At 42.3% G+C, this 134,420-nt stretch overlaps 2 protein-coding genes across 4 annotated transcripts; both read left to right on the top strand.

Annotated features, from left to right (window-relative positions):
- The first annotated feature begins 21,264 nt into the window (after window positions 1-21,264).
- On the top strand, window positions 21,265-40,493 carry NDUFB8 (NADH:ubiquinone oxidoreductase subunit B8). The gene is made up of 5 exons (XM_030204914.1): window positions 21,265-21,397; window positions 26,772-26,898; window positions 35,722-35,821; window positions 36,975-37,130; window positions 40,285-40,493. The coding sequence occupies exons 1-5, from the start codon at window positions 21,304-21,306 to the stop codon at window positions 40,375-40,377; spliced, it is 570 nt and encodes a 189-aa protein (XP_030060774.1). The 5' UTR covers window positions 21,265-21,303; the 3' UTR covers window positions 40,378-40,493.
- Window positions 40,494-47,672: 7,179 nt separating this feature from the next.
- On the top strand, window positions 47,673-123,137 carry LOC115471208 (inverted formin-2-like). Of its 3 annotated transcripts, XM_030204911.1 has the most exons (16): window positions 47,674-48,074; window positions 58,664-58,778; window positions 65,884-66,412; window positions 68,593-68,735; window positions 68,822-68,883; window positions 93,823-93,925; window positions 94,010-94,095; window positions 98,055-98,155; window positions 102,736-102,806; window positions 107,856-107,963; window positions 113,874-113,944; window positions 116,134-116,251; window positions 117,441-117,605; window positions 121,305-121,404; window positions 122,602-122,649; window positions 122,766-123,137. In XM_030204911.1, the coding sequence occupies exons 1-15, from the start codon at window positions 48,043-48,045 to the stop codon at window positions 122,643-122,645; spliced, it is 1,848 nt and encodes a 615-aa protein (XP_030060771.1). In that variant the 5' UTR covers window positions 47,674-48,042; the 3' UTR covers window positions 122,646-122,649; window positions 122,766-123,137. The 3 variants fall into 3 exon arrangements, with proteins under 3 accessions (XP_030060773.1, XP_030060771.1, XP_030060772.1); XM_030204913.1 differs by lacking the exon at window positions 107,856-107,963 and having other exon boundaries at window positions 47,673-48,074; XM_030204912.1 differs by lacking the exon at window positions 122,602-122,649 and having other exon boundaries at window positions 47,675-48,074.
- Window positions 123,138-134,420: the final 11,283 nt, after the last annotated feature.

The following is a 134,420-nucleotide window of genomic DNA, read 5'->3' as shown; positions in this document are numbered from 1 at the left end:
TACTACTTAGTAGCTTCATTGCATGCCTCCTAGTCCTAGTATTTTTGGAAAGAGTAAACAAGCGATTCTCCTCTACCTGTTCCACTCCACTATTATATGACCTCTATCATATCTACTACTACTACTACTATTTAACATTTCTAGAGTGCTACAAAGTGTACGCAGCGCTGTACAAACACAGAAGAAAGACAGTCCCTGCTCAAAGAGCTTACAATCTAAATAGACAAAAAGTAAAGCATTTAATATTTAAGCAGTCAAGCACAAGAGAACAGTCACAGAAGGACTGAAGATGTTGAAGGGTGGTCAGTGTGATTAGGTGTAACTCTGGTTGGAGTAGTGGGAGAAGGTGATAGAAGAATAGAAATGGGTGAGGTAAAAGTAATGAGTGGGTTGATAGGGAGGTTACATAAGACATGTCACTCTAGGGGTGGGTGGGTAGAGGGGTAGGCCTAGCCAGTTTAGCCTTTCCCTATAGGAAAGTCATCCCATCGTCACCTTTCTCTGTACCTTTTCTAATTCTGCTATATCTTTTTTGAGATGTGGTGACCAGAATTGCACACAGTATTCAAGGTACGGTCATTATAACATTCTCATACTTGATTTCCATTCTTTTCCTAATAATTTCTAACATTCCCTTTGTTTTCTTAGACACCGCTGCACACCGAGCAGAGGGTTTCAACGTATCATTAACGAGACACCTAGATCTTTTCCTGGGTGGTGATTCCTAATATGGAACCTTGCATCACTTACCTATAGTTTAGGTCCCTCTTTCCCACATGCATCACTTTGCACTTGCTTCATTAACCCCCAGATTCTATATAGCATGCCTAAAATTGTGTGCACAAATTCAGGGGTATTCCATATAATGCACATAACTTATTTGATTAACCAGCCAGTCAGTGTCGATAATTGGATGTTAAGCAATTATTGGCACTAATTGGGACTAATTAGAATTTGCGCCCGCTATTTCATAAGCATATTCAAAAAGCTAGGCTGCGTATATTCTACTATACGCATCTGGAAAGGGGGTGTTCTGAGGGGCGTGACATGGGCGTTCTGAAATTCTATGTGCGTGGTTGCAGAATTTGGTGCTTTGCACGGAAATTTGGACTAAGGAGTTGCACAGGGATAGAAATTTCACTCATCCCTGCCCGTCCCCTCTGGAATCTAACCTGTCCTTGCCCTTCCCCATTGGAATCTCTTCCGTCCCTGACCGTCCCCGCAAGTAATCTCCTCCATCCCTGCCCATCCCCTGTACAGAAATAACCCGACTTGTGGTAAAATAACCCAAAACAGTAGCCCATTTTGATAACTTCCCTGTCAGTGTTTATGGGGACTCCAATGCTATCAACCATATCCATTAATTTTTTTAGTGCTATTATAATTGCTAAGCTTAGAAACACAAGGAAAGGATAGGTAAGCTGGCCTGACACTACACTTCTATAGGAACCCCTGTGCAGCTCTCTAATTTGGACGTAAATGCCAGCGTCTCCTGGAATGACGCGGATCCCGGCTTAGGTGCTATTCTATTTATGGCACCTGGATCAAGAAAGGGATCTGGGTGTCGTCGTCGATGATACGCTGAAACCTTCTGCTCAGTGTGCTGCTGCGGCTAGGAAAGCGAATAGAATGTTGGGTGTTATTAGGAAGGGTATGGAGTCCAGGTGTGCGGATGTTATAATGCCGTTGTATCGCTCCATGGTGCGACCGCACCTGGAGTATTGTGTTCAGTACTGGTCTCCGTATCTCAAAAAAGATATAGTAGAATTGGAAAAGGTACAGCGAAGGGCGACGAAAATGATAGTGGGGATGGGACGACTTTCCTATGAAGAGAGGCTGAGAAGGCTAGGGCTTTTCAGCTTGGAGAAGAGACGGCTGAGGGGAGATATGATAGAAGTGTATAAAATAATGAGTGGAATGGATCGGGTGGATGTGAAGCGACTGTTCACGCTATCCAAAAATACTAGGACTAGAGGGCATGAGTTGAAGCTACAGTGTGGTAAATTTAAAACGAATCGGAGAAAATTTTTCTTCACCCAACGTGTAATTAGACTCTGGAATTCATTGCCGGAGAACGTGGTACGGGCGGTTAGCTTGACGGAGTTTAAAAAGGGGTTAGATAGATTCCTAAAGGACAAGTCCATAGACCGCTATTAAATGGACTGGAAAAATTCCTCATTTTTAGGTATAACTTGTCTGGAATGTTTTTACGTTTGGGGAGCGTGCCAGGTGCCCTTGACCTGGATTGGCCACTGTCGGTGACAGGATGCTGGGCTAGATGGACCTTTGGTCTTTCCCAGTATGGCACTACTTATGTACTTATGTACTTATGAACTTAGGCTTTCTTTTTTTTTATTGCTTTACTTATATTACCCTAATAATCCATGCACTGGGTACTTGCTATTAGAAATAAATTCAATCTATACTATAAGCAAGCTGAATGCTCTCATCAGTTAAGGAGGAAAGACTTCAGATTCCCTGCTTTCACCCTGATTGTGCTTTCCTTGGTAGCAGACTGCTTCCTATCCTGTGCAGACCATCATCTGCTCTATTAGGAATAGGTGCAGAATCGTCATAAGTCAGAAAACCTCCGTTTAGTGCAATTACCATTAACCACTCTTATTTATTACTTAACTTCTTAAGCTGTAGGGAAATACACTTATATGGGCTGTAGCACACTCGATTCAGAACGCTCAACAGAGAGCCCCTGTTTCTCCAGTGCTTCTTCAGGAGCTGTGCCCTTGGCTACTGAGTCTGCCCTTTTCAAGTTTACGCAGTAGAAATGAGCAGGACCTTTGAAAGGGTAAATTTGAAAGGGGGATAATGTTGTTCCATGATCCAGGGGTGCCGAGGTTTCTCCCTCGGCAAACACAGCGAAACTTCCCCCCGTTATAGTCCGTGGGCACCAGAGCGCGAAGCTGTCAAGGGTTTGCTGCTTCGGGGAAGACGCAAGGGCTGGAAGTGGTAAGGACCTTACAATCCCCTTTCTTTTAGTATGAGGCATAGCGACAGTGGTAATCAATTCAATTCAAAAATCTTCAGCAAGCCCTCCTAAACAGCCTCACTCCTCTCAGCGTGTTGGCACCATCTTGGTCATGCCCTCAGTCGAACTTAGGCTTTCTTTTGAACTGACTACCTTTCCTATGGACTAACCTGTTACTGTAACTTGGGTTTCTTATATATTAATTCTATATAATAATTCTCACCTCCAACGTTCTGTGCCTGGGACCGTAGCTCCCTAGGCTGGAGGTGGTCTGCTAGGCAGACATGCACTGACGTCACTGACATCATGACAGCTGATTCCAAGGCAAGGGGAGGAGTAGGGAAACACATGCAGTGTGTTTCCCTACTCCTCCCCCTGCCTCGGAATCATCTGTCACCCCCCCCCCCCCGCACTAGGGCCCCCTCGACCCCCCCCCCTCCGCAAACCTGTCGCCCTCCGGGACCGCCGAAAAGCGCCCCCCGCCGCCGTTGTGTACTACCTGTGCTGACAGGGGACCCAAACCCCCGACAGCCAAAGTGTTGTTGTGCCCTTCGCGTTCCTTCCTCATCTTCTCTGGAAGTTCCTCTGCATGCGTCCGACGTCAGACCTGTCTCTCACCTATCCACCCCCATTCTGTTAGACTGTCACTGGAATGCTTTGATGTTTCACTTATATATACTGTCATCTACCAACATTTGCTTATTTCCAATCTGACGAAGAAGGGCAACCTTCGAAAGCTAATCAAGAAATGTATTAAGTTATGTCCAATAAAAAAGGTATCATCTTATTTTCTTTTCCATGTTTTATTTTGTTTTATTTCTATTGATTCCTGATGATAGAAACTTAACAATGGCATAAGCATTCTACCATTGTAAACCTAGGATTTGTTCAAATCCAAAAGGTTTCGGAGGGATTTTCTCCTTTTGAAACACCACATGTTTCGACAGCTCATCATTGACTAGTATTTAAATGTGCTTGTATACAAATACAGAGGATCTCTGAGGCAAGGCAGGGATTATGGAACTGAGCAGTTAGTATGGTTGAGTGGACTGGATAGGGCATACAGGTTTTATGTAGGGGGCATTTTTGATATGATGTCTAAGTCCGAATTTGGACGTTTTGCAAAAAACATCCAAAATCCAAATAGGAAAGAAGGTCATTTTCGAAAAAGAAAAACGTCTGTCTTTTGTTTTTGAAAACATTCCGAACAACGTTTTATGATTTGTATGTTTTGTTTTTTTGGTCCATTTTCAAAAAAAAAAAAAAATCTAAGTGCAAAATCAAGCCATTGGGATGTAGGAGGAGCCAGCATTTTTAGTAGACTGATCCCCCTGACATCCCAGGATAGCAATAGGGCACCCTAGGGGGCACTGCAGTGGACTTCATAAAATGCTCCCAGGTACACATCTCACCATTGCTCCCTTACCTTGTGTGCTGAGCGCCCCAATGTACACAAATGGATGCACAGCTTGAACTATGTTCCTTCTGTACTTGACAATAACATAATTTTATATCCTTTAACTGTTTAATGACATTGGCAACAGAACATTTTTATTCTTTCATAGATAGTTAACTAGATATGGAAAAATAAAGAAGTAATCTATAGATGCAGAATATGATGTCAAAGTAAAGACAGGGTGACCATATTTGTCTTCATGTCAAGGGGGACAGGCTGAACCAGATCCAATTGTGCCTCCTTTGCATTCAAGTAGATGCAGTTATAATTTCCCATTTGCTTTCTCTAAGGAAAACAGGAACTATAGCTCCCTGCATTCAATGGACAAAACCAGGACTTGGTCAGCCTACCCCCCCCCCCCCCCCCCACCCAACATTGAACTGTACAGTCACTCTAGAACAGGGGCTAGAAAACATGTCCTGGGGAAACCTCAGCCAATAAGGCTGTCAGGACATCCACAATGAACATACATGAGATAAACCTGCATACCAAGGACACAGTATATGCAAATCGATCTCATGAATATTCAACATGGACTCCCTGAAAACCCGACTCATTGAGGTTCCTTCAGGACAGGCTTGGGAATCACTGCCCCAGAGCAGGGTTCTCAACCCAATTCCCAGGACACACCCAGCCAGTCAGGCCTTCAGGATACCCCCAATGAATATGTATGACATAGATTTGCACAGAATGGAGGCAGTGCATGCAAATTTAACTCATTCATATTCATTGTGGATATCCCAAAAACCTGACTGGCCAAGTGTGTCCCAAGGACTGGGCCAAGAAACCCCACTCTAGAGCAGTGGCGTAGCTACGTGGGGCCTGAGAGGGCCTGGGCCCCCCGTAGATTTGGCCCTGGCCCCCGTGCCGATGATCCCCTTGAACCCCCCCCCTCCCACCACCAACCCTCTCCGCCATTGCTGCCCGCCCCGCCGCCGCATCAGATACCTTGTTTGCTGGTGGGGGTCCCCGAACCCTGCCAGCCGAAGAGAGTCTTCTTCAGCGCTGGAGTAGCGCCTTAGTTCAACGAAGTTCCTGGTGCGATCAGCTGTTCCTGATGCCTTATGTCCTGCACCGTGCATGTAGCCCCATGCAGGACGTAAGGCATCAGAAATAGCTGATCACACCAGGAACTTCGTTGAACGAAGGCGCTACTCCGGCTCTGAAGAAGACTCTCTTTGGCTGGCGGAGTTTGGGGACCCCCACCAGCAAACAAGGTATCTGATGTGGCGGCGGGGCGGGCGGCGACAGCGGGGGAGGGTTGGTGGCAGGAGGGGGGTTCAAGGGGGTCGTCGGCAGGCCGGCAGGGGGGGGTCCAATGTGGTGGCGGCGGCTCAGGGGGGGGGGGGGAGCAGCTAAACAGTGCCCCCCACCTCGGGCTCTGGCCCCCCCTCCCGGCGAGGTCTGGCTACGCCCCTGCTCTAGAGTCTAGCTGGGTGGCCTCCAGGCTCTTCCGGTCTGACCATTTTTATCTTCATACTACATGCCTACAGATCTCCAGCTTCTACTTCATTTCTCCATTGTTATGGTTCCTTTTCACACCTCCCAGCTTTTTAGAATGCCAAAAGACGTTTTATGTGAGTCCACTGGATAGGAGGCACTGTAGGCCAGATTCTATATAAGGTGCCTAAAAATCCATGCAGTAAACATTTCCGTCTAAGCGTATTCTATAAGCGGTGCCTAGATTTAGGTACGGTATATAGAAGAATACACTTCGTTGATATCCCAGCGCCTAAAACTATATGCCTCCATTTACACCAATGAAAATGTGGCATAAATCCCTGCACATAGATTTATGCGCACTGGGCCATATTCTATAACTACGCACACAAATTTTGGAATGCCCACAAAATGCCCATTTCCCCGCCCATAGCCATGCACCTCTTGAACTGCGCACATTAGAATTTAGTCGCAGTTCATTACAGAATAAACTTAGCGAGTTGTGTGCATAAATTCTAATTATTGACAAGTGGAGGGGCATAATCGAAAGGGGCGCCCAAGTTTTCCTGAGGATGTCCTTGCAGGACGTCCCAGCGAAGGGGCAGGGAAACCCGTATTATTGAAACAAGATGGGCATCCATCTTTTGTTTCGATAATATGGTTGGGGACGCCCAAATCTTGACATTTAGGTCGTCCCTAGAGATGGTCATCCTTAGACTTGGTCGTTTCTGATTTTCGGCGATAATGGAAACTAAGGATGCCCATCTCAGAAATGACCAAATGCAAGCCCTTTGGTCTTGGGAGGAGCCAGCATTCATAGTGCACTGGTCCCCCTGACATGCCAGGACACCAACTGGGCACCCTAGGGGGCACTGCAGTGGACTTCAGAAAAAGTTCCCAGGTACATAGCTCCCTTACTTTGTGTGCTGAGCCCCTCAAACCCACTACCCACAACTGTACACCACCACCATAGCCCTTATGGGTGAAGGGGGGCACCTAGATGTGGGTACAGTGGGTTTGTGGTGGGTTTTGGAGGGCTCACATTTACCACCAAATGTGTAACAGGTAGGGGGGGATGGGCCTGGGTCCGCCTGCCTGAAGTGCACTGCACCCACTAAAACTGCTCCAGGGACCTGCATACTGCTGCGATGTACCTGAGTATGACACTTGAGGCTGGCATAGAGGCTGGCACAAAATATTTTTAAAGTTCTTTTTTGAGGGTGGGAGGAGTTTAGTGACCACTGGGGGAGTAAGGGGAGGTCATCCCCAATTCCCTCCGGTGGTCATCTGGTCAGTTCGGGCAACATTTTGTGCCTTGGTCATAAGAAAAACTGGACCAGGTAAAGTCGTCCAAATGCTTATCAGGGACGCCCTTTTTTTTCCATTATCGGTCGAGGACGCCCATGTGTTAGGCACGCCCAAGTCCCGCCTTCGCTATGCCTCCGACACGCCCCCGGGAACTTTGGTCGTCCCCGCGACGGAAAGCAGTTGGGGACGCTGAAAATCGGCTTTCAATTATGCCGATTTGGGTGACCCTGTGAGAAGGATGCCCATCTTCCGATTTGTGTCGAAAGATGGGCGTCCTTCTCTTTCGAAAATAAGCCTGTTAGTGTTCATTATTGCTTGTTAACAGGTTTCTTATAGTCCGCTAGATCCATTTGCATAGTTCAAAGTGGATTACAGCAAGAATCTAGATCACAGTACATTTAGGATATAACATAAATTAAATATTTGGCATGGATAACAAGACTATTTCTTAATCACATGTTCAGAGAATAGTAAAGTCTTTAAACCCTTCTTAAATGCTGATTAGCTTGTTAAGCCAAGAATATGCCTGGATTTTGGCGTAGATCTATAGGCCCGCTACAAAAAATCCAATAGTATGTGCTTCTGCACCAATTCCAAAGAGAGTATCATGCACTGCAACTAATGGAATTTTTTAATATGGGATCTCTAAAGACATATGCTGGGAATACCCCCAATGGTGCTGTTATATTTTCAGCTACTGTGTGCTAAAGTCCCATATTAAGCCACAGCAACTTCAAATTTTAGCCTGTTTTAGTAAAAATGCCTCTCTGTTAGGGCAGCAGAAAAAGCAAGAAAAGTTTAAAAAAAAAAAAAACCCTCCCTCCTAACAGAGGTTTGTATACTGGAAACTGACCTTAACAATGCATTAGACTATCCAGGATTATCACATGCAAGAATTGCACCCTAGGCAACACACTGCCCTAGCACCCCTGCCCCTGCCCCAGCCACTGCACCACAGCCACTACAGGGGAGACAATGGACTAGGAGTGATGTTTGTATCCCCATCTCTCTTACACTCTCTGTGGCAACATCGCCCTCACAGCCCTCAGGACAGCCCTGAGAATATCCCCTCCCATTTTCTAATAAGGAACACCCTTTACTTTAACCAACTCCTACTCAGCAGCCTCACAGGGAATAGAAATATCCCTGAAGCCATCAATAAATTCAGGGTCACTCTCTTGAATTAATCTCTGAGGCACCAATATAGCAGGGAACTTTAGTCATGGTTAACATTCTTGTGCTTCATCAACTAAGATGCATACCGAGTTTTGTTCAATTACATTGTGCGGTAAAGGGTCATGGGTTTGATATACCACCTTTCTGTCGTACAGCCAAATGGTTTACATATTATATGCAAGTACTTTCTCTACTCCTAGTGAGCTAACAACCTAAGGGCCCCTTTTACCAAGCTGCGGCAAAAGGGGTCGGCGCTGGCATCGGCACGTGTTTTACATGTGTGCTGAGGCCCCCTTTTACCACAGCTGGTAAAAGGAAAGCCTTGCCTTCCTGCAGGAAATGGCCGTGCGACATGTAACGCACTTGCCGCACGGCCATTTCGGGGGGAGCCCTTACCGACACCCATTGAGCTGGCAGTAAGGGCCCCTGCGTTAACTCGGCAGTAACTGCGCTGCCCGATTACCGCCAGATACTCTCTGGCCAGAAATGACGGTGCACTAGGGGTGGGAAGTACCGCCGGGCTGCTGCGGTAGCCCAGTGGTACTTCCTGTATAGTGAGTGGTAAGCCCACAATGGGCTTACCACCGCTTAGTAAAAGGAGCCCTAAGCTTTGGCAGGGTTAAATGATCTGCAGAGGTTACAAGGAGCTGTCGTGGGAATTGAATCCAGTTCTCCAGGTTTTCAGCCAACTGCTACTCCTCCACATCAGAATGTCATGGGCCTTCTAATGCTATAACCAAGGAACTGAAGGGATAAACAACAGTTTCCCAAGATTTATACACCAGTGCTGAGGAACAATAAACAGCATACATTATATTCAAACGCTCTTACAAGTTTAAAATGAAACCAAGATTTTATTTTCAGATAGACGCATCTATGTTGTTCATGACCAGCTCAAGCTATTGTGAGTGGAATTAATGCCATTACTCAAGCAATGATACACAATAGGTAGAATTCAAGAAATATGATCTTTAATAGATTTTGGTCTACGTAAGTTATGCCGATCAATATGGGAATATTACAAGTCTATTTCAACATGAATAACTAATAGAAATGTAGAGCCTGAGTTCATATAGAGCCAGAAGTGCTAAGCATTTTTCCAGTAAACCTGAAGTGGGATAAAACCTTTTTAGTACATCTGAGCCATAATGGAATCTGTGACTGCTAGTATCGACCTTTCTTTGTAATATAACCTATTGTCTGGATTAGATAATGGAACCTCTAAAATATATTCATGCACTGTTTCAACAATTCATACATTACAGGCACTGCCAGTCTGCCAAGGAAAATGAAGACTAAATTGCTTCCTTATATTAGTTCTAATAATATTGATACTAATGCAAAAAAGACCATTTACATAACAAAGTGAGCTATAGACCTGGCCTTACTTGGTATTGATCTCATCATTTTTAAAACACATTTTTGTGTTTGAAAAATGATAGCGTTCATGAACTATCATGAACTTGATTCTAATGACAGGATCTGAGCTGAAATTAATTTCTTCAGGTATTGTTTTTAAAGTCAATATTAGTGCAATAGTATTTTGTTAAATATTCTTTTGAAAGAAGGATTTGCTACTGGAACGTTAATGTTTTTATTTGTGCATGCATCAAAAACTAATTTAAATCTTTTGAAGGACAGGAATTTTATGATAGAAATAGTGATTTACCAGCTCAGCCCCCAAATAAGGATGATAATAATACTTATTTTTTTTGTTGCAAGACCCACAGAAGCTAATATTGATTCCATTAGTTTTGCCTTTTGCAGAAGTTTAAAAGCTTATCTGTTTAGGCAGGGCAATCCTATTTAAAGTTTATGGGGCCCTTTTACTAAGCTCTGGCAAAATCTGGATTTAGCGCATGCTAACACAGGACTATTCCACATGCTGAGCCCACATTTAACACAGCAGTATATTAAAGATTATTTTTATTTGTTTTTTTGCAGGTCCCACACTATTTTTTCCATTACTGCATGGGATTAGCAAAACATAATAGGGGAGCAATTATCAACTACTATTTAGGAAGTGCACCCCCCCCCCCCCCGGATTCTATATAACGTGCCTACATTTCTGTGCTGAAACCCGTGTATTCCATAACAGTGTACATAATTTAGATGGTTAACAAGCCAATCAGTGCTGTTAATTGTATAACAAGCAATTAGCAGCATTAATTAGAATTTACGCACAGAACTCACTAAGGGGTCCTTTTACAAAGGCACGCTGAAAAATGGCTTGAGGTACTGTAGGCATGGGTTTTGGGCGTGCGCAGATCCATTTTTTAGCGTGCCTGTAAAAAATGCCTCTTTTTTGCCAAAAATGGACGTGTGGCAAAATCAAAATTGCAGCGCGTCCATTTTAGTTCTGAGACCTTACCGACAGCCATAGACCTAGCAGTAAAGAATTTGGGCGGTAATGACCTACACGCATCAGATGCCACTTGGCACGCGTCCACTACACGTGTCAGAAAATAAATATTTTTTCAGATGTGCATAGTGGATGTGCGCCAAAATTGAAATTACCACAAGGCAGGGCCACGTGGTAACCGTTCAGCGCGCCCTAAGTGCATTCTATAACATGGTGGACATAAATTCTAATGCACATTATCAAAAAGGGGGCATGGCCATGGTCGTGGGATGGGCGGGTCATGGGCTTTCTGACAATTTACATGCTCTGGTTACTGAGGAAAGGCAGACTGGATGGGCCATTTGGCCCTTATCTGCCATTATGTTTCTGTGTTTTTGATGTCAGGCTCCTTCTTTAAATTGATTAAAACAGTAACTAACAGTTCTTCTCAAAACTAATTCAAAATAGCAGTAGGTGTTCAGTGGTGTGTTATAGTACTAATATAACATTATTTTTTTATTTTATTTTACAGCCCCTTATTCTCTAACATTCTAATAAATATCAACACACATGAAATTTTAAAAACAATCTAATGCTAACTTGCTACTTTATGAGCGATAACAGGTCCTAACAAGTCTTTTCTTGAATCATTCCTATAAACCTCTGGATTAACAATTTTTTTTCAGGTTTAATTCTACAGTAACAATGGTTGTCACATCTTACCTCTCACTTTCAGCCACAAAGGGATCATCACAGATCTTAGCCAGACAGCTGATTGGGGGGGGGGTTGCAGTAGCCCTGAGTTCAAAGTGAGTGGACACCAAATTTTCTCCCTGCCCTCCCCCTGCCCAAATGCAAAATATAAATACTTAAGCTGGTGGGGATCCCCAAGCTCTGCCAGCTGAAGACCTCTTCCTCCAGTCTGGTGGCCAGAACTATCCAAGCTCTGTATCTGGTGGCAGCTTGGGGACACTGTAGCTGAAGAGCTTGGAGATTTCTGGCTGGCAGACCGGAGGAGGTGGTCTTCAGCTGGCGGGGCTTCAGGATCACCACCAACCACAGTAGGGAGGTGGCAATGTTTTTTTTTTTTTTTGGGGGGGGGGGCCTGGGGCCAGGAGCCCTATGTGTTCAGTACAAAAAGAAGTGTCTATTTTTTATTTCTCCAGTGTTTTAATACTTGCCGAGTTTAATTTATTGGGGTTCCCAGTTCAATTTCTACTTGTTTTTGGGGTCCTTTTACAAAGGCGCGCTGAAAAATGGCTTGCAGTAGTGTAGGCGCTGGTTTTGGGTGCGCACCGATCCAATTTTTAGCGCACCTGTAAAAGGTCTTTTTTTCCCCCGAAAACAGACGTGCAGCAAAATCAAAATTGCTGTGCGTCCATTTTGAGCCTGAGACCTTATCGCCAGCTATTGACCTAGTGGTAAAGAATCTGGACAGTAATGACCTACGCACGTCAAATGCCACGTGGTGCGCGTCCGTTACGCGTACCCAAAAATAAAAAATATTTTTCAGACATGCATATCGGACGTGCGCCAAAAATGAAATTACCTCAAGAGCCATGCGGTAGTCAGGCGGTAACTCCACTTTGGTGCACGTTGGGCGCACGTATATGCTTGCACGGCTTAGTAAAGGGCCCCTTTATGATCACTTGTTCTGTATTTGGTGAAGGTCTGTCTGTGTTTTGTGTGTGAAAAAGTCATTTAAAGTTGTTTTATGTGTGATAGTAATGGCAGGTGGGGAAATTGGGGGGAGGGGCAGGGAGAAGAGGGGATCAGGGGCCCCCTCCTAAATTTGTGCCCTGGGCCCTTGCATGTCTAAAACTAGCCCTGAGAGAACCACTGAGCCAACTCAAGTCATTTTGGCTTGCTCCTGATCACCACCACTTCTTTTTAATCAGCATTCCCCTCCTCCCTTTTACAAAGCTGCGCGGTAATGCCGACACACCCCATTCACTTACCGTGACTTTGTAAAAAGAATGGCTAGATTGAAAGAGCAAGAAATAAAGCATTAACCCTCTTGCAACTCTGCTCTGAGGGGTCCTTTTATTAAGTCGTGGTAGTGTGGGTGCGTGTTTTTGGCGCTCGCTGGGACAATTTTTACCGCAGCTAGGAAAAAGGCCTTTTTCAATGGGGGCAGTAAATGGCCGTGTAGTAAAATGAAAGGTAGCGAACAGCTATTTACGACTAAGCCCTTACCGCCACCCATTGATCTAGTGGTAAGGGCTCATGCTTTATTCACATGGTAAGCATGCAGCGTGCGCCAATGTGGCTGCACTGATGATTACCACCAGGAACGCCCCCATAGTAGAAAATAGAGAATTATTTTGTACCACGGGAACCAGCATGTGCCAACTTCAGAAGGGCCACCGGGCAACCGCGCTAGCCCGGTGATAGTGCCAATTTGGCACGCATTACCCGCGTGTTAGGCCTACCACTGCTTTGTAAAAGGACCCCTGAACTGCCTTCCCTCCATAATTTCTCCCCTAGGTTATTTGTTTGTTTATTTTTAATTTGCTGTTGTGTAGGGCTACCATACGTCTGGATTTCCCCGGACATGTCCTCTTTTTGAGGACATGTCCGGGGCGTCCAGGGGGTTTTGAAAAGAGGACATGTCCGGGGCATCCAGGGGGTTTGGCCGGCCGCCCGTTTGTCCAGATTTCTGGGTGGGCGGGCGAGCAGCACCATGGGTCTCCCCTTCCCTTCCCTTACTATCTGCCCCGCGCCACCCTTGGGGGTTTAAATCTTTAATTTACCTCCGTCCCAGCGGCGGCCGCGTCATTTCAAAGCCCGCCCTGCCCGTCTCTATTCTTCCCTCCCTTCGTGACGTGAGTTCTTTCCCTCAGAGTCCCGCCCTTGAGGAAATGATGTCAGAAGGCGGGACTCTGTGGAACAAACTTACGTCACAAAGGGAGGGAAGAATAGAGACGGGCAGGGCAGGCTTTGAAATGACACGGCCACTGCTGGGATGGAGGTAAATTAAAGATTTAAACCCCCAAGGACGGCGCAGGGCAGATAGTAAGTAAGGGGAGAGAAGGGGAGACCCACGGCACCGCTTGCCCAGATGGATGCAGGGGCAGGGGAGAGAATTGCGCTGGGTATGGATGGAGGGAGGCAGGAGACAGAAGAGAATTGCTGGATATGCATGGAGGGCAGGGGAGAGGAGGGTTGCTGGACATGGGTGGATAGAGGGAATGGCAGGGGAGAGAGGAGGGTTGCTGGACATGGGTGGATAGAGGGCAGGGCAGGGGAGAGAGGAGGGTTGCTGGACATGGATGGAGGGTGTTTTTAATCTACCCCTCTATAGACCCCCGTGGGACCCTTCCACACGGAGGTGTACAGAGGGTCTGTTCTTCTACGATCTTGTGGACCGCCTCCCTGAATTCCAATGACACCCCTTCCCATGGGTATCGGCGCTGGGGAGGCATCAGAAGGCGCAGTTCAAGTCTAATTCCCATGACCACAGCTTTCTGTCTATTTGGATCTAAATGAATCTTTGGCTATTTATGTTCCCACATAAATTCTATGAAAAGTCTATAAAACTGTTTCAGTGAGAAATCTTACTTGTGTGTGTGTGTGTGTTAGTTTGCAGAACAGATAGAAGATAGAGAATAAATTGAAGCAAGGACAGAAACAGTGTAGTTAAAGAAATAGTCTTTTTAATCTTACCCAAATCAGGCTTTAATCAGGTACATTCAGCAGACAGATTCTGGGTTCAACTGGCCAGAGCCCTGCCGTCGGAGAAGTGTTGGGGAAAGTTCCAACAATCTGCCTAATTCTCATCTCTTTTATAGGCGCAGGTCTCAATACAAGTCAATAGCAAGACACTTTTTTTCTTAATATTGCATAACCTCTGAATCATACTTTTCTACCGGTCAGGTGCCCATCTCTCCTTTCCGTTTCAGCTATTGCAAGTTATTGTGCAATTTCCCTTTTTGTCAACATCTCCCTAGATACGGACATCCAAACATCCAAACATGGACAAATCTGTCTCATATCATCTTGTGATCTGGGTGCCATCTTCTAAAGACAGACTCCGTGTTATGAACCAAACTTCTTATCATTTCTGTCTTTAATTTCAGCATCATGTGTGTTACACTCAATTTGGAAGTTGCACCAGGTTTCATTAGAACTCACCAAGCAGTCCTGCTCTTGCAGGCTCTCTGCTATAAGGCCATCAGCTTGTTATCAGGCCTAGTCAGTGCTTTTCAGCTGTTTAAAGCTATGTAGCTTGGCCCACCACTATTCCAGTGGATAGGTCTTAAGCTAGAACACATATTAACCAGCAGGAAAAGCAAGTCCTTGCTCAGCCAGTCATAGATTTGTAAACCTAGCTGGTATTTTTACAGCCTGAGTCCTAAAATCTGGCCTTCCACCCTTCCGGTGGGCATCCAGTGAGGGCCTCTTGCTGTAGTATAATTTAGAATGTGGGATTATATGAACATATCATACTAATCTTTCTTTCTGGTCAATTTATGCATTTATTGCATTAATAAAAATTGTTATTATATCCTTGATTTTTTTGAATTTTACTAAAATGTTTAAAGAAATGCTTATACTTGTTTGCTGCTTATAAAGCTGCTTATACTCTGTAATTTAAAATATACTCTAAATTGTACATTGATTCCTGGGAATATATAAGCTTATCTTTAGCTATCCCTCTGAATGGGAATTTTGATATGCTGTCATAATTTAGGGCCCAAAATTGTGAAAGCATAGAAATGATCAAATTAAAAGTTAATATAATTCTTATTTTCCAAATTGGCTGTGAACTATTACAGAGAACTATAGGTTATTGTCCTTCTCATTTGACCTATTTAAACCTTGTAAAGGTCACGTGAGAAGGCTTCATAGAAATATATAGTTTTTACATTTCTGATTTTGGCTCTTCTCTATCTTTTAAAATATCATGTTAAGGGCTGCATTTTCCTGGAACAGACTCTGACCACAATGTTTCCTCAGACTCTGCCGACTTCCTGTGCCAGCCACATGTAATATACAGAGAACAATTTTTTATTATTATTCCTACTGGTAATTTCTGATATTATATATTATATATTGACACTATGCTCCACCTACTGATGCGCAAAGAAACTAACTATTGCATTCTATAATCTATTCTTTTTAATGGTCCTATGCTGAGATTTGACCACTTGATATTACTTCTTATATCACCTCTATTTATTAAGTCCTGTAGGATGAGTGAAGACGGCATATTCAATTCCTGATCTACCGCCTCTATTCCAGTTTGATACTTCTGCTACAACTGACCTCTGGCAAGAAAAAAAGTGCCACCTCCTCCAATGAGAATTTTCTTTTGTTCAAATGATGTCCTTAATTTAGACCTTCTTGGTTATGCTCTTAAATAATATTATTGCAGACTCATCTTTTCAAGAACCTCTCTATTACAACAGACAGCGACCGTGATTCCAGAAGATACTTCCATCACCTGGACTAGTTATGAGTTTTAAATTTCTGCACATTAGTCTTCTGCTTTGATTATGACTATTTCCTAAGCTACCCTTCTTTCTGAATCATCTAACTCGTAAGTCCTGCTGGCCTCCTGCAGCTGAGGGCTCAACCCTTGGTGAATGGTAGTCATCGTAGGTGAAGATTCCATATCTATTGGCGATAAATGGCGACGCATTGCCCTCCATACATCAATAATTGAACATTTACCATCATCTCTAAATTTTAATTGTTTTTCTCTTTTGTTCCATATACTTTCCCATTGTTATTTGATCATGTCTTTCTAAAAGTTACCAATCTGTCTCGCACATTATGCAAGCCAGAAGTGGGGATATATTATGCAAATCCCAATTCCAATTTTTTTATTTTTTATTTAATTTTAAGTTGATGGTATATGCCTAGAATAAAGACATGGAAAGATCCCAATTTGTACACCATAAGTACGTCTTCAAAGTCTATCCTGGTCCAAATGATGTTAGATCCCCCAAGGTTGTGGCAATAATCTTTACACCTTGCAAACTACTGGACCACATGTGAAAGATATACGTGTTTACTCAGCCGCAGAACCAGATGTTACCAGCCTAACCATCTCAAGACCGGCCACTTCCCAGCCCTGTTGGATCTTCCAGAACTCCGTCCAGATTCTTCAACGCTTCCACCGCCTCGACCATGTTCGATGAAAGAAACTTTTGAACTGATACTTAATTTGAGAACTACTGTTGCTGTTTATGGACATTATAGATTCATATTATGTTTTATTTTCAGTTTAGCAACAATCCTGTCTAGATATTGAAAAGGTTTTATTTTTATTTTCCTATTATTTCCTTTATTGTTCTAATTGTTTTTCTAAGAGTTTCCCAGTTATTTCTGTTTTTCTAATTTAAATTGAAGTCGATATTGCTCAGATACAAGGGTAACATCAAACCCTAATACTGGCTATGATATCATAATGTATGTGTAAACCCTGTTAGTATCAACCAGTTATGCAATTGTTTAACTTTGGTGTAGGTTTGACTAAGCTCCAAGTGGGGTAACGGATATATACAATGCTTCCCATACTTCCAGGTCATTATGCATATGTCAAGATCCATGCATGACCTTGGTTAATATAAATTTTCCTAGGATTGACCATTTTTGCTGTATGAGGCAACCTCATGCTTACTATCCACTTATTAGTGCTCATGATTGGATGCCAATGATGAGTACTAGTAAGGTCCAGGAATCCCGACCTATTTAAGGATTCTGAATACCTATAACCTTAAACAGCAATCTGAATACTAACCACATATTTGTTGAGCCCATAACAATGTTTAATCGAAACCACTGTCCCTTCTCAAGACCACTGAGATAGATACATTAGATTATCTCCCCATGTACTAAGTCATAACAAGACCTGAAAGTATTTATTAGTATGATCCACCTGAAATTGCTATTACCCGTATAGATGAACTCATGGTTTTGTCCCATTCATAAAACCTCTCTCACTACAGGTTTGAGTACACCTCAAGAGAGGTAACATCAAGATTAAGGTCCAAGGGGTTGGGTAATATAAAGGGAATTCCATATGCCCAGAAATATACCACCTAACAATGAAGTTTTCTGTCTGGCATAATATCTGCTAGCAACCCATAAGAGCAAAACTCCCCCTCTCGTTTAATAGCTTGCCACCTTCTGGAATAGATGATGACACGCTTGACGAGTTTTGTGTCACCCCTCTCCAGAGGGGGTGACAAGTGGGGAATGTATAATTATACTACAGCAAGAGACCCTCACTGGATCCACCGGAAGGGTGGAAGGCCAGATTTTAGGACTCAGGCTGTAAAAATACCAGCTAGGTTTAAAAATCTATGACTGGCTGCGCAAGGACTTGCTTTTCCTGTAAGTTAATATGTGTCCCCGCTTGGGATCCATCCACTGGAATAGTGGTGGGTCAATTTACATACCTTAAATAGCTAAAACAACTGAAAAAGTACTGACTAGGCCAAACAACAAGAAAGTGATTTAATATTTGAGAATCTGCAAAAAGCAGGTCTGAACAATGAGTCCTGACACAAACTGGTACAACTGTCACTTTAAATCAGATGAACAAAATGGAGTTTATTAGTTTTGTATAGAAGGCTACAGAGGTTATACAGAGTTCTCAAGATGGTGTGAAAAGTATTGCGACACAGACAGATGTGGAACTGTTATCTCAACGCTTCCCAAAACATGCTGATAAGACTGTGTGGGAAAGTATCATCTCAGAAATTGAGAGCTAGGTATCTCACCATAGACTTCTATGGAGAGGTTTGTGTATAAAAGAGGGGACAAATTGCCATAGTTTTGGAATTTTCCCCAACGCTTCTGTCAGACGGCAGGGCTCTGTCCGGATGTACCCAGAATCTGTCTGCTGAATGTACCTGATTAAAGTCTGATGTGCAAATAAAATCCTTATTCCAAATGATGATTTGTGGGCTTAACTTAATGATGAAAGGCTGTAAGTATAAATGCTTCTGCTGTATCAGGCTATCACTCGCTGCATTATATAACTTGTAACCTAAATCCAGTTTGTCATAAGGCTGGTATCTGTTTCTTGCCAGTGCTGAGAGGCGGACTAATGCGGGTCTCTTAGGTCTAACGTCTCTCTCAGTGGCAACTCCTCTTAGAACTTCACAACCCCCTGATTGCCCCAGTTCTAGGGCTATTCAGAGATGGAGTCAGATTAAGGTCATTTAAGCCTTCTTGGGGGGGCTCGGGACCCCTTAATTCTGAACAATTCCCCACTTGTCACCCCAGCAGCTGGGGGTGACACAAAACTAGTTTGTCACTATCTATTCCAGAAGGTGCCAAACTATCAAACGAAAGGACGAGTTTTGCTCTTATGGATTGCTAGCAGATATTATGCAAGACAGGAAACTTCATTCTTAGGTGGTATATTTTTGGGCATATGGAATTCCCTTTATATTACCCAACCCCTTGGGCTTAATCCTGATGTCATCTCTCTTGAGACTTACTCAAACCTGTAGTGAGAGAGGTTTTATGAATGGGACAAATCCATGAGTTCATCTACAAAATCCCATGAAGTATAGGTATGCGGCTAATAGCAATTTCAGGTGGATCATACTAGGGGAAGGTCAGGGGAGAGGAGATTTGCTGGACATAGGTGGATGGAAGGGAGAGTAGAGTTGCTGGACATGGGTGGGTGGCTAGAGGGGAGAGGAGGGTTGCTGGACATGGGTGGATGGAGGGCAGGGGAGAAAAGAGGGTTGCTGGACATAGATGGATGGAGGGCAGGGGAGAGAGGAGGGTTGCTGGACATGGATGAAGGGGAGGGAAGGGAAGACAGGAAGGAGATGCACATGGATGAAGGGGAGAAATTCTGGACATTCATGGAGGGGAGGGAAGACAGAGGAAGGAGATGCACATGGATGGAGGGGAAGGGAGAGAGAAGAAATGCTGGACATGGATGGAGGGGAGGGAAGAGAGAGGAAGGAGATGAGATGAGGGAAAAGGGAGAAAACCTACACATCGATGGAGAAAATAGGCAGAAGCTGGATCCACTAGACAGTCAAGTCTGCAGAGGACCCAGCTTTTACTTATGGATGTAAGGCAAGAAATGAAGAAGAAAGGAGGAAAATAAAGAAATAAATGGAAAGGAAGCCCTGGAAAAGGAGTTAAGAGGACAGATAGCAGCAGAATCAGGTACTGGGCCAGCATGAACAGAAAAACAAAGTCACCAGACAACAAAGGTAGAAAAAATCATTTTATTTTCATTATAGTGTTTGGAATATGTCCACTTTGGGAATCAGGTGCTCAATGTTAAAAGTTTATGTTTTTTTTTTTACTTATTTATGGCATTTTATCCCACATTAAACATGAATTAGATTGGAACCTGGGAGCATGGTGGGAGAAGAGAAAAAGGAGATGCTGTGGGGGGGGGGCCAACTGATAGTCTGCAGGGGGGCACCAGAGACCCTAGGACCGGACCTGTATCTGCCCTGGTGGTCTAGTGACCTCTTTGGGGCAGGAAAGAGCCCCCTCTTTCCTGCCCGGAGTGCTGCTTGTCCTTGCCCTGCATCCTTCTCAGTCTCGGCTCGGGATTCAAAATGTCTGCCGAGAGTTGAAGCAGCCTCGCGAGACTCCAATTCTCGGCGGCCATTTTGAATCCCGAGCCGAGACCGAGAAGGATGCAGGGCAAGGCAGCGCTCCGGGCAGGAAAGAGGGGGTTCTTTCCTGCCCGGAAGAGGTCACTAGACCACCAGGGCAGTAGACAGTAAGTAAGGGGAGGGGAATATGTGACAGAGGGTGGGGTGAGGATGTGAAAGGGGCAGGGTGTGGGCGGGGCAGGGGCATGGTGAGGATGGAAAAAGGGCGGGACAGGGATGGGACATGTGTTTTGCAGGGTTGCCAGATGGGCGGTTTTCCCGCCCAATTGGGCGGTTTTCCGCAACCCGCCACGGGAAACTTTTGCCCGCTGCAGGTTGCGGTTTTTTGGGCTTGTTTTTTTTTTTTGCGCGGGTTTTGGGCGGTTTTTCGGCCGGCGGGGGGTGGGGCTAACTGCAACAGAGGCGGGGTTTGGTGACGTATTGGGCAAGGCGAGGTGACGTATTGGGTGGGGCGATGACGGCGGGGGCGGGGCTGATGATGGCGGGGTGATGACGGAAGGAGTGGGGCTGATGACGGAAGGGGCGGGGGTGATGACATCGGGGGTGGGGTGTGTGCGGTTTTTGGGCGGGTTTTGGGCTGTTTTGGGTGGGAATTTTTTTTTTTATATGGCAACACTGGTGTGATGTGTCTTCTTTTTAAGAGGACAAAATATGGTAACCCTACTGTTGTGCAAATCATATTTACTTTATTTGTATCCTACTCTCCCTACACATGAGCAATTTAAACATTATTATACTTTCATTCCCCCTGCCCCCCCCCCCCCCCCCTTAAGACACTGCCCTCTATCTTTGGAGTAGTTTCAGTGTCTCACGCTTAACTACCCAACATTTCGACATTAATACTCTGGCAAACACGCCGATAGACACAAACAGAAATAGACGTGTCAACCCGGGTCGCACTTTGTACCTCTGATATATTTAGGCCCTTTCGGGCTGCCGTTAGTCTGCAGGACCGCGCTTGCGCGTTGTGGGTCAGGTAAAGACAGTGATGGCGGCGTTCGGAGGCCGCTTGGGCCGGACTGTGACCTGCCGGGTGGTCGGGGTGCGGGTTCGATTACTGAGCCTGAGTGGACTGCGGGCTGGTAAGTGAGAAGGATTGGGAGGAAGATTCCCAGACATACACAACAGATTGCGGCCATGGTAGTGTTAACGTAGCCCGGTGGATCTTTTCGACTCATCGGTCAAGGGCGGGCGCTGGGACAGATTTTCTTCTGTATTGGAAAAATAAAACTGGAAGTGAGATCTGTCTGCCTACTGGATTCACTCCGTTGTAGATCTGATTTCTCTAGGGAAGCACTCTTTTATGTCTGTGCACGCAGCGGATCTAGTCTTCTCTTTGCTATATAGTTTAGGGAGTGCGGATTTCAATGTGGTGACATATCCCAGACCTGAACGGGTGTGGATTTCTAATCAGGGGTCCTGAAAGAGAATTTTTATCAGGCAGCAAATCTTTCTGTAAGACTGGTTAATAAAGTCTTTCTCCTTTTACCTGGCGTGGTTTTTTCTGAGATTAGTAGAACTAAGAACTCAAGAGTCAACATTTAAGCTTTGCCTGTGGAATGTCTCCAGTCTAGTGATGAGAGCAGCGGGCTGCGAATTCAAGGACATTCGCTTTCTTCTTGCTGACTCAGTCGGTCGATCGGTGTGGCTTGTGCTTAAGATAATTATCATGCAGAAAGATGAATCTTCTTCCCAGGCCCATGGCAGACTGAAGCATGTTTCCATCCAGGTCCTGCCTGTACTTTGCACTATCCGTCCTTCCCTCAGTCTTCACAAGCTTTCTTGTCCCTGCACTGCTGCAAAGCAGCTTTATTGATAATGCTGCTTCCACCGTGCTTTACTGTAGGGATGGTGTCAATAAGGCCTTGTGCGGTTTGTTTTACACCAAACATATTGTTTAGCACTGAGGCCCAAATGCACAAAGGTCCCTGTAAAGAATTGCACTGTATTTCCACCACTGTATAGAGCGATTCCGAAAACAAAATTGCATGCAAATGAGCTGCTTGCAGAAGCGGTGAGCAGCTCAATAGGGTTGAAGCCAGTTGGCGAGCTGAGCATGCACAGAACAGCCAATTCCTAAGCGTGGCTGCTCTGCGCATTCTCAGAGCGGCGCTTGTATATGACTTTCATACACGCAAAGAAACTGCATGTATGAAAGCCGGTGTAGCTTTTTTTTTTCCTCTCAAAAACTGCTGTAGAGTATGCTGTGGGGTGTGCTTCCAGGGCTGGAGCAGCGGCTGATGTGCAGACTCGTGTTGGTGCTCCGGCGTCTTCCCTGCTGTTCACAAAACAACCTCCTAAATGCACTACGTTTGCCAGGAAGCATCAGGAGATGGAAAGCGTGAAGTACAAACTTTTAAAAAGGGTAAAACTCACTTGCAGCAATGAAGAACTGTCAGGACCGACAGCTCCAGACCTGTTAAATTTTATTTGGTAAAGGTAGGGGCTTCGGCTGTACATCCTTGGCGTGCACATTTGTATAGTAATTAGCACATTATAATAGCTTTGCATACAATTTTCGTTAGCTGCCACCATGACAGGAAAAGAGCTCACAGAACCCTTTTGTGCATGTCTTGCTGAACTCTGTGCTCACTAAACTGGCTAGAACCAGTGTAAAAATCACGTTGCTGGCTCGTTAGGTTTTGTGCATCTGGCCTTGAGACCCAAAAATTCCACTTTGGTTTCATCAAATCAGAAAACCTCCTCCCATGCGTACACAGTGCCACCTAAGTGTTTCTTTGCAGACACGCATGTCATATAGCACAAGCCATGGCTTCTTTCTGGTTACCACGGTTCCCTCTGAGCTGAGTGGGAGTCCTCCACTTACAGTCCTGCCAGTGGGGGGTGCTGTTTCACTTGTACATTTTCAATAATGAGGCATAGGCAAACTTTGCAGGACTGTGTAGTTCTAGCCATTGAAGAACACAATATTGAAACAACCATCCCCCACTGGCAGCAATGCAGTTGGAGAACTCCTGCTCAGCTTTGCGGGAACAGTGCTGGTCACCCTCCCATACAAGCCATATTTTTAAGAGTAATTTTGAAATGTTCAAATATTCACCATGAGACAGGGTCTTAGTGGTGCCTCATTCACCTTTCAGCAAGATAATTATTTTAAGCACAAAGCAAGAGAAGTTGGTGTAATATTTGCATTCCTGACTTTTCATAAACTCTGGCTGGTTGCAGAAGGGTGTGGTTATTGTGGGAGTGGGTCCCACGGTGGTCATCTTACCCTTTAAGGATGGCTTTGTGTATGAGTATCGGCACCTTTTTTGTTAGACGTAAGCCCTTGGTAATATCAATTAAAACAGTGACAATTTAAATGTGCATGGAATAGACAAGGCAGGTGAATAGGGAAGGATAAGTTAGCAGAAACAAAAATTAAAGGAGTGGTTCTAGTGCTCTGTTATGGAACTGTAGATATTCAAAAAGGGGAGAATACGAGTCAGTGGGCAGGGAGTGGTAGAATGTTGGCATCAGGCTGTTAATTTGGACATAGCTGCCATGTTTACAAAGCTAACACCCACGATGTAGCTACATTAGACTTCCAAGTAGAATGGGATAACAGGTATGAAGCAGTTATGGTTTCAAAGAAGGCTGGGATAAGTCACATAGAGCAGCCATGGTTGCATTCCTCACAGCAAGCATGATTTAGACAGATAGAGAGATAGTGAAAACTCCAGAATAAAATGATGAAAGGGAGAATCTGTAAGCTTGTTTCCTCAAAAGAGTAGAAAACCAGAGAGGAGGATGGTGGGGCAGAGTGGATCGACAAGCTGGTCTTTAGTTGATGACAGTTATTGTGAGGCTGATGTGTAACCTCTGGGATTTCACACAAAATGGATTGCAGCCATTTTGTGTGAAAAATTGCCACCTGTGCAAGAGAAGTGGGTAGGAAAATGTCATATGAAATTGAGCTATGGGGACTGGCCAGAAAAGATGGTCGGTCTATCTTTTCCTGGGGAGGGCAAGTTATTTATTTATTTATTGCTATCAATAGAAATCAAACAAAATAAAACATGGAAAAGAAAATAAGATGATTCCTTTTTTATTGGACATAACGTAATACATATAAAATAATGAGTGGAGGTATATAAAATAATGAGTGGAGTGGAACAGGTGGATGTGAAGCGTCTGTTCACGCTTTCCAAAAATACTAGGACTAGGGGGCATGCGATGAAACTACAGTGTAGTAAATTTAAAACAAATCGGAGAAAAGTTTTCTTCACCCAACGTATAATTAAACTCTGGAATTTGTTGCCGGAGAAAGTGGTGAAGGCGGTTAGCTTAGCAGAGTTTAAAAAGGGGTTGGACGGTTTCCTAAAGGACAAGTCCATAAACCGCTACTAAATGGACTTGGGAAAAATCCACAATTCCAGGAATAACATGTATAGAATGTTTGTACGTTTTGGAAGCTTGCCAGGTGCCCTTGGCCTGGATTGGCCGCTGTCGTGGACAGGATGCTGGGCTCGATGGACCCTTGGTCTTTTCCCAGTATGGCATTACTTATGTACATTTCTTGATTAGCTTTCGAAGGTTGCCCTTCTTCGTCAGAGTAAGAGTGGACTAACACGGCTATCACACCTCTTTATTTATTGCAAAATCCAGATTGCAGAGATGTTTTATTTATAATGACATTTTTATCCCACATTATCCCAAACAGAGTTCAGGTTCAGTGTGGCTTACAACGCAGATAATTTAGTGTATATATATATATATATATATATATATAAATCTTCTGATAAAGGAAAAATGTCAACTAAATCTATATATGGTTGTATGAAACTTTACAAAAAAAAGTTTATGAACTTACAAGATTGTACTGTGTTACAACCATCAAATTATAAGCAGTTATAAAGGATAAAGTTTGAAACAACATTTTGCATAAAAGTGGTTATTCTTGTTTTCCATTATCTTGTTGCAGGAACTTTTTGAAAATAAGTTTTTAATAATTTCAGAAAAGCATCTGTAATCAAGTACAGATCTAACAGTTATGGGAAGAAGGTTCCACCAATTAGTAAATTGATAGGAGAAGTCAGCAGAGAGGACCTTTTTTTTTTTTTTTTTTTTGTATACAATCTTTTTACAATTACGATGAAGAATTAGGGATGGAATTATGTGTAGGGAGTTTGTGTATGTTGGCTTTCAAAATAGTCATAATGAGTTGCTTTGTGTGTTTTTTTTGCTTTATGAATTGAAATACACTTTTGCACAAAGTTTGCTGCTGAGAAGGATCAATTTTTGTGAATTTCTTTGCAAATGGATGTCGCATGTTAACCCCCCCCCCCCCCCCCCCCAAAAAAAAAAAAAAAAATCATAATGCCACCATTTTTGCACATTTTGGGGTGCTTTTGCACAAAGCCCTGCTCTGAAAACATTTTGTACTTAATTCATCAGCCTTTTGTTTGTTACTGTGTATGAGTGTTTTTGGTCTCTGCTTCATTCCCCTTCCAGTGAACTGTAAACAGACTGCTAGTAATAAGTACACCCTACTTAATTAAAGAATTCCCTTTAAAATATTTTTGAATAGCTGAGACTATCCTTATGAGGTTCTTTTAAAGTGAAGGAGAGCCCTGTAGAAGAGAATATTTAAAAGTTTTAGAAGTAGTGAATATATTATGTTCAACATCTACTTTACAGTTTTCAGTTTGTATTGTATATAAAACATTCTAGTTTATAACAGATGAGGAATCTGAATAATGTAATATAAGCTTAGGCATTTGGCCCTCTAAGCAGTCTTCATTTCAGTGGAATTTTTATTATTTTGTTTAATTTCTTACATACATTTTGCAAGCCCGAAAGTTATCAAAGCAATGTGCGTTCAAGTACAGGAGGTATTTTTCTGACCCTGGAAAGCTCAGTCTGAGTTTTTGCCTGAGGCAATGTAGAGTTAAATAACTTGCCCAATATCACAAGTTACTGCCATGGGATTTGAACGTGATTCCTCTGGTTCTCAGCCCAGTGCTCTAACCACTAGGCAACTCCTTTTGGAGTAGAAATTTCTCAGCAAGAGTGAGTGGTTTCTGTGTGGAAGCCCTGAGCAGTTGCTTGACATGGCTTTTGTCAGTACATTCTTACATCAGATGTTACGTAGTTGACTTAGGTGGTTCTTGCTGCTTCTTGAAACTGTCTGTGTTCTTGTACATCCCAGGAAATGATTGAAAATACTAATTTTCCTACTATTGAATCAAGCAATAGGCATTTTATCCAGTAGGAGCTTACTTTCTTTTACACAGATTCTGCAGTATTAGAACTTTCCGCATCTTGACTTTGTTTCTGTTTGTATGAGCATATTACAAAAAAAAAAAAGTGAAAATTAAAACTCCATGTCGGCCTATTGTCTTGCTAGACTAGAAAGGTTTCCTTGAAAGCAGAAGTTCAGTCAGTTTGAAAGCAGCTGACGCAGAAGATACACACGTTTCAAATGTTCTGAATATGAGTTATTTTGCTTTCCAGCCTCAAGCAGCTCCAAGGGCATTTTGCCCGGCTCATATCCAAAGACACCAGAGGAAAGGGCAGCCGCAGCCAAAAAATACAACTTGAGACTGGAGGACTATGAACCGTATCCAGATAACGGGATGGGGTAAGATCATGGCGTCTCTTTCTGCTAGTCATATGGTTGGTGGTTTTTCAGTCAGGTCACCAAAAGTAGTGTGACCCTGAACCAATCCTGGAACCTCTCCATGCTAAAGTCTTAGATGTAAGTCCTGGGAGAAATGGACGTTGTAATCATATGAGTATCTAAATCTAATCTAATTTCTCTCACTCTTAGGTATTAACCAAACACCTCTAGGGTTAATTTTTAAATCTTTAAATATTTAAATAAAGGAAGCCTTATAAGCCTAGGGTACCTATATAAATGGACAACCCCTTAACAGGCTTTCATCATAGGCTTCAGTCAACCCCTGAAACCACCTGCACAGCAAAACAACTCCTTATTGGAGAAAAAAGCTCTACAGCCAAAAAACAGAGGAAGCTATACAAAACACCTGAGATCTGGAAGAGATGTATTTGTTTATTAATTTCTCCTGAAGAAGTAGCGAAACAGAAGGATTGTTTTGTCGAGAAATAACAATTGACATGTGGCTCGAGCAGAGTTGACGGGAGCTCTCCCTGGGTCTTGGAGGTCATCACCACCCGGGTGGAGAAGCTAAGTGACTTTCTATATTTTTGCTTTTCACGTGCCTTGATATGTTGATGATTCCTTCCAGTATTTTTTGTAGTAGTGGTTTGTAGGGATATTAGCCTAATACTTCAGGTGTTTTGTATAGCTTCCTCTTTTTTTGCTGCAGAGCTTTTTTCTCCAATAAGTACTACTACTACTACTACTATTTAGCATTTCTATAGCGCTACAAGGCGTACGCAGCGCTGCACAAACATAGAAGAAAGACAGTCCCTGCTCTGCAGTTGGTTTCAGGGGTTGACTGAAGCCTATGATGAAAGCCTGTTAAGGGGTTGTCCATTTATATAGGTACCCTAGGCTTGTGAGGCTTCCTTTAAAAGATTTGAAAATTAACCCTAGAGGTGTTTGGTTAATACCTAAGAGTGAGAGCAATTAGATTAGATTTAGTTTCTGTTTGGGTTTGGGTTTGCTCTTCAGCACTTTTTGAATTTTTGGTAAACCATATGAGTATACCACGGACGCTGACGTAAACAGTATAGACTAGATTCTATAAATGGTACCTAAATATCATCGCTGAAAAAAATAGCACTTGGCACTATTCTTTAAACAGCACTTAAAGTTAGGTGCCATTTATAGAGTAGCACTTAATCTTGAGACCCACGATTAACTATGCGTGAGCATTTACACCAACTGAAACCTGGTGTAAATCCTCTTGCCTAATTTAGGTGTGGATCCCCGTTATTCTATTACCATGCGTGTAACTTGAGGAACTCCTCTAATCCACCCATGACCCTCCCCTGGCTGCGCCCCCTTTTTGGAGCCACATGTAAAAGTTACGTGCGGATCCAGGCACCTAAAGTTGTGCGCCTAAATTTCAATTAAAGTAAATTAGCACTGTTAATTGATAGGGTCCAATTATTGGTTCTAATTGACTTGTCATTCAATTAAATTTCTATCCTAAATTTGCCCACGCAACTCAAAGCGCCATATATAGAATCCACGGGTATTTGTTAATCTTGGAACAAAAGCTAAAATTAAGTTTGGCAGCAACATAAAATGTAAATAACACAATAACTTAAGAATAACATAGTAAATGGTGGCAGATAAAGACCTGTACTGTCCATCCATTTTGCCCAACAAGATAAACTTATTATACATGGTATGCGATACTTTATATGTACACCTGAGTTCAATTTGTCCTTGCCATTTTCAGGGCACAGACTGTAGAAGTCTGCCCAGCACTGGTTTTATTTCCCAATTACCAGTGTTGCTACCCAATCTCCGCTAAGATTCTGTGGATCCATGCCTTCTAAACAGGATTCCTTTGTGATTATCTCACGCAAGTTTGAATTTCATTACCGTTTTCATCTCTACCAACACTCGCAGGAGGGCATGCCATGTATCCACCACCCTCTCTGTGGAAAAATACTTCCTGACATTACTCCTGTGTCCCCTTCAACCTGAATTCATGTCCTGTAGTTCTACCAAGGAAGCTAGAAATCAAGGGAAAAGTCCTGGTGCTCCCAGAGTGAGGCTCTCCTAGTACTCCAGTTCACAGAAGAGACTGCCAGCAGCAGGGACCATAGTCATTAAAGGATCTGCTTGGGGACTGAAGTGAAGCCCATCCCTTGATAGTGGATAATCACTGGACACAGAGAGACAAATGTAGCCGGGGTGGGAGATCTCCTTGATAGCCTTAGAAAATACACTGATACAGTAGAGGCTTTCCAGAAAGAAAGTGACAGACAAAATTATGAAATGAAACACTGGCAACAGGTCTCTTGGTTTGTTTTACTGATTAGCAATTTTTTTTTTTTTAATTCAAGTCTTTATTAACTTTTCTGTTCTTCAGCTTACAATTACCATGCAACAGTTTTCCCATAAAATGCGAAATACTCAAAACATTTCCATCTTTCCGTATAGATAAAAGGCCTATAAGAAAGCATCCCTACCCTTTCACCACCCCCTACTCCCACCAATTAATAATGACAATGCCTAGTATTCTTCAGCACCCCTTCTCTCCAACTCCCTTTCCTCATTTTTACCTTCAGCCCACTTCATGCACCCCATGCCCTACCATCCTCCTCATCTCTCTCCTTGCAGCAAGAGTGCTTTGTCATTTCCTGTAGTCCTTTTCCACATCCTCTCCAACCTCTCAACTGCCCCTTGTATAGAAAGTACCTGCATTTTCCACTAAGGATAGAGAAAGTACCTGTATATAATATGTAAACAGCTTTGGTTGTACCACGGAAAGGCTGTTTATCAAATCCCTGCACGACAATGAAGGAGGAAGGGTGCTTGAGCAGTTAGAAAGAAACATGCATTAGGGACTTTTTCTTCTGTTAAGGGTGTCAAACCACTGGATTTTGTTTTGGTTCAGTCCTCTACAGCTTCTGCCCCACTGAAATGGTTCCAATTCAGTTTTGGTTCAGGCCAATAAAAGTTCAGCAAATGGTTCAGCAATCATGAGCCAAATTATTTGGCTCTAGTTCACATGAGAAATTGTAAATATAGGCATATTACAATCTTTGAGAGGTCTCAAGCTGTTAAAACTTGGGGCCCTGTTTACTAAGCAGTGTTATAAGTACGTTAACATTTTTAACGCGTGTTAACCATGTACATGCATACAATATCCCCATAGGCGCCTACATGATTAGCGCACGTTCTAAGTGTAAGCACTCTAAAAACACTAATGCACCTTAGTAAACAGGGTCCTTAGTGTCAGATGTAAGTACTGTGAAGCATGCATGGAACAAAAGTACACCCCAAGTACTTTATTTGACATGCTTTTTTTTAATTATTTTTATTTTTACTGTCATCCCAAAATATTCCAGATATTAGCTTTTATGGTCTCATTCTAGATCTGGAGTCAGTGAGTGTATTACATCTGTTTTTGAGTTCTTTCATTGAACTCTTTTATTCTGAGCAGGTAATCTGACATATTTTTCATAGCTCTGTTCTGGTTCAGCAGAGATGATTGCACAGTAGATACAGATTCAGCCAAAATTAGAGATTCCGTTTGATATTTGGTTCTGGTTTGATTGACTATTTCCATTTTATTTAGACTATATAAAGAATCTGTCATAGCAAAACAAAATTCAGCTATACAGTTAGCTTCTCAAAGTGTTAGTCCTCTGGCTTCAGGGAAGTCCCATAAGTTAGGACGTTGGTTTTCGTTATTTCCTACTGTCTAAGGACCAGTGACTGCACCCACATTGTATAGCTAATGGTTTCTCCGTGGTGGAGGATAATGCAGACACACTTGGTAGCGTTTTCTCCAGGCTGCTGGCTCAGACTTGCTCTCCCAAGTTTTATTGCTAAAGTTCAGCATCCAATCAGGTGCTGAGTAGTTCTTCTCGCTCAGAATGGCATCAGTACAATGTTCAGTTCTTGTTTTTTTTCTGCTTACCGCAACTGATGTTGCTCTCCTTCAGGAAGGAAAGCTGACAGAACTTTTTTTTCACTTTACTATGTCTCAACCAGCCAGTGCCAACCCAAAGGGCCAATTGTTGGTACCGGTGGAAATAGCAATGGGAGATGTGGGCTCTTCTGGAATACCTCAGGTTACCGGCACCACCGACTCAATACCTCAGGGGGCCTCTACACACACAACTTTAGATGCTAAGGATCAGTGTTTCAAAACCCCATAAAGGGAAATTGCCTCTGCCAAAACAACCAATGCAGCAGCACGGACAATCTCTTTCATCTCCATCAGTTGTGCCATCGGCGCACACTGTACATATATCTCCGTCTACTGCTCAAACAATGAAGAGGGCCAGAGAATCCACACCTTCGTCCTCTACTGTGCAAAAAACACACCGCAGTGCAATCTCCAGCAAAAAAGTTGAAAAAAAACGAGTAAGTCCAAGCTACTCCTTTTTCAGCTGTTACACTAACACAGCAACAGTTACCAGACGCCATTCCTGTCTCTCCATCTGTCCTGCCACAGCAGCTCCAACCTGTAAAGGACGCTGGTTCTCTACTGTTGGAACTTTTACAAAAAGTACTTCAGCAACCAACCCCGCTGGTGCCGTCACCTGTGCTGTGTCACCCTACTCCATTCCAAATGCCTCCTAAATCCTTGCCTGCGCCTTCGCTGCCACCATGAAGTCCATCTGCATATTCACACCAATGGCCTCTGTCCTCATCAGAGCACATTCAGGACATCTCTTCAGAAGAAGCACCCTCGCAAGACCTCTTTCATGATGAGGCTCTTCCATGTACTTCCACTCTGCACCCTACACCACTTGCTATGCCTAAATCAGACTTCCTTTGGAGGATGTTAATTACTCCAAATTTATTCAAAAACTTTTGAAGGCGTTGACTCTGGTCACTGAAACAGTGATAACGAATAGGAAAGACTTCCAAAGTATTTTAACAGCTGTAGACTTCTATTCGGGACCAGTTATCACACTTCCTCCAATGACTTCACCTCTTCATGTCCACAGTCCTCATCAACATCACACCATACTCTTTGAGGAAATCCAATTTCTGCTTTCATCACACGCCTTAGAGATGACACCACCTCACATTGCCACTAGGGAATTTATTCTGGGTATTTCCTGATTCCAAAACAATTAGGAGGTCTCGGACCCATTCTCGACCTGCAAGACCTAAACTTCTGTGTCCCAAAAGAGAAATTCAGGATGCATTCTCTTGAGACAGTTCTCCCTCTCATATTTCAACATTCGTGGCTGTCAACTTTGGACTTAAAAGATGCCTACACCCACATTCCAATACATCCAGCACATTGGAAATACTTGTGCTTCACATTCCAAAATCACATTTATCAGTACAGGGCCCTTTGGTCTGTGCTAAGCTACCAAAGTTTTCTACCAAAACTCTAGCAGTAGTGGTGGCCTATCTCGGAAGAAACAAATCTTTGCCTTTCCCTACTTAGATGACTGGCTAGTTGTTGGGCAGTCCAAATCAAACCTTCTGCAAGCTCTTCACTCAACCATGACCACACTCCACTCTCTGGGTTTCATCATCGACACGCAAAAATCCAATTTCAAATCAACCTGATCACTTCAATTTATAGGTGCACTTCAAGACACAATCCAAGCTCATGTCTGTCTAGACTCCTCAGGACCACTTGCACAATATCCACAGCCTTGCAAGTCAGTGCATACAGACAGACAGTTGCACTGCCAGATTCCTGCTCAAACACTTAGGTCATATGTTTGCTGCAACAGTCATTCTTCCCATGGTGAGATTTTGAATGTGGCCCCTCCAGTGGGGTTTCAAAACTCAGTGGAATCAATACACGGCAGTCTCCAGTGCAAAATATCTGTCACTCAAATGAAACAAGGCCTTGCTTGGTGGCTATTCATATCAAATCTCTTTTCACCTTTCATTCCACCCGCCACAGAACTTATTCTCGCAACCGATGCTTTGTCTCAGGCCTGGGAAGCCCATCTACAAAACTTTCAAACCCAGGGCTGGTGGTCCTCATCAGAAGCTTATGCTCACATCAACCTTCTGGAACTCCAAGCAGTCTACTATGCAGTTCTGGCTTTTTCCCATTTAATCAGAAGGAAAGTTCTTCTCCTCCAAATAGACAATCAAGTCACAATGTTTTACTTGAACAAACAGGGTAGAATGGGCTCCTTAACCTTATGCAAGGAGGCTTATAGAATTTGGACTCAGCTTCTTGCCCTGTAGGCCTCTCTACAAGCCACCTATCTTCCAGGTCTCACCAACCGCGTAGCAGACAAACTGAGCAGAGTCCTCTCCCCTCACACTGCTTAACTACTCTTCCACCGGTGGGAAACTCCGTTAATCCATCTCTTTGCCACGGAACACAGCACCAAATGCAAGACCTTTTGCTCCCTACTTCCATCTCAGCACAGTCTTCAGAAGAATGCTTTCACTTTGTCATGGAAAGGATGCCCTTTATTATGCCTATTCTCCAGTTCTCCTTCTTTCCAAAGTCATATGGAAAATCATTCAAGACGCAGCAGATGTCATCCTCATAGTGCCCAGATGGCCATGACAGCCATGGTACTCTTGGCTGCTCAGACTTTCAGCAGTACCTTCCATATCATTGGGGTCACACCCTCAATTATTCACTCAACAACAAGGACATCTATTGTATCCCAATCTTCACAAGTTAGCCCTCACTGCGTGGAGAATCAAAGGAGGTCTTCATCCATAGTAACATAGTAGATGACGGCAGAAAAAGACCTGCATGGTCCATCCAGTCTGCCCAACAAGATAAACTCATATGTGTATACCTTACCTTGATTTGTACCTGCCTTTTTCAGGGCACGGACCGTACAAGTCTGCCCAGCAGTATTTCCCGCCTCCCAACCACCAGTCCCGCCCCCCATCACCGGCTCTGGTACAGACCGTATAAGTCTGCCCTCCACTATCCTCGCCTCCCAACCACCGTAGTTCCTTTCACATTACTTGATGACCTTACAGCTGCAACCAAGCGATCTATACAAAAATCATATTTCTACAAATGGAAGAGAATGACTACATGGTGTATGGACAATAATTGCGATCCATCTGCCTGTTCAATAGATTCCTTTTTTCAGTATCTTACACCTAACTCGGGGTTAAAACCCTCTTCTATCAGAGTTCACCTTGTGGCCATCTCATCTCATCACACAGATGCTTCCCAATCATTTCTTCTATTGCATCCTTTAATCAGACTTTTTTTCAAGGGATTAATTTACCTGCATCCTCCCATACAACTCTGCCTCCTTCCTGGAACTGTGGTATCATCATCAATGAAATTTTTAACCTGTAAAACTTTATTTCTCATCGCTATCATCTCAGCTCACCATATAAGCGAGATGTATGCCTTCATTTGTTACCCACCATACACATTTTTTCCTTCAAAGATAATACTCCATACACAACCTAAATTTCTGCCAAAAGTTGTTTTGACCTTCCATCTAAATCAAGACATTGTATTACCTGTTCATTTCCAAAAGCCTAATTCATTACCTGCTGAAGTGATCCTCCACACCTTGGATTGTCAAAGAGCCTTACTTTTTTACCTTGATAAAACAAAGCTTCACCGACAATCATCTCAGCTTTTCCTTTCCTTTCACCACAAGACATCTAGGCGACCAGTTTCCAAATCCACCCTCTCTCTGTGGATAGCAGATTGTATCTCCTTTTGTTACCAACAAGCATCTCTTTCACCGCCCACTAAACTTGGAACACATTCTGTGCGGGCTGTCACAACTTTGATTGCACATCTTGGAGGAACTTCCCTCCTTGATATATGTAAGGATGCTACACGGGCCACACCTCAACCTTTTTTTTTCTCAACATTGTCTCGACAATGCTTCAGAACCTGACGCCAGATTTGGCCAAGCTGTCCTCAATCATATGTTCTGAACATTTTTCTCTTCTACATTTCACTCTTCTACAAGTTGCAATATAACAGACTATTTTGAAGGGCAGCCCTCAGCTGGGGAATCATCAAGTGTGTCTGCATTATACTCTAACACGGAGAAAGCATAATTTTTTTTGTTACATTTGTACCCCGCGCTTTCCCACTCATGGCAGGCTCAATGCAGCTTACGTGGGGCAATGGGGGGTTAAATGACTTGCCCAGAGTCGCAAGGAACTGCCTGTGCCTGAAGTGGGAATCGAACTCAGTTCCCCAGGACCAAAGTCCACCACCCTAACCACTAGGCCACTCCTCCACTTTACTTGTAACGGATGTTCTCTGTGGTCATGAGGAAAATGCAGGCACATCTTCCCCACCCATCTTCCCCTCAAAAAAACTAAGCAGAATGCTACACAAACTGCAGATATGCCATAAGCAACTGTATCTCTTCCAGTGTCTTCTCACACCCTTCATCCATGCACTGTCTAGCTTTTTTGTCTTATCACTATTTGTCTAGCTAGATACCCTCGATATCTCTACCTTTTTACCTTCTCACTCTTTCAAGAACTGAATATAGTACTGATGTCACTTTGTGCGGGAAGGATTACTCAGCAGCCTGGAGAGAACGCTATCAAATGTGTCTGCATTAGCCTCATGACCATGGAGAACATCCATTACAGATAATATGCTATGTCTTTATCAGTGGCTATTAAACACTTAGGTCTTCTTTTACAAAGCCACGCTAGCGATTCCCGTGCGGCAAATGAGAGGAAGCCCATAAGAACTGAATGGATGTCTTCTCATTTACCGAGCAGGAATCGCTGTCACGGCTTTGTAAAAGAAGCCCTAAGCAACTAAACCTCAATCAAGAATTGTTCTATATGCTAAAAATGCAATTAAATCAATTTCATGAATTGTTTTCTTTCAAACAGGTTTGGTGACTATCCTAAGCTACCAGACAAATCCCAGCAGGAAAGAGATCCCTGGTATTCCTGGGACCACCCTGACCTGAGGCGGAACTGGGGAGAACCAGTAAGGATTCATCGATCTTCCCTTCCCCTCATTTGCTATGATGGGGGCATGGAGACCTTGATCCTTTGTTTAGTTTTTCTCTCGTTTTTCTTGAAGTGGTAATGATGTCTGTTTAGATTCTTTGAAATTTTAGCTTGCTTGTGTTTCATAATTATCATTGATTCTTTATATATTATCACAGAGCACTCAGTTTATTCTGCCCTGCAGTGGCAGAAGAAAGTAAGTCCACATGCTCAAAAATAAGGGAAGTGCCTATCTGTGTGAGCTAGAAAGATTGTCCCATCATAGTGTATATTGGACTTCTGCATAGCCCCTTCAGCATCCTGTTTCAGAGGCAGAGAAGCCAAGGAAAACATGTTTCTCCCCCATTTTCCCCACAAATCAGCTAGAATGGACATACTTCCTTTTGCCACGGAAGGGCAATATTCTGACCCTTTAGTCCATTTGGACAGATTTAAAGATCAAACACACAGCTTAAGAGTCAGTTTATAGTTTTGGAGTTGCTTGAGGTTTTATGTGCTTTTAGCTTTAAGGAGGGAAAAGCTGCAAACTGTAAGCCTTAAGACTGGGGGGGGGGGGGGGGGCAGAGATGGGGTGGGGGTGCCGCGAACCAAAACATTTTGGGAACCACTGCTGTAAGGAATGTAGGTCTTATTTTACAAAGCCTTGCTAACGATTCTCGGTGTGGCAAATGAGATAAACCCCCTTCAATTCCTCTGGGCTTCCTCTCATTTGCTGCGCAGGAATCGCTAGTTCAGCTTTGTAAAGGAAGCCCGTAGACATGCAGTTGTGGTGCTTGTTTAGAATCATGAAGTTCAGCCAGTGGGTAGCGATCTTTTCTAAGAAGGCAGGGTTAGTATGTGAGACCAATTTTAAAGCCCTGAATTTTAGAATAGGTTAGGCAGAATTGAATTGTGCTACATTGGCCAATGAACTCAGCAATATGGTTTTGCCCTCACTTTTCCTTTCGGCAACATCCATGTGTTTCAGAAGTCAAAATTGTTCTGCTGGGATGTACATATGAGATGGCAACAAGCAGTAGCTTTAAAAGGCTTTGAGATCTTGTTTAGATGAAAGATGCTTTGTAGAGAGACGTTTCTAACAAGTAAGAGTGTAATGAATTCTCTTCTCTGGTACTGCTCATTTCTTTTAGATGCATTATGACTTTGACATGTATCTACGGACCCGTGTGGATACATCTCCCACCGTTGTCCCCTGGAATTCCATGGTCAAGCAGCTGGTTGGTGCTACGGCTTTCATGCTGTTTATGTTCTGGGTTGGTGAGAAATACCCTGTTTACCGGCCTGTGGTGAGTAGCAATTCTAGATACTCGGGGATTGCTCAAGTGCTGAACAGTGAGGGCCCTTCAGAATAGCTCCTTGCTAAAGTGATTCGCTACTAGTCTTATCTTTTGTAACAATTCCTATGTTTTAACTAAAGAATCAAGTGGAAACCAACGTCTTGAATATTAATAAGTTGTTTCTAGCTCTGAGGTTTGCCGTCTCCCATTTATTCATTGCGAACCCTATCCTTTTTTTTTGTAACAATGTAATTTCAATATGACAGTCACAAACAGTTATGATAAAAGAAATACTACTACTTAAACAAAATATAAAACAAAGGAAACTGAAGTCTAAATTTTTACCACAAAATTAGAGATCCAAGATATAAGGAAAATAAAGAAAAAGGAACTATATAATAACTACAGACACAGAATTACTGACACATTTGCCTAGCCGACCTCAGTGGGTTGTGGATCACATACTTGAATCTTCACTTCTTCCTTAGAAAAAATCCAATAGCTGTTTGAGTTCAAAAAATATGACATGACTTATTTTCAAAAATGTAGAACAAAAGAGGAGATACAAGCCTGAAGGGTATGCAACAGCAGTCTTAGGGCCCTGTTTACTAAGCAGCGTTATAGGCGCGTTAACATTTTTAACGTACATTAACCATGTATGTGCGTTAACCATGTATGTGCCTACAATATCCCTATAGGTGCCTACATAGCAGTAAATATGGCCTTTAGCCTGGATGGAGGTTGAAAGACTCACGACGCAGGCATAATTGCTGAAAAACGGCAATGTCGAGTCCCCTCCACACATGGAATTGAAACTTTTTAGTAAAAAAATGTTTATAATCTGTGTTATTGGAGTCTGTGTCTTTGGTGCCTCACTCCTACTTGCTGTTTTATTTTTCAAAAATTGCATCACAAGCACAAGGAAATTGCAATAAAAACTTCAGGCCTTTCGCCGTTTCTGGGTAATTCTGGAAAGGTCAGGACATATTCTAATTTTCGAACACAAAATATTTTCATCCTTCATGGCTGTCAAATTTCAGCCAATCTCCAAGGCAAATGTTGCTAGTATTGTGAGTAATAACCTCCAAAGAGAATTCCAAAAAACTCCTATGTCCCCTTAAGTAAACAGACTGAGATTGTAAGGCTAAATCCTGGGCCCTTACTACAGGTGGTAGTGACTCCACTTAGCTCTTCAAAATTTCTAATGTGTATTTATGTAACATATATCTACAGGAGTTATCAGGGGAGACTTGGGGAAATTCAGCAACCTTAAAGTGTTCTTCCGGATCTGATTTATCTAGTATTCCATTCTCCTGTGGGTATAGAGTTTATTTCACCACAGCAGCATTGCTCTCCTGAAGCTCTTCCACCTTAACTTCTAAGGAATCCAACCTATTTGTATGTTGAACCCAGGACTGTGGAGTCAGAGTCAGTAAAAATGTAGCTGCAGTAATTTTCAAATCTGCATGCACTAACCATGCGCTAAAAAATATTAATTTTTTTGCAAAGGGGTCTGTCTGAGGTAGAGAGTTGGCGTTTCTACGCTAATCGGCATATGTACATTACCGCACATTGATTGATTAGTGCAGGATTAGCTTATGAGCCCTTACCGCCTACAAAATAGGTGACAGTAGGCGCTCATGCGGTAATGTTTTTTAATGGCCGCATTCTAGCGTAACCATTAGCACAGGAAAAAAAAAGATGCAACTAGTCTGCTTGTAAAAAAAATAGTAACAAAACAAAGCAGATAGATGATAAAATGAGACGTGGTTTATTCAACAGTTACCCGACGTGCAAAGAGAAGTGTGGTTTGTGGTTGCAATATATTGACTACTAGGAAAAAAAGGCCCGTTTCAGACACAAATGAAATGGGCGCTTGCAAGGTTTTCGTCGAGTGTGTAAGTTTTATAGAGTGTGTGCGAGAGTGAGTGTGTGACAGAGAGAGAGTGAATGTGTGAGTGTGTGTGTGTGACAGAGTGAGACTGGGTGCGAGTGTGTGTGTAAGAATATGAGTGTGTGGCAGGGCCCCCCTCCCTTCCAGTTCCAGGGTGGCCCCCCCTTCAAGTTCCAGGGTGGCCCCCCTCCTTCCCTCCTCCCTCCAAGTTCCAGGATGGCCCCCCTCCCTCCCTGCCTCTAGAACAAGAGACCACAGTATCAAGCTCCAAGAGATTGACTCAGGAGCAGCATCTGAAAATATTTGGTTTAGGGTTATGGAGGCTTTGGAAGAGCCTTCTAGGGGAGTTGATGGAGGCAAAGCGCCATTCTAGAAAGCATGGGATAAATACAGAGGATTCCTAGTTGCAGAGAAATGAGATCAAAGCTAGAGGTCAGTCTTTGGCATTGCACCAGGAATGAAATTCGGTAAACTAGATGGCCATAAGGATCCTTACCTCTTGTCAAATTCTATGGTTCAGTAAAAAGTGTATTAAAAATATGGTGTCGTACGGAGTGTGGAGTAGCAGCCTAGTGGTTAGTATATCAAGTTGAGAACCAGGGAAACTAGTTCACTAATCTACTAAATCTTTTGGTGATTTTAGGCAAGTCACTTAACTCTTCATTGCCTCAGGTACAAACTTAGAGAGCCTTTTACTAAAGCTTAGCTTGGGTTATCTGCAGCGGGGCCCATAGGAATAAAATGGGCCCTGCTGCAGATAACTCGAGCTAAGCTTTAGTAAAAGACCCCTTTAGATTGTAAGTCTTCTTGAGTCAGGGAAATACCTACAGTACCTGAATGTAAAATTCCTTTAGCAACTACTTAGAGTGAGCTAAATCTAAATCCCCTGTGGACTCTGGTTGCCCAAAGCATTAGCTGGAATGGCTACTTTTGTGTTCAGTAGTATAACATCACCATGTGTGATAGGAAACAACAAGACAATTGCTTGTTCTCAGTACAAAAGCCTTACACTACACTGAGCTGTGCGTTGCCTGGCCAGTTCCCATTAGTGTTTGGCTTTGTTTTGTGTCGGACTTCAGAGGGTGCTTTAATGATTATATAAAGCACTTTCTGCTTGGTGCTAATAAATAATTTTTAAAACAGACAAGACAAAATCTGCTATTAGAAGACTTTGCTTCTGTCTATTCTTCCAGTACAGTCTCGTCAGTAAAGCAATTTCTTTTCTCTTCTTCCCCCCCCCCCCCCCCCCCCCCCGATATCTTTGTGCAGATGCCGAAGCAGTATCCCTTCAATAACCTGTATGAAGAGAGAGGCGGTGATCCCAGTAAAGCACCTGAAGAAGTGAAGAACTATGAGATCTAAAGGGTTCCCTAGAGGCCTTGCTGTGCTCTTCTCCTTCATCTGCACAGCTAGCTTGCTCTTCAACCCCACTTTATTAAAAAGATTGAGTTGTATTTATTAAAACTGTTTTGTATTTTCTTTCTTTGGGTAAATAATGAACTAGTTATTAAAATTAACATATGCAGGCGTATGTATCTGAACTGGCTGGTGATAATCCCAGGGCTTCACTTTTTCCCCTGTTGCCAGAGCTGTTCAGACCTCCTAGGTCTATTGGCGCTGCTTGTTATAATTATAGAAACATAAACTCAACCATACCAAGCCTGCTAAGGTCCACTGAGCCCAGGATCCCGTTTCTGACCGTGGATGGTCTGGGTAACCTTTCTTGTCTTATTATTTGTTGCATTTGTATCCCACATTTTCCCACCAATTTGCAGGCTCAATGTGGCTAACATTGTTCTGTCATGTTATATCTTTCACCCTTTCTCATTTTGTCCTGTCCACATCCCTTTGTTTATCACTTGTTTTATGTTGTAGGAAAAATCCTCTGACTTTTGCCTGTGAGAACAGCTAAAGCTTGATCACTCATCACTGTTCTCCCTTTATTTGATCAGAAGACAGTGTGGCCTTTGCATATTGGCTCTGGGTAGGCTGCTGCAGTCTTAGCCTGGACACATGCCCCTACCAGCATGGCCTCCTATTTCTTTGCTCTGACTTGGGCCATAGTCCCTCCAGCATTGCAGTGTCTGGGAGCAGCAGTAAAAAAAGTTGTGTGTAAAAGAGCCAGGGATTGCTGGTCTTCATAGCATCTCAGCCTTATGGTGCAGGTGGGGGTGGGGGTGGAGAGTGAGTTAATTATAAATATATGTCCTCCAAACATCGCCGGTCTAGTCCATTCTGCCTTCAAATAACTTAAACTATCGTAGTGTAGCTAAACTGCATATAGGGAAGAGATTAAGTTTATTTAATTGTTGATGAAATCTGCTGTCCTGTATCTTACAGGCACAGCTTACGCATTGTTTCCTCTGGAGAAGTGTGAGGTGCCGGAGGTAGGTTTCCCACTGCACACTGGTGTAGTATATGAGCAGGTTTACTGGATATATATATTACACTGTGATTTGGCTTTCTTCACTGCAATCCCATCCATTTCTGTGCAGTTACTGATCTCATCTTGGGCCTGTTACTACATAAAAATAGCCATACTTGGTTAGACCAATAGTCATCTAGCCCAGTATCCTGATTCAGCAGTGGCCAGTTTAGGTCACAAGTGTCTGACAGAATCCCAGATAGTATCAATATTCATGCTACTGATCCCAGAGACAAGCTGTGGCTTCCCCATGTCTAGCTCAGTAGCAGACTATGGACTTTTTCTCCAGGAACGTGTCCCAAAACCTTTTTAAACCCAGATACACCAACTGCTGATGCTACACCCTACAGCAAAGAGTTCCAGAGCTTAACTATTCATTGAGTAAAAAAATATTTCCTTCTGTTCATTTAAATGTATTTCCACGTAACTTTGAGTGTCCCCTAGTCTTTGTACTTTTTGAAACAGTAAAAAAAAAATCTGTTTATGTTTACCCCTTCTACACCACTCAGTATTTTGTAGACCTCTATTATATCCCTCCTCGGCTGTCTCTTTTCCAGGCTAAAGAGTTCTAACCTCTTAAGTCTTTCCTCATATGAGAGGCGTTCCACCACCCTTATTCATTTTGGTCATACTTCTTTTGAACCGTTTCTAATTCTGCTATATCTTTTTTTTTTTTAAGATAACGGCAACCAGAATTGCACACAGTACTCAAGGTTTGGTCACACCATGGAGCAATACAGAGGGATTATAATATTCTTTGTCTTATTTTCTATCCCTCTCCTAATAGTTCCTAGCATTTTGTTTGCTTTTTTGTCTGACACCACACACTGGGCAGAAGATTTCAGCATATTGTCCATGATTACATCTAGATCTTGCATCAGATAACTGTGATTTGGATTATTTTTCCCAATGTGCATCACTTTGTCACATTAAATTTCATCTCCCGTATGGATGCCCAGTCTTCCGTCTTTCTGCAATTTTTCACAATCCGCATTCTTTTTAACAACTTTGAATAATTTTGTATCATCTGCAAATTTAATCACCTCACTGACTAACTGATGTGTTGGACATCAGCTCTTGGTTTGCTGGCCCTACTTCCTTATTCCCAGCAATTTTACAATCCAGGAGCTCATCTGGTTCCTTGGATGAGTAATTGCTGTTCACTGCATCATGCTCAATGTAGGTCTCTTCACTTGCATAATTCTTTGCATGGCCAAACAGTTTAGTTTATGCTATTGTTTATTGAATCTTTCTGATTTTCTATATATTTTTTCATGCTTCTATCACCTTTTCATTCTTTGTGAACGAAAGGTAGTGCAAGTTGTATGCATGTGCATTTGAAACTTTGGTGCCCAAACAGCTTGTTCTCATGATTACATAATTTACTAATGCAACTCAGTGACTCAAGGCCCATGGTTCAGTACTAGTACTGACATTTTGTCCCATTTCTGCTCATTTGTTTCCTAATAATTAACTACCACTCCCTTCATATAATGAATTCAGAGCTTCCCAGGATGGTGCAAAGCATTGCTACAGAGCCAATACAGCACCATTACCTTTACATAGGGGATGTTTTTTCACATCTTCAAATGTATTCTGGTGAAGAAACTTTTTCTTAAATGCTTGATTTCTAGAGATCAATTTCTTTACCCTTAACCACACTTTCTAAAAGCTTTAAAAGATAAGTCCAGCTTTTCCTATTGCCTTGTTAACCCTTCCTGGATCATTTTTAGTTATTTTAGATTTTGCTTGCACCTTTTTCAGTAGTAGCTCAAATTGAGTTACATTCAGGTACTCTGGGTGTTTATCTGTCCCAGGAGGGCTCACAATCTAAGTTTGTACTTGAGGCAATGGAGGGTTAAGTGACTTGCCCAAGATCACAAGGAGCAGCAGTGGGATGTGAACTGGCCACCTCTGGATTGCTAGACCAGTGCTCTAACCCCTAGGCCCCTCCTAGTTATGTTTTTGTTCACTGCATGTATCTGAAACTTTTCTCTCTCTTCCTCTCCTCACCACACTTTTAACAAAATTCAGTTCTAATTCTTCTTGGTTCACCATCTTCTTTGGAAACAGCACTATCTTTTTCTCCCTTCAGTCCTCAATTCTGCTCTTAGGGCTTTCTGGTTCTTCATAGGTTTGATTGCAGTCTTATGTGAGGCAAAGTTGTCTCAGATTAGCATAAATTTTCATCGCAAGGTTCTTTTTAAAGGTTATATTTGAATTCTTCTTAACTATTGTTTATCTTTTAGAATACATCCTGGGCATTTGATGCCTTGCAAGGTGAAGTCGACAACACAAAAATCATTAGACTAAAGGTAGTACTTAGTAATCAAAAATGATAGGTCATTCTTTGCCTCTTGCAGACCATCTTGAAGAAATATGTTTTGTGTTTAATTTGAAACGTGTGTAGTGACCTATTCTTCTACATCCCAGGAGTAGTTCAAGGTTGGGCAAACTCGGTCCTTGAGGGCTGCGCCCCAGTTGGGTTTTTAGAATTTTTGCAATGAATAGGCATGAGATCTATTTGCATGCACTGCCTCTATTGTATGCAAATAGATCTCTTGCATATTTATTGGGGAAACCCTGAAAACCCAACAGAGGTTGCCTACCCCTGATTTAGTTTATAAGTTCTTAGGTTTATTGTAGCTGTATAAAATTGTAAAAGTGCCCTATTTTAGGGTTCTCTCTCTCTCTCTCTCTCTCTCTATATATATATATATATATATATATACTGAAAAAAAGTGGGCATATGGGAAGAAGGTAGTCTATGAATAGGTTTATAAGAATTAATGAGGACATACAAGAATGTATCTGGAACTTCTGACATTTGAAGGGGGTGAAGCATAGGCGTGATGTGGTAACTGGAAACTTTCAACAGAGTGCTGAAGACTAAGAGATGAACAGAATCAGATAAGCCAGCACATTGCAGTAAACTAAATGGATGTTAAGTGAGGCTTGCAGTACTGTACAGAAGTGAATTAAGAGCCATGAAAGGCATGGAACCAAACAAGCTTAGAGGTAAATAGATGGCAACATCAGTAATTGAGAAGCAAAGTCAGGGCTGGGCAGACTTCCATGCAGTGTACCCTAATCTTGGCTAGACAGGCCAGTGCCAGGCAAACTTCTACAGTCTGTGCTCTGATCATGGTTGGACAGATTCAGCTTCAGTAGTTGGAGAACAAGGCCAGTACTAGACAGGCTTCTACAGTCTGTGCCTTGACCGTGGCTGGAGAGATTTGGATAGGCTGGAGTAGCCTTCAATGACAGCTTTAGTTGTTGGAGAATAAGGCTAGTGTTAGGCACACCTGTATGTCCATGCCCTGAAAATGCAAGGATAAATCAAGATCCAAGTATACATATGTAGTTCAGATCATACTTTATGCTATGAGTTTATCTTGGTGGGCAGACTGGATGGACTTCACAGGTTTATATCTGCCATCATTTACTATATACATATTTAATTGATCATGACTGATGAACAGAGACTAGTAATGTGACTCAAGAAAAGTGCAGAGGTGCCAAAGGTATCAATCAGACTTCTAGTAGAATCCAAGAAATGGTGAAGTGTGGATTCAATAGATGTAAATCTGAAGGGGACAGAGAGAATGTGAGAATTTACTAGGAAGAGGATTACTTCAAATTTGGATGCGTTTGTGGAGAGTATAAAAGCATCCAGGACCATAGGAAAGGCAAGGAAGATGCATCAGGAAAATAAGATGTGTATTTGTATGTTGCCATCAAAGCAGTGCCATGGGCACCTATATGAAGTAAGAGCAGAACTACCAAGTGACCCATTCCAAGAGGGAGACTTTTTGGCCTGTCCTGAGTTTAAACTTACAGCCCAAAGCAGTGTAGTGTTTTGTTCCGGAAGGGACTAGCTCCTCCCAGACACTCAGAACGAAGATGACTCTTCCTCTCAAATGGAGGGCTCACCCAGAAAATCACTCACACAACCAGTTGCAGTTTTCAGCAGCAGTGTTCTTTATTTTCTCTTTTAAGCAGTCAGCAGGATAAGCAAAGTGCAGGTACTAAATCAAGAAAAAGAGAAAGAAGTAGGAACTAGGGGAAACCCAGCTTCCCAATGTTCCACCTAGACTCCCATGGATTTCAGGGTGAGTTCCCTTTTTATTAGTGCATCAGACCCTCTCAGAGCATCTGTCTCACCTCGGTCCCATTCCTCCTTGCATATGCTACTTTGTGTCACGTACACAATGTCTGAGCCCCCCTGTCTCTTTGTGGTTAGCTAGCACATCCTGTTCCCATCTGTCAGCACTTCTCTTTCTACAAAAAATTGAAACAAGCTAAGATATGCTGTACAAAAATGTACCCCAAAACTTGTTTCAGTATGTGCTTAACGTCCCTACACCCATGAGCTTACAGTTTTATACCACTTGCGATAACTAGCTGCCATACTGTTCGCATACGCAGTTTGAGAGATTTCTCTTATGTCTCTAAAACTCACAACTATGTGGCCCAGTAAGTCTGTGCTGGTTCTTCCAATTGGTTTTTCTTAGTTGTTATTCTGGCCTGTCTTTCTGACAGCTACAGTTTGTAGTCCATGATTCCATTGAAATCAGTGCTGCAGGTCCCATAATGCACCAGGATACAGCTGGCAGAAATCCAGGGCCAGTTTCCTTCCTGGAATGGGTAACTTGGCGACTCTGTAGGAGGATGGAGCTGGTGAGACAGACTGGGAGAGTGGAAGTGATAGAACCAGATTTTTAAAAAAAGAACACTAAACAGTCAACTTGAAAAGATAAGAGGACAAAGTAAACTCCTAAATCAAAGGGCACGCTTAATAGGTTTGTGTGAGCTAGGAGCCACCCCATGCTCTAATCAGCAAAATGTTATACTTTAGTTAGGATGGTTGAAATAAGCTTACCCAATAAAATTAATGCAACATGTACAAATATATATAAAAAAGAACTTGCTGGCTCTTTGGTGGGTAGGTCGTTTTTTGGAGTTCTTATCTTGCATTTATCAATGAGTTCTATTGCTCCTGGCCAACAATTTTAGGTGTAACACAAGGAGGTTAAGGAGAGGAATTAAAAATTGAGGAAGTGGAGCCCAAGTAGCTGCCAGTGAAGGCTCCTGGCATGTGTAACATCAATAAGAGCTAGTTCTAGTTGAGGAGGAAACACAAAAAAGGTGGAAAGAAACAGTTGGATGAAAAATAAACATTCTGACTACCTCAGAGTGTTTGAAAACAGGAAGAAAATTTTTCTTTATGTGGAACAGATTACTAGTCTAAATTTATGGAATGCTTGGCTCATAGATTACCTTTGCCCTGGAAACGCTTTAAAGCTTTAAAATGTGATCCTGATTCTCAATGTGGAGGTTTTGAATTCCTTTTCTGAATGTCACCATTTTTGGCAGCTACATGTAGATAGCTGTTTTCTCCCAGGTGTCCTCTGAGTCTAGAACCTAATCCAATTATGTGTTTTACTGAGTAGCCTCCTTTGAAAATAAATTCCTGGTTATCTATCAGTTACTGTTCGCTGATTACTTATCAGGAGAAGTTGTGCTCTAATTTTACAGTGTCCTCGCATGTTCCTTTAGTATCAGGTTAGACTGTGATTCCTGTTATAGTAAGATGAATAATTAGAAACTACCTTCAGCAGAGCTGCAAAGTTAACCATTTTCATGAGGGAGACTTTTTGCCTCATCCTGGTTTTAAATATATCCAAAAGCAGTGTGATATTTGCAGTCCCTGATTCTACCCATTAACGTCAGAGCTGCAGGTCCTATAATGCATTTGGATGAGGCTTGCAGAAATCTAAGACTGGCCTAAAATCTCCATCTTGGAACTGGATAACTTGGAAACTCTGCTTCATTTGCATTGCATAATTACTAACGTGCAGTAGGGATATTTCTGGTTTTCAACTTACATCCTAAAGCACTGTGGTATTTGTAGTCCTTTAGTCTACCTGTTGATATCAGTGAAGTATGTTCCATAATGCACCAGGATAGGGTTCACAGAAATCCAGGACTGGCCTAAAATGCTTCTTCTGGAACTGGATAGCTTGGTAGCTATGGTATCCAGGTGCCATTTTTACCTGCTATCAGGGGTGTGCTGGTAAATTGTTAACAGGGGGCTCTCTCTCGCCAGCAAAGTAAAAGAGAATTCAGGAGGGGCCCAAGCCCACATTTTGGGATCCATTTGTTAAAGTAGCCACGGAGAACCGGCTCTCAAAATTCTTAAAAACTTAACAAACGGCTCTCGAGAGCCTGTGAGAGCCTGCTCCAGCACACCACTGCCTGCTATAAATGTTAGATTACTCTCACTGTCTACCATAACTATGGTTAAATTTACACCTAAAAGTGTCATTCTGCTACTGATACTTATTCCTCAATTTCATCCTTAATTAAAGCTGTGGTTTATAGCCCATATAAGATAGGTCTTAGGTCAGGGCTGCTGACACTGATCTCATTTCCATAATTGAGGGAGGGGTTTAAATAATCCCTGATTCCATAAAGAGAAAAGGGGTCGTTGAGGAGGAGATAGAAATGGTGTAGAGTATGAAAGAAAAAAAAAAAGTCTCCGCCTACTTGTTAGGGTTGCTTACTGAACCACTATGGAACATGACTCACCTTAGTCTCTCATGAGGCGATCTATGGCTGCCTGGCCCACATGGTAGGTGTTTTTTAAATTAAAGCTCTATTGGAGAAAGGGTACCCTGGGACTGTCTGAATAAGTAGCCACCAACCTAGATTTCAGCTTTCTTAAGGGAGTTTGTTTTAGACTTTTGAATTGGGTTTCTCTTAAAATCACATAGTAAATCAAAACTTCATAGAGAAATTGTGGTAATGGTTTATGAAACTGGTTCAGAATCGGAAGGACTCATATGAACCACTTTAAGGACTTGTAAATAAATGACCAGTTCTGTTTAGGAGGCAATTTAATAAAAGTAATACAGCTGCCCCTTAGCTTCTCTGATTAGAAGAAGTAGGGTGTTCACCTATATGATTTTTACCCATTAGCAATAAACCCTAAAATTCTCATGTCTTATGAGTGAAAAGAAAGGAAACAATTTTAGAAGTCTTATTATTGTTAGCTGATTAAGTTGGGATATCCTAAAAACTTGTATGTGTATGTATGTATATATATATATATATATATATATATATATATAAACTATAACCAGCGGAAGCTATTGTGAAGCAATGTGGTTTTTTGTTTATGGTTCTTAAATAGTGCACACCTTTTAAAATGTAGAAGGGAGAAAAATAAAATGGAAGTTTGAAAAATAGCCATTAGAATGGAGTGTGAACTTTTTTTAATTCTAACTTTAACTATCAGTGGAGACAGTGTGGTTTCTTAAATGATCTTATATTGCTATTGGATTCATGCTGTATGCTATGCTGTCTAATGGTAATAAGTATCCTATTACAATATGTGCTTGTCTCAAATAGCTTATAATGTAAGCAGATACTGTCCCTGAGGCAGTAGGAAATGGCTTATTGCTGTGACCACTAGACCACTTCTCTCCCTGTGTGCGTTAGCTATAATAATCTAGCTCTTAGTTCTGAGACTTGATAATGTGCTTCTCTAGAGTAATCCCTTGATGGACAAGCTGAATATGTTCCTCAGAATCTTAATAGTTGACAAAAGGGTTGTAATGCTAAAAAGTTATAGATAAATAGGATTATAAATAAAAATGTTAACTAGCTTTGTAAGCCATTCAGACACTATTGACAATGCACTTGCCTATAGATCTGTGTAGTGCCAACAGATTGTGATGTTAAGTTGTATGCAATTTTGCATACAACTTAACATCACAATTAAGTTGATGATGGAGTGGCCTGGTGGTTAGAGCACCAGTCTTGCAATCCAGAGGTGGCTGGTTCAAATCCCACTGCTGCTCCTTGTGATCTTGAACAAATCACTTAACCCTCCGTTGCCTCAGGTACAAACCAAAATTGTGAGCCCTCCTGGGAAAAAGAAATATCCAGTGTACCAGGCTGAATGTAACTCACCTTGAGCTACTACTGAAAAGGGTGTGAGCAAAATGGAAAAAAAAACTTCAGACATACAGATCTGAACTGTTTGTGGTTACTTATGAGATTTTCAATGGAGGTTAGATTTCTCCCCCCCCCCCCCCCCCCCCCCGCCCATATAGTAATAATTTGGTGCGAAATAGATAACATGCATTGATGATCCTACTTTGTGTGTGAAGGAGAGAAAAATGTGTTATACTATGGTCTATCATGAAGCTCATGAGCCACAAGATTTTAAATGCTAATATGGCTGCTTCACCATTAGCAAGGATTATGCAGTCACCTAGGGTGGCAAACTTCCAAGGGGTGGCAAATAGCAGCAATCAAAAATAGAAAATCCAGATGACCACACATACTCAAAGGACTATTAGCATGTCCTTTTCTTAGCAGACAGTTGTATGCTTGGATATTAAATAGGCTATTTGATATTTTGATAGGCAAACAGTGGGGGCGACACCAAGGATGATGCAGAAATGACATGTTGGATGAACTTAAAATTTCACATCATGTACTTTCATGTCGAGTCCACTTGTTCTTACATAAGTCTGTTTCGGCTGTAGAGGTCTGTCTCAGAAGTCCTTGTAAGTTGTATTTGTGTGACAAATATCATATTGCAAATCTTTTGCTGCTATTCAGCTGCGGCGTTGAGCTATATTATTCCAGCGTTATTTATATTCTTCTCTTAAGGTCTTGTATTTTTGAGATTTGCAGTATAATATGTCATACAAACACAACTTACAGGGACTACTGAGGCAGGCCTCTACGGCCAAAACATGACTCGTGTAGAGTCCACTTGTTCTTAGTCCATCCTTGGTGTCACCCCTGCTGTGTTTGCCTATCTGTGTGGAGGACTTTGGGTCTTCTGTGGTTGTCGCTTCCTATTTGATATTTTTGCAGAATTGATGTTGGGATGATCGTGATTGATGAATTTAGTAAACAGAATCTTGAGGTGGGGAGGGTGTAGGGTAAGGCTGCCAACTGGATCCAGATTTGCAGGACAGGGTTGATCCAGTTCTGGGTTTACCCTGTTGCATGCTGGGACTTGTAGTCTTTTTAACAGGGTAAACACACGACTGGATCAACCCTCTCCTGCAAATCTGGATCCAGTTGGCAGTCTTAGTCTAGGGGCCAAAACAGTGGAAGGGGGGGGGGGGGGGATAAGACTGAATGTTTGCCTAAGATGCCCACTCACCTTGCACCAGCCCTGTTTTTTAGCTGAAGCATAGATCTTAGCACAGCAATTTTCTTAACTGTAGTGATTTGGATTTTTTTTTTTTTAATAAATCAAGCAACTATGTAATGATTCATTCCCACCCTATGTTGCCCAAAGTCAGGTACTGTTATTTTTAATTGAGTGTCTTCTCAGATGAATTCCCAAGCTGCCCCATTGTCATTCACATGTCTGAGCTATTCTAGATGGGCAGACCATGGATAAATGTCTCAACCCAGAAGAGTAGGAATCTGTGACCTACAGTATTGAAACATGGACATTTTTTTCTAAATTGTTAAAGATGGAAACTATTTGATATTAAAACATAACAAGTAATTTAAGAAATGGCAATAATATAGAAATATCAAGGAAAAATTGATAGGTTGAAGCAAAGAACCGGTAGACTAATCAGGTCTCTAATGCCTGGCATTGCTTCCAGATGACTGTGCAGGTCTTTTTCTGCCGTCATCTACTATGTATGTATGTATGACCTTTATTGGTTTGGAATTTTAGGCACACTTTGTACAAAAGTGATAAAAAAGTGATAGGGCAGAAATAAAAGCACATGCAAACTAGACATGTTTAGGGCCCTGAGTCAATAGGAGGCTTGAGTCTGCTAATTCTGATGTGGGATATGTTGGAGACAGGGTAGGAGTACCCAGTAGTAGTTTTAATAATTAGAAGAGACCAGTGGCCCACAGAACCTTCTAAATTGGTAATAGACAATTGGCAGATTAATAGCAATATTTCTCTCTTGTAATAGATATTCACAACTCCTTTCTGTATGACTGCAGTCTGGGATTTCCCCAGTGGCGTAGCCAAGGGTGGGCTTGCCCACCCACTTTGGGTTCAGGCCCACCCAGTAGCAGCATACCTATGATGTGGCTGGCAAGGATCCCCAAGCCCCACCAGCCGAAAATTCCCAACAAGTGTCCCTCCTGCATACCTTGTAAGTAGCAGATCTTTGCCTGCAGTGACATACATACTGCTTGCACCGGCCCCACAGCCTTCCCTCTGATGTATTTCTGCCTAGGCGGAAACAGGAAGTTGCATCAGAGGGAAGGGTGTGGGGCCAACATGAGCAGTGTGTATTAGGTGCTGCTCGCTGCTGTGAAAATCTGCTATTTAAAAGGTATACAGGAGAGGGGGGATGTTTGAGAGACCATATGGCATGCAGGCAAGAGGAGAGACCAAATCACCTTTGGGACGGGGCGAGGTTCTTCTGCCCACCCATCTTGGGCCCAGGCCCACCCAAAATTGGGTGTCTGGCTACGCCCCCGGATTTCCCCCCTCTTTCTTCTGAGTTGTTTTGCCTCTTCCAGCACCTTTGCCCCCTCCCTCATTGCTCCAAACAGCCTATGGGAGCCAGAGGGGTTAGTCCTGATCATGACAGAAGGTTGTGAATGCAAGGAATAAATTGAGTGCACTCAGGTCACATACTGCCCCCTCCTGCTTCTGGGTCCTGTGTGGGAAGGAGGGCCTGTAAGCATAAATTGCTAAGTCCCTTCACTCTCTTGCGACCTGTTACACCTAAAACCAGCCCCTGCATGTTCCTCTAACCCACTTTTGATCAGGAAGGAGGGCTGTCCAGGGAGGTGGAAGCCTTTCTCTCCCAAGGGGAAGAGGCATGTAAAGGGAATGAAAACCCACAAATATATCTGCTTAGGTTCTAATGTAGGGTTAGTCTTAAAATAGTGCCCACTGTGGCAGGTATTTGTTGTTTATGCCTTTCACGGCACCAATACTGTAAAACAATATACAATCCAACAAAGTAACTTCAGGGGTTAGGAGTAAACCAATGACAAAACCCAACAATATGGCAGCAAAATATATTTTCTCACAGCAGACAGACGGACAGCAATCAATAGTTGAGTTGCCAAGGGTCTTTAAACTCTAAAGTAGGGGAGGGGGGGAGGACTAGAGAGGGGTGGAAGCCAAGCATTTACTATATTGCTGTCATATCCAAAAATCTCTCTTAAGCCTTTGTGAAATATAAGGTTTTAAGACATTTTTGGGGGAGTGGAGGTGTTGCCGAATGGTTAGAGCAGCAGGCTGGAAACTAGAAGGCCTAGATTCAAACCACAGCTTCTTGTGGCCTTCGGCAAGTTGTTTATCCCTCCATGCCTTGAGATAGCAATGATAAACCACTCCTGTATCATGTCAAAAAAAACCACAAAGGGGAGGGGGTCCTTTATTGTGTGGTGCTGTCGAGTCAGTTGACTCCTAGTGACATCTGGATCTGGAAGAATTTTTTTTTTTTTTTTTAACTTAGCATAGAAGTCTTCATTTGTTCATTAGCAGGCAGTATATTTTGGGTCCACTGTAGGATATTGCTGTAGTCCTACCTGTCTGGTCCATTTGTGCATATACATGGCAGCAGACGTTGGAAGGAATTGCTCTCATGCAATGTGCATGTAATGTTTTTTATCACATTGGCATCACAGATCAAGCCTTAGCCTGATTAGATACATATCTCTTCCAGATTGTATATAGTGAGCCATCAAGGTGCTACCTGCAAATCATTCTCTGCACCAGCCTTGTTTTAATATCTTCATGGCATCACCACTAACTCTTTCAGTTAATTGGCCTTTCAGGCTTTATATACACTGATGATGATAGTCAAATTCTGACATCCATAGATCTTTGAAATTTCTTGGTATCCTAGTTGACCATGATCTAAACTTCCAAACTCTCATTTCTACTTTGATTGAGCACTGCTTCTATAAGCCGTGTCAACTGTGATCCATCAGGGCCCTCCTGTGCTCTACTGCTCTACAGATTCTGGTACACTTGTTGTATAAGGGCCTATGACAGATATACAATATATTCAACTAATACAAAATACCATTAGTGAATTAATTACTGGAGCAAAGAAATATGACATGTCATGCTACTGTTGAAAGCAGCTCACTGTTTTCTTATTCCACATAGAATAACCTATAAAATTCTACTTCTGGTGTTTAAAACCACTACCTCTGGGTTCTCCCTCTTTCCTGGCACTTTTCTTGACCCCGTATTCCCAACACTGGTTCTTCATTGTTCCCAGCAACATCTTAGTCACTCAGTCTCTTCGCCATATCAGGTATGATACTATTCACAGTTCTATCTTCTCTGTTATTGGCCCCACCCTCTGGAATGCTTTAACCTCCCATCTCACACATCTTTAAAACAATTTAAACCCAACCTCAAACCTTCTCTTTGCAGATTTTTTTTCTATAAATAAATTCAGCAGATTTGGAACTGTTCCCCTCCAGAGTGAATTTAACTGACATTTACCCTTTTCTATTTCCATCTACTACACCTCACTTTTCCCTTTTATCATCTTTCTATAATAGATTGTTAGCTGTTCAGATATTTTATATTATATGTGGGATATTAAGCATTTAAACTGAAACAGTACAATAACTGGTAGAAGCTTGTTACCCAGTAATGTCTCAGCTTGACTGAAAGCCAGTCTAAGTGATGGAAAGAGAAGAGAATAATTTTCTACTTCCCCCACATGCTCACATACCCTCAGTACTCACTCAGCACCCACAGCCATTTTCTATGTGGCATTCACACAGTTTTACCCTGCCTCCCTCATCCATTTACTACCCATGCACTTCACTTACCCCATCTGCAATGCTTAACTTGGAGCAGGAACTTTTCAGCTGGTTTTATATTTGTTTATTCTCAGATGCTAAGGGACAAAGAAAACTGTTGTAAGGAGTCAAGACAGCAGTAAATGTTTCCATTCTTAAATTTTGTTTAACTATTGGACTGGCTTGCTCTTGCAGACTACCGTGCTTGATTTTATAGATGGGGTTGCAGCTGTACTTTTTGTTGCCTTCTTGGTCTTTAATTTTAAAAATGAGTGGTGCTACTTGCAGTCAAATATAATTGTGTATCAATTTCTGTTTTCCAAAATGTGTTGCTAAGATCCAAGCACAGGGCCTGAGCCAAGGAAGTTTGAGAGAGAATGGGAGGCCTGATGTCACAAGGCTGAAGCCATCCTCCCCCTCCCCCCTTGCAGCTACCATGTTTGACACACAAAACAAAGCAAACAGTTGCTGCATCCACATTGTCGTTCACTGTTGTTTTATCTAGGTTATATTTAGAAACATGCCGGTTTATGCAGCATACAGATGTACACAGAGGAACTATCACAATGGAATAACCTTTCATCAGTTGGAGTAGTAATTGGTTCTAAATCATAATCATTGTGTCATTTGGAGGGGCTGGTTATAGGGACACCCTAGCAGGTGTTGGTGTGTTGAGTTTTTTTTTTTCACCTAGTAAAGGGCCACCAAAACAAACATGTTAGGAGAATCGGGTGCTAATGATTGAGGATGGTGGGGGTTTTTTTTTTCCATTTTTTTAAAGTACAATGGTGTGGTGTTTTTTTTGTTGTTGTTGAAACTTGGGAGCATTTTAAAATATTATTTTCCTGTGCATAGATCAAAAGAGAAAGATGGTATGTGGTAACATGCTCCTTTTTATTTTGTGAAATGCAGTGGTATATTATAAAAATGCACAATATTTTTTTTATTACTATTGTTTAAAAGAGATGACGTTCTGTCCAGAGTCAGTCTAAATGTGCCAACATTTTCCAGTTCTGTGTACATACATGGCATTTAAAAAAAAATCTTTGTCTCCTGACTGTGTGTTTGCATATAGATGAGTCCTGTTAAATTTATTTGCTTGTTTAATTGCTTTTTTTATGTGCTGATATCACAAAATTTGAAATATTGAGGTTCCAAGGCTCCATTGCAAGCAGCAAACATAGCTGATAGGAAGTCTGTTTTGCAAATTGTACAGTTTAACATAACATTTTTGAAGGCATCCAGACACAGCAAATTAAAACTCGGTTAGTAAAACTGGATTTCAGGAGGTCTATAGTTTTGCATTAACAGTTTGCTATTGCTCTATGGCTTCCTGATTGGTAAACCTGAATATCAAATGAGATTCCTTTGTGCCTTTAAGCCAAGCCAAGGTCATTTGGAGATATTTTTTGTCAAAATTCGGTATCTCAGGGGCTGTAACAATAACATCAGTTAAGTTTGCTTGGGATAATATGGAATATAAAGGTCAAAATCTTTCACCTTTTTAAGGCACTGCCTATCCAACTGAAACACCTGTAGCCTTTTTACAGACAGACCATGCATAGGCAGTTTGTTATTTCTAATAGGCGTTTGGTATTGTTTTGGGTGACTCTATATGGCTGCTAGCTCCACCTACTGGATGTGATGTGATATAATTATTACCAAAACAAGAGGTCTAAACCACCTGCAGTAAGATTTTTTCCACTTTTTTTTTTTTTTTGTAACTGTGTACACCATGATATCTTTCTATATCTCTATGAAATACTGTGAATTAAGGCTTGGTCAATATAATAAAACTACAGTATAATCAGTTTTTTAATGCTTTCATTCTTTCCATTATTATATATTTTTTACTTCTGATATAATGATAAAAACCCAGCAAAGTAAACAATCTACACCTAAAAAAACAAAACCCAAAAAACAAACAAAGTAATACTTTAAAATTAAAAACAAAAACTCCAAGGACCCTCTAGCACCCAGGCCTGAGAACCCTGACCAGAAAACCCCTTCACCTAGATCGCTGGTGTTGAGAGATGAGCCAAACTGGGTTGCCATTTTCCAAGAAGGTCCCAGAAAGTGTTGCCACCCACCAAGTATTGAGGGGGAGGGGCACGTGCTCAAGAGTCCCCCTGTTCTGGGACACTTTTTTGGATCTAGTGGCTGTGTCATCTTGATGACGTTTCCAGACTATTAGGGAAGTAGAAAAATGCATTATTCTTTAGCAGAGTTTTGCCACCTTGGAAATAAATCTTCATGCTACTCATAAATAGCTAAGGTTACTGTAGCAGTTTGGCACTTTTTTTTTTCTTGTGTGTCATCTGAGGTAATAGGCTTCGACGTTTCAAAATGATTGGGGTCACTGTTCTGTCTATGCTGAGCAGGAGTCCTGTAACTGCTTTGCTACAGTTTGGGGTGGTGTTTCAGTATTGCATCTTTCAATTGCTGGGGACAGGCAAGTTCCCTGGAGCCCTGCAGAGACTATTGAAAATGTGATGGTGAAACAGCACCCCCACTGGCAGGACTGTGGAGCGCTTTTGGGGTGCCAAACAAAACAAATTATCCCTCACTGGACATAATGAAGGCGCTTGCTTAATATTGGGGGTGCTTGGCACCCACAGGCTCTAATGATAGTGTGCCCAAAATTCAGTGCCAAACCAGTGCACTTGCCTAGTTTTGAGTGTAGCACGGTATTTCAACAGCCTAAGTATAACGTCATAAGCACACAACTAGAATTTATTTTTGGACCTGCTTTAACAGCCATCGGAGAACTGATTGTCTGTCTCTCCAAGTTATGCAAAGTTTTTTACCAACAGTTACCTGGGTCCATTATTCTTGTTCATTTGGCATGATCTCGTATATCTGAGGATACCATTGTTGGAGAGGGGAGAGAGACTGCCTGGATGTCCAACCGCCACCTGAAACTGAACATGGCCAAGACCGAGCTTATTGTCTTCCCACCCAAACCCACTTCTCCTCTCCCTCCACTCTCTATCTCAGTTGATAACACCCTCATCGTCCCCGTCTCATCTGCCCGCAACCTCGGAGTCATCTTCGACTCCTCCCTCTCCTTCTCTGCGCATATCCAGCAGATAGCCAAGACCTGTCGCTTCTTCCTCTACAACATTAGCAAAATTCACCCCTTCCTCTCTGAGCACACCACCCGAACTCTCATCCACTGTCTCATTACCTCTCGCCTTGACTACTGCAAACTTCTCCTTACTGGCCTCCCACTTAGCCATCTATCCCCCCTTCAGTCCGTTCAGAACTCTGCTGCACGTGTTATCTTCCGCCTGGACAGATAAATACTCGTATCACCCCTCTACTCAAGTCACTTCACTGGCTTCCGATCAGGTAATGCATACAGTTCAAGCTTCTCCTACTAACCTTCAAATGCACTCGATCTGCAGCCCCTCCTACCTCTCTACCCTCATCTCCCCTTACGTTCCTACCCGCAGTCTCCGCTCTCAAGACAAATCCCTCCTTTCAGTACCCTTCTCCTCCACCGCCAACTCCAGGCTCCGCCCTTTCTGCCTCGCCTCACCCCGTGCTTGGAATAAACTCCCTGAGCCCATATGCCAGGCCCCCTCCCTACCCACCTTCAAATCCTTGCTCAAAGCCCACCTCTTCAATGTCGCCCTCGGCACCTAACCACCATACCTCTACTCAGGAAATCTAGACTGCCACAACTTGACATTTTGTCCTTTAGATTGTAAGTCTTTGAGCAGGGACTGTCCTTCTTTGTTAAACTGTACAGCGCTGCGTAAACCTAGTAGCGCTCTAGAAATGTTTAGTAGTAGAGACTTTGCTTTTGCACCCATATTTATTTATTTGTAGCATTTGTATCTCACATTTTCCCACCAATTTGCAGGCTCAATGTGGCTTACATTTGCCGTAGTGGTGAATGCCATTTCCGGCTAACAAAATTACAAATGGTATTGCATTAAGGTGCGTGCATACATTATGGTAATGCATATAGGTTCCTGAGTGATTGGATTGTAACATATGTTAGGTCATCAATTTTATAGATAAGTTGTTTTCGGCATAATGATTAAAGTGGTATTGCATTAAGGTGCGTACATACATGGTACAGAAGAATACGTTATGGTAATTGCATATAAGTTCCTGAGTAATAGATTGGGTTGTAGTCCGTCTAGTGATAAAAGTTCGGTTCTGTCTAGATCACGATCACTTATTATTGAGTATCTGTTAGTAGCACAATGCATTAGTGTGGCTTTCAGATGGATGAAAGGACTACTATCAGCAGAGTGCACCAAGATGCAAGTTCAATTCCTAGAAATAGTCAAGGCTCCCAACCTCTTTTTTTTTTTTTTTTTTTTTTTTTTTTTTTTTGGGGGTGGGGGGGGGAGGTTTTGCTGCAGCTATGAGATAATCCTGTGATCTAACTTGCCTTCATTTTTTTTTTTTTTTAATTAGGAGCCAGTTGTGGACTCTGCATTCTGCTTTCTTCAAGGCCCCATGTGCTCGGACGACTCCTCATTCCAGCCTTTGGAGTTTCTCTTCGGTTGTACTGAATTGCTCACACATGCTGGTAAGGACAGCAGGGTGCTTGTAACTGTAATCCATAGACATTTTTATGTTGTTGCTTTTCCCTTTCTGAATGAATGCAGATGGCAGATTATGTGCAGGATCCCAGAAAGAAGAAAGTTACCTTAGGTAAACCCTATTACTTTATTTATAAAATCTCATATCCCACCCATCTACTAATCTAGGCAGTTAACAATGAAACATACAAACAAAATGAAACATCATAAAATGTAAACCAAAATAACAATGTATGCTGCCCCCTAGGGTTCAGTGCAATACCTAAAGGGCTATTGATCATGGCGATAAACAGCAGGCTGGCTTCCCCTGAGCTAAGTCACACTTCCTCCCAAACACTACAGTCTTATCAAGAATACCAGCAATGAAACTGAAAGTGTGTGATTACCCTCACAAGTGTTGGATGGGAAGAGAGGTAAGTTTCACAGTGTACAAAGGTTTATTGCACAATGAACCCCAAGATAAGCAGCAAGAGGTGATCTACATACAGGAAAAGCAGCAACACATGTAGCAGACTAGTAGAGATGAAGAGCAATGTGGTTTATTGAAACATATACCAACATGAACATGTTTTGTCCAAAGGGTGTGTTGGGGGTAAAGCTACAATACAAATATTTAAATCAAATAAAAATCAATAAATATAGTAACATAGTAGATGATGGCAGATGAAGACCTGTACATCCAGTCTGCCCAACAAGATAAAGTTGATGTATGCCTGATCTTGATTTATCCTTGCTATTTTCAGGGCATAAACTATAGAATCAAACCTCATCCTAGATGCTTCCATCCAACCACCACGCTGTCTCGTTGTCAGACACATATTTCCATAGTTTCCCACTTCCAAAGCTTGCTTCTTTCTCCCAAGGATTAGTCAGTATGTGGTAAACGTCTCCCCTTTTTCCTATGTGGGGTTTTTTTTACTCCCAGACTGTTTACAGCCAGGAACCACTACCCCAAACAAGGTAAGTGCAAATGTCCCAGCTGGAGTACTCGGCTTTCAAAGGAGCATCCCAAAAATAATAAAATGTGTGCACATTAAAATTTATCAAAAGAAAACCTTCACCAGTTCGCTGCTCTCTAGCCTCCTTAAGGAAACTCCTCTCTAGGATCAAAGCTGGAACCCGGATCTTTGGGAAATCTGACAGGTAAATATCTACTCCCTTTCTTAAACAAAACCAAAAAGAGAGACTTCCTCCCTATGTGATGCAAGCTCAAGTGTGGGGAAAGTTAGCTAGCCCAGAAAATAAGATGAGCATGTTGCCTTTGCTGGTCTCCCAACCAAATTTGTCTGGCAACGTGCTCCTACTGTAGCTGCAGTCTGGAAACCAAGAAAGCTTGTCCCTAAACTTTTTTTCTAATACCTAAGCTCACAGGTGCAGGTGCTCTAAACAGGGTCGGGCTTCTGTCCCAGGCTCAGGCTTGGCCAATCTGTCCCGCAGCTCTGGCCAAGTCAGTCTTATAGATGCAGTCTCCCAAAGCCTTTACAACTTTACTTTCCAGGCAGGCCCTCCTTTTACATCTCAGTTCTAAAGTTTCCACATTGGGGTCACCAGAAAAAAAACATTCAGTTGAATCAGGAAAGATAAAATGAGTTCCCTTTTTACCAGCAGGAACCTAGCCCCAAACAAAATGGAACTGAGCCCCTTCTCTGAGCTTTTACCTAAAGAACCAGATTTCCTCAAAAAGATTCCAATCTCAACTCCTCCTAAACTTATTCCATCAAACTTTCGCCAACAAATGTCAAACCCTATTCCTTTACCTGGCCCACTCCTCTAATAGCTAGTCTCTCCACAGGCTTCACCAAGCTCAGCTAATTTTCCAAAACTGGAAAACCGTCCAATAAAACACTCATAACTCATTTGCCAAAAGACTCGCTCAGTTTCTATTGCCAGAGCCTCAAATTAGTCCAAAAGAATCTTTCTAGGAGCCCACTCTCGCAGCATCTCCCTTTGCTCAGCGCTTACCCCAACTGACTCTAACAGTCTCATAGGCATTCTGTAAGCAGATATGTCACCAGGTGCTGAGTAAAGCCTGTAGAGAGTCCTAACCCTGGCAGAGAAGGGAGTAGGGTAGGCTGGCTCTTTCCAAACAACAAGGGAGACGAATGCACAGTAAAGGGTCTTCTATTGAAAAATACCAAGCGGCTCAACACAGCTGCTGTGTTTCAGCGCCTGCCTCAGGAGTCTATAAAACATGTAAAAACTAGTATAAACATATGCTCAGGAAACCAATAAAAATATAAATTATATAATGTAACTGGACATTATATAACATGCATAATATGACATGACATTTTAAATTATTGAAATATCTTTATTAAAAAAATGAAACAGTAAAAATGTAAAATTACTGGATGGATTTGCATGCATAAAGTAAAAATCGAATTTGCAAATGTGAACAAACTGTTATTGCACAAATACAAATAGTAAAATAACATTAAAAATTAGACATTAAAAATCGGTGCAAATGTGTCTCTAGACCACTAACCTTGTGGTATATTAGAATGGTATTTCCAAAGTCTAATACAAACAGTAAGCAAATGTTGTTGTTGTTGTTCTAACACAAAAGACATAGCTCAAAGTTATGTCCTAGTCCTGTAGAGGGAGAGAATTGTAAAATTATTTATTCAACCAAGCACTTAAAAAAAAAAAAAAATAGAATTGACTCATGTAGGGTTTGGTTGTTCCTCTCAAGAGTCTTAACCCTGCCTGCTTCCTGCAGAAACATCCTCACTGTGACCAAACGCTGCCTGAGCATGGCTCCACAACATCAGAGCAGCTCACACCTGTAGCCTCATACACAGCCAGCCATACATATACATGCATTACATACTTTGGTGCCACCCACATACCCCTTCTGCAAAATGCAGCTCAGTTAGGTCCCAGTCCCTCAGATTGCCAGTTCAGGATAGTGTTTTTGCCCTACCTGATTACTGAAGCTTGGTTAGGTCCCAGTCCCTCAGATTGCCAGGTCAGTTTAGTGTTTTCGCCCTACCTGGTTTCAAATGCTATCATTTTTTTTATCAACACAATAGAATATAAATCATCATCTAATATATCACAATCTAATCTGCTGAGAAGGTGTGCTAAAAAAGGTATGCTTTTAGCTGTTCATAAAATGAAAGTAGTGATTGTATTCAAAGATGGGCCTTGAACCATGTACGAAGCTAGATAATCTAGTCTGATATGTCAAAAGAAGGAACATCTAACATCCATTTCGGCAGAGCACAATGGTCTGGGAGGCTAATAGTCTATTTGGAATTGCTACATTAATAATTTGATGCAGTGCCCCATAAATGAAAACCAAAATTTTAAAACCAATTCTCTACAAAATAGGAAGGCAATGTAATCTCTTCAAAATTGGTGGAATGTGTTTGAAACAAGGAATTTATCGACCATGGTGTTACATTTTGGCAACTTGTGCATGAAAAAGAGCATTAAAGTTGTCACGCAGTGGAGTAACATAAGTTTGAACTACTGTAAGAAAAATAGAAATTAAAAAAAAAAAAAGTCTGTAACTGACAAAGGGTTTTAACCTTAAAATTCTTCAAATGGAAAATTCATCCTAAGACTGTAAAGGCAAGAGTCCAAAAAAGAACCCTAGATAACATTATTACTCTAACTATAAAGATAGAAATTTCAGTATCCTCAAACATAAAGAAGAAAAGGTAGATACAACATTTTAACCCATAAATGAACTTCTATGTTTGAGACAGTTCACACAAAATCTATTCACAGAAAAGCAAAGGGCCTAAAGTGCAGTAAAATCTGGGCTTTGTGCACTTTCCCACACACTAAGCCCAGATTTTTTTTTTTCCTTTTACTCCACATGATCTGTCAAATTCCAGCAGAGAACAACTTAAAACATACATAATAAATCACGATAACATCATAAAAACACCTGCATACAATTTCAAACAATAAAATTTACTATTATCAATCTGATTAAACAGTCTAAAATCCTAAATCTTAAAACTAAATCTTCAGTGATTAAAACCTTTAGGGGTCCTTTATACTAAGGTGCGCTAAATAAGACACTTATAGTGGGCATCTTATTTAGCATGTGCTAAATCCATTAATGCATCTTTGTAAAGGCACTCTTTTTAGGGCTTTTTTTTTTTTTTTAGGGTTATGCACTAACAAACCTCTAAAAAAAAAAAAAATGCAGGAGCATTTTAACTGCTTCCTATTTAGGTGGTGGTTAAGTGCTCCTGTGATAAGTGTGTGCTCTAATTGGCATGTACTAACGCAGGAATGCCCGTGCCACGCCCCTCTGAAAAGAATTTCACAAAACGTACTTAACCACAGGGTTTAATGAGCAGAAATGGGGGAAAATACCACAAATTGCTTTAATGTGCTTTGTGGAACCCTGTTTTTTTTTTTTTAATGTGTAAACATGTTAAGGGCTTAAATGCCCCTTAGTTAAAAGGTCTCTGAGTTCTTCGTCTTCAAACATAACTGAAAAAGCAATTGATTCAATAGGAGTGCAAGTAAAAGGATTGTTGGTCATTGGCATAAAGCCAATATTTTAATTTCAAACCCAAATCTATAAATAGGAGTGATGTAGATATAGTGCTGAACCCTGGGGCATCTCAGAACAGTCATTCATACAAATAGATGTCTTGGATCTGCACCTAACCTGAAATGGTAGATCCTGCAAAATTGAAGTAAACCATTTCAACACTACTCCTGAAATTCAAAAATGCTTTCAAAAGCAGCTGTAATAGCCAACGTTAGAAATTCAATACCTTATTCAAAACCATAATGGAGTAAATCCAGGAAAGACACTTTGTTTATAATGAAATCCAAACTGGAATTGATCTAAAATCCAACTTCTCTATCACTTTTTTTTTCTTCAAAAGTGAAAAAAGAAATTGAATGATGGTTCTCAGAATAGATGGGTCCAATTTTATTTTTTAAGCATAGGAATTACTGCTGCTGGCTTTAAACTAGTGCATGGATTCTCGATTCAGTCCTTGGGACGCACCTAGCCAGTCAGATTTTCAGGATACCTGCAATGAATATGCATGAAATATATATTTGCATACCATGGGGGCATGGTATGCAAATACCTTGTGCATATTCATTGTGGGTGTATATATATATATATATATATATATATATATATATATATATATATATAGTACATAAGTAATGCCACACTGGGAAAAGACCAAGGGTCCATCGAGCCCAGCATCCTATCCACGACAGCGACCAATCCAGGCCAAGGGCACCTGGCAAGCGTCCCAAACGTACAAACGTTCTATACATGTTGTTCCTGGAATTGTGGATTTTTCCCAAGTCCATTTAGTAGCGGTTTATGGACTTGTCCTTTAGGAAACCGTCTAACCCCTTTTTAAACTCTGCCAAGCTAACCGCCTTCACCACGTTCTCCGGCAACGAATTCCAGAGTTTAATTACGCGTTGGGTGAAGAAAAATTTTCTCCGATTTTATTTTAAAATTTACTACACTGTAGTTTCATCGCATGCCCCCTAGTCCTAGTATTTTTGGAAAGTGTGAACAGACACTTCACATCCACCTGTTCCACTCCACTCATTATTTTATATACCTCTATCAAGTCTCCCCTCAGCTGTCTCTTCTCCAAGCTGAAAAGCCCTAGCCTCCTTAGCCTTTCTTCATAGGGAAGTCATCCCATCCCCGCTATCATTTAAGTCTCCCTTCGTTGCACCTTTTCCAATTCCACTCTTTCTTGAGATGCGGCGACCAGAAATGAACACAATACTCAAGGTGCGGTCGCACCATGCTGCGATATAATGGCATTATAACATCCTCACACCTGTTTTCCATACCTTTCCTAATAATACCCAACATTCTATTCGCTTTCCGAGCCGCAGAAGGTTTGTGTATTATCGACGACGACACCCAGATCCCTTTCTTGGTCCGTAACTCCTAACGTGGAACCTTGCATGACGTAGCTATAATTCGGGTTCTTTTTTCCCACATGCATCACCTTGCACTTGCTCACATTAAACGTCATCTGCCATCTAGCCTCCCAGTCTCATAAGGTCCTTCTGTAATTTTTCACAATCCTGTCGCGAGTTAACGACTTTGAATAACTTTGTGTGATCAGCAAATTTAATGACCTCGCTAGTTACTCCCATCTCTAAATCATTTATAAATATATTAAAAAGCAGAGGTCCTAGCACAGACCCCTGAGGAACCCCACTAACTACACTTCTCCATTGTGAATACTGCCCATTTAACCCTACACTCTGTTTCCTATTCTTCAACCAGTTTTTAATCCACAATAGGACTTTTCCTCCTATCTCATGACCCTCCAATTTCCTCTCTAACCTTTCATGAGCCTTTCATATGTTTGAAGGTGCATGAGATCTGAGAAGTAGAGTAATTTGAATTCATCCATTTCTAAGACTCCTGAGGCAATGGCCTGCCTCAGGAGTCTTAGAAATGGATGAATTCAAATTACTCCTCAGATCTCTTGTAGTAATTTAATGCACCTTCAAACAGACCAAAAAGCAATGCACTGGTAGTATGTTCACTGTGCTCCACTGCTTCCAGACTTTACTTCAGAAGCAGTGGAGCACTTTGTTTAGCCTGTGCATTAAGGTCTCTGGGAGATAGGCTTGGAATTTGTCCCACCAACTTGCGAAACGTGGCTCCGCATTGGGGAGCTGAAGGAAGATTCAGAGCTCTGTTGCTAATGGATAATTATGATTTCTGTTTACCTCTCACATATTGTATTTGTAAGAAGCCTGTATTCAACTGAAGGCACTTCACCGAAGGCACTAGTATAACCCTTTAGGGCTGTGTTTACTAAGGTGCGCTATAAGCGTATTAGCATTTTTAATGCACGTTAATAGTTTGTGCATTAAATGCTAATGCACGCATAGGAATATATTGGCGTGTTGGCGTTTAACGCACCTTAACTTTAAAGGCGTGTTAAAAATGCTAACACGCCTTAGTAACTATACTTCTTAGCTCCTTACAGGTGAATTTTACAACATTACATGCAATAGACTGGCTTTCTTTCCAAAACCTTGAAATATGCTTTATTGCATCATTCATCATTTTCTCTAACATGGAGTCTGAAACTTTTTTTTTTTTTCTTTTAGAGCAAGAAAACACAGGCCAGGAAGCTGCGTAAAATCTTGATTTCAAAGAAACATCCAAGAAATCAAAATTTGAGCCAAGGCAAGCATATCAAAACTGGCAGAAGTCTTAAAACTGAAAAGAGCACTGAAGAGGCTTGTGTTGAAATTCAGAGCCCCCTTACAACCCCCTCCAAGCCCAAAGAAGCAAAAACCTCTCAGAATGCCCTTCTGTCTTCATCAGATGATAATGCAGAGAAGGTTGCACAGACTCTAGATTTGGCCTCATCGGTTTCACCAAACAAACAAGTGCCACCTCTGCCGCCTCCTCCTCCACCCCCACCCCCACCCCCATTTCTTCTTGGTGTTGGGACTATGCCGTTGGCTGTGGGGCTGCCTTTGGCACCACCCCTACCCAGTTTTCACAGCAATGCAGTTGTCCAGAGAGATGATTCTTTGGGATACACAGGCAACTCCAGTAAGAAAATCAACAAACCAGCTTTACAAATGAAAACCTTGAACTGGCAGGAACTTCCCTCCACTGTGGTCCAAGGTAAGAAAGATACTTTATCACTATCAGAGGGATGGTAGTGTAGTGTTTTGAGTACAGGATGGTAAGTGCTACCTGTGTAGATGATAGCATTGTTTGGGGTGTTGTTCCATTGCCTTATAATCTTAAGTTGGGAAAGATCGGAAAAGTTCATTTTTTCATGTCTGCATTTTGTTGTGACTTTTTCCCCCATAGTTCCATCCTCCCCCCACCCCTTTCCATCTCTTCTGTTGCCTACTGTGTTTATGGGGTTGTTTTTTTACTCCTCCCCCCATGCTGCATGCAGGCCCACAGGTACTCTGTGGTCCTGCAAGATCATCTGAAAAAGATGTTTGACTCCATGTTAGGAAACTTTCCATGGTTTTTCAGCTTGAAAAGGAGGAAGTGCAAATTATGGGTATTCTTTTAATACAGAGAATAACATTTAAGTTCATAAGGTTTTCCACGATATCTATTATGGTTGATTCCCTATATCCCCACTAGATCATTATGTTGCTCACAACAGCAGTTAGTGGTACTGTCTTTTTATGTTATCTCTCTGGATACTATCGGAACTAAACTTTTTTAGTGTGACCTTTGCTCTGGCATTCCCTCCCTATTTTGGTTGGAATGCGCCTTGAAGTAACTGAAAAGGTTCCTATTTCAGGATGCTTTTGGCTTTAACCTGATTTTTTTTTTTAAATCAGTTTAGGCCCCATTGTTCTGTCCTTCAGACTCCCTGGGGGGCATTGGTAAAGTCATCCCTGGCTCTGCTGTTTGGTTTTGGGTTTTTTTTTTTTTTTTTTGTTCTCACTGTCCTTTATTTGTTGTATATATTTCCTTTCTTATTTTACAGCTGTTTCACATCAGTTTGTAAATGTATCCAAATCAAGTGTCCTTGATTTTTTTTTTTTTTTTTTAAAGTTCCCAATATGGAAGATATTTAGCAATATCAGGTTATAAAGTAGTGATAGAAAGTTAAAAAAAAATTCAAAGAAAATATTTTTAAAATTTCATGGAGCGGAGGTTTTTCTAGCTGATGAGGTTTGCACGGCAGTCCTGGTTGTAATATTTACAATGATAAGCTGAGCATCTGAAGCCTTTTCCTCTGTTCTAAGAGAGAAGCAAGATCTGATATACTTGCTGTAATTTATGATTAGAGGCTTCTCAAAAGCAAGATCATTGCCATACAGTGAATATGTATTTATATAAAATTTTGATGATATGCTTCAGCCATCAAGATCAACATGTGTTACTTTTCCATTACAACAAAAGTATTAATTTTGTGGGAAAGCCTGAAAATTGAAATGGGTTATAGGCTGCAACTCTCACACTGATTCTATATAGTGCAGTTTGCGCAAATCTGGGCATATTCTGGGTTTGTGTGCGCAACTTAAGTAGTCAACAAGCCAATCAGCACTAATATGTGCCAATTCAGCAATTATTGATGCTGATTGGCATTAACTAGAATTTACATGCACAACTGTAAGCATATTCTGTAATGTGATAAGTTTAAATCTTAAGTCGCATAGTTGAAAAGGGGGTGTGGCTATAGGCGATTTATGGATGTTTCTAAAACTTGTGTGTGATGTTATAGAATACACCTGGTCCACACCTAATTTAGGCATCTGCATTTGCACCAAGTTTTACTTGAGTATAACTGCCCATGACTAAATTTAGTGACATGGAGGGGCGCTCAGTGTGTGGAGGACTGGCCTAGTGGTTAGAGCACTAGTCTTGATATCCAAAGGTGGCCGGTTCAAATCCCACTACTGCTCCTTGTGATCTTGGGCAAGTCACTTAACACTCCATTGCCTCAGGTACAAACTTAGATTGTGAGCCCTCCTGGGACAGAGAAATATCCAGAGTACCCGAATGTAACTCACCTTGAGCTACTATTGAAAAAGGTGTGAGCAAAATACAAAATAAATAAATTTGTAAGCATATTCTATAAAATATGCCTAAATTTAGGTGTACTCTATAGAATACACCTAGACATTTTTTATGCTGTTCTTCAAGCATGATATATAGAATATAGCCCTTTATGCATTACACATGTTGACCAGGGAATGAGAATTGAGTGGGTGGGGGGAGACAGGCAAATATCATCATGGGCTCATTAGGAGCACATTTATATTGCAACTGCCGGTTTTAATACTGGTTGGTGCCCCATCTTACTACAGTCCTGTCTGCCTTCCTTTCAGAAAGGGACTCCATGTGGACACTTGTGAGCAGTAGTGACGAATCCATGGAGCTCGATTACTCTAGCACAGAGCAAGAGTTCTGCCTTTCAAAAGCAAAAGGCCATGTGACACAAACTGCCCTAGCAGAGAAGCAACCAAAGCAGGTAATAGCTGACACTTCTCCTCTCTCATGACAAAAAATGAAGGTCATGTGACTAGCTGATTAGTAACGTCTTATTTTCATGTAAAGGTCACATTCCTGGATTTCAAGAAAAGCCTCAGTTTGAATGTATTTTTGAAGCAACTTAAAAGGTAAGGCGTCTTATTTTTTTCCATTTTAAAGAGCATGTGGTGTGTGTTAGTGACAGTCTCCAGGCTATGAAAAGCCTCTAATGCATTCTTTTTATATAAAAATGGATTTGTGTTGACTGATAAAAGTCAGATCTTGAGTTGCTGTTTTGGAGTTTCTGATGCAAAAAAAACCTTCATTTGAGATCACCCAGAAATTCTCCAATCCCCCCCCCCCCCCTCCATCTTGCCCAGCCATCTCATCCATGATCTTTGCTTCCAGAGATCAGTTTATTTCATGGTTGATCAGCTGCCTTTATCGAGTGATAACTGGAACTCCTCCTCTCTATTCATCCATCTCCCTACTCGTGAGGCAGTAAATACTTGCTTCCCAATATCCCCAACCAACCCCAGAACTGGACATTGGACTTGGAAAATTGGTTCAGGTGAATAGCAGTCGTAGCCAGGGGCGTAGCCAGACTTCGGCGTGAGGGGGCATATTTTTGCCCCCCCCCCCCCCCCGCCGTCGTCGCCTACCTTTGCTGGCGAGGGACCCCAATCCCTGCCAGCCGAGGTCCTCTTGATTTGCGCGCACGGCTTCGTTCTGTTTCTGTGAGTCTTGACGTGATGTCAGAAACAGAACGAAGTCTTGATCTGCAAGGCTTCGTTCTGTTGCTGTGAGTCTGACATCCTGCACGTACAACGTGTTTGTAATCTTTGTACTAATGAAAGGGCATGTCAAAATGCAGACCAAAAAAAAGGCAAGTGCTGTACAGCGTACTTAACCAATTGTCACGGGTAAAAGTAGATATATTTTTAAAGTACAGTTTGCACATGTAGCTGTCTAAACTCGCAAGAAGCATATAAGCTAAAACTGAAGCCTAGGTTGTCTCTTCAGAGGCACAGATCAGTATGTTCAAATACCAGCTCTTGAAGGTGAGTAGAAAGGCTGGCCCAGTCAAGGTTTCAGAATGGTACATTTCATTCTTCAATCATTATGAAACTGTAGCCTTCCTTTTATAGCAGGGGTTCTCATTCCAGTCTTTGGGACATGCCCAGCCATACAGGCTTTCAGGATGCTCACAATAAATATGTATGGGAGAGCTTTTAAACTCATGTATATTCATTATGGATATTGTGAAACTTTGGCTGGGTGTGTCCGAAAGACCAGATTGAGAACCCCTGCTATATAGCATAACTGCATAAGAGAAGAGAAATGATATACCGCCTTTCTGAGGTTTTTGCAACTACATTCAAAGCGGTTTACATATATTCAGGTACTTATTTTTTGTACCAGGGGCAATGGAGGGTTAAGTGACTTGCCCAGAGTCACAAGGAGCTCAGTTTCCCAGGATCAAAGTCTACTGCATTAACCACTAGGCTACTCCTCCACTAGCAACATTCCATGTAGAAGCTTGCCCTTGCAGGACATCAGACTCTCAGAAACAGAAGCCTGCGCGGCCGCGTTGCTGATTGGCTTCTACATGGAGTGTTGCTAGTGGAATAGCAACATTCCATGTAGAATCTCCAATAGAGAAAGGGAAATGGGACTTGATATACCACCTTTCTGAGGTTTTCCGCAACTACATTCAAAGCGGTTTACATATATTCAGGTACTTATTTTGTACCAGGGGCAATGGAGGGTTAAGTGACTTGTCTAGAGTCACAAGGAGGTGCAGTGGGAATCGAACTTAGTTCCCCAGGATCAAAGTCCACTGCACTAACCACTAGGCTACTCCTCCAGGGTTGCAAAACCATGTTTGGGGTCATGACTTGACATGCTATAGAGCATCCAATCATTGTTCTGTACCACTTCGGGATCACACTTTCTTAAGATGCACAAATTGGGGTGTTAGCCATAGAAAAACTGAGCGCTGGCTAAGACTTTTACCCAATACTGTTAAGAGGATTTAGTATTTATGGATGATGAGTGAGTCTTGTATGGATGGGATTGAATTGCTTTTCTGTCCATTTGTGGAATTCCATTTCCTTTTTTTCTTTTGGTATGATTTTTGTAAACCACAGTTCTTATTTAAAGTGTAAGTGTGTTAGAACTTTTTTTTGTAAATAAGCATTAAATAAAGTCCTCTTAAGGGGCAATTCTGAAATGGCCCACTTTTTTTTTTTTTGAGGCTGCTTTTAACTCCTAATGCTTAGTCACTTGTTCAGTGCCCATCTTATTAAGTGTGCATTCCATGTGTTGGACCTTTGTAGCATTCCATGTGCTGGACCTGAACCGAAATACTGCTAAGTGATTTCTGATTATCTTATTCTAATTTCTCAACTTTTTGGCTATAGGTTTAGCTACCTGATATTCTCCTTAATTTAATGCTTAATTAATTTGTCCTGTGAATCTGTATTGTGGTGCACTGCTCTGTCTTCTAACCCTGCCTCATAGGCGTAGTTTGACTGTTTCATTTGGGGGGGCAAAGGAAGGGGCGGGGCATATTAGCATATTCATTTGCATATATGTATATGCAAATTATGCTAATATGGAGGAAGGAAGGGAGCAAGAGCTGGCTTTTTTGGGAATAACCAGTGTTCGTTTGCCAATGGATAGCCACTGAATCAGAGAGGCAGCGGGTTTGGCGACAGGCACTGGTGTGCTGGCAAATGTTTAACAACAGGCTCTCCCCCCAGTCCCCCTCTGCGCCCCCCCCAAATTGCAGAGCTGGCTATAGCCGGGGAGAGAGCCTGGGGGGGGGGGTATAAATAAGTAAATATAAACTTTTAATGTTGAGCACCTGATTCTCAAAGTGAACATATTGCAAACACTATAATGAAAATAAAATTATTTTTTTCTACCTTTGTTGTCTGGTGACTGTTTTTCTGATCATGCCGGTGCAGTATCTGATTCTGCTGCTATCTGTCCTCTTAACTCCGTTTCCAGGGCTTCCTTTCCATTTATTTCTTTCTTCCTTTCTTCTTCATTTCTGGTCCTCAGCTTCTGCCTATTTTCTTCATCCATGTGCAGTTTTCCTCCTCTCTTCCTTTTCCCTCATCTCATCTCCTTCCTCACCTCCATCCATGTCCAGCATTTCTTTTCTCTCCCCTGCCCTCCATCCACCCAGTCCAACAGTGACCCTCCTCTTCCCTGTCCCCATACCCAGTGGCCCTCCTTTCCCCTGCCCTCCATCCACTCAGTCCAGTAGTGACCCTCCTCTCCCCTGCCCCCATGCCCAGTGGCCCTCCTTTCCCCTGCCCTCCATCCACTCAGTCCAGCAGTGACCCTCCTCTCCCCTGCCCCCATACCCAGTGGCCCTCCTTTCCCCTGCCCTCCATCCACTTAGTCCAGTAGTGACCCTCCTCTCCCCTGCCCCCATGCCCAGTGGCCCTCCTTTCCCCTGCCCTCCATCCACCCAGTCCAGCAATGACCCTCCTCTCCCCTGCCCCCATACCCAGTGGCCCTCTTTTCCCCTGCCCTCCATCCACTCAGTCCAGTAGTGACCCTCCTCTCCCCTGCCCCCATGCCCAGTGGCCCTCCTTTCCCCTGCCCTCCATCCACCCAGTCCAGCAGTGACCCTCCTCTCCCCTGCCCCCATGCCCAGTGGCCCTCCTTTCCCCTGCCCTCCATCCACCCAGTCCAGCAGTGACCCTCCTCTCCCCTGCCCCCATACCCAGTGGCCCTCTTTTCCCCTGCCCTCCATCCACTCAGTCCAGTAGTGACCCTCCTCTCCCCTGCCCCCATGCCCAGTGGCCCTCCTTTCCCCTGCCCTCCATCCACCCAGTCCAGCAGTGACCCTCCTCTCCCCTGCCCCCATGCCCAGTGGCCCTCCTTTCCCCTGCCCTCCATCCACCAAGTCCAGCAGTGACCCTCCTCTCCCCTGCCCCCATGCCCAGTGGCCCTCCTTTCCCCTGCCCTCCATCCACCCAGTCCAGCAGTGACCCTCCTCTCCCCTGCCCCCATACCCAGTGGCCCTCCTTTCCCCTGCCCTCCATCCACTTAGTCCAGCAGTGACCCTCCTCTCCCCTCCCTTCATTCCGCCCTCTCCCCGTTCCTTCCCCCCCCCCCCCCCAGCGAGCCAGTTCTCCTCCCTCCCTCCGGATCCGTCCCTCACCAACGATCTTCGAATTTTTCACCTGCCCGGCCCGCTAGCGCTGACTCTCCACTGCCGGTTCACGCTTCAAAATGGCCGCCGAGACTTCTCGCGAGGCCGCCTCTGAAAGTCTCGGCGGCCATTTTTAAAGCGCGAACCAGCAGGGGAAAGAGCGCTAGCGCCTAGCGGGCAGGCAAAGGATTCGAAGATCAGGTCGGTGAGGGACGGATACGGAGGGAGGGAGGAGAGCCGGCTCACGGGGGGGGGGGGGGGGGGAGGAGAAGGAACGGGGAGAGGGTGGGGTGAAGGGAGAGCTGCCTGTTGCCGGCCCTGCGTTTGGGGGGGCATTGCCCCCCCTCGCCCCCCCCAGTCTACGCCCATGCCCTGCCTAGTTATATTCTAGTGGAATTTGAAAGTTAAATCAACTGAAAATTCTTTGATCAGACCGTAGCATTCTGATCATACCTAGAGAACTTTTTTTTGATACAGCACTTGGCTGACTCACTGGGACTTATAGTCCCACCTACCCCAGGGTTTTCCAGTCATATATAGACAAGCCAAAACTCATTAACTTTACTCCTCAGTCACACACAGGCGATCTTGCAGACTGTTAACCCAATCATAGTACACCTGTTCATACCCATTTCAACCAATCAGGATGACTTTTATTCTCTGTAATAATTGTGGTGCTTTAGTTTCAAGGCCAATCATCTGGAGACTTAAGGCTTGCCCTGTCTGTCTTCAGCTTGCTAGTTTAAAACAGGAGCTAATTAAAGTAAAGCAGGAATTGGCTGTGCTTAAAGCAGCTTCTAGGACTCCACTGAATCATACCAACTTCTCACCAGTGCCTCAAAGGATAAAACCACCTAAGAATAGATGGTTCACTGTAGGCTCAGGCAGACTACGTCATGTGGCACAGAAGCATCCACCCTCACAAGTGTTGTCCCTGCAGAATTCTTTTGCTCCATTACAGCACTGTGATGTTCCTGAAAATAGAACTGAGGCGGAAGAAGAAACAATGAAGGTGGAACAAAAAGATATGAAGGTACCCAAAGAGAAAAGACACCCCCAAATCACTAATGTTGAAACTCATACCAGGAAACTATTGCTACTAGGGGATTCCATTATCAGAGGCATTAACTTTGAAACACAGTTCAAGGGGCCATGCAAAGTGAAATGCGTTCCAGGCTCTTCAGCTACCAGGAGTACCATGCAAATAAACTCTATAATAAGAGAAGAAACTAAAGGAGTCTGATGTTGTTATCCACCTGGGAACAAATGGCTTGTCCAGTAATACCCCACTTGCCACGCAGAGAGCTTTTCAGGAGCTGGGAGAGGGGTTAAAACCTTTGATACAAGCAATAGCTTTCTCTGAAGCACTACCTACCTTTGGAAAGGGAGAGAAAAGATTGCAAAGTGCTGAGAATTTCAATAGCTGGCTCAAAGCCTGGTGTTACCAAGAAGGATTTAGGTACATAGGAGGATGTGGCAATACATGGAAAAACAAAACACTATAATGATGGGCTGCATCTCACTGTGGCAAGAAAAAAAATCCTTGGGGAGAAATTCAGACAATATATTTCTAGGCATTTAAACTAGAAGGCGGGGGTGGCATATGGATGCAGTTCACTTCAAGTGGTCACCCCAGCTAAAGACAAGATGCGTCAGTAGAAAAGAAAGCAATGAAAACAACAATCTTAGCAAATCACTTCTTACCAACACAGCAAGAAGTGAGATTAAACAAGAAATTAAATGATAAAAATTTCACTGAAATGTAGATGGAAAGCAATGACCACAAATGCTCGCAGTCTAAGCAATAAAGTTCATGACCTTCAAGCCCTGATGTTGGAGGCAGACTTAGACGTTGTTGCAATCACGGAGACATGGCTCAATGGTTCCCATGAATGGGATGCAAACATACCAGGCTATAATCTATTTAGGTAGGATAGAGATGGTCGTAAAGGTGGAGGAGTAGCTCTGTATGTGAGAAATGATATCGCAGCGACTAGTGGCGTAGCAAGGGTGGGGCGGTGGGGGCAGTCCGCCCCGGGTGTCATCGGGTGGGGGGGGGGGTGCTCTGCTCCCGCTGCTCCGCCTTAAAATTTTTTTTTTCAAAGCACCGGAGAGTGGCAGGCAGCGCGCCTCGCGTCTGCTCTGCTAGTAAAGAAGATCTCGCTGACGTCGCCCTTCCCACATTGAGTCCCGCCCCCCTCTGAGGCAACTTCCTATTACCGCAAGGGTGGGCGGGACTCAGTGTGGGAAGGACGTCGACGAGATCTTCTTTACTAGCAGGGCAGACGCAAGGCTTGCTGCCTGCCACTCTCCGGCGCTTCGAAAAAATTTTTTTAAAGGCAGGACAGGGTAGGAGCAGCAGGAGAACGGATCTCAGCTGTCCGGTCGGGGGGGGGGGGGACTCAGAGGGGAGGGGGGAGCTCAGAGGGGTGCTTAAAGGAGATTAGGGAGGGTGGGGAGCTCAGAGAGGCGAGAAGGGGATTAGGGTGGGTGGGGAGCTCAGAGAGGGGAGAAGGGGATTAGGGAGCGTGGGGGAGCTCAGATGGATGCTCAGAGAGGGGAGAAGGGGAGGGGGGAGGAGAGTGCTCAGATGGGAGAAGGGGTCTGAAGATGGAACTGGGGTCTGACAAGGGGGCAGGAGGGAAAATGGGTCCATGCCTGGGGCAGGTGGGAGAATGGGTCTGGGGCTGAAAAGGGGGGATGCAAGGCATGTGGTGGATGAAGGGGGCTGAAACTGTGGGGACTAGGGGCTTTAAAGGGGATATGGAGAACTGGCTGGGGCTGAAGCTTGGGACTGGTGAGAGAAAAGGGCTGGGGTTGAAACTAGGGGCTGAAAAGAGGTCAGGGAGAAGTGGCTGGGGGCTGAAGCTCAGGACTGATGGGTGAAAAGGGCTGGGGACTGGTGGGATAGTGGGGCTGAAAAGGGGGGCAGGTGGGAGATGTGGGCTGGGGCTGGAACTAGGGGCAGGTGGAATAAGGGGGCTGGAACTGGGGGCTGAAAAGAGGGGGCAGAGAGAGAGGGGATAGAAGGGGGGCGCGTGAGGGAGGGCAGACCCTAGATGGATGGTAGAGGGAGGGCAGATGGATTTAAGGGGCAGAGAGAGAGGGCAGATGTTGATGGAAGGAGGGGAGAGAGAGATGGCAGACTGGGGCAGATGGTGGATGGAAGGGAGAGAGGGCAGACAGTGGATGGAAGGGGCGGAGAGAGGGCAGACACTGGATGGCAGAGAGAGAGCGAAGACAGATGCTGGATAGAAGGAAGACAGTGAAAAGATGAGGAAAGCAGAAACCAGAGACAACGAACTGTAAATATATATTTTTATTTTTTTGCTTTAGGATAAAGTAGTATTGTAGCTGTGCTGTTAAATGTTTATAATAGAACATGTAAATAAGGTAATCTTTTTATTGGACTAATTTTAATACATTTTACTTTCGGAGAACAAAACCCCCTTCCTCAGGTCAATTCAGTATAGTACTGTTAGTGTCCTATCCTGACCTGAGGAAGGAGGTTTTGGCCTCTGAAAGCTAAATGTATTAGTCCAATAAAATATTATTTGTTTTATTTCTATTTGTTAATTTGTAAAGTGGTGGTTGGTATTTGTTTTTATCAAATTTACATCTGCTGTCTTTATATTTTGCACAGTACTAGAGGACATTTTCTGTTTCTGTGGTGCATTGTATGCAGAGTCTGGCATCGGGGGTTCAGTTTAATTTTTGTCTAAATAGAAAGTTTGATTACTTATTCTATAGTGGATTAGGGTATATCTGTATTTGTGAAAAAGACATGGCTTTCGGTTGGCATTGACTGTGCAGGATTAACGATCTGTACTAATCTGTCTGTTTCGTTTTACAATAGGTGAATTGATGTTCTAGTGCTCTCTGTAGTGTTTAAGATGCTTTTCTTTTCCTTGTGTGACTCGTACAAATTACTGCTTATGGTATGGTAGAATTGCTCTACAGGTCCTGAGTGTTTTGTATTCTCGGTATGCCTAGTACTGGATTTCGGCGGGGGGTGTTAAAAAATGACTGGCCCCGGGTGTCAACTACCCTAGCTACGTCACTGGCAGCGACTGAAATAACAGGGACCTGTGGAAAGGAAGAAGCGATGTGGATCACCTTAAAAAGAGATGATAGAACCTCTGTCCACTTGGGTGTTGTCTACAGATCTCCGACACAATTGGAGGAACTAGATAAAGATCTAATCGCGGATATTCAAAAGTTGGGAAAGAAGAGAGAGGTGCTGTTGCTGGGAGATTTCAATCTGCCGGATGTAGATCAGAAGGTTCCATCTGCGGAATCTGAAAGAAGTAGAGAGATCGTGGATACTTTTCCAAAGTACTCTGCTCAGACAAATGATGACGGAACCCACAAGGGAGGGAGCGACCCCTGGATCTGGTGCTCACAAATGGGGATAGTGTGTCAAATGTCTGAGTGGGTGCCCACCTGGGCAGCAGTGACCATGTGTCTGGTTTGATATGACAGCTGAAGTGGAGGGCGGCCACTCAAAACTCAGAGTCCTGGATTTCAAGCACGCTGACTTTTAATAAAATGGGGGGGAATACCTGAGGAAGGAGTTGATGGACTGGAAGGACAGTGGTCCGGGAATACCTGAGGAAGGAGTTGATGGACTGGAAGGACAGTGGTCCAGGCTGAAAAACTATAAATAGGGCTACAAACCTTTATGTAAGGAGAGTAAATAAAAGCAAGAGAAAAAGGAAACTGATATGGTTCTCCAAGCAAGTGGCTGAGAAAATAAAGGCTAAAGAGATGTCATTCCTGAAATACAGAAAAACTCAAGAAGAGGAACACTGAGAGGAATACCGGATGAAACTGAAAGAAGCCTAGAGAGAGAGACATCTGGCGAAAGCGGAAGAACAAATAGCTAAAAATGTAAGGAGGGGTGACAAAAATTTCTTCAGGTATATTAGTGAAAGGAGGAAGACTAAAAAGGGAATTGTGAGACTGAAAGATGCTGCGAACCGCTATGTAGATAAAGATGAAGAAAAAGCAAATTTGCTAAATAGATACTTTTAAGAAAATCCTGGAGAAGGACTGCGATTGACTGGCAAAAGTACATATGAGAATGAAGTGGATAGAGCACCGTTCACGGAAGAGAGTGTGTATGAACAACTTGAAAATCTAAAGGTGGACAAAGCCGTGGGACCGGGCGGGATCCACCCCAGGATACTGAGGGAGCTCAGAGAGGTTCTGGCGGGTCCTCTTAAAGATTTGTTTAATAAATCCTTGGAGATGGGAGAGGTTCTGTCGGATTGGAGAACAGCGGACGTGGTCCCCCTTCACAAAAGTGGTGATAGGGAAGAAGCTGGAAACTACAGGCCGATAAGCCTCACTTCAGTTATTGGAAAAGTAATGGAAGTGATGCTGAAGGAAAGGATAGTGAATTTCCTGGAAGCCAATAAGTTACAAGATCCGAGAGAACATGGTTTTACTAAAGGTAAATCGTGCCAAACGAATCTCATTGAATTCTTTGAGTGGGTGACCGGAGAATTGAATCATGGACATGCTATAGACATAATCTACTTAGATTTCAGCAAAGCCCGCAACCTTGGAATCATCTTCGACTCCTCCCTCTCCTTCTCTGCACATATCCAGCAGATAGCCAAGACCTGTCTCTTCTTCCTCTACAACATCAGCAAAATTCGCCCATTCCTCTCCGAGCACACCACCCGAACTCTCATCCACTCTCTCATTACCTCTCGCCTTGACTACTGCAACCTACTCCTCACTGGCCTCCCACTTTGCCACCTATCCCCCCTTCAGTCCGTACAGAACTCTGCTGCACGTCCTATCTTCCGCCTGGACCGTTATACTCACATCACCCCTCTCCTCAAATCACTTCACTGGCTTCCGATCAGGTACCGCATACAGTTCAAGCTTCTCCTTCTAACCTACAAATGCATTCGATCTGCTGCCCCTCCTTACCTCTCTACCCTCATCTCCCCTTACGTTCCTACCCGTAACCTCCGCTCTCAAGACAAATCCCTCCTTTCAGTACCCTTCTCCACCACCGCCAACTCCAGGCTCCGCCCTTTCTGCCTCGCCTCATCCCATGCCTGGAATAAACTCCCTGAGCCTATACGCCAGGCCCCCTCTCTGCCCATCTTCAAATCCTTGCTCAAACCCCATCTCTTCAATGTTGCCTTTTGGCACCTAACCACTATTCAAGAAATCTAGACTGCCCCAACTTGTCATTTCGTCCTTTAGATTGTAAGCTCCTTTGAGCAGGGACTGTCCTTTTTGTTAAACTGTACCGCGCTGTGTGAACCTAGTAGCGCTATAGAAATGTCAAGTAGTAGTAGTAAAGCTTTTGACACTGTTCCCCACAGGAGGCTCTTGAATAAATTAACTGGAAAGGCTGAAGATAGGACCTGACATGGTGCACTGGCTGACGGGACAGACGCCAGGGGGTGGAGGTGGTTAATGGAATTCGCTCGGATGAGGGAAAGGTGAGTAGTGGAGTACCTCAGGGATCTGTGCTGGGGCTGATTCTGTTCAACATATTTGTGAGTGACATTGTCAAAGGGTTAGAAGGTAAAATTTGCCTTTTTGCGGATGATACTAAGATTTGTAAGAGTGGACACCCGGGAGGGAGTGGAAAACATGAAAAAGGATCTGCGGAAGCTAGAAGAATGGTCTAAGGTTTGGCAATTCTAAAATTCAATGCAAAGTGATGCACTTGGGGGAGTAGAAATCCACGGGAGACGTATGTGTTAGGCAGTGAGAGTCTGATATGTACAGACGGGGAGAGGGATCTTGGGGTGATAGTATCTGAGTATCTGAAGGCGACGAAACAGTGTGACAAGGCAGTGGCCGTAGCTAGAAGGTTGCTAGGCTATATAGAGAGAGGTGTGACCAGCAGAAGAAAGGAGGTTTTAATGCCCCTGTATAAGACGTTGGTGAGGCCCCACCTGGAGTATTCAGTTTTGGAGGCCATATCTTGCTAAAGATTTAAAAAGAATTGAAGCGTGCATAGAAAAGCTACGAGAATGGTATGGGATTTGCGTTACAAGATGTATGAGGAGAGACTTGCTGATCTGAACATGTATACCCTGGAGGAAAGGAGAAACAGGGGTGATATGATACAGACGTTCAAATATTTGAAAGGTATTAATCCGCAAATGAACCTTTTCCGTAGATGGGAAGGCGGTAGAACTAGAGGACATGAAAAGAGATTGAAGGGGGGCAGTGTCAAGAAAAATGTTGGAAAGTATTTTTTCACTTAAACATAAAGGAATTCTGTTCAGAAGGAAGGAATCCTCAGAAGCTTAGCCGAGATTGGGTGGCAGAGCCAGTGGTGGGAGGTGTGGCTAGTGCTGGGCAGACTTCTACGGTCTGTGCCCTGAAAATGACAGATACAAATCAAGGTCAGGTATACACATAAAGTAGCACATATGACTTTATCTTGTTGGGCAGACTGGATGGACCGTGCTGGTCTTTCTGTGCCGTCATCTACTATGTTACTATCCAGCTCATTTTTGAAAGAGAAGGGCGCCCATCTTCCGACACACATCGGGAGATGGGCGTCCTTCTCTCAGGGCTGCCCAAATCGGTATAATCGAAAGCCGATTTTGGGCGGCCCCAACTGCTTTCCATCGCGGGGATGGCCAAAGTTCAAGGGGGTGTCGGCAGTGTGCCAAAGGCAGGACGGGGGCATGGTTAAGAGATGGCCATCCTTGGCCGATAATGGGGGGAAAAAAGAAGGGCGTCCCAGACGAACATTTGGCCAACTTGGTCCCTTTTTGTTCATGATGAAGCCTTGAAAAGGTGCCCAAACTGACCAGATGACCACGGGAGGGAATCTGGGATGACCTCCCCTTACTCACCCAGTGGTCACCAACCCCCTCCCACCCAAAAAAAAACAAATTAAAAAAACATTTTTTTCCAGCCTCTATGCCATCCTCAAATGTCATACCCAGCTCCATCACAGCAGTATGCAGGTCCCTGGAGCAGTTTTTAGTGGGTACTGCAGTGCACTTCAGGCAGGCGGACCCAGGCCCATCCCCCCCACACCTGTTACACTTGTGGTGGTAAATTAGAGCCCTCCACTACCCACCTGAAACCCACTGTACCCACATCTAGGTGCTCCCCGTTACCCTTTAAGGGCTATGGTAGTTTTGTACAGTTGTGGGTAGTGGGTTTTGGGGGGGCTCAGCACCCAAGGTAAGGGAGCTATGCACCTGGGAGAAATTTGTGAAGTCCACTGCAGTGCCCCCTAGGGTGCCCGGTTGTTGTCCTGTGTGAGAGTGCGGGTGAAAGGGGATCTGGGAAGGCACAAAGAAAGGGGGTGCAGGCAGCCGGGGAACCCCAACGGGGCAGATTTCATGTGCACAACACCCACATTCAGAAAGCTGGTCTACCGGAGGCATAGAGGTTGGCCGGGTTAAGGAAGAAGAGGAGGAACTACCAGTCCCAGAATCCTTCTCTTCCCCACCCGGCTGTGCAAGAGTTAGGGGAGGAGATAGAAGATTGGGAAATGATCTCGGAGGAAGGTGATGAGGGCCAGCTGGAGAGTTTGGGGGCGGGGGAAGTTGGAGAGGAGGATAAAATGGAGGTTACTGAAGGACTAGGAGAGGAACAGATGGAGATTGGAGACCTGGCTCAAACCCAAAAAGCTGCTGTAAGAGGGTGGCTAGCTGTACCTTGGAGAGACTGGTGGAAGACCGGAGGAGAGAGGCTGAGGCACTGGGAGAAATCTCTACTAAAGAGGAAACAGGTGCAGCCTGTGGGAGAGAAAGAGAGCTGGGCACAATTGAAACCCCAGCCTGAACCAGGTGGGAATAAAGCTGTGTAACCGTGCTGTAAGAATGTGCAAGCAAGACTGTGTAAACTGTTTCATACTAAAAAGGTCTGGGCTGCAACCTACCAAGCTATTGGGTTTTCCCCTCTGATAATGTACTGTTCCCTAAGTGAAGTAATCTGAGCTAAAGTGAAGTTATATGGACTGTTTTTGAACCTGAGTTTGAAGTGTTATGGACTGTTTTTGAACCTGAATTTGACTGTGTTGAACCTGAATTGTGCTCTGGGCTGCTAGCCTAAACAACCTGGAGGGAAGGGTGTTTTGTTGATTTGAAGCAAGAAAATAAAAGCTCTTACTTATAAACATTGGGCTTTGAATGTGCTTCTGTGAAAGGAACGGAGGGAGGAGGAAGTCCTGGGAGTTCGCAGGGCCTGGAGCCAAGGCTCAGAGGAGCCAGATTGCTGTGGAGTGAAGGCAACAGTCGTGTGGAGGAAGAGGTAGCTAAGCAGGGTCGAGCCTGGCTGGGTCCTGGATGGGCAACCCAGCTACACCTGGCATGTGAGAGGGGACCAGTGCACTAGAAATGCTGGCTCCTCCCACGACCAAATGGCTTGGATTTGGTCGTTTTTGAGATGGCCGTCCTTGGTTTCCATTATAGGCAAAAACTGAGATTGACCATCTCTAAGGTCGGCGATCTCAACATTTCGGTCAACCTAAATGTTGAGATTTGGGTGTCCCCGACTGTATTATCGAAATGAAAGATGGACACCCATCTTCTTTCGATAATACGGGATGCCCCACCTCTTCGCCTGGGTGCCCGTAAAGATGGGCGCCCAGTTTGATTATGCCTCTCCATGTTATGGCCCTGTGCACCTAAATCTACATGCCCGGATTTATGCCATGTTTTCATTGGTATTAATGGATGTAGTTTTGTAAAATGGATTAGGCGCTAGGATATTGACAAAGATTATTCTATATATCGTGCCACTTATAGAATATGCTTAGGCAGAAATGTTTTCCTTGTGGATTTTTTTAAAGCACCATGTATAGAATCTGGTTCTAATTGTGCACACCTAAAATGGTGTACTATGGATACATTCAGGCATCCTGTGGTTACTGTCAAATTGGTGCATGCAAATCTGTGCATGTGAAAAATTTGAATTTTTATTTGGAGGGGTTGTTTCTGGGGGTGTTCCTATGATAAATAGCGCATCCACATTAGCACACGCTAACTGGTTAGCACAGGATTACCATGTGAGGCATTACTACCTACAAAATGGGGGGGGGGGGGGGGTGGCAAGTGCAGTGGCATTCCGTGGTTGCCTGACACCCAGGGTGGATTGCCACTGCTCACCCCCCCCCCCGGTGCAGGGCAACACAGCGCACCCCCCCCCCAAAACACAGTCCCCACCTGCCTTCCAGGTTCCAGCTCCGTCCACCCCAGCGTGGCACCTCGCATCTGCAGCGCTGCTGTAAAAAGAAGAAAATCGCCTCCTTGTCGGCCCTTCCCTCACTTTGTCCTGCCCTCTGACATAACTTCCTATTTCCTCGAGGGTGGGACACAGAGGGAAGGGCCGACGAGGAGGCAATTTTCTTCTTTTTACAGCAGCACTGCAGATGCGAGATGCCACGCTGGCATGGACAGAGCTGGAACCTGGTTGGCAGGTGGGGACTGCGTGGGGGGGGGGGAGGCGGTGCCACGCTGGGGGTGAATGGAGCTGGAACCTGGTTGGCAGGTGGGGACTGTGTGGGGGGGGGGGGAGGCGGCGCCACGCTGGGGGTGGACGGAGCTGGACCTGGTTGGCATGTGGGGACTGCATGGGGGGGGGGGGGGAGGCGGTTCCATGACAAGGGGAGTGTGTGGATGGAGCGGAGCACCCCCCCACCCATTGACACCTGGGGTGGACCGCCCCTACCGCTCCGCCCCGCCCTTGCTACGCCACTGGGCAAGTGCAATAAGCAAAACGGTGGAAACCACAGCTGTTTAACTTTTTTAGTCATTTGAGAGAGAGACCTCATACAGCCAGCATAATAGCTATTGTGCCAGCAGGCTATTCAGTCATTACAACTTAAAACATCTCTCTAATATAAGAACATAAGAGTAGCCATACTGAGTCAGACCAATGGTCCATCTAGCCCAGTATCCTGTTTTCCAAACAGTGGCCAAGCCAGGTCACAAGTACCTAGCAGAAACGTGGCAACACCAAGGCCTTAACCCTTTCATTTACGCAGTCAACGTCACAATATACATCACATACAAACATGATCTAACAGAATTCGCCAATGAAATCAATCTCAGCTTGAACATCATAAACTCATGGGTGAATGCATTTCAACTAAAACTCAACACAGAAAAAACACACTGTCTCATCCTCTCATCCCAATACAACACGAATAAACCCACCAATATAAACATCCCAAATGACACCCTCCCCATCTCAGACAGCCTGAAAATTCTCGGAGTTACAATCGACCATAACCTCACGCTAGAGAGCCAAGTGAAATCTACAACAAAGAAAATGTTCCACTCCATGTGGAAACTCAAACGAGTGAAACCTTTCTTCCCGAGGGAAATATTTCACAACTTGATACAATCAATGGTACTAAACCATGCAGACTACTGCAATGGAATCTATGCAGGATGCAAGGAACAAATCATAAAGAAACTTCAAACTGCTCAAAACATGGCAGCCAGACTTGTATTTGGAAAAACGTGATTCGAAAGCGCCAAACCCCTATGAGAGAAACTGCACTGGCTCCCAATCAAAGAACGTATGGCATTCAAAATCTGCACCATGGTTCATAAAGCCCCGGGATACATGACAGTCCTCATTGACCTACCAACCAGAAGCATAAGATTCACACGAACATACCTAAATCTCCACTACCCAAGCTGCAAAGGACTCAAATACGAATCAACTTATGCATCCAGCTTCTCCCTATATAAACACACAACTATGGAACGCATTACCAAACTCCGTGAAAACAACGTAGGACCACCTAAACTTCCGGAAATCACTAAAAACTAACCTGTTCAAAAAAGGCATACCCTACCAATCCAACTTAAATGCCTGAACCCTACAACATAACGAAACCAAAGCTCGTACTGGACATAACTTAACTCTTCCTCCCTACGATTCCCTAATGTGTCTGTTACACATGATCTTTATTCTGCCACGACATCACTTTGTATTTGTTCATACCGGAATTGGCGATCAACATTACGGTACTATGTAAGCCACATTGAGCCTGCAAATAGGTGGGGAAATGTGGGATACAAATATAAACAAAATAAACACTCCATACTACAAATCCCAGGTCAAGCAGTTGCTTCCCATGTCTGTCTCAATAGTAGACTATGGACTTTTTCTCTAGAAATTTGTCCAAACCTTTTTTAAACCCAAATAACCGTTGTTACCACATCCTCTGGCAAAGAGTTCCAGAGCTTAATTATTCATTGAGTGAAAAAATATTTCCTCCTAGTATTTCCATGTAACTTCCTTGAGTGTCCCCTAGTCTTTCTACTTTTGGAATAAGTAAAAAATCAATTTACTTCTACTCATTCACCACTCAGGATTTTGTAGAACGCAATCATATCTCCCCTCATCTGTCTCTTTTCCAAGCTGAAGAGCCCTAACCTCTTTAGCCTTTTCTCATACGACAATTTTTGTGCCTTGTAAGTGTGCCAGGAGATGAAAAAGGTTGAAAATCACTGGCTTAGTCCCTAACTCCCTTCTTAACTCTACTACTTCTCACCTATGGTGATTTCCATCCTATGGCAAGTGAGAAGCAGCAGCAAAACAACTGCCATAGACATGAGTGGGACTCAAAAAAGCAGCAGGTACTATTGTTCTTACTGTACATAATGGTGGTGTAGGCATGTAAACAGACCTCAGCCCGCATTCAGATTTGTATGCAGATTTGTTGAAGTTCTTGTTAAATAAAATTTATTACTACTTCCTCCCTTTCTTTATTTGTATTGTGTTTAATCTTTTCCTCGCCTCTATTTCTATGTAAACTGTTTTGATGTTCTCTCAACAGGTGTATATTGAGCAAAAATAAATAAATAAAAAAACTAAATTAAACAGCTCATATGTGACCGTCTCTAGGGAAAAGGTGACAAGTAGATCCAAAATATTGACTGACTTTTTTTCCATGCTATGGGCCCATAAGATGTCTTAAACTTACATATTTGAATTTTGAATTTTATTTTTTTTATATAGGACAGGGGTTTGTATTGTATTACTAATTATTTGCTCTAATAGAAATTTACAACCTCATTTTTTTTCTTTCCAGATATTTTAATTTTCCTAGAGATGGTCTCTCTTCATAGTGTTTCATTAGACAAAGTTGGATTGAAACGGAGTACCTTTTGCATGCTGTGCTTTCATCCCTAGAAGGTTGGAAGTGGTGAATTTCTAAAGGTTCCAGTTTAGTTTAGTAACTTTGTAACCCTGCTTGTCCCACAGAACAATGGAGTATTGTGAGCTATAATTTCAACAGATTAACATTAACTAGAATGGATGGAGGTCATAAAGGAGCCTGGAACAGAACATAAGAAGGATTAACCCCCTTGGGTTTGATAGTATGTCACTTTAATGCAAGGGTTCTCAACCCAGTCCTCAGGGGACATCTAGCCAGTAGGGTTTTCAGGATACCCACAATGAATATACATGAGGTAAATTTTGCATACAATAGGGCATGCAAATCTATCTCATGTGGGTATCCTGAAAACCTGACTGGCTAGGTGTGTCCTGAGGACTGGGATGAGAATCCCTGCTTTAATGTGTAGCACAGAAATTTCCAAGTTTATAGTCCTGAGGAAAATCTTCTGAATCTTAAGCTTGATAAGGTGCAACTTATCTGCCAACAAAAGCAGAGTCTTCAATGTCCTAGCACGTTCTCTACATAAGATGGCACATAAAGACCTGTACGATCCAGTCTGCCCAACAAGATAAAACTTATTACATATGATGTGATGGGAGGATTCTATATACGGTGCCTAAAACCTTTTTGATTTAAATGTACTCTATAAGCTGTGCCTAGATTTAGGCGTGGTATATAGAATACACTTAGTTGATATCCCAGTGCCCAAATTACACCAACAAAAACATGGCATAAATCTTGGTGCAGAGGACCATATTCTATAACTACGCATGTAAATTTTGGAATGCCCATGAAGTGCCCATTTCCCCACCCAAAACCATGCTCCTTTTGTCTGCACATATAGAAGTTAGTGCAGTATGTTAAAGAATATGCTTAGCGAGTTGTGCCTAAATTCTAATTATTGCTCATTATTGCTTATCAAAGCTAATTAGCTTGTTAAGCTAATTAAATTATGCACATTATAGAATCCATCTGGATTTTGCCGCAGATCTCTAGGCACGCTATATTGAATCCAGGGGCATATGATGTATACCTGATCTTGATTTAGCCTTGCCATTTTTAGGACATAGACTGTAAAAGTCTGCCCGGCACGGGCCTTGTTCTAAAATTTCTGAAGTTTTTATCAAAGCCCCTGAAAAGCTCCACTCTAGCTCATCCAAATCTATTTGGCCTCGATCAGGGCACAGACCATAGAAGTCTGCCCAGCACCATCTTTCCTGTAAGCAAGTGCCTCCTTTTTAGGCACTCTGATGCCAGCACTGTGAATACCTTCTTCATGGCATATGTGACCCATGTATGCAAGTTCACCACCCATTGGCATAATTACAGGTGCCTAAATGCAGCAAGAGCGTGCACAAGATTAATTTATTTAGCAGATTATATCCTACTCAATCCAGGCTAAAAGAAAAACAAAAACACAACATTTCATACAATGACATCATAGTAAAACTAACACTGATATGTTTTAAAATAACATACTAATCATAACAAATAGACTGATTAGTAAATCATATATGCCTCTTGAAATAACCATGTTTTGAGGGCCTTCTTAAACTGAACAAAAGAGGTAATCCTACGAAAAGATACAGGAAGTTAATTCAGAGTTTAGGACCCATAATCTAAATATAGATTTCCTATTGGCTTCAAGTATGATCAGATGAAAAGAAGGTATCTCTAATAGGTCCTGACTACAGGAATAAAGAGTTCTAACAGGCTGATAGTCACAAACGCGAAGCACAAATAGGAGAAAGCATTTGATGAAGTGCTTTGTCAATCTTAAAACTTTATTTGTTGTTCAGTTGGTAGCCGAAAAGGACAGGAGTAATCTGGGTAATGTGGTTAGTGCAGCGGGCTTTGATCCTGGTAACCTGGGTTTGATTCCCATTGCAGTTCCTTGTGACCTTGGGCAAGTCACTTAACCCTCCATTGCCCCAGGTACAAAACTGTAGTTTGTGAGCCCTCTAGGGACAGAGAAAGTATCTGCATATAATGAGTACAACATTGTGTGCATCTAGTAGCGCTATAGAAATTATTACTACTAGTAGTAGTACATCCTCCAAAATTTTGACCTGTAGCATTTTGTGCTGATTGCAAAGCTTTCAGAGAATTTTTCCGGAAGTCCTAATAGCAAAACTATTATAATAGTCAAAACAGGGGGAAAAATCAAGGTCTGCACTACCATTCTGAAATAAAAAAAAGAATTTTAAGAGATCTCGTAATTGTCTTACAAGTCTCCAGTTTTGGAAAAAAATCAGACTAATTAGTTTAGCTACTTGTTGATGTTTCATTGTTATTTCAGTGTCCAGAGTGACTCCTAAATTGACACATAGCTTTGCCCATGCTCTGTCTACCTGTATGCTCCTTGCAGTTTCATACTTGGGGCACTGGTGCACATAGGGATGGGGTAAATTCTATAAATAGTGCTGAAAAATCGACATAAGCACTACTCTTTAAATAGCACTCCCAGTTGAGTGCCATTTATGAAACAGTGCTTGGAGCTGATTCCTACACCCAAAGTTGGAACCGGTATTTACTCCGGCTGAAACCTGATGTAAATGCCAATGCCCAACTCTTGGTATTTGGGTGCAGGAAGGACACTATTCTATAACAATGTGTGCAACCTTTTTGAATGCCCCGGCTACACCCTGTTTGAGTAGCACGCTAGTGGATTTGAATGCCCAGTGCTATAGAATGTCATGCAAAATTATGTGTGTGCAAATTCTAATTGCTTCCAATTAACTGCAATAATTCAGTTTTATTGCACTTTAAAGGCTCATTAGGTAACTAATTTGTGCTTACATCTGCAATCCATGAGCAGATTTTGCCACCATATCCAGGGGAGAGTGCAGAGAAAAGTAGCACTTCTACGTGTGCAAAGGGATGTGAACTCACAAGGGCTCAGTTATACTGTAGAATTCCCCTTGTTTTCGGTGTAAATGCTTATATCATGATAAATAGTGCATAATATTCAAAAACTCGGAGGTGAGTTCACGAAAGAATGAGTAATGCCTGCATACAAAATAATGAAATACATTATATTTTAAAACATCTCAACACATAGATGGTATAGCTTCAGTTAAAGGCATCTCAAAATGCAGATCACTAGATCATGCCATCCATGGGACTTTTCCAAGTTTATTGTCTTATTGCTGGTCTGTGGCATGATGCTTCCATCACTCTATATGGTATCTATACTAGTGGTTCCCAAACCTGGTTCTGGAGGTACCCCAGCCAGTCAAGTTTTCAGGACATCCTTGATGAATATTAAAGATATTTTTTAAAAAACATCAAAAAGGTGGAAACAATACTACTCTCATAAACTAATACTACCTACAATTATATGCAATACATATTAAATTGTAAATATTTATTAGAATCGCAACATTTTAAAACCAATACACAAATATATCTTTACAAAATCCTGATCCCGAACTCCACTTGACTTCCAACTGGAGCATTCAGAAGATATAGCATTCAGCAAATATAGGCCAAAACCTTCAATCAAATTCTTCATTCTACACATGCAGTAGATGCAAATCTACATTCCCAGAACAACTCTTGACAAACATGGTCACTTCAATCCCAGTCTTTCACTGCAATCCCAATTTAGTTCAAAGTTCCACAGTGTTCAATCCATTGCTCATGCAGGTCACTTCAACTGCACAAATACAAGGAGGTGGAGGAGTGGCTTAGTGGTTAGGGTGGTGGACTTTGGTCCTGAGGAACTGAGTTCGATTCCTGGCACAGGCAAGTCACTTAACCCTCCATCGCCTGCCGCATTGAGCCTGCCATGAGTGGAAAAGCACGGGGTACAAATGTAACAAAAATAAAATAAAAATAAATGGCTCAAATCCAACCATAGGGCCGGGCCAGACACCAGTACTCTTGTAAAAACTTGTTGAACATAACGTCTTCTGAATACTATATTATATTTTCTGAATGCACCATTTGGAAGTCGAGTGGTATTAGGAATTGGAGTTTTGCAAAGATTATATTTGTATATTAGTCTTAAATGTTGTGATTGAATACTAATGAGAGATTTGCATGCATTGCCGCCACTGTGTGCAATTCTGGAGACCACACTTATGGAAAGATAAAGATAGGATGGAGTCGGTCCAGAGGGCAGCTACAAAATTAGTAGGCAGTCTCTGCCATAAAACTAGGGCTTTTTTTGTGCTGGTACGCACCGGTATGGTGTACTGACACCTCTTCCCCCCCCCCCCCCCCGGCGAGTCCTGCACCCTTCTTCTCACTCCCCTACTTACTGTTTTGTTACAGACTCAGCAGCATGAACGGTGCAGCGTCGAGAGAGGCTGGCAGCATCGGAGCTTCCCTCTGCGAGTCCTGCCTATGCGGCAACAGGAAGTTGACACAAAGTAGGCGGGACTCTAATCGCTGCACCGTTCGCTGCCGAGTCCGACGCTGGCAGCCTTTATCGCTTCACTGGCTGGTAGGCAGTGGAGAAGGAGGATGAGCTGGGGGAAGAATTGCTGGACATAGAGGGGAGGGCAGGGGAGAGAGGAGAATCACCAGACATTGAGGGGAGGGCAGGGGAGAGAGGAGAATGGCTGGACATCGATGGGAGGGCAGAGAGGAGAATCACTGGACATCGATGGGAGAGGAGGGCAGGGAAGAGAGAATTGCTGGAGAGGACAGGGGAGAGAGGAGATGCTGGACATGGAGGGGAGGGGAGGGCAGGGAAGAGAATTGCTGGGCAGGGGATAGGAGAATCGCTGGACATGGGAAGGGAGGGCAGGAGAGAGATGAATCGCTGGACATGGGTGACAGGGGAGGACAGGGAAGATATTAGCTGGACATGGATGAGAGGGCAGGGGAGAGGAGAATCACTGGACGTGGAGGGGAGGAGAGGGCAGGGGAGAGAGGAGACATACTGGACATGGAGGGGAGGGGAGGTCAGGGAAGAGATTAGCTGGACATGGATGAGAGGGAAGGGGAGAGAGGAGAATCGCTGGACATGGATGGCAGGGGAGGACGGGACGGAGGAGAATCACTGGACGTGAGAGGGGAGTGCAGGGGAGAGACGAGACATGCTGGACATGAATGGAGGGGAGGGAAGAGGAAGGAGATGCACATGGATGGGAGGGAATGGCAGGGAAGAGAGGAGAAATGCTAGTAATGGATGGAGAGGAGAGCAGGAGATAGAGGAGAATTGCTGGACGTGGATGGATGGAGGGGTTGTCGGGGAGAGAGGAGAAATGCTGGACTTGGATGGAGGAGAGGGGGAAGAGAATAATTGCTTTATATGGATACAGGGGAGGGAAGAGAGGAGAAATGCTGGACATGGATGGAGGAGAGGAAAGAAAAAAAGAAGATGCACATGGATGGAGATGAGGGAAAGGGAAGAGAGGAGAAAAACTAGGCAAAAAGCTGGATCCACGTTATACTTCCTCTAGTCAATTCCACGGAGGAGGACCCAGCTTTTACTTATGGACGTAGGGCAAGAAATGAAGAAGAAAGGAGAAAAGTAAAGAAATAGAAAGGAAGCTCTGGAAATGGAGTTAAGAGAGCAGTAGAATCAGAGACTGGGACCAATATGGATAGAAAAACAGTCACCAGACAAAGGTAGAAAAAAATCATTTTATTTTCATTTTAGTGTTTGGAATATGTCCAATTTGAGAATTTACATCTGCTGTCTTATTTTGCACTGGGTATACTGGCGCTGTAACAGCTTACAGAAATTATTTATAATGAAAAAAATCCCGTTATTTTTTTCTCCTATACTAGTATAATATTTTCAATGATGCCTTTTTATATGCACCATGGCTGGTGTGTGGCTATCATAGGGGTGGAGCTATATGTGGTGGTCCCGCCCATAATGAGTACCAGCACCTTTTTATCTACAAAAAAAGCACTGCATAAAATACATGGGGGACAGGCTTAGGCACCTCAACATTTATAAGCTGGAAGAGCCCCTCCGAAGGGACACCACCTTGTAAGTGGTGGAGGGGCTTCCGTGTTTCAGTGACTCAAGAGGGCTATGCTGAAGGGTTACCCATATCAGACAGGCCTCTGAGGAGAAACCAGACAAAGAGTGTCCCAAATTAGGGAGAGGGGAAAGATGGTGACCTGAAGCTCGTACACTCAACGGCCCAGCTGTCCTCTGAAGTTCAGTTTTTGTTCACTTGAAATTTCCTCTCTGCATTGCAGTTGCCTTAACAGAGGAAGGGGACAATGGGGGGTCAGCCGCCGATGACCAGCGTTTTCTCCCCTGTGCAGCAAGTGTGGGACCGCTGTATGATGAGCTGCCCATAGATGACTGGATTGATGAATCCTTTGATTAGCGCCGACGAAGGAGCGTCGATGCTCTTGGACCTGGAAACAACTTCATCGCTCAAAAATCATTTAACCACCATGCCCAAAGGAGGGGAGGAGTGAGTCAGGAGTGTATGCTAAAACGGAAGTCGTTTACAGCTGAACCCGTGTCGGCGGTGCTACTCCTAAACCCTTAAGAGTTATCAGCTTGGAGTTTTTGGCTCCCGTGGAGGTTGCATTGAATGTCATCTGGAGGGTGCTCCAGGACCTGACGGTGGTAGAGAATGACTTTGCTTCAGATATAGTCTTGTTAATGAGCCACATGGATAATCTAATCGAATCCTTTGAGAATATACAGCAAATGAAGTTCTACTGAAGTAGGAAATGGTTAAGATTTGAAAATGATAAAAGACCAGAAAAAATTTGAACAAAATGAATATTGTTGTAGATGATTAATATCGAGATTTGTTGTTTTCCCAGAGTTCCGGGTATGACTCCTAATATATTTTTTTCCTCTGAAATGATTCCTCTTAATATATTAATTCAAAAGGAGTGGAGCCTGTGAAACTGGGATTACTTTAATCAGCGGAAATTGGATTGGAGATTCAAGGGTTTGTATTGTTAATTTCTGGTTTTAAAAGGGAAAAAAATGAAATCAGGTGTATTACTTTCACTAATATTGGACAATAAGTATGTTTCCAATGAAATTGATGGACTATGTACCGTTATGGTCTTGAAGAAACCAACCAGATGATCAATGTGGAATAATGATTTAGATAAATAATAACTGGGGATAATCGGGTTAATACCACATTTTCTTTGTTTGCTGTTGCTTAAATTGATCTTGTCTTGTTTCACTCTCCCTATCTATTTTGTGGTCTAAGAAAGAGAAAGATTGTATAAAATCCATTTATCTTGTTGAAATTGTTTTCTTCTAATATTGTTTTAATGTACAATCATCTCTGTTTTACTGTTTTGCAAGTGATCCTTCTAAAATGAAAAAATTATAAATGGTTACAAAAAAAAAAAAAAAAAGCTGGAAGAGACACGAGAGAGAAGACAATATGATAAATGTTTAAATACCTTGCTGGTGTTAATATACAGGAAGCGAGCCTTTTTCAAATGAAAGAAAACTCTGGAACAAGGGGGCACACAATGAAGTTAAGACGAAATAGACTTAGGAAGAATCTAAAAAAATACTTTCACCAAAAGGGTGGTGGATACATGGAATGGCCTTCTGGTGGAGGTCGTGGAGACTGTGTCAGAGTTTAAGAAAGCATGGGACAGGCATGTAGGATCCCTTAGGAAAGGAAGAGTTAGTGGTTATTGAGGATGGGCAGACTGGATGAGCCATTTGGCCCTTATCTGCCATCATGTTCTATGTTTCTGTATATCCTGAAAACCTGACTGGCTGGGGTGCCTCCAGGTCAAGGGGTGTGTGTGTGGCGTAGGAATACTTCTTGCTGGTGTGCTTTAAGACTTATCCTCATTCTGCAGCTCTAATGAGGAAGTGGTCGACATGATTCAAAAAGGAGACAGGTCCAAGTTTGATGCTGAAATTCTAAAACAGTTGTTAAAGTTGCTTCCTGAAGAGCATGAAGTAAGTATTACTGTGGAATGTGTGTGTGTGCGTGCATGCACAGTTTATTTGCCTGATTTTACAGTTTGATTTGTTTTGTGTCAGATGAGGAAACTGGAACAATTCCAAGCTGAAAAACATAAATTAGCAAACCTAGATCAGTTCTGTCTGCTCCTCCATGGAATCCCAGGGTGAGTGAGATTTCTTTATCTTCACTTCCTTTTGCTTCTTACTTTATAGTAACTTTTCCATGTGTTTTTTTTTTTAAAGTTCTAGTTTTTTGCAGCCAGGTATGGTGTCTTGTGCTTTCTAGTATTTTAATGTTTGCTGTTTACTTAACATCAAATATGGGGCAATGTGGCTTATAAATAATAATCCTACATACAAGTGGAACATTCGTTCATTTTTCATTATTTTTTTATAAAACTTAGACTTTTTTGTACTTTTTCTCAAAAGAAGATTTTCTGTTCTATCGTGGCCTACCTTAGAGGCCTTTTTTTTTTTTTTTTTTTTTAACTAAAATTAGGACTAGATTCTATAAAAGGCGCTGAAAAAATTGGCACAGGAAAAAAGCACACTTAGCGCTGTTCTGTAACCTGTGCCTAACATTAGGCCTGGTTTATAGAATAAGCATAGTACTCAGACCTGTGACTAAATTTAGGTGTGACCTTGTATGCCAAGTAAAACCTGGTGTAAATGGCCACACCTATCTTAGACACAGATCAGTCATATTCTACAACGGTGTTCATAATGTCTAGAAATGACCCACCCATACTCCCACGGCCACACCCCTTTTGAAATTGGCACATTAGAATTTACATGCACCACTTTACAGAATACATATAGAAAGTTGTGCATGTAAATTCTAATTAACGACAGTGCCAATTGTTGGCCATTTATTGATGCTGATTGGCTTGTTAAACAATTTAGTTGCACATTTAAATTTGGCAATGTGGCCAAATTTAGAGTTCAACTTTAGTTTCCATATATGCACACAGCTATGGAATGCACTTCCAAATGCCATAAAAACAATGCATGACTTGATAGATTACTAAAGACCAACCTGTTCAAAAAGACTTATCATAATGATCCTTCATAAATGACCTGACTTCAAAATTCTACCAGAACAAGATATCATTGAACTCTTTATACTTGTTTACTTCAATTACTTTGTCACTAAGTGAACATTATGCATTACTCCCTTATCTCTTACACCTGTTATGAACTGTTTATACACTTTAATTTATTTTATTACTGTTTGTACCCTAAACCTTATAATACCTTGTATTTCTCATTCTGTAAATGGCGATAGCCACTGCGGCTTTATGTCAGCCACATTGAGCCTGCAAAAAGGTGGGAAAATGTGGGATACAAATGCTACAAACAAACAAATATATAGCATCTAGGGGTCAACATGATGTTAATATGTAGAAACAGGCTACCGTGTGACCATGTTAGGGGTTTTGTGACCATTTGCCTGCTTTCCAAATGTTAAACCATGAGTTTACTGAATTTTTCTACTCATTTGGGGGGGGGGGGGGCAGCATGGGGTGCTATGTAAAATTTGTAGCTATCTCTCAATATATTCCCATGTTATGCTGTAGTAACTACATCTTAACAGGGTTTAGTGAAAGGGCATCTTAACAGGTCCAGTATTGAGAAAACAAAATGTAAAAAGCTGAGCTCTTGAATTCTCAGCAGGAAATAGGTCACAGATTTATTTATTTATTTATTGCATTTGTACCCCACATTTTCCCACTTATTTGCAGGCTCAATGTGGCTTACATTTTTCCGTAGTGGCGATCACCATTTCCAGGATGAGAAATCATCAGTCCTTTAGTCAGTGCTCTAGATGAGTACAGGCAGTTCAACACCCTGGACTTTCAATTAGAAATATTAAATGTTTTTAAATCAAAAATAAAATCCCCCTTCCCCCATAGAAAAAGTAGAATTGAATCCCTCATGGCCAATTGCTTGGGAGGCATTATCTTAATTTAGGAGCTACGTTAATGTTTAGAAATTTAGGCTTGCAATTCCATTTGATTAGATTATAAATCTAGTGCTAAGCTCCTAATTTTTTTTTCCCTGCCCTATATCCACCACTGTTGCCACCCACTTTTCATGCTTCTAAATTAGGAGTGTAATGAAGTGTTTCAGCATAAATGTAGACACTCAGCTCTAGTATATTTTCAAAGCTGTTTTGGTGGTTTGTCTAGAGGGTTGGTATATCAAATATAAATAACTGTAAGCTTAACATAAATTCTTTGACTATCCTTATATTGATATAGGATTTGTCTGGATTGGACTTTTAGAGGCATCTCTAGCATGTTCTAATCAATAGTGCGCACTAAAAATGCTAATGCATCTTTGTAAAAGAACCCTAAAAGTTTTGGGCTTAACACATTTTAACATGTGATTTTAATGTGCAGCAAATGCAAAAATTAAGCTGCATCAAGAAGGGGCATTCTTGACATGTTCTATTGCGGGCCTTGTGTTAATGGTAACATTAGCATGTGTTACCAGCTGAGTTAATGCAGGTAGAGGTGGCAGAACAAGATGGTGCTAGCAGGATTGATGTGAACGGTAGTGTCTTACTGCTTTAGTTTTCTTGTGAATTAAGAATTGGGGGGGGGGGAGGGTGGAGAGGAAAGATGTCTCCCCACAGAATCCATGGTGGTGGACCCAGTGAACAGATGTATTCTTTGTGGTTCAGCACCCTTCTCCAACGAGACACTAGCTCTAGAGGCATGGTATCTCCTCTGAATTTGCCCCAGAGAGAAGAATCACCATTGAGTGTGGGGCCTGAAAGTACTCTGGAAATACCTTTTAGAAATGGAAATACAGAAGATTTGGCTCAATGCTCTTTTTGCTTTCTATGGAAATGCCGAAGTAGTGATACTTAAAACTCGTTGGTTGGCAATAGACAATTTTGGGAAAAGTATTATACTGTAAACTTCAAACTATGAATGAACAAGTTGGTCATTTTTTTTTTTTCTAGAACTGTAACTGAATGAGCATTAAGAATATTAGATCAAGGAAATCCATTTGTTGCTGTAATTAAAATCTGTTACATTTCAGAGCCTCTTGAACAAATATTGGTAAAGATAATTCATCAGTACAAAGGAAATTGGAAAATACATGAAGGATTAAGAATTTGCACTTCATAAAAATTTCCTAGGAAGACAGGTGTAACAAAAGAAGCAATGTTTAAAAAAATACTTGATTGGAAATATCAGCTGAACATCTACTAGTTGAGCAAGGTTTTTATCTTCCGCCATCTGCAAGACTGGTGAAGTGAATTGTTCAGTTGGAATGGACTTGTCAGTAGGTTGGATGTATATGAACTACCAGTTGAGAGATCTACTATGCCTTCCTTTTACACTAATCAGTTTATATCTGAAACAGAATAGGAAGCAAAGAATTTTTTAGGTCATCGGCTAAGGCCACTTACAAGAGACGCAGACTGTTTTTGCTACTGTGTCCTAATTCTCTACATTGTAGTATTAAAAATGGAAGTAAAATTGCCTGTGCTATGAAAATAATTTTTTTACCAAAGCATTGATTTAGATGTTCATATGAAAGCCTGGAGTCAAGAATTATGCCAAGTACTTTTGATTTACTTGATATATAATTGCATGTGATAGCCAATGTATGTTCGAGTATTTTGATAACTTTTTAAGAATTTAATTTTTTATTTATGCAACTTAAAAAAAACAACAATAACAAAAACAGGACCACTACTGCCTCCTGTTTAGAAGATGTTAAGTGCTCCTGCATTACACCATGCTAATGCAGAATTATCACACTAGCTGGCCAACACTTCCATGCCCACTCTCCGCCAATGTGTCGCCCCTCAACAGAAAAATTCTGAATAATTTAGTAATGTGCAGTAACAGGTAAACTACCACAAAACCTATTAATGTGGTCACATGATAGCCCGTTTCTGAGAGTTAAACAGCGTATTCAGTACTTAACACACGTCAGTAAAAGGGCCCCTATAGTTTGGTGCATAGAGATAGACATGGCTTTGATTGTGGGACTGAAGTTCACTTTTCTGTCATTTAATGGCTTCTACATGAGCGGGCAGAAGGATCTTAGTATTTTAAGAACCGCGTCTTACAGAATTGTTTCTTCTCTTCTGGTCTATTAGTTATAGACTTCGAATTGAATGTATGCTCCTGTGTGAAGAGGTGCCAGCCATACTGGAGATGTTACGTCCACAATCTGATATTATACTTGCAGCCTGTGAAAGTAAGTCTGATATGAAATGACAATGTGTCTGTGCTTTATCTATTGTCGAACAGAAACTGGCATTGATCTGAAATCTGTTATTGGTAATGTCTATGGACAGTTTTCACTTGTTGACATGACTCTAGTTCTTCAGATTCTAAATAATAGGGGGCATAAATTCCTGTGGGTAGTGCTGATTGTGTTGGTTGCATAGGGGTGAAAGTTTTTAAATGTCTTAACAAAATTTGTTTCTCAAATCCTTTATGAACATTTTTGCTTAGATCTGACTGCTTTTAGGTCATACTGAAGAGCTTCTCTTTAGGATGAAAGAGTCAATTTCCACTGACCATCTGTCTCCTATACATGTTGCATACCAAATAGTTTTTGGCTCAGTTAGGAGCTCTATAGTGCAGTATACGCGGTAGGGTAGGCTGTCACTTCAGTGATATGGAAAGTGAGATGAAGACTGAACAAATCAGAGAGAACCAGTAACACAAAACAGTAGAGAAAATGGGAATAAGAGAAGGTAGCACCTCGAACAGGAGGAAACAGGATTTTATTGATGGACGGAATATTGTCTTTACAGAAGGAGATGAGGATGTGACTAATTTATGATTGTAGTTTTGTATTTTGATTCCTTCTGACTGAGTTGCATAAGGAAGACCTTCATATTTGACCCCTGACCCAGGCATTTAGCCAAACATTGGCTGTGTCGGGTTCAACAATAAATCTGCTTTCTCCTGTTCGAAGCTCTGCCTTCTCTTTTATTCCCATCTGTGCCCCACTTCACTCTTTATTTTCTCTAATGATACGGGAAGTATCAACAACATATCCCATGTAATTACATGTAAAATGAAAATGAGCAAACATAATATTTTGTGCTTTTTCATTTTATGATAGTGACGGCTATCTCCTTCCTGCATCTGGTCAAAACATGTTACTTCCACAATACCTCCAGTCCCAGCCTTGGCAGATCATAGGTTCACCTAGAGAATTAAGGATGGGCAACTAGAACATTTTCAGTTTGTGTGATTTCTGGGGATGTTCATTTCAGTTGTTTTGTTCTCCCATTATGTCGTCATAGGAGCACTAACCTTGAGACTGTGCACTCTGTGATATTGCTCCCTTGATGACATGAGGGGAAACATGAAAAGGCACATTTCCAGAAACACAAAGCAAAAGTTTCTGGCTGCCCATCTCAAATACTTACTGTAAGTCTGTAATGTGCTGGAGCTGGGTGTATTGTGGAAATAACACACTTTGACTAGAAGGAAGATATTTGTCATTCTCTCCATCCTGGCCATATAGATCATTCTGTTTTAGTCTTGCAGGTAACTGCCCTCCAGCCCTTGGTGTCCTGAAGTAGAAGGGACATGGTCATGGTAAAAAAAAAAATGTGTGTATATATATAATACAGTGCAATCTGCTTAAGTGCAAGGGTCTGGGACCAAAGAAATACATGCAGTTAACCAGAGCATGCACTTAACCGTTGTAACCCAAAGAAGCTTGACATAAACATATGTACAGAACTGTTTATTATACGTACAGTATACAGTCTCCATTAACTGACAAAGTAATGTTATAATCTTCTCTACACTATTGGGTCTGTGATTTCCATAGACTACGTCTGCCAGATGGTAAAAACTGTCATAGCACTGACATCCAGTGGCCTCCAGGTAGGCCCGCATGGTATTGACTCTCCAGCACTCTTGTAAAAGTGACAGGAGGAGGCTGTATTTTGTCAGCATGTGCCTCGCTGCTCATTTTATCCTCTATTTCATCATTAGCCATTGTTGCCTGCGTGAAGGCGCATATCTCGACATGAGTGTTGTCGTCAGCAGTTTGTAGATCGTAATCAACAGTTATGTGGTGATGAAACTCCTCTTCAGTAACACTGGCTGGGATGTCAATAACCTGTTCATATCATGTGTTTGCAAAAGCTGTATCTGTTTCGTCCCTCTCCACATCCTTAACAAAGCTTGCCCACTTGTAGCAGTTCACAATGGTTGCCTATGTAACATGATTCTAGGCTTCTTTCTGCCTACATAGGGAATCCAACAGTGATAGATTACGAGCCAGTTCAACAGCATGTTTATCCTTGCCAGTCTGGTCATCCATAACGCTCATCAGACGACGTAGCACAAGAGCCCAATAATGTTTGAAATTGGCTATTATGCCCTGAGCATAGGTTGGATCACAGAGGTAGTGTTCGGTGGCAGGAAGACCACCTTGACATTAGACAGCCTGACATCATCCCTGTGTGCAGCACAATTATCACAAAGCAACAAAATCTGACGCTTTTGTACCCACATTCTAGTGTCTAAACGTCTTTAGCCACTGCTTTCAAATTTCCCCAGTCATCCATGAATTTGCGTTAGCCTCGTATGACACAGGAAGTCACTTAACTTTCTTGAAGTAACGGAGCTGTTTGCTCTTTCCAATGATGAGGGGTTCCAACTTTTCACTCCCATCCGTATTGCAGCAAAGTAGGATCGTCTGTCGGTCCTTCAACGTTTTACCTTCTGTAGTTTTGGCTTGTTTGAATGCAAGTGTTCCATCAGGAATCGCTTGGCAGTAGAGACCGTTTTCATCAGCATTGAAAATGTCACGAGGTGCAAACTCATTCAAGATGGTAGGAAGAACTGAAACAACCCAATTTTCAGCACCAAAGTCATCAGCGTCTTGTTTCTCACCGTGCTGTTTCTTGAATTTTATGTTGTTCCTCTCCTTCCAACTTTCCAACCATCCAACAGTGGCTTTGAATTCAGTTAGTCCAAGACTTTCAGCTAGCTGGTTAGCTTTCTCCATAAGCAGTGGACCACTGACAGGAAACTGTCTGCTCCTGACTCGAGAGAACCACAGAAGAGCATCTTCTACCTCCTCCGCTTTTCCCGCCTTTTTACGTTTCCTGTGCGGATTTGTATTGTTTTGCCAGTCTTCCAGAAGCTGGTCTTTCTGCTTCAAGACATGTGAAATTTGACTGGTATTGACACCATATTGTTTAGCAATAGATGCTTGGCTTTGTCTGTTTTTGTTTTCTAATTTTTTAAGAACTTCTATTCATTCGGCCAGTGTTAGTCTTACAGTTCGGCTTTGACGACGACTCCAGTGTACACTCGAATAACATTCTTTCACTTATTCTGCCTGTGGCAGTTAAAGGGGCGGTAAATTTGAAATCTTGTTGGTTGTCAGGCGCCAATTGGCTTCCATATTCCATGCGCGCGCTTATGCGGAGTCTTTCTTGCAGAGGAGCGGTCTTAAACCATGCATATAAGCGAATCTTGCACTATTTTTTTTGTCATTTGTTTCCTCTCTCTCTCTGTGTGTGTCTCTCTCTCTGTGTCTCATCCAGCATCTGTTCTCTGTTTCCCAATGACCCCCCCCCCCACCACCACCAATCCAGTATCTCCACTTTTTCTTCCTATGATTTATGGTTTATTAGACTTTATATATAACACATTTTTTTCTTTATTGTATGTAGCAAAGTGCTTTACAAAAATCCAAAGAAAGAAAGGAATGCCATCAGTCAATAGAGTAAAAACCAGACAGCAGAGATAGAAACAGATTTCATATTGTGGAGAGCTGCCCACTTGCCTCTATATGGCCAGCATCACCCCTCTACTGCCTTGCTCCCCTTTTTTTTGTCATTAAACTCCTACCCTTCCTTTCCTGATACTGAGCCAGCATTTCCTTTCTTTCTCCCCTCCCTTCCACTGCCATCCCCACCACCTCCCAGGACTTGCCATAGCCAAAAAAAAAGGCATAAAGGGGCAGGGGTGTCTTGTGTTCCATTCTGCTGATGGTTCTGCTAGCCCTGCGCTTCAAACAGGAAGCCCATGTCTGCAAGACAGGGACAGCAGAGCCATCAGAGGCATGGACCACAGAATAACCCTGCTCCTTTGTGCTGGTTTGCTTTCTTGCTGCTGTAGGTCCTGGGTGGCGGGCAGGGGTAGGAACATACTAGTGTGTGTGGGGAGGGGGGTTAGTCACCCTTTGCTCTGATTCAGTCAAACTAGTAGGCAGGATACATAACAATGTTGCCTGTAGGTTTTGATTCAAAGTTAGTTAGAAGAGTCATGGTTGGGACTGATGGAGGCTTAGCTTTTTCCAAATCTCTTATACGGTATGCTTATACTTCCTGCCACACTCCATGGCTCTTACACCACAGAAAAAGATGAAAATCAAATAACTTGAGGTGATGCAGGCTGGAAGCTTGGGATTGTAAACTCTTGGATAGGGGAATACTCATTAAACCTGCATTGCCAATTTTTTTCTTGAGCCCAGGTTTAGATAAGTAAGGTAACTCGAAAATCCCAAAATGCAGGATTAGAATGTATCATTCTTTCCTCTGCAGTAGGTTGGTCTTTTCAGCTGAGATGAAAAATGCAGGCTGATTAGTCCTAATTTTTTTTTTGAATGGTCCTAATTGAAAATGCCTTACTAGAAGGAGGTGGGTACATAGCATATGTTGACCGGCATCTTGATTTACAGGCAATAGATGTCGACGAGTTAAGATGTAATCGGATCTCGTTGTTTGAAATTCTGTGTCCAGAAATGCAGATGTATTAAGCTTATGCATATTACATTTTGGTTTATTGCAGGTATTCTTACTAGTCATAGACTTCGAGCTTTCTGTAGAGTGAGTCTCAAATTTGGGAACTTTCTGAACTATGTACGTAAGTTGTCTACATTTTTGTTTCACTTCTAATATATAGGCTCAACATGTCTGTTTTGGGTATTGAGGTCAGCCACAGTAATTTTAGTCTCCAGAAAGCAAAGAACAAGGTGTATTGTATTTGATTTATAGCCCTCCTATTAACCAAGTGAGAACCAGTAAAACATTCACAACAAAATCAACAAACCATGTACAACAAACATTCTATACTGAATCCTTAGCCAGCAAGCAGCTTTCTCCTTGACAATATACTTGTATATGCAAATATGTTTTCAAATTCTTATTAAACTCAGTTGATGAAAGGTGCAAAGTACCTGGCAGCTTGTTCCATAGTAAAGACCCACTCGAGAGACAGAACACTGCCCGACTATCAGCATAACAAATTTTTCCGAGCGAAGACGATGCCAATTGTTGTGATCCCGCAGATCTAAGTAAATGGACAGGAACATGAATCCTGTAAAGCTTGCTTAAAATAGCCAACCAGGAGTAGGGTAGGCACTTCCAATAACACAAGGGAGACAAAGTAATCGTTGTATGCAATGTTTCCGGGAATGCATAAAGGATGACTGTCTCCCTTGTGTTATTGGAAGTGCCTACCCTACTCCTGGTTGGCTATCTCTACTACAGTCATAGGGACTGGTGTTCCTCTACTTTACGTGGTCAATCTATTTCTTAAAATAAACCAGAGCCATACCAAACAGGGTCTTAAATCAGCACCAACAGTTTAAACTGTGACCTAAATCACGCGGGCAACAAATGTAAAGCTTTAACACAGTAACATTGTATTAAACCTACTATCCTGCATACTGCAGCATGCTTTATAACTTGCAAATGCCTTCCTAGATGATTGAGAGAGACCCAAATAAGAACCATAAAACCACAGAAGACTCTATTCCCCTTCTCCCTCCCCCCCCCCCCCCCCCCCAAAAAAAAATGGAAGAACGGAGTCCACACCACATCTACCAGATTGGTCAAGAATGACATCAACCCCTCATGACTTGCACATTAAGCAGGTGGCTACGAGCTGTGGGAGTAAGGATGTTCCCAGATTCCCAAACCCTGTGTCCAGATCTGTAAGTTCTCGACATTCTATGGATGTCTGATAAGTAAAGATTTCCACTATGTAAGCGTGGGGGCCTCTGGTTGGATCCAGTTGGTGAGGATACATTCAAAGCCCATCAAAACTGTATGCTTCACAAACCCCACATAGCCTCTAGGTCTTGGGTAGGAGATGTCATATATACCAAACAAAAATTTTGGCCTAGGTGTCCAGCATACTTGCTACAGGAAAGATACTTGTCTACCCACGGATGTCCAATAGACTTGAATTAATGGAAAATGCCAAAACAAATGACCCAATGTTGCTGCCCGCTGATAATTTACAACAATCCATATGTCCAAAATGGGCTTTATATGCCTGAGAAGGGGAGATAATAGTTGCATCACAATTTTGTATTGCATCTCCCAATGCATGGCATTTTTGGTTGTAGCTCAAGAAGCTCGAAGGCTCTTTAAAATATATTCAGCCAATATTGGGACCCCTAAATCTGTTGTCCAACGTTGGGCCAGAGGAGACAAGTCGTAATCTGGAAGTAACTCCAACAAAGTTGTCATTACGATGACATCTCAAAGATACCCATTGTTGAGCTTCTATTTTCCATTAGTTTCATATGCAGCAGTGGTAAGTACGGAAGTAGGATTGTGGCTGCATAACCTTTAAGTTGTATGTAAGAGAGAGCATCCCGATCATCCAAACCATATTCAGCACATAAACTGTGGTAAGGATGTATAGCACCATCATCACAGACAACCTGAAAAAGGAAGGAGACCCTGGGTACGCCAGTGTTGAAAGTGAGCCACAGACATGCCTGGTATAAAAGCACCATTGCCCTAAATGGGCAATAGAGAGGTCATCCCAAATAGTAATTTAAGTGCCCTACTAGCCCACTGCCAAGTGATACATAAAGGATGATAAATGGGGTATATAGTCGCATACTGTGGTTTGTTTGTTTTTAATGAAATTGAGCATATGCGAAGCCTCATGCTTGCTCAATTTCACTAAGCGTGAGGGGGAAGCAGGGCAGGTAGTGCGTGGTGAACATCGCTGGAGGAGGGCTTCTGCTGGCAGGGCTTGGGAACCCCTGCCAGCCAAGCCAGCAGACTTTGGTGGGTCCAGATCCAAATGGGGGGGGGGGGGGGGGGGGTCCTTGCCCCTAAGGCCCCCCTGTGGGGATTTGGTGTGAAAGGCAATGAAGTTGCCTTTAGCATAACATAATTGAATTTGACTGGAGAGAGGGAACTAAAAATCTCATTCATTAACATTTAACTTTCAAATGGAAGATGATGATGATGATAAGAGTAAACAGCTTAAAAAAACACTAAAAGGATCAGTTAGAAATGTTGCCTACTTTGCTATCTATGAGCCATGTTTACTAAGCTGCGCTAGCATTTTTAGTGCATGCTAAATGCTAGTTGCCCATACGTTCCTATGGGCAACGTACGGCCCTGTTTACTAAGCAGCTTTATAGGCACATTAAAAACGTTTTTTTAACACTCGATAACCATGTACGTGCCTACAGTATCCCTATGGGTGCCTGCATGGTTAGCATGCGCGCTAAGTGTAGGCATGCTAAAAACACTAACGTACCTTAGTAAACAGGGTCTTAGATGTCTCTCTTACCAGATAAAACAAACAAAAAAACTGTTAGTTTTTTAAAACAAGATGTATTCTGCTTTTATACAGGTCAGGAGTTTTACTGATTTTTTTTGTTTTTTTGTTTTTTGTTTTGTTTTGTGGTATGTGATCCTATAGGTGAGTTTTTCCACTAACATGCCTTAGGGGAACTGAGTTCAATTCCCACTGCAGCTCCTTGTGACTCTGGGCAAGTCATTTAACCCTCCATTGGCCCTGGTACAAAATAAGTACTTGAATATAAGTAAACTGCTTTGAATGTAGTTGCAAAAACCTCAGAAAGGCGGTATATCAAGTCCCATTTCCCTTTCCCTTCCCTAGCCATTTAGAAATTTAAATTTACATTTTGAGTTGTATTTAAAAAAAACAATTCTAGTCATCAATATATTTTGACCCAAATTGGGTAAGAAAATTGGTCTGAGTGGGAGGAAATTGTTTTATTTATAGAGGGGCCTTATCACCATTTGTAAAGTCCTAGCTATCTCTCTATTTTAATTCCTCATTTCCTGTTGTTTGCACTGCAAGCTTTCATGCTGATCAGTATTTTGGGGCTTCCACTGGTTTCCAGTATCTAGGGGAGGCTCTGAGTCTGGAGCATTGTGTTAGAGGGGTTCCTTGAGATTCTGCCTACTGGAAACATTATTACTGGTCTGGCTTGGAAGACATTGAATGCTATTTGTTCCCAATAAAATGGGATCTTGGTTATCTTTACTTGCTGTATAATAGCAATATCCAAAAAGAAAGCAAAAGAATTTGGGAGTGTCCACGTAATCTGTTTACTTTTGTGCGTTTGAAGAGACAAGATACATGCTTGAAATTATATTGTTGAATAGAGAGGATTTGTGTATATTTGTGCTTTCTGCTCTCTTCTGGAATTCTCTGTCCACACTCCATTGCAGGGACCATATCCTTCTGTTTGTATACTTGTCTTTTTATTCATGTCACTTTTCACTAAAAACTCATGGTTGAGTAATGAGCACTTAACTCTTTTTCAGCTATTTGATCTTAAATAGCTGAAAAAGAGTTATGGCATATTTTTGAGGTGTTTAGCATTTATTCTTTGGTTTGAATATGCTCAGTGTGGCTGCTTCTTTCTGATCAAATGCGTACACTGCAGGAGTAAGAGAAGGGTGCTATAGCTCAATGGGATGATGACGATCCACACATAATAAAAAGGAAGCAGAGGATCAGGTATTGAGCTGGGAGTGGGGGATGAGAATGGCTTTCCCCAGCAATGTTTCTCCTCCCATCAGCAATATGATTTTTGCAAATATTCCAGTTTCTAATTTAGTAGAGGCTGTTGATTTTGTTTTTTTAGAGCTCCGGTGTTTTAGGGACATAATGCCCATTAAGGGATCCTTTTACTAAGGTGCGCTGAAAAATGGCCTGTGGTAGTGTAGACGTGTTTTGGGTGCGCACAGAATCATTTTTCAGCGCATCCGTAAAAAAATACCTTTTTACAAAATTTTTGCCAAAAATGGATGTGCAGCAAAATGAAAATTGCCACATGTCCATTTTGGGTCTGAGACCTTAACCGCCAGCCATTGACCTAGTGGTAAAGTCTCATGTGGTAACCAGGTGGTAATGACCTACACGCACCAAATGGGGTAGAGTTTCCACAGAAGTGGATGAACACTAAATCCCACAAGCAAAGATGCAAGAAAACAAAGTAGGAAGTGGACCAATGACTTCAGGACATAGAGACTGAGATGATATTCATGAAGCAAACTTTATTGTAGACTCAACACAGTACTGTGTTTTGGCCACAGGCCTGCCTCAGGAGTCTTTTAACAGTGTGAAAATGTTGTTTAAAAGGTTGTCCGTCTTGGGTAATGCACCAAGAGGATTAACACAGAAATGTCCAATGCTTTATTGTCTCCAAAAAACCTTAAAGATCATGAAGATCAAATCTAGTGCAACGACAAGTAGCATCTTTCTTTCACACTGTTAGACTCCTGAGGCAGGCCTGTGGCCAAAACACAGTACTGTGTTGAGTCTACAATAAAGTTTGCTTCGTGAATATCATCTCAGTCTCTATGTCCTGAAGTCATTGGTCCACTTCCCACTTTGTTTCCTACACGCACCAAATGCCACTTGGCACACATAGCTGACGCGCACCAGAAAATAAATATTTTTCACGCATGCATAGCAAACGCGCACCAAAAATGAAATTACCGCAAGGGCCACGCGGTAGCTGTGCGGTAACTCCATTTTGGCACATGTAGACGCTTATGAGGCTTAGTAAATGGGTCCCTTAGTTACTTATGAACCTTAGATACAATGGGAGTATGATGGACACCAGTGGTGTTGACGCAAGAATTACTCTTCCCCCCCCCCCCCCCTGCATTTTTCAGGGAAAACACAAAGGCAATGCAAGTGGTTTTCAAATAAGCAGCCTTCTGAAACTTGCCGATGTGAAAGGAAACCAGCCACGAGTTACCCTGTTACATCACATCCTGAAGGTACGCTCAGACCCAAATGTAGCCAGAAAGAGCGGGGGAAGGGAGAAATATAAGTACATGCACGCATGGATTCTAGACTCTTTGGCCTATATTTCTACAATTTCATGTTTAAATTTATCAAGACCACTGAATGCTGCAGAAATGAATTCTGGGATCTCTGTTGGAAATGCGTACAGACCAATGAGGGACAAGAGTAGGAAATTGAAGACCAATGTGATTTAAATTGGTTTCATCCTACTAAGCTCAAAAGTGTTTTTAAGGCAGCTAGTGTAAAATAGCTTGTTTGCAAGAGGGTGCTTCTCTCTCCCTCTCTTCCCTATACCTTCCAGCTTGAAAACCAACTCATTAAACTATTTTTAACCTTTTCAATAAATTATTTTGCACACATAGCCAGCTTGGAGAATAGGTTGGTCCATGTATGCACCGCTGTTTCAACCGTTCTCTCCTGTCTTAAGCTTCCTCCCCAGTCCAGATCTTGCGATCACACAATTATATTTTGCAGTCTTATGTTATGGTTGTTTTCTGTTTCTCATGCATGTTTTATCACTATTTTGGTGGAATACAGTGTGCAGATAGCTCACTCTGCTCAAGAGGTTTTTTTTTTTTTAAAGCCAGTTTTTTCTGTATAGGGGCTTTGGAATATTGTCTACCCTACATATATGTGGTGGTCTACCATGTGTGTACCTTTTTTACCCATAGTTTCAGCCAAATATTCCCAAGGTGGAAATAACCTAGGGGAGGTGGCAACTGGCATAGCTTTAAATTTTCAAAACTGAGGGGGTCCTTTTACTAAGCTGCGGGAAAAGAGGGCCTGCACTAGCGTCGGCGTGTGTGTTTGACGTGCACGGAGGCGCCCTTTTACTGCAGTGGGTAAAAGGCTGTCTTTTTGTTCCCCCTCCCCCCCCAAAATGGCCATGTGGCAAGTGAACCACTAGCCACATGGCTATTTCATGGAGGGGGGAAGCACTTACCGCCATCCATTGAGGTGTCGGTAAAGGCTCACGCGCTAACCTCTAACCAGGCAGCACACAACGCTGCCCGATTAACACCGGGTAAGCACCGGCACTACAAAATTGAAAATATTTTTGTAGCGCTGGAAATGGTGCATGCTGGGGGTGGGATCTAACGCCGGCAGCGGTAGTTCATGGCAAGCCTGTGCACCAGCCCTGTTTAAAAGGCTCGTGAGTGCACAGGAAAAATACAAGCACAAATTTTAATTTTAAATTTTGAGTGAACTTTTATTCTGCTTCACTGCCAATACCAACTCGAGGTGGATTATAATACCAAATAACAAAACTAGAGTTCTAGCATAACAAATCACTTAATGAGTTCCCACAATAAATCTTAATCATATTATAGAGCTAATCATAAGCACATAAGAATAGTCCATCTAGCCCAGTATCCTTCTTCTAACAGTGGCCAATCCAGGTCACCTGATAGAATCCCAAAGATTAGCAAGATTCCATGTTACCAGTCCAAGGGACAGCTGTGGCTTCCCCCATGTCTATCTCAATAACAGACTATGGACTTTTCCTCCAGAGACTTGTCAAAATCCTTTTTTAATCCCAGATATGCTAACTGCTGTTACCACATCCTCCAGCAACGAGTTCCAGAGCTTTGTGAAAAAATATTTCCTCTTTTTCATTTTAAAAGTATCCCCTAGTCTTCGTACTTTTTAAAAGGGTAAAATTGATTCACTTTTACCCATTCTACACCGCTCAGGATTTTGTAGACCTCTTATTATATCGGCTATTACCTTATCTGTAATTGATTAATTAGAACATTAAACGATACAAAATAATAAAAATCAGCTAGACTATCTATACTTAATCATATATTGCATACATAGCCTTTTTTTAATGTTTGCCTAAATTTTTATAAGGTGTTGGTAATCTAATGGATATTGGTAATGAATGCAGTCTTTGAGAACCACTGCTAGTCTGCATTTTTTATATGTATTTTGTCTAATAAATTTCCTATTAGGAGTTTGTAAACATGTACCATTTCTAGAGCACAGGGCCCTTATGAGTGAATGCAAGGAGATCAAATAGTTTAAATAAGCTGGTGCCAATCTTAAATGGCAATAGCTCAAATAAAATTCTAGCCTTTGATGGTAGCACGGTCATTCCACTTTCCACCCAAAATCAGCTTGGCAGCCACATTTTGTGGTATTTAAGTCTGCAGATCTGTGTCTCTGGGAGTTCTAATAATAGTAGATTGTGAAAATTGGAATGCGAATGTACCACAGCATGCTTTGGTTAACAACATGTGTTCTGGTCACGTAAGGCTTTTTCTTTTTCTTTTTTTTATATATATGTTGAATTAGCTGTAAATTATTTCCAGTTATTCTTGTTCATAAATAAAGAGGAAGAGAGAGTGTGTGTATGTATATATATCAGTCACACATGATACCTTCTCTCATAAATATGCAAAGCACTGTTTTTATATACTATGTATATCTCTCTGTGGAGTAGAAAAAAGTATGAAAGGGAAAAAGCCTCAGCACCCATTCCGCCACCCAACAGAAATATTTACTGGGTAAAAAGGACTTAAACAGGGTCATCTCTCCATCGGCATAAAAAACCCTTTCACACAAAACATTAATGTTGTATGCGAATGACTCGTAGACGCACTTCTGAATCTTCACTAATGTTAAGAAGCTAAGTGTTGCTTTTTTTTCTTTGATATTTTATTGGTTTTAATATAGTGTTAACAATACAGAACAATAAAGAAAAAGGTAAAATATGGTATTGCATAACAAAGAGAGTGTGCCAGGGAAATGTACAAAGATATCTACAAGAACAAAATTACCCTTAGTAATAAATATCTAATTTGTCTCAACAGCAATTGAAGCTAAATATGAAGCAACTGGAGACCATAAAACATTTGTCTTAATTATTGAGCCTTTAAGACTAGCTGAGGCCAATTCAAGTTTATGATATAATAAAACAGATTGCCACAAAAAAGTGTTCGTTTAGTAACAAAGAATTTTTCCAATTAGTAAGGATCATACACTGTGCTACTGTTTTTGGGTGGATCCATTGAAATTAATTACTCTGTGGAGTTTTAACAGTGTTTTTTGTGTAAAAGAGTTTTTTTAAATGCCGATAAGGAGAGATGACCCTCTTTAAGTCCTTTTTACCCAGTAAATATTTCTGTTGGGTGGCGGAATGGGTGCTGAGGCTTTTTCCCTTTCATACCTTTTTGTACTCCACAGAGATGTATGTGTGTGTACATATACATGCGTTGCAAACCCTACAAGGAGAGACTTGCTGACCTGAACATGTATACCTTGGAGGAAAGGAGAAACAGGGGTGATATGATACAGACGTTCAAATATTTGAAAGGTATTAATCCGCAAACGAAACTTTTCCGGAGACGGGAAGACGGTAGAACTAGAGGACATGAATTGAGGTTGAAGGGGGACAGAATCAGGACTAATGTCAGGAAGTACGTTTTCACGGAGAGGGTGGTGGATATGTGGAATGCCCTCCCGCGGGAGGTGGTGGAGATGAAAACGGTAATGGAATTCAAACATGCGTGGGATAAAGACAAAGGAATCCTGTTTAGAAGGAATGGTTCCATGGAATCTTAGCGGAGATTGGGTGGCGATGCTGGTAATTGGAGACAAAACGGGAGCTGGGTAGACTTCTATGGTCTACGCCCTGATTGTGACTGAATAGACAGGGATGGGCTGGAGTGTAAATTTTAAGGGGCTTCGACGTTAGCTTCAGAAGTTAGTACAAGAACAGTGCTGGGTAGACTTTTACGGTCTGTGCCCTGAGAAAGGCAAGGACAAATCAAACTCGGGTATACATATAAAGTATCACATACCATATAAAATGAGTTTATCTTGTTGGGCAGACTGGATGGACCGTACAGGTCTTTATCTGCCATCATTTACTATGTTACTATCTATCTGTGTGTGTGTATGTATGTATGTACAGTACTTTGCATATTTATTAGAGAAGGTATCAAGTGTGACTGAATTATTTCCAGTAATTATATGTTCACTCATTGTCAACTCAAAATCCACCACTACCCCCTGACATTTTTGTCTTATCCTGCAGCAACACCTTGGTTCCAGCCAAAGAAAAAGAACCATGCTGTTCAGAACAATGAGAGTTCCTCACTCAAAGGATGTTGGTCTTTTCTGGATTTATTTTTAGACCATAAACATCCAGTTCCTTAAATGATGAATTTTCATTCTTTTTTTTTTTGTTATGCTGCCGTCAAGGAATAATCAAATGTAAAACCCAATTATATTATCTCCATATGAGTAATGTGTTGCATTTATTTGCTGCAAATCTGCACAGAATCCATCTCTTCCCCCCCCCCCCCCCTCCCATTGTAACTATTTGGATGACCTGCTGTTCAATTTCTATCCAAACATTAGGTGGAGGGGGGGGGGGGGGAGAAACTCGTCAAGCAGTGCTAGAGCCTTAAGTCACATTGCCACTTAAATGGTCCTAATGCTGCCTGGCTAAAATTACCACTTTGATAATTAAGTTAGTAGTTAATGAGAGACAAACATGCAGATAAGAAACTGAATGAATAAACACTGAACAAAAATTACTGTAAAATATGCCTAGTTTTTTACTGGAGCTATTTCACTGGCAAGGAAAAAACACTGATGGTTCAGGGGGGTCTTCGGGCAGGAGTGATACCCCATCCTGCATCTTCAGTAAAATGACACCCTTAGCAGTTTCTAAAGGTAGCGCCTGTAGGGCATGGCCATGTGAGGAAGTGGTCTTCAATCAAATTGGGAGCCTTGCATCTTCGGGAAGAGGGTCCTATTTGAAAGGTATTAATCCGCAAACGAATCTTTCCGGAGACGAGAAGGCGGTAGAACTAGAGGACATGAATTGAGGTTGAAGGGGGGCAGAATCAGGACAGCTTTGCGGTCTGGGAATAACGCTGCTTGTTGAGGTGGCTTTCTAGTAGTGTTTTTTTTGGGGTTTTTTAAAAATGGGATTCAGCAGTTTGCGCTACTGAGAATACTGCAGGTTGCTGAATCCAGCAGTAAATGAAGGTGTGGTAAAAGGTGAATTTTTATTTTATTTTTTATCGCAATTTGATTAATTTTCTCCCCCTCCCCCCCCCCCCCCCCCCCCCACAAAATGTTTATAAACTCAGTGGTGTAGAACGGGTAGAAGTGAATCAATTTTTTTCACTCTTTCATAAACTACAAAGACCAGGGGACACTCAATGAAATCATATGGCAATACTTTGAAAACAAATAAGAGGAAATATTTCCCCCCCCCCCCCCCCCAAAATAGTTAAGCTCTGGAACTCGCTGCCAGAAGAATGTGGTAAGCATATCTGGGCTTAAAAAAGGTTTGGACAAGTTCCTGGAGGAAAAGTCTATAGTCAGTTATTGAGATGGACATGGGGGAAGCAACTGCTGGCCTTGGGACTGGTAGCATGGAATGTTGTTACTCGGGATTCCGGAATCTTACTACTTTTTGGGGTTCTGGAATGCTGCTACTAATTGGGTTTCTAAACAAAAAAAACAGCACCGTGGGCCTTTAAAAATGGAACACAGTTCTTTAATGAATGAGCCTTGACAAAAAGACCCGACACGGGCCGTGTTTCGGTGACTAGCACCTGCGTCAGGGGTCCCAGTGATGACATGGAAAACTTGGGGAATAACTCAAATATATTCCTCTACAATATATTATTCCTTACCCCACGTCTCATATAGTAAAAGCTACAAAAGCACCAAGGCACTTTCACTTTCTGTATCCAAACAGTGTGCCCTATTTAAGCAAGAAAGCCAGAAACTTCAAGGTTTTTCTCATCCTTTATCAGGTTAATGACATGTCGTTCCAACCGAGTACATATCACTAAAGGATACAGAAGGATGCCTGTATAAAATGAAGCCTAATTAGAACAACTTCTCTTTTTTAGAGTCTTGAGGAAAAACAATCTGATCTCCTGCATCTTCCAGAGGATCTTGAATTAGCTTCAAAAGCAGCTGCGTATGAGTATAACTTTAATTGTTTTTTTTTAATTCTTAATTCTTTTCTCTTTTAGCTGAATAAGTCTTCCACCTACAGTCCTACCAGTAGAGGGTGATGTTTCACTATCTTATATACACTTCCACTACCAATAAACATACAACTATATGCTAGCTAAACCTAAAGGTACACAAAGTGATGGGGCCTGATGGGATGCAGCCAAGGGTACTTAGGAACTCGGAGAAGTGGCTCCATTGTTGGCTCTTCAATTCTTCCTCAGTCTGGAGTGGTCCCAGAGGACTGGAGAAGAGCGGATGTGCTCCTTCCACACAAGAGTGGAAGTAAGGAGATTGGGAATTAGACATGTCAGTCTGACCTCTGTGGTGAGTAAACTAATGGAAATGCTTCTAAAGCGGAGGATTGTGAGGTTTTTTGAATCAAATGGACTACAGGACCCAATGCAGCATGGTTTCACTAGAGGCAGGTCTTGTCAGACAAATCCAATTTCTTTGACTGGGTGACCAAACAGTTGGACATGGGGAGTGGTGCTAGATGTGGTGTCCTTGGATTTTAGTACATTTTTGACACTTCCGCACAAAGAACTGATAAACTGAGTACCCTCAATATGGGACCTAAAGTGACTGGGTTAAAAAGAGGGTAATGGTAAACAGAGCTTGCTCCAAGGAAAAGGATGTTATCAGTGGTGTACCACAGGGATCGGTCCTTGGGCTGGCTCTTTTAACATCTTGAGCAATATTACAGAAGGATTGTCTGGTTGAAATGTATCTCTTTGCAGATGATAACAGACTCAGTAATGGGGTGGACACCCCGGAGGGTGTGGATAGCATGAGGAAGGATCTAGCAAAGCTTGAAAGTTGGAACTAAGATTTAATACTAGGAAATTCAGTGCCATGCACTTGGATTACAAAAATCCAAGGGAACGGCACAATATAGTGGGTGAAGTGCTTCTGTGTGTGAAAGAAGAGCGGGACTTGGGGGGGGGGGGGTGATCTTAAAAGGAGGTCAAAGCCAGAAGGATGCTTGGGTGCATAAGGAGAGAGATGTCCAGCAGAAAAAGAGATGATGGTGCCCTTGTATAAGTCTCTGGTGACCGAAGGTCCATCAAGCCCAACATCCCGTTTCCAACAGTGGCCAATCCAAGCCACAAGTACCTGGCAAGATCCCAAAACAGTACAATACATTTTGTGCTGCTTATCCCAGAAAAAAGCAGTTGATTTTCCCCGTCCATCTTAATAATGGCTTATGGACTTTTCTTTTAGGAAGTTATCCAAACCTTTTTTTAAACCCTGCTAATTTAATTGCATTTACCACATCTCTGTCAACACATTCCAGAGTTTAATTACACGCTGTGTGCAATTCTGGAGACCGCACCTACAAAAAGATAAACAGAATGGAGTCAGTCCAGATGGTGGCTACAAAACTGGCCAGTGGTCTCTGTCCTAAAACATAGAGGGATAGGGTTATGAACCTCAACATGTATACACTGGAAGAGAGGTGGAATATGATAAACGTTTAAATACGTCAATGGCATTAATGTACAGGAGGTGAGCTTTTTTTCAAATGAGGAAAACTCTGGAATGAGAGGGCATAGGATGAAGTTAAGAAGAAATAGGCTGAGGAGTAATCTAAGAAAATACTCTTTCACAGAAAGGGTGGTAGATATGTGGAATGGCCTCCCATTGAAGGTGGTGGAAACAAGGAATGTCAGAATTTTTAAGCAAGCATGGGAAAGGCAGTGGGATCCCTTAGGAAAAGGAGGAGTTAGTGAAGATGGGGGCCATTTGGCCCATATCTGCCTTCATATTTCTATGTTTCTAAATGTATCTACAAACCCATCCTCACATCCTCAAACACATACCTCCACCACCCACTCACCCATGAATATGTTCTCTTTAATTCCCCACTTTCACTAAATGAAGGCTACCAGATGGCTCTGGGTCATGGAGAAGCTGAGCCACTCCAGGTTTTTACTTGCATTGCATTCAATGGTTGTATATGTGTGGATAATATGTGTTGATAGTGGGTGTGGTTATGAAGGGAATACTTTTGGGGCATATGGGTGGCAGCTCAGATGGTATAAGTGTGTGTATTGGGGGGGGGGGGGGGGGGGGGCAGGACCACTGATGTGTTGCATCATTTTTTTCTAATTACTAGTCTAAAGTACTTTTTTTTTCTCCCATTCACAACAGAATTAGTATTTGCAATGTATACTCAGTAACAAGCAGTAATTTAATGAAATTGATGGAGATGATGAACAACATTTCTTTATGCAAAGACATTGAGGAGCAATATACAGAACCTATTCAAGTGAGTAAACCAATCTTACTCCCTCTAAGGACCTGATCTTTCACCAGGGTTTTTCTTCCATTCTGTTCTTTTCATTTTTCTTGCAGAACTTGAAGATTTAGAAAAAAGTTGGATTATTGATGTATTAAGATTTTGAGGGACATGAGTGTCTGTTGCCTTTTTAACTGGGTTTTTATGTGTGAAGTTTAAAATCCAAGTCTAATCATTATAGTAAGCTTGATCTGTCAGTCTCCATCCTGGAAACAAGTCATCATTTAAAAATGTCTGGCCTTATACATACTCCCCACAGCCACTGCTGCTCCTCTGTGTATCCTCATTCACTACCACTACTGCCTCATGTCTAAACTTCCTATACTCAGTACTGCTATGCTGCCACTGTTGCTTTTCCCTAAAGTGTTGTTCCTTGGCCACCCTACCTAATCCCTTCCTTTGTCAATAAATTCTCTCCTCTGTTCCCTCTTCCTACCTGTGCCACTAAGTGCTATTCTCCCTTCTCTACATGGATCTCGTGCAAATCAATTTTATGTCCCATGTTGGGGGGAAGTTAAACAGTGAAGTAGGATGCAGGGGAAATAGATGGGGGTTCATTAAGAGATGGAAAGAACCTAAAGGAATGGGGCCGAGGGGAAGATGGCAGCAGATTGGGGTGGAAGAGAACAAGAGGCAAAATGTGTTTGGGGGGGTTGGAAGAGTGAAAGAGCATGATTCATTGCATCCAATGAAGCAAAGCTTGGCCAAGAGATGATACTAGAAAGAGGAAGTTTGATTCTTGCTTGGATGCCTTTAGGACCCTAAAATATGTCACATGTAGCTGTAGTGAACGTTCTTTATTGTCATTCTAGAAGGCAGCATTGGACACCCACTCCTAACATTGATTATTTTCTGTTGCATTTCACATGGATTTTTGGATGTCCTGTATTCATTTTTAATGCACAAGTGAAGTCCAGAATCATAGTTTCATATACAAATGAAGATTTTTATAAAATGTTGCATTTTATAATTGGTGAGATTTGTAAGCACTTGACATTGTCTTCAATTTCTCACATTCATGAGGGGAGTCAAATAAGCTGTGTTTGTATTGTTTTGATGCTAAACTTTCTTATTGATTCCCTTTTCATGTGAGAGATCAAACTAGATGCGACCTGTACATAGCCGTATCTTGAAGTTTCTAAAATGCTGTGTTTTCTAGAACTATATAGACGCATTTGAAGAATTTGAGGTGGCGCTGAAGGCTATCGAAGAGAGGAGGAAACAGCTTGCAGAGTACTTCTGTGAAGATGCAAAGAAAATGTCGCTGCAAGATATATTTGTTACCATGAAAACCTTTAGGGAGCTCCTCCTTCAAGCACACAAGGTTTCGTTTTACAACTATTACCGTGGTGGTCGAGGTCATAGACAGGGGGCAAATTATTTTTGTACATATATGGGAATATGCAATTAAAACAATTATGTACATACCCCCGGATTTTATATATGATTCTCTAAACTGTGTGTGGAAATTTGGTGGTGCAATTTAATTGAATAATGAACCTATTAGTGCCGATAATTAGGCACTATCAATTATCACCAAAAAATTGTATTATGACCCACTAAACATTAGAAACATAAGTGCAATGGGAAATCATAGAACTTAAGGGAAGGAAAAGCCTCAAGAGCTCCAAACCAACAGATTTATAGAGCTTAAAATGATCACAAGGATCTTCTCTTCATCATCGGCTCAAAAACCTTCCCAGTCCATTTTGGAACAGTGTGAGGAGTGGCTTGTGGATTGTTTTAAAGTACTGCTTTCAATTCTATAGCACTGGATTTAAGTGCATTGTGCAATGTTTGCTAATGTACTGGATATTGAAAGAATTGGAATGCTAAGAACTGAGTATTCACTGGTGTTAAAAGTAGGAGACAGAAGACAAATTTAAAGGTTTACAAGTTTTGAAAATGGACTGGGAAGGTTTTTGACTGGGTGACCAGACAGTTAGACCTAGGGAGACTGCTAGATGTGGTGTATCTAGGTTTTAGCAGTGCCTTTTGACATGGTTCCACATAGCAGTGGCGTAGCTACAGGTGGGCCTGGGTGGACCACAGCCCACCCAAAATTGTGGCACACTTGCTGTGGCTGGTGGGAATCCCCAAAGCCTAAAGATTTCCTCCTCCTCAGGCAGCTAATGCTCTTCCAAACTGCAGCTGGCACCACACACCGGCCCCTCTGCACATGCTCAGTTTTCACCCATGCAGAAGCACTGAGCATGTACGGACTACTGGCATTGATGTCAGCTCAAGTCAAGTGCTGCCAACAGGATCGAGTCAGTTGAGAGGGCAGTGGTCAGTGGTCTTTGTCATAAAGCATATGGGGATAGACTTAAGATCTCAATATGTATACTTTGGAAGAAAGGAGGGAGAGGGGAGATATGATAGAGATATTTAAATACCTTCATGGCACAAATGTACAAGAAGTGAATCTTTCAATTGAAAGGGAGCTCTAGAATGAGGGGGCATAAGATGAAGGTGAAAGGGGATAGACTCAGAAGTAAACTAAGGAAATACCTTGTCACAGAAAGGGTGATGAATATGTGAAATGGCTTCCCAGTGGAGTTGGTGGAGAGACAAACTGAATCTGAATCCAAGAAAGTTGGGGACAAATACATAGGATCTCTAAGGGAGTGAAAGGGAGAGTAGATGCATGGATGGGCAGATTAGACAAGCCATGTGGTCTTTATCTGCCTTCATTTTTTTATGTTTCTAAACATTCCCATGTTGTTGAAAGTCATTTTTCAAAGGAAAATAACAAGAAAAAAAGTAACACAATTGTGTGGGTGCGTTTTGGTTCTCATTTAGTGTGGCTTGGAAGAGTATGCACTCTTTCGGAGACTGCACTTTTATTCCCTGATAGCTGCTTGCACCAACACACTATTCACACAGGTGCGATGGCTTGTGTATCATTTCTTCCATGATGATAAAATAAAGCCAAAAAAACTCCAAATGTGTTCTCAAACACGACACAGGAAACGCAATAGGAACATTTAGAGCTGCAAGCTCCTTAGATATCACCTTGAGATCTTATTTACCTTATCCCTCGACTTGTTTCTGTTATCCTGAATTTTTTTTAGTGCCCCAATTGCATGACACTACATTTTTTGTATTATCTTTGTCAAACTTGTAACAGTTCCTCAAGCTTAGATAATGCCTCGTCCTTTCAAAATGGAGTGTCATCCTATTTCAGATCTTAGCTAGCCTTTATGCAAGTTATACTATTCTTACCAATCACCTGCAATATTACTTATGGAAATGTTGAACAGAACTAGGGCCTAAGATAATTCCTGAGGCACTCCACTGATAATCCCATTTTCCTCAATATGATGTTCACTGGTCCAACATTCAGCAGCTAGACTGATATTTTGAACATCAAGAGTTGGAACATGTTTTCCCTCTGCTTAGGGAGTTGCACTGGCTGCCTCTGCAGGCTTGAGTCCACTTAAGGTGGTTTGTCTGGTTTTTAAGATCTTAGGCTACTGCCCAGAGAGATTATCTCAACTGGTGAAACTACTGAGTTCAACCATTGTCACCAGAAGTTGTAATCGCTTGCTTTTCCAACAGTCAGAAATGTGAGATTTAAAGCAATTCTCTTACATAGTCTGCCATGCAATTAGGGAATGATCTGCCAGATCCATTCTTTTTTTCTCTTTTCATAAAATGGTAAAGACTTGTTCTCCTAAGGGGCCCTTTTACTAAGCTGCATTAATAGGGGCCCTGCACGAGTGGCAGTGCCATTTTTGCTGCACGCCAGGGCCCCTTTTACTGCAGTGGTGAAAATAACCAAAAACAAAATGGCTGTGTGGTAAGTTTGTAGGCGCATTACAGATACTTTTTGTGTGTGTGTGTGTGTGTGGGGGGGGGGGGTGTTATTGGGGTACCTGACAGTATAAATTCTGAAAGAAATGGGTCCCAAACAAGACTAACATTAGTAAGTCTGGTGTTGGGTCCAAATTCGTTACCCTTATCCTTAGATCCAAGCACACTGTGCCAAAATAATAGAAGGAACTAACTCCTCACCCAAATATTATAAAAAATAGGGTAATTTTATTTACAATAGCAGCAAACTATATAAGGAAGACGGGAATAAAGACAAAGACAATCCCATTACAAAAATAATTAGTAAACGCACCTAAATTCCTAGCTAGACGCGGGTCACTTGAACCCCCCCCAGAGCACTGAGGCATGGCACACATACAACCTGATGTAGTTCTCCAGATATCGGCGTGTCCCTCAGATGGTCATCTGGTTCAATGTAGGGCTTCTCCTCAAGGAAGATGTTGGCACAGTGCTTCTGGTAAGAGTTCCTTTTTATAGAGAAGCCCGAGGCTTTATTTGTACTGCTGATGCTGTAAGTTGCACAGGTACTGCTGCACTTAAGTATTAAACTTACACCAGATCTTTAGCCTAAGTGTGTGGGTTTTTGTTTTCACATGTCTGGAATCTTTTGCAGCTATAAGACCCCTTTATTGTGGACATCCACCATTTTTCTTCTGCCTTCATTACAGCTGCTTATTTGGGGAATCTCCTCCACCAGTATAGCAAAGCAGTTACACAGGTGTAGCCACAGGTGGGCAGGAGGGGCCCACCCAGCAGTGGGGCAGTCTTACTGTAGCTGGCAGGGATCCCCAAGCCTCACATGCATGAGAAATGAGCTCAAGGACACTGCCTCAGAGATGCAGAGTTTGGTGGCATGGCATCTGGGCCACTGGGTGTCATTGGAGAACTGGAGGAGGAGTTGTGATGTTAGCTTGGGTATTTATATTGTTTGGGGGGGGTGGTGCTGGGGGCAGCAAGGATGTTTTCTGCTTACCCATTCTGCCTTAGACCTACCCAAAATGTACTGTTTTGCTACTGGTTACCTATGGCCTCTATGCAGCATCTGTTCTGTAGACACATGGAAGAGTAGTTTTAATGTGTTTTGATGTGCAACAGTTCATGAACTCTAGATTTCACTAGAAAACAAAGGAGGTTTCATTTCATTTTTTTATTAAGTGACCTGAATTATCTACATATTTTAATGTAGGAAAACAGAGAGAGGAAGGAGCAAATCGTAAGGGCTGGAAAAAGAAAGAAACACGGAGAGATGCCAGTGAAAAGGCCTAAGGGAGATGATGGAAAGATCAGTGAGTTGATACAGCTCAACTGTACAGTAATAGATGCATGAAAAGATTTCATTTATAAAATGTTTACACCATTTTTATTTAAAAAATCAATTCAAAATGGTCACAATTACCAAATTAAGACATAAAAATACAGGTAAAAGTAACTAGATGAAGACACTTCATTTGAAAAATATTGACTGGTTTCAGAGTTAAATCTGGAAGAATGGGAAAGCTAAAGCTGCCGACTTTAAATAGACCTATATGTTGAAGGGAAAAGTACTTTTCATGAATGTGTGAACTCTTAGCTGTTCATTCAGATATGAAAGCAGAAGGCTTTTTAACTCTGTGCTGCCATCACCTCTCAAGACACCGGCACAGGAGGGAGGCAGGTTTGGGACCAACTGATTAAGCTTTTTCACAAGGCTGATCAGATATTCAAAAGTGGTGGTGGGGTCCAGGGAACATCATCTTGGCATAGCTCCAGTCTCCTCTAATTCCAGATGGTGTGTGCTTACTTGCACTGACCACACAATGAGGGACCCTCCCCTCCTTGTGGTGGTCTCTGCATAATACAGGAATGGTTTGCCTTTGCCCTTTCCTGATGAATTGAGGGTTGGTGGCCTTAAGGAGCTCTATGGGATTTGAATCTGGGCCTTTTGGTTCCCAGCCTGTTGCTACCTCTTCTAATTAGCCAAGATAATAGTACTAGTTGCATTCTAGTAAAATTAGAGGGGGGAGGGGGAATAATGACATTGGAAATGATCAATAGGATGGAGATCTATTGGGGCATTTAATTCTATGTTTTGCTTATTCATGGACATGGGTATCATCTGAATACTTCTGTAGCATTTATTCGAAAAGGGTCCAAAATGGAAACCAGTGCTGGCTCATTTTTAACAATTGTTTTCTTTGCAATATGAAAGCTACATTGCAAAATCTCCTTATCTACAATTGTCAAACAGAATCCATAACTTAATTGTGCATTGTCAGACAACCATCCTGCTGTAGGAAGATTATTATTATTTTTATTTGTATTTCACATTTTCCCACCTATTTGCAGGCTTAATGTGGCTTACATAGGACTGTAGTGGCGTTCGCCAGTTTCGGAATAATAAATACAGGTGTTATTGTAGTAGAATAGCTTCATGTAGGTAAATTAGGGAGGAAGAGGGGAGTTGGGGTGTGTCCATTACGATTTTTGGTTTTGTTGTGTTGCAGGTGCTCAGGTTTTTATGTTGGGTCGGTGGAATATGCCTTTCTGAACAGGTTTGTTTTCAGTTCTTTCCGGAAATTTAGGTAGTCGTATGTTGTTTTTAGGTGGTAGTTCTTAAAAGAAAAAAAAAAAAAAAACAAGAACAAATAGTCATCCATTCCATTTTCAGTGGTTGATGGGGAAAGGATCTAGTAAGCTGGAAGAAAGATGCATTGCTGAAGACGCCTTGCTGGATGTCACAGTGGGACACTGCCAGAATCGCACGCGAGTCAGAGACATGCTCTAACACGAGCAGGTAGTGAAGTTCCTGAGTGAAACGAGACATCTACTAAGGATAAAGTGTGTATGGCACAGCCTGACTCTTGCAGTCAGCCTGCTTTCCCAATGTGTAAAGGAATTCTTTGTATTCATTATTGCAGGCAGTGTGAGCAGAGAACAATATTTTATTTTGCTTAATGAACTTTCTTAGCCAAAAACAAACAAACCTGAATCAATGGTATATTAACATAAAAAAAAAAAGAATGATTAAAAATTTTGTTGGACGGAGAAACATATTTTGTATAAAAAATAAATTTGGTCAAAATCATATTTTTTGTTTTATTTGTGTATTGACTATCTTCTGATGTCTGGGTTTGTTTAAACTAGTGGCAGAGACCATATCTATCCATGCTGCTGGAAATGGGGATTTTATTTGGGGGGGGGGGGGGGGGGGCGCATGAGTTGCAGAAGATAAGACTGAAATAATCTTGCTAGGTTTTGGATGCCTGAGGGTTTTGACCATTTTGGTTTATAAACAGATTGTTCCAAATTAATTCAAATTGTAACCCATAAATTTTGAATGTCTGTTCTAAAACATAATTCAGGTTTGTAGAGTACAATTTTTGTCTTCAGTAATGCATGTGCTATGTTTCTGTGGCTCATAACATGGATCAGTGGTTGTATACTTGCCATACTATCTTTCTGTAATAAAACCAAATTCATTTACATATTACAGGTAATTCCTCCATCCCTAGTGGGCTCACAATATAGGTTTTGTACCTGGTGCAATGTCGCAAGAAGAATAAATAAGTAGACTAGGCCATATATGGAATCCTACCACTACTCTAATTACAGCTTCACATGCTCTTAGTCTGAACTATGGAGATCATTTCATATCCAAAAAAAGATTTCAGCTGAGATGGTTCATAAAATCTCCATGTTAAATACGTTTTGTTTATCAAACACTTGCAAGGATAAGATAAGAATGAAGCACCAATATCCTTAACTTGTTGTCTAAGTCCCAAAAAAGCCTTTATGCCTTTCTTGTGTATTCTTTGCAACATCAGCATATATCCATACTTTCTAACGAAAAATACAATCTTTCCGCATCAGGGTCTGCAAGTCCTGTTCAAATACAAATACCACTGATCAAGTTGACCTATCGGTCACTTCATTTGTTTGCTCAAGAAAGGCGGTCAGATCATTTAAATCGTGAACCATTTCTTCTGCTCCCACATTATGCAAGGCTTCATTCTGAACCAGATTAACCTTTATCTTCCTCATTCAAGTTTCCATTACCCAGGTAATTTTTAGGGGAAGAAGAAGGAAGGTAATAAACCTTGGTCAAGGGTGGAATATGATCTGGAGTGTATTTCAAAATGTTATATAAATATTTTTTAAAGGCATCTCCCAGATTAAGGCTAAAAAATTTGGCAAATTCAGAATGCGCAAGTTTAACCTGCAATTGAAGTTTTCAAAGTATTCCAATATTCTATGAATTAATAAATGTGTCTTGAATCAATGTAGAAGTAACTTCTTTACTGTTTTTACTTCAACATATTGCATCTGTGTTGAACAATACATTTTTTTACAGTTTTAATATTGTCTGATAAGGTATCTGCTTTACTTACAAGCGATGACAATTCAGTTGTAGTCTCCATTTTCATCAGAACCCTCCATCTGCCTTCCAGCATTAATGCATTCGAGGGCACCAGTGACCCGGCACCACTATCGGATAGAGCTCTGGTGGCTGCAACAATCTGAAGGGGGATTTCCTCTGTTGGTGGAGCAACACTGCCTTCACTACAACCACACTCTTCACTTTTGCTGGGCAGGGACGTGGGAAGCAAACCGGAGAAGATAACGATAGATCCAGGCCCAAGCCTTCCAGCACTCCTCCACTAAGAGGGCTAATGGGATCTCCAGTTCCGATTCCGGACAGTAGGCTAGTAGTGTACCTCTTGATGGACTGCTGCAAAGGAGTGGACACTCAGCCAACAGAGGAACTCTGCTTCACCACTCCCTTATGATTGGTATCAGGCATATTTATCCACAAGGAAGAGAAATGTGTCCGCTCATGTGGCCATCTTGACTCCGCCCTTTCAGGTGCAGCTTCTCTCACTTGTACATGTCTTCCATTCTCCACTGCCCTCTCCTACATCCTGAATCTACCCCTCTCTCTTTTTGTCGTCTTACCAAGCTATTTTCTCTCTCATGCTACCAACTACCATGGCCCTACTATGTCAATGCTCCATCTCATAATCTGGGCCCCACATGCTGCAGCTAAATGAAAAAGCAAGGATGGGGCCTTTTAAGCCCTTAAATGTGTTCAAGGTGCTACTCTGCTACCCCCCCCCCCCCCCCCAACCCTGGTATTGTGTTATTGAGGTGTAGGACACACAGGGCCTTGAGCATGGATTTAAAGGACCCGCATTTGCAATTTCTTTGATGTCCTCCTGACTGCTTAGCCCATTCTCATCTCCTCATGCCGGTGTCAAGAAGCCATGCTCCTTCTGCTTCCCTTGCTATACCACTTCCCATAGGAATTAGCAGTCACTGTGGCAGGGTAGAGTTTTACAAACTACAACAGTGCCCTTCACCCATCAGCTTGAGGTTAGTGAGAGCTGTGCAAAATTGGTGCAAGTGATGGACTATGAGACACTTTTTACAGTAGGAAAATCTAGAGTGGTGGGAAATGCCTGAGTGTGCAGGACCATGCACTGGCACAGGCTTGAACTAACCAGGGAAGGAGTGCAAGGTGGTAAAGACAGCTGGGTGGTAGCTGCTGCCATGGAGAAGAGCAAGCCCCAGACTACAGCAAATTGTTTTGACTGTAAAAGGGTCACTGACATATCATGGGTCTCCAGTGGTTATGAGCCAATGTTCGAATCAAGTTTGTTCCCTTATACCACATCAAAAAGGCCCCATAGATTTTTTTTTTTTAAATCTTCCAACTATGCTGGTGCCTGGGGTTCAAGGCCTCATCCTGAACCCCCAACCCAGTGCAGACCAGAGAAAAAGGACAGAAGATTCCTCATAGCAAGGGATGAGGTGGAGTCCAAGAGCTGGAAGCCAAAAACCCGTAGAAATAGCCCTTGGAAGGGAGATGCCAAGGCAGAAGCAGGGCTGGCTCTTCCGTTAGATGAACTAGGCAGTTGCTGTGATGCATCATGCAAGCTATTAATGCTCCCTCAAGGAATACCTTACGTCTGTTGTAGTGTTTAAAATTTTAAAACCAGTTAAGACCATTTAAATAGCCTGGGAATCTTTTCAATATGTTATATGGTGTCAGAATTGAGATTAGTGATGGAAGCATGCATCAATTTTGTTACAGCTGCATGAAAAAGAAAAAAAGGTTTTACCAATTACATGCAGAAGCCAGCTTAATGTACATTTGGTGGCTAATGACCATGATGGAGAAAGCTTCAGCCTTAAGAGGTCAAACCAATAACCTGAATAAGCTATAGGGATGCTTACAGGTTGGAGATAAGCTGATGAGGTTCTAGTTGATATAGAGAGAGGGGATTGCACTATGAATTTTGTAGTTCACAAATCTTGAAGTTAAATTTGTTAAGTATTGGATCCACAATACAATACAATTAGTGAGCAGAAGAATTCATGTGGAGGGGGATTTTAGAAATGAAATTTAAGTAAAAAAAAAAAAAAGGCATCCAGATCAGGATGTCTGCAGTTCCAGTACTATTTTAGAACAGGATGCACTGGTGTAGAACCTGTTCTAAAATTCAAGGTGAAATGGCTATCTAACTGGCTATATGCAACATGATCATCCATTTTAGAAATAAAAATGTCCAGACTATGGTTGTATAAATCTCTGAGAGAAGGTACTAAAACAGCTGCAGTATAAAATCTCTCCTGACATCCAGGGTGAAACAACCATGCTATAGAGCGTAGAACATAACAGCGTTGCTTCAGATAAGTACCGAAAGAATTTGAATGGAAATAAATTGTATTAAAAAAAGATAAAATAATCTGAAAAATATTGTAATTAAAAATGGAGGTTTTTTTAAGAACTGATGAAGTAGGCGGGTCATCGGTCTAAAGAAAGATTGACGTGACCCAAGCCACTGAAGTTCTTTTTTCCTCTGAACAATTTTTATGGCAAATTTAACGGTTACTTGTTAGTTTTATATAGTGATATTTTCAGTGCAACAAGTAAAGCCAAAGAGAGTTGTGTAACCAAACTATGGTTGACCATAATGTAACCACATTGACATTCCTTTCACAGCACATTTATTTACTACATTTATATCCTGCCTTTATCGAAGGTGGGTAATAAAAATCCACATACATATTCATTAAACATAAAACAATACACAAAACAATTCTCCTAAAAAGAAAAAACAACCAATATTACAATAGTCTTCATTTGTCTAAATAGGCCTTTGCAAACAAATATGTCTTCAGTGAACATTTAAATTGTTGGATATTATCACTCGATCTCAAATATCTAGGCAAAGCATTCCATAAGGATGGGGCAGCAATAGGGAGCTCCTATTTTGTCTCTACATAATATGACATAGAGGGTAAACAAAGCTGATAAGATGTCTCGGACCTTAATACTCGTTTTGGTTTATATAATTGCAAAACATTTTGAAAATAAGCTGGAATGATCCCATATCTACATCACTGAATCAATAAAAGAATCGTAAATAGAACGCGATCCATTACAGGAAGCCAATGTAATGTTTTCAATATTGGAGTAATATGTTCGAACTTTGAAGCTCCAGTCCATTATGAAATAATGACATGGGTGTTTTATAATAATACCCCAAGCTGTCACCCAACGACTCCCCTCTTGCCCTCCTATCAAAATCCCAATCCATGAACACCAAACCCAGTCCCCCCAAAAAGTGCCACTCCCATGTCTTACCCTCACTTCACCACCCAACCACCCTGGACCTATGTCTGACATAGATTGAGCATTAAATGTGTCCTCCAGGAGCATTAAAAGAAGGCAGAGATGCCATCTTTGCTTTGGCATTTAGAATCTATATTGCAGGAACATCCAAATCGCAATGTTATAGAGCTAGGCTCTGGATGTCCATATGGCAAGGGGCTGTGGCCTGGGCATGTTCTGAGTGGGACTAGGGAGGAGTCAAACTTTGGATGTCCAACTCCAATTGCAAAAAGGGTAAGGACTGCTGTATCCAAAGAGATGAATGTCCATATTTAGACCTGGTACTTGGCATCTCGGGTTACAGAAAGGTACTCTGATTTGAGCAATTCTCCACTGGATGGAATAAAGGAAGTCATAGTAGGTATGTGCCTGTCCCTGAAAGGCTCACAATTAATTTAAAAAAAGTTGCAAACAGTCATAATGAAGACTGCCCTGATACTATTCAAAACGGTTACTTCAAGATAGCTATTCCATAAGTCTCACTGATCTCTCAAGGGACTGAAGGGTGTACCTGGGTAGAATAATTTCTCCTGTTGTGCTGAAAAACAAAGCTAGTTCTTGAAACACTCTCATGCTGCTGCTGCTACTACTACTTATTTCTATAGCGCCACTAGACGTACGCAACGCTGTACACTTGAACATGAAGAGACAAGAGCTTACAATCTATTTAAGCTGGTAACTGTCTTAATACCTTAGTGTTCTCTAGAGCCTAGGGTTGCCAACTCAATCCTATATTTTCTGAAGAGGCTGCTCCAGCCTTGGGTTTTGCCCAGTTGCATACATATAGTTCTGATTATCTAAGGGAAATCGGTGGGACAAATCAGAACAAGCTATGTATGCATGCTGGTAACTTTACACCTGAGCAAATTCCTGAGTCTCCACTCTCCCCAATCTGATCCTTCTCTCTGCTTTTCTCTATACCACTCCCTGCATCCTTCCTCTTCCCTATCAACAAGGCTTTGTGCCCATAAAGATACTGCAGTCAAGGGCCGGTCCAGGATCCACGAACCTGGCAGAGTCTGAAAAAGTGGCAAGATTCCATGTAACAACTCCAGGGATAAGCAGTGGTTTTCCCCAAGTCTACCTTAACAATGGTTTATGGACTTTTCCTCCAGGAATTTGTTCAAACCTTTTTTTAAAACCCAGCTAAATGAACTGATTTTACTATTTGCTCCAGCAATGAGCTCAAATTCAACGATGTGTTAAGTAAAAGAAAATAAATAAATACAAATTAAATTAAATATTTAAATGATTTTTTTTTTGTTGTTTTTGGAGGTGGTGCCCCTTCAAAAGCCAGCAGCCACTAGCAAACAAGTCTGCTAGCCTGATATTTATCAGTTTGAGCCTGCATTTAAAAGGTCTGCAAGAGAAGCAGCAACAGTGGCCTGTGTGCCCAGCACCTAGAATTTAGCAGTGGGGAGGGATATGCTGGAGTGAAGCCCTGTGATTGGCAGCAGCAGGAGTCCAGAGCCCAAAGAACTGATAGGAAGGCATAGGACAGAGTGCTAACGAACAGCAAGGCTGCTACTTTCATTGTTCGAAAGGAAGAGGAGACCCGAGAGAGAAGAAGCAGGGGCATGAATGAAGGTCTTGCTGTTGGCCCAGCTCTTCTTGTCAGCTTCTGGGCTCCTTTTTCTTTCCCCTCCGTTTAGGACTGGTAACTGGGCAAGTCACTTAACCCTCCATTGCTCCTGGTACAAAATAAGTAAACTGCTTTGAATGTAGTTGCAAAAACCTCAGAAAGGTGGTATATCAAGTCCCATTTCCCTGTGGTCCACACCTCACCTCTCCTTCCCACATGGTTTAGATCAACAACCTGAATAATGGGGAAGAAAGAGGAGAATCACAGGCAGCAGGACCAGCTTAGAAGGTCTCCAAGATGCTAAGTTACCCCCATTTCAGGCTGGAGATTTTGGCACAGTCCTGGATTTCTGACTGCCACATCTTTATGCATTATGGAACCTGCAGTATTGATTTCAATGGGCAGATCAGGCCCTACAAATCTCACACTGCTTTGGACTGTTAAGTTCAAAACCAGGACTGGCCAAAAATGTCTCCAACCTGGAACTGGGTAACTTGGCATCTCGGAGATCCAACCAGTTCTTTGGCTTTTCAGCTTGGAGAAGAGACGGCTGAGGGAAGACATGATAGAGGTATATAAAATAATGAGTGGAGTGGAACAGGTGGATGTGAAGCGTCTGTTCACGCTTTCCAAAAATACTAGGACTAGGGGGCATGCGATGAAACTACAGTGTAGTAAATTTAAAACAAATCGGAGAAAATGGTTCTTCACCCAACGCGTAATTAAACTCTGGAATTCATTGCCGGAGAACATGGTGAAGGCGGTTAGCTTGGCAGAGTTTAAAAAGGGGTTAGATGATTTCCTAAAGGACAAGTCCATAAACCACTACTAAATGGACTTGGGAAAAATCCACAATTCCAGGAATAACATGTATAGAATGTTTGTACGTTTGGGAAGCTTGCCAGGTGCCCTTGGCCTGGATTGGCTGCTGTCGTGGACAGGATGCTGGGCTTGATGGACCCTTGGTCTTTCCCAGTGTGGCATTACTTATGTACTAACTTGGGACAAGGAGGTGGAGGCTGCAACATGACACAAACATTATCAGGGTTCAGGCCTTTGAGGAAGCAGAATGTGCTAGTGCTGTACCCCATAATTTCCCATCTAGTCCTGCCTAATTATGCTCTCACCTATCCACCCTTAATTATTTGTCCTTGAGATAGTCTAAATCCCTGGTTACTTACTGCACATGTATTAATTTGCTTCTTGAACTTATTGTAATTTGTGTTATATTCTGTACATTATTATGTTTTATTCACTTTATTGTTTGTAAGCCACATTGAACTCGTCTATTTTATTGAACTAGAGTCTATTTTGGGTTAATGTGGGGTATAAATTGAATGTTAAAAAACAATAAAAAGTTATCTTCTTTAAATGAATAATCTACTACATATGTATAATATTTACCATACCGTGCTCATGTGTGTCAATCTTTATTATATATCAAAAATCTGTAAACAATTTCTAAAACAAATATTTTAAATTTCCTCACACCCACTCAATCATCCACATCCCATTATAAAGTCCCATATGGAAACCACTTCTAGAAACCAACCTCGTGCGATTCTGTTCTTATAATTCCAAAACGTCCATCAAAACCTTTACTCAAATAAATGAGTTCTCAAATCGGCACCAAATCAATGTCACCCAAAAGTAAATCTTCTGTTATTCCGAGGGTGATCCTTTCAACAGTAGTTTTAAATCTGTCATTTCACTTTAATCTTCTCACTTGGCTTCTTGGGACAACACAACACTACGCATGTGAGTACTATTTCTTTTGTTGTTTAGCCACACCTGGTATTTTTCTTAGCTCATCACAAATTTTGTGTTTTGTCACAAAGGCGTCCTCGGGAGCTGTTAACCATTTGAACCAAACATATCATTCATGGCCCGACATAGCTGGGATCTTTACAGGTCCTGTTTTCACAATCAAATGAGAGTGAAAACAGGACCTGGAGAGATCCCAGCTATGCCGGGCCATGAATGATATGTTTGGCTCAAATGGTTAACAGCTCCTGAGGCTAAACAACAAAAGAAATTGTACTCGCATCCTTATTGTGGTTTTGTAAGTGACTGCAATTTCCTGGACTTTTGATAGAGATTGCTATTCTCTCCTCTCACCACTAGGTGTCCCTATGGGATTGGAGTTTAGTTACTCTGGCCTCAGCATTCAGCCAGCTGAAGCAGTTGGTTAAGAAGTTACTGAGAAGATAGCAGGTGTGAGACAAATATAGTTGCTTGCTGTAAGAGCAAGAACAGCAGAATATGAAGCTGAGAATGATGTTTCTATTGCCAGAGAGATAAAGGAATTTTTGAAAGCTGTAGCAAAACAATTGGAGTGCATTGAGAAATGCTATATTCTTTAAAGAATTTCAGTACCATGCTGGAGATCTTTATATTTGGATTGGTTTTACTAGAGACCACATTGTAATGGGTTTCTTTTTAGCACAGTTTGCTTCTAAGTTGTCAGCCCAAGATCTTTCAGGAGCCCTGGGTTGTATACTCACTGTCCCCAGATCCCCTACCAATTTGAAAAGTTTCATGTATTGTGGATTTGTGGTAGTCATTGGCTGCATTTGACTTGCTTATGTGTCCAGGGTGGCTTTTGGAAATGAGCTGAAATTGGGAAAACAGATGAATGCACATCAGAGTGATTTCCCTGAGGCAGATGCCCATCAAAGCAAGGCCTCCAGTAGATGGATTATTGTTTATTTTTAATTTTTAGCTCATGCCTTTCCAGTGGCAGTTCAAGGTGACATACATTTAGGCAGAGCCGTAGCGAGGGGAGCTGACACCTGGGGCGGGTCACCGCTGCGCACCCCCCCCAGGTGCAGCACGGCGCACCCCCCTGTAGCGCATACCCCCCTCTGGAGCGCATACCTGCGGCGAGGGATGGGCGGGAGGGCCGATCCGCCCCGACTGCACGTTGCTGGGGTGTGTCGGCTCCGCGCTGGTTCACTGCTCTCTCTGTCCCAGAACAGGAAGTAACCTGTTCTGGGGCAGAAAGGGCAGTGCACCAGCGCGGAGCCGACACCCCCCAGCGGCGTGCAACCGGGGCGGACCGCCCCCCCTTCCTATGCCACTGCATTTAGGTACATTAGGTATATTTTTCTTCCCCCAGAGGGTTTATGATCTAAAGGGACAATGTGATAAAGTGATGCCTATATGTAAGCGACATAACAAAGCATGCTTAGTGCTAATTCTATAATAGCATTAAGGTACGCCGAACATAAGCGTTGCCATACTGGGACAGACCAAAGGTCCATTAAGCCCAGTATCCTGTTGCCAAAGGTGGCCAATCCAGGTCACAAGTACCCAGCATGATCCCAAAAAAGTATAAGAGATTTTATGCTGCTTATCATAGAAATAAGCAGTGGATTTTCCCTAGTCCATCTTAATAATGGATAATGCACTTTTCTTTTAGGAAATTAGCCAAACCTTTTTAAAACCCTGCTAAGCTAACTGCTTTTACCACATTCTCTGGCAGCGAATGTCAGAGTTTAATTACACATTGAGTGAAGAAATATTTTCACTGGTTTGTTTTAAATTTACTACTTAATAGCGTCATTGCATGCCCCCCTAGTCCTAGTATTTTTGGAAAGAGTAAACAAGCGATTCACATCTACCTGTTTCACTCCACTCATTATTTTATAGACCTCTATCATATCTCCCCTCAGCTGTCTCGTCTCCAAACTGAAAGTCCTAGCTGCTTTAGCCTTTCCTCATAGGGAAGTCGTCCTATCCCCTTTATCATTTTCGTCGCTATTCTCTGAACCTTTTCTAATTCTGTTAAATCTTTTTTGAGATGCTGTGACCAGAATTGCACACAGTATTCTAGGTGCAGTCGCAGCAAGAAGCGATACAAAGACATTATAATAATCTCATTTTTGTTTTCCATTCCATTCCTCATAATACCAAACATTCTATTTGTTATAGAATAATAGTACAAAGCCTTGCCAAAACTTAAGCGTGACAGCTTATACCAGGTGTATGCCTGAAACTAAGTAAGGAGGATCACCTGAACGAAGGTCCTGAAGTCATCATATAGTAGGGAAGATCTAATTGCCCGTAGTTGCCTGAGTCTAAAAGAAACCCCTTTTACTCGAACCACCAATCTGGTTGTCAAATAGTTTAAAATCCAGTATAATTCCCAGTATTTTAGAATGATCTTCAGTTTCACCTGAAGCCAGTGTCAGTGCTTGGAACATTATCCAGCTTATAATCGAAAGACAAAAACGCCTATATTGCGACCTAAATCGGGAGATAGGCGTTTATCTCCCAAAAACGAATAACGTGGTATAATCAAAAGCCGAACTTGGATGTTTTCAACTGCACTCCATCGCGGAAGCGTACAAAGTTGACGGGGGTGTGTCGGATGCGTGGTGAAGGTGGGACTGGGGCGTGGTTATCACCCGAACAGAGATGGGCGCCTTTTGCCGATCATGGAAAAAAAGTATGCGTTTGTAGCTAGAATTTAGGGCACTTTTCCTGGACCCTGTTTTTTCACGAATAAGGCCCCAAAAAGTGCCCTAAATGACCAGATTACCACCAGAGGGAATCGGGGATGACCTCCCCTGACTCCCCCAGTGGTCACTAACCCCCTCCCACCACAAAAAATGATGTTTCACAACTTTTTATTTTCACCCTCAAATGTCATACCCACCTCCCTGGCAGCAGTATGCAGGTCCCTGGAGCAGTTGTTAGGGGGTGCAGTGGACTTCAGGCAGGTGGACCCAGGCTATTCCCCCCCCCCCCCCACCTGTTACACTTGTGCTGCTTAATGCTTAGTCGTCCAAACCCCCCAAACCCACTGTACCCACATGTAGGTGCCCCTTCACCCCTTAGGGCTATAGTAATGGTGTAGACTTGTGGGCAGTAGGTTTTGAGGGGGATTTGGGGGGCTCAACACACAAGGGAAGGGTGCTATGCACCTGGGAGCTCTTTTACCTTTTTTTTTGTTTTTGTAAAAGTGCCCCCTAGGGTGCCCGGTTGGTGTCCTGGCATGTGAGGGGGACCAGTGCACTACAAATCCTGGCCCCTCCCACGAACAAATGCCTTGGATTTATTTG

This window comes from Microcaecilia unicolor, chromosome 5 (genome assembly GCF_901765095.1).
Source record: "Microcaecilia unicolor chromosome 5, aMicUni1.1, whole genome shotgun sequence".
Lineage (NCBI taxonomy): Eukaryota > Metazoa > Chordata > Amphibia > Gymnophiona > Siphonopidae > Microcaecilia > Microcaecilia unicolor.
Note: the sequence above shows the minus strand (reverse complement) of the source record. Positions and strands in the feature narration are given on the sequence as shown.

Bases quoted from the DNA above. Each gene is read 5' to 3' on its own strand.
- NDUFB8 (XM_030204914.1), top strand. From the start codon at position 21,304: ATGGCGGCGTTCGGAGGCCGCTTGGGCCGGACTGTGACCTGCCGGGTG. The intron at 26,899-35,721 runs GTAAGATCATGG...TCTTTCAAACAG, and splicing joins TATCCAGATAACGGGATGGG to GTTTGGTGACTATCCTAAGC. The intron at 35,822-36,974 runs GTAAGGATTCAT...CATTTCTTTTAG, and splicing joins GGCGGAACTGGGGAGAACCA to ATGCATTATGACTTTGACAT.
- LOC115471208 (XM_030204911.1), top strand. From the start codon at position 48,043: ATGAGGCGATCTATGGCTGCCTGGCCCACATG. The intron at 102,807-107,855 runs GTACGTAAGTTG...TGCATTTTTCAG, and splicing joins TTGGGAACTTTCTGAACTAT to GGAAAACACAAAGGCAATGC. The intron at 107,964-113,873 runs GTACGCTCAGAC...TCTCTTTTTTAG, and splicing joins TGTTACATCACATCCTGAAG to AGTCTTGAGGAAAAACAATC.